Consider the following 112741-nt stretch of genomic DNA (forward strand, 5'->3'; position numbering starts at 1 on the left):
TACCCTGGTTCCTTCCCTTTCCAGGCCCTTTAACGGCTGTTGTTGTTCTTCTCCTTTTTGGCCCTTGTTTATTTAACCTTTTGATTGAGTTTGTGTCCTCCAGGCTCCAACAGTTTGAAGTAAGGCTCATGATGACTCAAGAATTCAACCCATTCCAGCGGAGGGTGGCCCAGGTCCCTACAGGTCCTTGGAACAGTCAGCAAGGAACTTCTACACCTCTAGGGGAGGCTAGGGTCGGCGGCCCCTGTCCAGCAGGAAGAATTTTCAGAAGAGACCTCTGGCCCCTTACCCCTTAAGAATAAGAGTGTAGAGTCTCTCAGGGGGAAATGAGACCGGCTGGGACCTGGGACCCTTTGCTGCAATGCTGCAGTGCTCACACCTGGACAAACCTCTCCTCCAGCAACAAAATACAAAGAAACTATAAGGGACTACAAATAGCTGCGTGCATACGCAGTTGGGGTAAATTCTGGACAAAAGGTACAAAAGACCAAAAAACTCAACTGCCACTTCTGAAGAGCTGGGAGCAAAAAGAGGGCGTTGGGAGCAAAAGCGGGGAACCGAGCATGCCCCCTGCACTCAGCGCCACCTAAGGGGTGGGCAAAGCACCTAAGCCACCCCTCCAGCCCGACCCCTGGACACACCCCTCCCCTCACCCCACATAAGGAACCATCTCACCCCCCAACCCGGGAGCCAGCAAGCAAGGGAAACTGTTGTTTGTTCTCACTCCCCGCTGCTGCAGCAGGGGCCCCAATAAAGCCTTGCCTGAAAAAAAAAAAAAAATATATATATATATATATAAGACTTCTTTAACCATTTCTTGAGCCCTCACAATGTTTGTGGCATCATATTAAGCAATTCATAAGCATCATGTCCTTCAATCCTTAACCAAACTACGAGGAAGACATGATTCTTTTGCACATTTTACAGAGGAAGACATTGAGGCTCAGTGAGATTAAGAAATTTGCCCCAAATCCCACATAAAGTACATGGCAGGGTCAGGTATTTGCTACACCAGCAGCAGGTACTTCAGCCCTGTGGGCAGGTTGGGGAAAGGATGGGAGTCAGAGAACCACAGCAACATCAATTCATCATAGACTGTTGGGTCTGGAAGGGACGCCATCTTGATCCGTGTCCATAGGCTTTGGCTAACACGGTACCTGAAATGCCTTCTCATTCTTGGTCTTCCTAAAGGCATTCAATCCATTAGGTCTTCCATTCCAACACCCCAGACTCACCTGTTGGCAGCCTGGTGTGGTAGAAAACAGCAGAGTATAATAGTTAAGAGCTTGAACTATGGAGTCAAAGGGCCGGTTCAAATCCTGGCTCTGTCATTTACTAGCTCTGTGACTTTGGGCAAATTCCTGAAGCTCTCTGTGCCTCTCACTCTTCATTTATAAAATGGGGCTGATGATGACGGTGACGATGGTGACAATGATAATGATGGTGTCTACATTACAGGTAGGGTCACCACGCACAGTCACTGCTGCAGGCTGCATATCGGTCGCTGCTCAAGGCTGTCTCTACAAGCAACAGGCCAGGAGCAACCCTACCCATAGCCGTGCACCTTCAATGGGTTCATCTATGGGGGGAACCAGTACAGCGCCTGGCCCATAATCTGCACCCGATAAATGTCGACTGTTACTATAGATATACTACAGAACTGACTAAGTGCGGGGCAATATGGGAAGCACTGAGGGTACAAAGCCAAAAGCCCCCATGAACCATGTGATGGGGAGGGGAGAGGGGGGCGGGGAACCACACCGTTTTAGCAAGTTGTACTTCGTGGTAATTAGGGCACTGTCGTTAGCCCAGGGGGACAGAGGACAGAAGGGACCAGTTCTGGCTGGAAATAAACATCAGGACTGGGAAGGAGTTGGTCTTATAGAAAAGGACATCAGAGGCAGGAGTAGACAGGGTGTAGGCATGGAGGTGGGGCGTGATGAGATGTGGGGCATAGGAGGGCAGGTGTCCGAGGGAAGGAGGGGAGAAGGGGCGTGCAAGATGCAGAAGGCTGGAGAGGTTGGCAAGAGGCAGGGCCCTCACAAGGAACTCTGGCTGTCTTCAGTGACAGGGAAGCTTTTCAAGTTGAGAAGTTGAAAAATCTCAACAGGAGGGCAGGAAGGAGCATGCTTGGTGTCAAGCCTGTCACTGTTTTCCTCGCCCCGCCAGCACCGATCGGCCATCACTTTGTTGCACTGAGGCTGGCATGCCAAGTAATTTACACAAAGGGTCCCGGGCATCGGACTTACTGAGCGCTTTCTCTTGGGCCAGTTTTGCATGTGAACAGAGACCTTCAAAGCCTAATGAAGGATGGCAGCGCTATGTGTTGTGAGGTCTTGGATGAGCTCCTCCCTAAACGTGGATCTGGTGGCCTCTGCTCCCGGCTGTACGCACGGGTGCAAGCAGCAAATATGATTGTGGACACGAATGTATAAGGGGAAAGTCAGAATTTGGAATACTGCGTGATATTCCTGGGGACCCCTGACTCCTAGCACAAAGTACCCCCCGATCTGTCCACCCCCCAGTCCCTACCCCAGGTGGATCCTTCCAGGTGATGTATCTTGGTCCAAAACTGCTGACCTGAGACTTCGGCCTTGGGAAAACCCCCTCCATGCCACCTAAGGCCCCAGGCTCCGAGTCTCATAGAGGATCAGATTAGGAGAGGCCTTCTGGGATCGGGTCGCCCAAACCCCTTACTTTATGGCCGAGAGACCCAGGGTCAGAGAAGGGACAGGGCAATCCTATGGCTTTCCAGTGGGTCTGGAATGACTCAGGGAGGCCTCTCCGATCTTCACACTTCTCGCCCCCCATCCTTCACGTTCAGCTTCATCTCTTCCATTTACCTGTCCGCCTATGCAGCCAGCATTTTTAAAGGGATGCCTTTTCCCATTCAGCCAGCACTGCCCGAGCACCTGCCAGCTGCCAGGTACTGTGAGAACACAAGGAAGACTCCCCCAACCCTGACTAAGAGCTGCCCATGGGACAAGGTAGACAGGAAGGCAAAGGAACAATTTTTTTTAAAAAAATAACCATTTTATTTACTATTTTTTTTTATTTTTTGGCACGGTATGTGGGACTTCCCTGACCAGGGATCGAATCCGTGCCCCCTGCAGTGGAAGCGTGGAGTCTTAACCCCTGGACCACCAGGGAAGTCCGCAAAGAAACGATTTTGGTGTGGAATAAGCATGTTCTCCTGAGGATGGATGGCTGTCCTGGGAGCTCTGGAAGCGCGATGAGACATGAGATGTGGGTGTCAGGAGGGAAGGGGTGATGCATCCTCCAGACAGAGCTGAGAGGGCAGTGGATGACTTTCCCGTGGCCCAGAAGGCTGCTCCTGTCCCCATCCAGCCAGTTGGCACCAAAGCAGGAAGGGAGGTGGTCCATGGCAGGCCAGCAAGGAGATGGCTGGCAGAGCTGCAGGTCGGGGACGGGGCTGGGACAGGGCTTTGGTCACCTGGGCTGGGACCTGGTTTCCCAGGGACTCGGAGCCCCCGGGGAAGAATCTGACCGGAGACATCACCTGATCAGCTCTGCTCTTTCTAACCTTCCATTCTCAGCCGTGCCTACGTGCATCAGGACGGAGAAACTTCCACTGTTTATGCAACTATGACCTGGAGAGGCTGCGCTGTTCATTTTCTACCTTTATTCGGAAAGTTCAACTGGTAAAGGGAAGCCACGTGTTTGTAACAGGAAGTCGGATTTCCAGGACGTGCCTGCAGTCACAGCTCCATTTCTGGAACAATTCTCGGGCTCCAATTTCTTTAGAAAACTTAAATGAAACCCTGCAAGGCCAGCTTTTCTCTCTCGTTGTCTCTGGTCCTGACACGTCCTCTCTGCCTTCTCCCCGCCCCTCCTCTCCCTTCGCAGAGACCCGGCTGTGGGGAATGTGTAACCTGGACACCTTCCTTCGGGGCTTCGAAAAGAATCCCCTACCCATCGGACACAAGGCTGGACAGCTGCCCAGAGACCCCGCCCAGAGGGGGCTCCTGTCTCCCTAACCTCTGGCCATGGGCCCAGTGATGCAAACACTGGCCCCTAGATTCTTCCCCAGAGCTGGACAGTCAGGGAATCTGGTCCAATCTTTCTCCTGCTGCTAAGACCCTGTTAGACTCTGAGCAAGCCTTTAACACGCTGGGCCCTGGTTTCCACGTCCATAAAAAGGGATTATTAATCCATATTCTGCCCCCCTCATAAGGCTCATCAAATGGGAGAATATAGGAAAACAATTATTGATTACTTTTCTAATCTTTTAACTTATGTGAAATCTAGATAATATATAAGTAAGCATTTTAAAGTATACTATCTAGTGGCATGTGGTACTTTCACAATGGTGTGCAATTACCGCTTCTATCTAGTTCTATGACATTTGCATCAACCCAGAATATACCTCTGTACCTGCTGAGCAGTTACTCCCAGCCCTCCCCCTGACCCCACCTCCAGCCCTTCCTGTCTCTGTATTGACAAAGTATGGGTAGTTCACAAGAGTGGAATCATATCATATGTGACCTTTTGTGTCTGGCTGCATTTGCTTAGCATAATATTTTCGGGGTTCATCCACATTGCAGTGTATATCAGTACTTCATTCCTTTTTATGGCTGAATAATATTCCGTTGTGTGTGTACATCACAATCTACCCACTCTTCTGTTGACAGACACTTGGGTTGTTTCTACCTTTGGGCTATTTGAATAGCAACAAACATTAGTATGACAATAGCTGACTGATACAATCAAGTTTGGGTTTTAGTAGATTACTCTACATGCATGTGGATAATGAATTGGAGAGTGACGAGATGAGTAGCAGAGAGAGGGCTTTATAGCTAGTAGGTCCTTGATGTTATCTAATTGGAAGGTAATAAGGAAGGCTTAATGGGGGCTGAGGGAACGGAGCTGGGGAGAAGAGTAGATGTGAGCAATACGTGTTATAGAAGCAGAATGGACAGGGTTTGGGGCTGGGATAGCTGTGGTGGGTGAGAGAGAGGGAGCCCCAGGGATGCTACCTTGCACATCTGTTTTGCAGACCAGGGAGGCCAGTGGAGACACCAGGAGCAAGAGCAAGGGAGGAAGATGATGGATTTGGTTTGGATTTGTGGAAGGTGAAGGGCTTTGGGACATAGAAAGGAAGATAAGCAGAAGACAGATGGATATGTGGGTCTGAGGGAGGAGAAAGGGAAAAAATAGAGAGTCGTGGCACCAGCAGTGAGGAGCAGTGTGACTGTAGTTTGTAAGAAGAGGACCAAAGATGGTGTCTTAGGAAGCCCAGATATATGAAGATGAAGTGGGAGATGGGGAACCTGCAAAGGGCCAAGAAGGAATCAGAGAGGAAGGAGGCATGCCACAGAAGCTGGCCCTTCAGCTGGGGAGGCCCTTTCCCTTATTTTCCCTTTTTGGTAAACTCCTATTTTACCCTCAGCGCCCAGCTGAGTGTGACCATCTTCTCTTTTTGGGGCTGCACCAGTATGGCTGCACCCTCCACCCCAGTCTGGTCAACACTCTTGGCCAAGGTGAAAATTAACCTTCTGGCATCCCTGGGCATTCCCCGGACTGGGCTGGCTTTTCTGTGATGAATCAGCCCACGGGGCTCACCTCCAAAATGCCTCGGTTTAGAGCAAAGCTGAGTTCCCTGTCCCCATGGCCTTGGTGGCGGGTGGAGCATACAGGATCCTTAGTCATGACTCATTTCATTCCCAGCATATTTTATCTCCAGGAGCTTGTCCTCTATATGTCCCACGGCCTTAGGTGCCTCAAAGGTGTCTGACAGCTACTTTGGGAGACACTGCAAGGAGCTTAGGGGTTCCGAGCGCAGGCTCAGAGCCTGACTGCCTGGTTTGCATTCAGGGTCCACTGCTGATGAGCTGTGTGCCCCTGGGCAAGGCGGTTTACCTCTCAGAGTTCTGGTGGGTTTTTTTAAACTTTCTATTTTATATCCGTGTATAGTTGATTAACAATGTTGTGTTAGTTTCAGGTGTACAGCAAAGTGATTCAGTTATACATATACATGTATCTACTCTTTTTCAAATTCTTTTCCCATTTAGGTTGTTACATAATATTGAGCAGAGTTCCCTGTGCTATACAGTAGGTCCTTGTTGGTTATTCATTTTAAATATAGCAGTGTGTGCACATGTCCATCCCACACTCCCTCACTATCCCTCCCCCCTACCCTTCTCCCCAGCAACAAGTTCTCTGAGAGTCTGTTTCTGCCTTGTAAATAAGTTCATCTGTATCATTTTTTTTAAGATTCTGCATATAAGGTAAATCATATGATATTTGTCTTTCTTTGTCTGACTTACTTCACTCAGTATGACAATCTCTAGGTCCATCTAGGTTGCTGCAAATGGCATTATTTCATTCTTTTTAATGGCTGAGTAATATTCCACTGTATACATGTACCACATCTTCTTTATCCATTCCTCTGACGATGGGCATTTAGGTTGCTTCCATGTCTTGGCTATTGTAAATAGTGCTGCAATGAACACTGGGGTGCATGTGTCCTTTCGGACCATGTTTTTCTCCGGACATATGCCCAGGAGTAGGATTGCAGAATCATATGGTAGCTCTATTTTTAGTTTTTTAGGGAACCTCCATACTGTTCTCCACAGAGGCTGTTTTGGGTTTGTTTTTGCAGGTTTTTTTCTTCCCTTCCTCTCTTGTGGTTTGATGACCATCTTCAGTGTTGTGTTTCTGTCGCTCCTTCTTTTTTATCTGTAAAATGTGCATGCCAGGAAGAAGACTTGCCCCCGGAACTGCGTAGCAGGTAAGTGACATCCTGCAAACACTACAAACAGACTGGAACATGGGAGATACTTAATAAATGTTAGCATTCATTCTATTTAAATTGAATAAATTCCCAAAGGCCCACTTAGTCAAGCAACACAATTTTTGAGTGCCTACTACATGCCTGCTACTGTGCTAGGAGCGGGGAATTCAGAAGGGAAGAAATAGACACCGTTCCTGGCCTCACGGAACTTCTGTTTGTGACTTTGGGCAAGTAGGAGATTAGATGTCCTTCCATATAAAGGCTTGAAACATATAGATTTTGTCCAGATCCTCCAGCGTACAGATCTGGAAACGGAGAGCCCGGAGCCAGTGTGTGGTCCAGCTGCCATGCTGTCTGCAAGAATGGGAACGGCTTGGAGTCACTGGCAAAATCCACCCTCTCTTCCCAGTGTGTCTTTCCTGACGTCCAAATTGCTCTTAGCATCTACCAAAAGTGGTTCTCTGGCCTTTGCTCAGACAGCTACCAAAAGAGAGCTCACTTCCTTCCTGAGACAGCAGCTCATGCCATCGCTGAGGGCGTCTACATTGGGAAGAACCATCTTGCACAGAAGGAGCTGGACAAAGGTAATGCTAACAGCCGCCTGGACACACCAAGCTTCTCATCTGCACGACAGCCCTTCGGATAATAGAAGGCATTGATGAAGACTAGGCTGAACAGCCTTGATTCCACTACCCCTGTCTCTGGGGTCCTTCCCTAGGGTCCGGGCTGGCCTGTCTGCATTTTGCTGAGTCTGCAGAATGGAGTGCTCTGCCCAGGTACACTCAGGACTCACAGGGCAGAGCCAGGGCGCCTCTCACCAGCAGCTCTCTGATGTCTGTGACGTCAAGGAAAGACATGGGTGGAGATACTGCTCCTCTACTATCCTAGACACTCCACCGCATTCCCAGCCTCCCTTGCAGTTTTGTTTGGACCACGTGGGTAGCTCTGGCCACTAGACCTTGAGTGGAAGTGGTGGGTGTGGACTCCAAGTTAAGATTTAGTGAGTCACCTCCATCCCCTTGGCCCCTTGCCAGTGACCTTGAAGGCCACGGATTGAAGTTGAAGCTGGTACTGTCACAAGATGAAAACAACAGGGGAGCCCGGGTCACCACATGGAGGGCCCATGTAGGGAAATTGCCAAACCCATCAGACTCTGACACAGCAAGAAATACACCTCTGTCGTCTGTTCTAAGTCACTGGGATTCTCGGGCTTATTTGTTGCTGCAGCACCAGGCTGTTGTATCCTGACTGATGGAGTATGTGGCCACAGGCAAGTAGCCAACAGTCTCTGAGCCTCAGATCTTCCGTGAAGGCGGTAGCACTATCGCATCCAAGGGGCTCTTGTGAGAACTGAACGAGAAAATGCCTGATGAATGCCTGGTACAGAGAAAGAACTCAGAAAATGTGATGCTGCCATCTTTGCTTTCCATATACTTTTTCATTTAATACTCATTCTACAGGTTAAGAAACTAAGTCCAAGAAATCAGGTTTACCCCATAGATTAGAATGAGTCGCAGAGAAAGGGTGGGAGTTTGAAGCTAGTGAAATTCTGAGGTCTGGAGGTACAGCAGGGGCCTGGGCCCAGCTACGCTGTGTGACGATGCGACACCATGTAAAGCTTTTTAGCCAGTCCTCATTTGCTTGGGGTTCTGACCTTTTCCAACTGCGTCCAGACTATTCCTCTTGACCCAGTTCTCTTGGCTGAGTGACAAAGATCTCAATCTCCTTATCTGGAGGTTGTGGACTTGATAATAGCCAAGTCTTTTTAAGTTCTGACCTGGGTGTGTGAGTTTTTTCATGTGGTTTTCAAACCCTTTCTGTGTTGAAAATCCGGCTGAAGGCGATTCCATTGCACCCTCTGGTGGCCACTGTCTCTCGGTGTTCTGGTCAGGCTCTTGGCCAAGATCACAGTGAAAGTTTGGCAGCTCCCAGGGCAGGGCTACCACTCCGTGAGGGTTCATCTCCAAAGTGCTTCAGTTTGGAGCAAAGCAGACAGTCCCCTGTCCTCACACTCTTGTGGGGGAACTCAGCACCTTGCTGTTGAAGCCCTGGCTCTACCCCTCCCACCCTGGCAAGTTACTTCATCTCCTGGAATCTCAGTTTCCTTGTTAAATTCTCCTCTAGAAGGAACAGTGCCTCTTGGCAGGATTGCTGCAGGATTAAATGAGACTAACGTAGGCAAAGCACTTAGACAGCGTGTGAAAGGGAACTATGATCATTATTAATAATCTCCCACTTTTCCTGGTGTTACTGTTGTCCCCCCATAAGACTGTGACCTTCTGATGTCACAGAACCTGTCTTGCCCAGCCCCCAGTGGCTCTCGGTACATATTTATCAAATGAAGTGTATGTGCACATAACGTATGTTAGTTTCTCATACACTCGCGTGAGACAGGCAAATCAGGAATCATCGTTCCTACTTTACAGAAAAGGTCCGTGTCTGAATCCAGGTCTTTGACTCCCAGGACCTGTGTGTGCCCGTGACCCAGACAAGCGTCCTTCTCGGGGGACTTACAAAGGAAAGGGATCGTCCAGCGATCCGCAAATCTACACCACCTCTAGCTCCCTGTTTTGGATAAAGCTTCAGGAAAGCCAGTCCAAATGTTTTAAAACACGGAGGGGAAGGAGTTCTCAGAACTGGTCGGTCCCCATAGGAAGCTGAGCCTGGACGTACGTGGATCTGAAGGTGCCCTCAGGGCACTCAACTTACCACAGTAATAGGTTATACGTAAGCACCCCTTCCCCAGGGCTGGAGAAAGGATGTTCTGAATTGATAGCAATCAGGACCCTTTGCAGAGGTCTTGCACAAGCCAGGAAGTGTGCTGGGCATGTGGCATCCAGGGGATGCCTGGCCCTGAAAAGAGGCTGGTAGCTCGTTGCCCTGTCTTGTGAGACGTGCCTGGAGGGTCCTGTGGACACGACTGCCACCCCAGCCTATGGCCACTCACGTCCAGCTCTCAGCAGCAGTGTCCAGGGTGAGGACCATGTCTCCGCTGGCCACACTGATGTTTCTGGACATCACACACACCCACTCCCCAAACCTTCCTTTGCAGCGTGTGCCATCTGGGTGCAACACTTTCCCTTTCCCTATCACTGGTACCCACCGTCTTGCTGCCTACTTTCCCTCAGTCGCGGCAGACTGCAAATTGGTGATGTGAGTTTCTACCAACTTGTGCCCTTGGCCTGCAGGCTTCCAGCCAGATCCACGGCCTCCAAGGTCCATAGCCTGATAAGGTCCAGGTCTCTGATTCCAAATGGCTGGGGCCTTAAGGCCTCAAGCCCACCTTACTGTCCTGAGCTCTGGGCTCATGGCGAGATTGCTTCAGGAGCCAGTCAAAATCAAATGCTAATTGTACTTCGGGTCAAGCTGAATTGGAGAGTGCGGCTTAGAACTGGAGCAAAATATTCAATTCCCTTTTGCTTATCTCATCCAATTGAACTGACTTTTCTATCCCTGATTGCAGCAGCCAGGACAGCCTGAGCAGTGAACCACGTGGAGATCTGGAGATGGGCGAGAGATTGGGGGAGGGATGTGCTTCCCAGAGCCCAGCTGGGATCTGGTTTTGCTGAGCTGCCTTCTCACTATGTATCTTCTTATAAGGGCACTAATCCCATTATGGGGTCTCATCTAAACCTAATCATCTCCCAAAGGCTTCATTTCTAAATACCATCACACTGGGGGTGAAGGCTTCAACATACGGATTTTGGGGACACAATTCAGTCCATAGCAGTGGGACTGGAGTTGAGTGTAACCAGTCTCTGAATCCTTCCACGTGACCACAGATAAAAGGCGTGGCGAGGTGCCTAGCAACTCTGAGAAGCAGGTTACCTGGAATTTGCTGATTCCATGAGGACCTGATGCTTCAGCTGAAGATGACCAAAGAGCTGTGACTCTGACATGTGGAAGGGGAATCGTCTTGCTCTTCAGGGCTCCAGAGTTTGGACAGACCCAGCGGTGGGCATTGGGGGCGGGGCAGGTGGGGGGGAGAAGGGAAAAATGCATCACCATCATCATCCCACAGATGGATATTGATGAAGTAGGGCTGGTTAGTACCTGAGCCCCGGAGGTGTTTGGTGGGTGCTGACTCAGTGAGCGAAGCAGAAGCGAAGGAGAAGCTGGCCCTTCCCCAGTGGGTACAGAGGGACCCACGAATCAGTGGCGGTGTTTCTTCTCAGGCCCTTAGAAGCACAGCATCCTGGACCTCACATGACCTCCTTGCTTAGGAAGGGACAGATCTTTGGTGACATGACTTTAGTGAATCCTGGTGTAAATAAACCACCTTCCAAAGGCATTTGGAGGACGGGGCGTCAGAGGGCCTGGGGACACCCCCACTTGGTGGGTGACACTCAGGCAGATGGGACAGGCACGCTCCGAGAGACCTACTCACTCACGCACAGGGGCAAAGTGACATCTGAGGCAGCTCCCTAAACACAGCTGGTTACAAAAAATGATGATGAAAAAGAAAGGAAAAGAAAAAATGAGGGGGCGTATGTGGAAAACACTGAGGATCGTTGAATTTAACACCTGGGATCATATACTCTCTCCTTTCAATCTTTGTGTACGTGTAAAGATCCTTATGGTAGAAAGTAAAAAGAAATTAGAAATTTTTTTGGTTGGTTTTTTATCTATTTTTTAAAATTTAACTAACATTTTTTAAATTTTAAAATAATTTTTATACAATTTTTAAAGGTTACTTTCCATTTACAGTTATCACAAAATATTGTCTATATTCCCTGTGTTGTACAGTACACCCTTGAGTCTATCTTACACCCAGTAGTTTGTACCTCCCTCCTCCCACCCCGTGCCCTCCACATTGCTGCCCCCCATCCCAGCCCGTAACCACTGGTTTGTTCTCTGTATCTGTGAGTCTGTTTCTCTTTTGTTATCACTCGTTTGATGTATATTTTAGATTCCACGTATAAGTGATATCATGCAGTATTTGTTTTTCTGTCTGACTTATTTCACTTAGAGTCATGCCCTCCAAATCCATCCATGTTGTAGTAAACGACAAAATTTTGTTCTTTTTTTTTTTAATTCCATTAGCTCTTTGTTGAACAATCAAGTGAGTGTTTGCAGCAGCCTGAGGGGTGTTGCTGGGTGGATTTCCCCAGGGTTCCCACAGCCAATCCTGGGGGACCTGCGTTTGTGGGAAGTGTAAGGTGGTGCAGAGCAGGCTGGCTTTGGCTTGTCTCTGGCGGGTGCCTGAAGGGTCGCAAAGAAGTGCCTTTAGATCCTCGGGGCTCCCTGTGGAGGGCCCTGGCTGATTCCTTTCCCTGCCGGGGGCTCCGTGGAGTGATGAGTTCCTGCCTGGCCCAGCTCATCCAGTGGGGCTGGGGTCCAGGTGTCGGCACCTCGTGGCCACTTGTCCACATTGCAGCTCTAATGTGATACCAACTAGGAATAAATTTGGGGTAAGATGGGTCTCTGATGGAGTGAAGGGTCAGGAAGCCTGTTAACAATTGATGAGAGCAGGTCCCAGGTATGGTATAACTCACTTAACCCTCAACGCCTCTTTGTATGGGAGGTACTTCATCATCCCAACTTTATCCATAAGGAAATATGCAGAGAGGTTAAGTAACTCGCTCACTCACACAGCTAATAAGTAGGAGCCCAGGGAGCCTGACTCCTGGGAGCCTGTGTTAATCTCTGCACCGTCCTGCCTCCGGGGGCTGCCTTCAGAAAGCCACCACAGACAAACTTCTCAAGTGACTCGGGAGGTGTCACCGCAGAGAACAGGGAGCCCCAGATCTGGAGAGGGAAGGCTTGGCTTGAACTTCACCTCTGGCCTCAACTGCCTGCACCCATTCACCAGCTCTGCAGAGCTGCTGAGAGAGTTCAAGATCGTGCCTAGGGAGGTGTTGTGCAAACTGTAAAGTGCCACGCAAATCGGGAAGTAGTGTTATTTACACCAACTTTACAGAGTCCTGGTAGTGGATGGTTGGATCTATTTTAAAAATTGGGCAGTTTGTGCCAACTCTGGATCAGACTTGCATCCATTCATGGACGAGCCTTCTTTGGGAAGGATGGACACAAACTCTGCCCACATTGGGCTATTTCATTCAGCAAACGCTTGGAGCAGCGGGCTTGTGTCTCCTCCAGACTCCTACGATGCATCTATTCTTCATTTCACACTCCCTCTGCTGGCCCGTAGAGTGGTCCCCACTGGACAGATGAGGCACCTGAGGTTCAGAGAGGTTGGGCGACTTTACCACAGTCACACAGCAGGGAGAAGGCACGGCTGCATCTGAGGAGAGGCCATCTCTCCATGTCCTGAACATCTGGGCACTTGGTTCAGGGCAGACACTAACACAGGAGGCGTCTTTTTAGGACTGAAAACATCTCCTGAGTGGAAACCTCAAGAGACAGCACCAAGGTACAGCCCTCACAGAAAAACGACAGACACACCCAAACAATAAAATAGCTCTTTTTTATTCACTTTGATTCGGATCATTGGAAATGTTCAACAATAAATTAAAAATAAACAGAGCAGAGGCTGAGGAAGGCAGACTCTTGACAACTTCATTCAAAAAGCATCCAGATGAACAAACACTTAGCTGCAAAACATGGGAGTGAGGCAAAGGGGGGCAAAGAAAGCAGATTTTAAAACACCACTAACCAACCCAACAAGATTGCAAAGAGGAAAAAGTGCTCAGGAAACTTTGGCTTTGACATGAATTCAGTTAAGTGCTAACGTGATGGTGCACCCATGTCCGTCCTACCGGTGCCCAGTGAGGGCTCCCAGGTTAAAGCTGATGTCTGGACCAGGATGCTGGGCAGGAGGGCGACAATGGCAGTTCAGAAGCTGAGCAACGGGGTCAAGTTCAACACGAGTACGGACCTCTGATGGTCTGGGAGGGAAACAGGAGGCCAGAGGCTGGCTGCTTGCAGGAAATGCAGCGCTTTGGGTAAGGACAGTCTATGTGATGCTGTTTTGCCTGGCCCGCTGTTCCTCCTACACCCTCTTCTTTTCTTTGCAGAGGTGTCGTGGACTGCCCCCGAGGAGGGCTCAAAACTTGTTAGCTCAGACCCCAGGAGAGGATGACCAGCCAGTGGCCTGAGGCCACGTGTGCTGCAAACCAGATGTCCGTGATGGACACAGTGACATCCCCGAACTCTTTGGAGGAGCAGGGACAGTTGCCAGTTGCTGGAGTCCAGCCATCTTTGGCTTCCCTGGAGAAAGCATTTCCGACCACAACCATGAGAGGGAGAGTGAGCTCTTTTCAGTTTTCCATTTTTTCCTTTGGGTTCAGGCTGCCGTGAAGAGAACAGTTAAAGCAAACATCACAGTTTTAAATATTCTCTGTGATTCTGTTCCACCTTTGATCCAGAGGCCCAGATTGCATCGAGGTAGGATTGGCCTCTCGCTGGCCCTTCTGGCCACGGCAGAGCCTGGGATGCCATCAGGTCGCTGAACCCACCCCCACTCCCCGTGACAAAAATCGCCTGCCCTCCCTTCTTACCTGGCTTCTCTCTTTTAGGTCCTATTTCCTTGGATCTGGCTTCTCCCACTAAGCCCAGCCCACGTGGTTTGCTGGACGATGCCTGATGAAGCCAGGGTTTCAAAAGGCATCAATTCAAGAACTTTCTTCTCTACCCCAGATTACTACAAACCCACCCTCCTTTGTTCCCCTACAGGTGGGTGAGAGCAGGGGCTCCAGGGGTCGCGTGGCTGCAGGCACTGCTTTGCTCCAGCTGAGAAAGCAGCCTCCTCACTCCCTGGGAGAGTCAGATGTCTGGGATGTTGGTGACATCTCTCTCCCTCATCAGTTCAGCCTTTCGGCCTCAGGCTCAGCATTGATGGTTGCAGGCAGAGACACCTCTGCTTCGTGCCCGGGGCTGGTCTCCAAGGAGCTCTCTGCCCGCGGAGTGGACAGAGCCCTGGGCTGGGGTCCTGGAGCCCCGGGGAGCCCGACTGCGTACACCGTTCATGCAGGAGCCTCCCCGTGTGCGTGCTTCTCGTCCTCCACTGATGGCCAAATCCCCGTGGGAAACACCCCTGTCCAGTTCTCGGCCACCTTCACCCCGGCGTGGGCCCCGCTGGTTTAAGGCAATGGTGCGTTGATCCCGGCCACAATGGCTGGCTGGATTCGGTTAGGTGACCGTTGTGAAGCCATAAGATGATATCTGCCCCAGCTCTGGGAGAGCATGATGCTATCTCCTCCACTGGAAGGACGGTGTGGGAAGGCCGAGGTTACCGCTTGCCTCGGGCCACCGCGGGCAGCCTGAGAACGAAGCCCGGTGGTGAGAGGCTTGTAGTCCGAAACCTACAGCGACTACAGTTCTTTGAGGGGCTGGATGAGCCTGGCTGGGAAAGCCCACCTCTAGATGTTATAGCGTGGAGCCAAGAACACCCTATTTCGGCTCAAAATCTGTTTCACAATTGGTTCACTTTTGCAATCACTTTCCTTCTCTGGCGTTGCTCTTCTCATCTGTAAAATGGGATCCAAGGGCTGAAAGGCATCTCACAGTGAACAGCCTGGTGGGAAGGAGAGGTGGAGTGGGGACCAGGCGGCCGACCCAGGTGGCATGCAGCTCAGCTGTGGACACCTGTCTGCTCTGGGGACCTGACTCAGCACATCCAGGAAAGCTGAGCGCTCCCTCTGACCCCATCACCCTGAACAGACTTGGCTTTCAGGAGAAGGGAAGAGAGAGTTCAGGGGTCAGCCCACACCGCTCCCTGCGCCAGTGTCCATTTCTGCAAGGTTCGTCCCTGGGATTAATCAGCCGACCAACACATTTGCTGAATTCTTCACGTCAAGTACTCCCATGAGCTCTAGCCTCTGAGGATTTATGTTCGGAATAATGACCTCACAGCAATTTACAAGCCTTTTATCAGTCAAGAGGGTCTTCAATTTTGCAGAATTTTAAAGCCGGAACAGGTTTTTGTTTGTTAGCTTTTAAAAAACACTTTCTGGATCCTGAATCTTTGAGAACCGAATAAAAACTGGAACCCGTCCCCAGAAAAATACTCATATACGGAGACTCGGGAAAAACAAAACGTGGTGTGTGACTTCTAGGGATGCTTGTGAATGCCCGTTGCCATCTGTGGTCCGTGACCTTCATCATTCCTCCCTCCCCATTTGCAGAGGGAGAAAGTGAGGCTGGGGAGGCAGGGCTTATCCAGAGGGCTGCAGGGAGCAGCGGAGGCGGCCCCCTGGCTTCCCAGACCAGGACATGGTCACAACTCCTCAAAGTATCCATGGCCTTTTAGGAAATGCTCTTGACAGAAAAAACGGGCTGGTATTTTTTGTTTTGTTTTGTTTTGATTAAATGTCAGCAACTGGAGCCAAAAATCACTGTCCTTTTACGCCTGTGACTCTACTCCCCACCCGGCCCCAAGACAGTGCTGCTGGGTTTGGCGATTCCTAGCCTGAGACTGAATCTAAGCCCATAATGAGAAAGAAGAAAGGTAGGACTGGGAGAGAAGGAGGTACAGAGCATTCTACAAACCTACCAACCTGACACCGCAGGATCTGCCCACCAGCAAGCCCTCAAGCCCTAGACACTACGGTACCCCAAGTCTGAGGATTCCTACAAAACCGGCTTTGAGCGCCCATACCACAGCTGCCAGCTGAAGCGAGAGCAATTGAGTCACAAAGTGCAGATGATGTCAGCTGAATTTTAAAAACAAAATAATAAATAATCAGGAAGGCTGACAAGGAAGAAAGAGCAGCTGGGACGTGAAGGATGAGGTATGACTTCTCCCCTCTAATGGTCACGTTCCTAGAATGACCCTGCAACCCCCAGGACACCACACAGGTGACCAGGAGGGATCTGGCCCAGAGCGTAGACTCCTGGGGGAAACTGCTGGCTGGCGGCGGCCTCCTGCACAGCTCTGGAAGGTTACGGGCACCAAATCCAGCAGTCTGTGAAAATAAGAATGGACAGTCCATGGCTGATGGGCCTCTGGATGGAGCCAAGTATCATCCGAGCTTTATTCCAACTCAGACGCTGGCTCAGGGAACTAGGAAACTGTCCCCAGCTACAGAGTAAGGGGGGTGCACTGCTGCGGTCCCCTTTCCCAAGTCGGGGCTTTTGCCTCATTTCAGCCAAATGCATGCATCTCTCTCCCCAATACAAAGGCACACGGAAGGAGTCAGATCTGCTCTCAGCCATCATGATAACCACAAAGATTGATTACTCAAGGGAACAGCAGCTTGGGAAAGAGACATCTGGATATTTAGAGTCTCTGAAGACCTTAGGGGGTGAGGAGCCCTTCTGGCCATCATAAATGAGCTTTGGGCAGAAAGGGAAGGCGGGGTGGTCCTACCATGTGAGGGAGGCCCCGCATGGCTGTCCTGGGGGTCATCCTCACCCAGAAACTTCCCAGCGAGAATCAGAGAGCTGGCCCCGGACCCCTCAGCAGAGGAGAGTCTCTGTGCGTCCTCCCCAGGAGACCATCCTCTTCTTTAGAATGTGGGAATCTTCGGATTGGACCTCTCCCCACCTTCCCCAGCCCGGAACAGCAGCGAGAGGGGTCTCCCCACCCCAGACTGGTTCTGAGACTTGCTCTGCAGCCCCAGCAGGGCTCGGCAACCTTGCTGAGTAGATGCTGCCAAATGTTGGGGTGCAAGAGGCTGCGAGGGGCACCTGGGCACACCCCTGAGGCTGGCCCTCCAAGTTCCCAGAGCGCAATGGCTCTGGCGAGAAGCTGGGGCTGGACGTGGAGAGGTGCGCTCTGGTGCATCTGCCCTTAGCCCTTCACAGCGTCATCTTCCCTTAAAGATCCGGATTTTGTGGATGGATGCCAAGGTGGCCGTCACGTTGGACTCGAAGTCCCCGTCGTGCACCCCCGTCTTTCGAAAAGCCCCCGCCGACGGGTTGTTCTCCCAGTAGTGATGCCAGTTACCTTTGCCGTCTGCCCCGAAGCCGTACAAGTCCACCTGCCGGGGCAGAGCAAAGGTGAGAACCGGACAGCAGGGCTGCAGGTGGACCCTCTAACAGAGACAGCCTGCAGGCACCCCCAGACTCTGTAAACACCACTTCCAAGGATTCACATAAACCCCTCTCCAGGAGCCTGGAACTCCCAGAGGCTTGGTGAAGCAAAGGCAAGTTGAGTAAAATTCGAGTCCAATGCCAGAAGGCACAGTGGGAGGCTACTTCTTGTGGGTGGCCCTGAGGGTGCTGGGTCCACCTCTGGGGAGGCACAACCTCTTCTCCAAGGCTTGAGGAGCAGGGATTCGAAGCCCAGCGGTCTGCTCCAAATCCCAGCTCTACCTCTTGCTGATACGCCCTGCAAGTGCCAAATCACTTCTCTGAGCCTCACTTTCTTCATAGGGAAAATGGGGCCAAGAGTGATGACCACAGTGAGGTGGGCGGTAGGAGCTGATCCTTGTCTTCCATTGGGCTAACGCCCATCTGGTCCAGGGGTCCTCACTGTTCGGTGGGTGGGGCACGGGGTGGGGGTGCTTCTTACGCATGACAAACTTTTACTGAGCACTTATTCTGTGCCAGGTGTTGCATTAAATCCATCAGAGTTCAGGCGGATGCTGGCGCAATCAGGGAGGCAGGAGTCAGGTCTCAGCCCTTGGCGCTCCTGAATTATAACAAGCACCAACCGAGCCCCCGTGGGGGACAGGGGCTAACGCCGGGGCTCCCTCAGCACTGAGGACGGAGGGGCAGGAGGCCGGAGAGAGCAGAGAGAGCTCTTTCCAAGTGACACTTGAACTGGGTCTTGAAAAATGAGTAGAAGGTGACCAGGAAGGGACGGGAGGAGGGGCTTCCAGAGACAGGGAAAGCTATGTGGGCCGCAGAGTGGCAGACAGCTTTCAGGAGCGGGGACCCACCAGGGGCAGGAGACAGCTCCGTGGCAAGTGCAGCCTTTTCCGAAAATGCCAGCAGGGACACGGGCCCGCCCCAGAGCACGCGGTAAGGGATGGGAGGAGCATTTCTGAGGCACAGGCCCACGGGCTCTGTGACCAGCCAGCTGGAGGTAGGGGCTTGGTGGGGAGATGAGAGGCAGGTATGGTTTCTGGGGTGAAGGGCGGGTGAAGATGGTGGCAGAACAACCGAGGCAGAGACAGTGGGTGGGCCTTGCTACCCCCTCGACCCCTCCTCCCTGCGATGTCCAATGATGAGCCTGACGGGGCGAGGGCGGGGATGGGCCGTACGTGACAAGAAGGGCCAGCGGAGTGCCCTGCCTGAACCCAGGGCCAGGGAAGAAGCGGGGGGCACTGTGGTCCGCGTCCTGCTTCACTGTCCAGGGGCAGCGAGCAGCCAGATCGTTGATGGACACCCAGGCCCAGGCTGGCGGACGGAGAGGCGAGTCCACGATGGGAAACGCACGGTTGGCAAAATCACCGATTCTCAACCTCGGTGAACAGTGGAACCCCTGGGTGCCGGGTTCCCAATCTCAGGAATTCTGGTGGAAGTGGGCTGGGCTGTGGCCTGGGGGCTGGGATTTAGCTCCACACAGATGATTCTGGTGAGCAACTGAGATCGAAACCACAACCCCAGACAGCTCCCCCGATTATAATATGCTCCTGGGGGCAAGATGTGCTTATTTCGCCCCCAGATCAGATCTGAGCTTCCACCTGCTGGGCCAGGCTCTGCCTGGGGACCTCACACACCAAGAGAACATGGCCACTCCCCAAAACATCCTGTGCGGGAGACAGTGCAAGCCTCACCAAAGAGACAGGATCGGAGCTTCTAGAAGAGACAGGCTATGCCGGGACCGGGAGGGGGGATGGAGGTCTGCCTGACTGCAGGCGCTCTCGCCGCCCCTCTTGAGAACACGGAATGAGGAGCCCTCGGTCCCCGACCCCCTGGGGGGGGGCAGGCAGGCATGGGGGAGGGGGTCCTACCTCATCACAGATGTGCAGTGAGAAGATGACCGAGAGGATGCCGGTGGATGGGTACCGCCCGTGGCCCTGCAGCCAGCTGTCGAAGACGTACTTGATGAAGGTTGGGTGGTAAATCAGGATCTGCGGGAGGGGAGGACATGGTGAGGGGTCTGGAGAAGGATACCAGGCATGTGTTAGGTGCCACATGCTATTGTAACCTCAGGGGACCCTGCTGTGACTGGAACTCATAACCCTGCACCGGGGTGGGGGGTGTTACGCTCTAGTGGAAAAGACGGACCGTGACCTAAATCACGGAGACACAGAGGATGCTAGAAAAGAATGATGAGACCATGGAGAGAAAACAAAGCAGAGAAGGAGATAAGGCACTGGGATGTGAAGGCTTGCAAACGAGGTGACATCTGAAGTACAGTCAAATGAGGCCAAGGAGTGGGACATGAGGCTGCAGGAGAAGGTTCCAGGGAAGAGCATGAGCTGGGGACAAGGACACTCCTGTCATGCTGCAGGAAGGCACCGAGCCACCCGTTCTGCCTAACATGGGCCTGAATGATCTCCAGTCCCTAAAATGACCCCACGTGCCAGCTCTCCCTCTCCTCACGTTACAGATGAGGAAACCGAGGCTCAGAGAGGCTAAGTGACATGCTCAATGTCACACAGCCACCATCGGGAAGACATCAGCTCCAGCCATACAGTGAACTAGCTGTGTGTCTCTGGGCAAGTTACCTGACCTCTCTGAACCTGATCTCTCCATCTACACATGACAGTGTATGCAAAGGTCTGGTGTGGTGGACACTTCATTTCCTTCATCCCTCTGCCCCTTGCCCACGTCTTACCCAACCCCATTCCAGGGCCCACTGGGGAAGATGCAGATATGGAGACAGGTGACGAGGTCTGGCTTTGAGATGCTGATGCTGTAGGGCAGTGGTTCTCGAACACTCGAACAGCACCAGCATCCCTGGGGGGCTTGTAAAAACCCAGCGTTTCTGATTCAGCAGATCTGGGGTGGCCTGAGGCTCTGCATCGGTGACAAGCTCCCGGGTGGTGCTGCAGGTCCAGGGTCCAGGCTTAGGGAACCTCTCCAGGGTTCGTCTCTCCACTCTCTAAGTGGGAGGCCACCACCCCCACCAGCCCGGGGTCCCAGCGGCTCTCCGCTGCCAGATGCTGGCAGAGAGGGGAGACGGTGCTCTCTGTCCTCACGCAGAGCCTTGAAAGCGAGGCTGAGCTCAGAGGACAAGGCACCTGAGCCTTGACTCACCTTATTCTTTTTCACCTTGATCTTCGTGGGGACAGGAACGTAGGTGCTGCAGGAGGACAAGGCAGGTGGTTAATGTGGGAGGGGGCTGGCGGCCTGGGCATCAGCTGGTAGGGGCAGGGCTGGAGAGGCAGGTGGGGCAAGCGGGAAAGCACACTCATTCCCCAAGGGACCCCACCTCCTCGCAGTGGCCCATTATGGACACCAGAGGGCGATTGTGGCTAATTCGAGGACCTTCTGCTGCGTTATGCCGCCTTCTCCCAGAAAGGTTAAGAAGGGGGATTGCTCCAAGCTGTGCACACAGCAAAGACGCACGGAGAGGGGAGGGGCCCACAACACCCGTCCCCCGCTGCTGGGACGCTGGCTGATAGGCCCACAATGGCCCCCTTTTCATCCGCAAGATTTCACGTGCCCCCAAGATGACGGTATAAGTGCCTGGCCACCTGGCCTCACGTGGCATCTACCTCGGGTACAAGTCACGTTCCAGCCTGTGGGACCAGGAGGAAGGAGCCGGCAGCTGAGCCCTGGCTGGTCCAGCTCCTCCCCTGCCTGAGCCCGCTTCCCTCACTGCCCTCCTCCTCCGAGCACAAGCCCCCAGTTTCCCGCACCCAAATCCCTCGGGTTTCCTAACCAGGCCTTAGACAAGGAGGCTTTTGGCCATCTGGGCACTCAGCCGCTTCTCTTCAGGCAGGTGCGAGCCTGGCTCTGCGTAGGGGCCAAGCCTCCGGGTCTCCCTGGAGGACGGGGGTCATGAGAAGGACTAGCGGGAATTCACTGAGCCCCGTGCCAAGTGCCCGGAACAAATCAGAAGATGTGAGCGCCTCGGTGCCCAAGGCCGCCGGAGTCGACGTGCTCCTCGCCCGGTCTCCCCGCCCGCGCCCCCCAGCCCAGCCGGCGCCATTCTGACGGTTTGCGAAGCGGGGGTGGGCGGAGGCTGTCATCAACGGGGAGCAGCCCAGAGATGAGGATGGGGTCAGAACTAACACGTGCTCTGTCCTTTCCAGCGGGGCTCCCTCTCCCGAGGGGCTTCCAGGGTGTCTGGGGAAGCAAACCTGGGAGGTCTCTTCGGGGGAGCGGGAAGTCGCAAGGAAGAGGAAGGCCGGAGCTCCGGGTGCATCGGGGTGATGGGAGGAGGGGTACCAAGAAGAGCCGGAGGGTCTGGAGGCGGCCGGGGGACTGGGGCTCTGCCCTCCAGGAGGAGGCCTGGGGAGGGGAGGTGTTCCGGGGGAGGAACAGCACGAGCATGGCTGCAGGGGGTGGAACAGCATGGCGGGGGGCTCAGAGGCCCTCACACAGCAAGGGGCAATAGCGGGACAAGCAGTGACCCTCATCCGGACGCCCCGAGGGGACTCACTGGGAGATGGTGCCCGTGGTGGTAGCACTGATCACCCACTGCAGGTCGGTGGTCTTGAAGGGGACCAGGACCATGCTGACGTTCTCCGCCAGCTCCCGGAAGCTCTCGGGGTACACGAGGTGGTGGGTGGTCTTGCTGCCCACGTCGGCCTCAAACCCTGCCGTGGGGGCCTTGTTCATCCTGGGAGGGGGAGGGAGAAAGGACAGGCATCACACTGGGGCACCGATTCTGAGGGTCAGCTTCAGCTCCGCGAGGCTGCGCTGTGCCCCTTTCGCTGGGCCCCAACTTCCTCATCTGTAAAATGGGGGCAATTGCGGCACAGCTCAGAGGCTTTTGCTACTTTTTTCTCATTTATGATCTCGAGTGAGCCTGACCATCGCCACCATCGATGGCCTACTCTGTCCTGGTCCAGTGACGCACATCGTTAACCCTTAACGATGACGGTGTCCAGTACGTACTTTATGGTCCTGTTTTTATGGCCAAAGAAATCTGAGCGCAAAGAATTTATCCCAGGACACAGAGTAACCCAGAGGCAGCCTTGAACTCAGGGCCTGTCTGACCCTGAACCTGACTCTTTCCCCCTCGCCATGGACATTCCCACTGGACACCAGGTACACTGAGGCTGCCCAAGGTCAGGTGAGCGGTCTAAAGACATAAAGTCAGAGACCACAGAAACAGGGGATGGTTCTAGAAGGTGCCTGTGCTTCTCGTCTGAGTCACTGGTGCCCCTGGGTCGGGTGACTGGTGTGGGGATGATAAGAAACGCGGGAGAGACGTGGGGCATCTTCCTGGAATATCCATTTTACTTGGTGACAGGGAAACATATTTTACATTAAAAGTATATAGTTATGTTATGGCCTAGATGGCAAAACAGAGATGGCTTTTATTTTATTTATTTTTTTGGCTGCACGACTTGTGGGATCTTAGTTCCCAGACTAGGGATCGAACCCCGGTCCCTGGGCAGTGAGAGTGCTGAGTCCTAACCACTGGACCACCAGGGAATTCCCAGACAGGGATGGATTTTAAAGATTAAACAAGAGTCCTCAAGTTAGTCTTGCCCTCTGGCCAGGCCTCTCAAGGCCAAACTCCCAGCCCCATGGGTACCTCTGTGTATGGTTTTTCTCTCCGTCCAGAGAGGCCCTGTTGGTCCATCTGCAGTGCAGATGGGGAAACTGAGGCCCAGAGGGGGCAGTGAGGGGCCCGGGGTCCCCAGGTAAGCCTGGGCACACCCGGACTGGGGTCTTGACCTCCTGATGCTGAGCCATGACGCCCCCTGCAGCTCCAGGGGCCTGGGGGGCAGCGGGGTGGCCTGGGGGGCGAGGGGCTGGCGCTCACCTGAGCACGAAGTCGTGACTGTCTATCTGAGGCCCGTACCAGGACTCCCTCAGGTTGCCAGAGTTGCCCACGACGGCACAGCGCCGGCAGCCCACCAAACTCTTCTCCAGCAGGGGGTCCACGTTCCCGGGCACCACCTGGAACAGCTCCTTGATGGTGTCGTTCAAGTTACTGGGCTGCTTCTCCCGCTGGAGCCTCTGTGGGCGGAGGACGCAGGACACAGTCAGCCGGGATGTGTTACCTCTGGCCCCCCGCTGCTGGGCCCCGAGCCCCCTGTGGTTGGTCACCCAGCCCCTCCCGAGTACCCTTCTCTCTGCTGGGCACCTGGAGATGCAGGCGGCTCAGACAGCCACCTACCCTGCCAGGAGCCCAGGGGCCACTCAGGGAGATGGGAAGGCAAGACATCATTCACTCATTCTACAAAGGTTTATTGAGCACCTACTATGTGCGAGGTACAGCTCTGGCCTCGACGCAATGAGACTGGCTGGTATGAGTAAAGCACATGGGAGAGGGGTCGGGTGACCCTCCACGCCCGCCTCCCCTCCCTCTGCTCCCCTCACCCTCCCGCCTCTCAGCTCCCGCAGCCCCAGGACCACCAAGCTCCAGCCAGACCCAAGAATCAGCCCTTTGCCGGATGCATCAAGAATCAGCGCTTTACTGGATGCATCAAGGAGTCCAATGTCTGCTTAACAAATTGTTTTCACACCCACACCCAAGGTCAGCTGCCCTGGGACCTCTCTGACCCACAGGTGGAGGCAAACACTGGGTTTATCCTGAGGGTGACCAGCCACCTGGTTGGCCCAGGGGTTTCCCTAGAAGCAGGACTCTCAGTGCTAAAAGTGGGACGAGTCGGTCACCCTATTAAGCCCCTCTCTGTACACCACGTCCGTCCACTGCCTCAGGGGGAGCTCGGCCACGCTGCATGGTGACCACTCGCTGATGCACATTACTCCCCCACTCAGAGTGAAACCTGGAGAGATTTCCTAAGAAGCATCGCATCTGCCCGTGTCACCAAGCCGCAGGGCCGTGTCACTTCAAAGGCAGACGAGAAAGGATGCTCTGGGGCCCAGGTCGGTTGAGCACGTGTCCCGAATCCAAAGCAGGATTTGAAGCCAGGCTTTTATAAACCCACCTTGAAGCCTCTCCCACAACATCACCCCTGCCTCAGAGCCCTGGAACCTTGACCTTTGGAAAGCCCAGTCCCTGAGCTTGGGGAGGGGGAGGTGGCTGTGGGGTGAGTCCCACCCGTCACTCCCAACCCCAGGGACAGGGGAGGGGCGGGAGAGGAAGGTGAGGCTAGCAGCTGCTTTGGCCACTGTCTAGGAGATCAGTGACGGGGGGATTGTGTAGGGAGATCCCCAGGCATCTGGTCCCCACCTGGCATTGGAGGAATCAGCATCCCCAAGGAGAGGCACACCGGGAGACCTGGATGGTCCTCTAGATAAAACCACCTAGCATCTCCTCTAGCCTAAGACACTCACATGCTGCGGAAGCCGCAGGCAACGACATCAGGACCACAGACACACTTCTACTTAGAAACATCACTGGTTACAGTAAAAGAAAAAGGGAAAATAGCATGCGTTGGTGAGGACGTGGAGGATCTGGAACACTTGTGCTTTGCTGGTGGGAATGTAAACTAGTGCAGCCACTGTGGAAAACTGTTTGGTGGTTTCTCAGCAATTCCATTCCTAAGTATTAAAAAGAACTGAAATCAGGGAATTCCCTGGCAGTCCAGTGGTTTGGACTCCGCGCTGAGGGCCCAGGTTTAATCCCTGGTCAGGGAACTAAGGTCCCACAAACCGCAAGGTGAGGCCAAAACAAAAACAAAAACAAACAAAAAAAAGAACTGAAACCAGGGTCATGAGCACATACTTGTTCACTCATGTTCATTGCAGCATTACTCAGAATAGCCAAAAGGTGGAAACAACCCAAGTGTCCATCGACGGATGAATGTGAATAAACAAAATGTGGAACATCCAGACAATGGAATACCATTCGGTTATAAAAAAGGGACATTCTGATATATGCTCCCAATGGATGAATCTTGAAAACACTTACGCTAAGTGTTATTTCACTGGCTTATTTGCCGGACACAGAAGGACACATATTGTATGATTCCACTTACAGGAGATACTAGAATCGCCAAATTCTAGCATGTAGAATGATGGTTGCCTGAGGGATGAGAGGGGTGGTGAGGGGCCTGGTTATTAATGGGTACAAGGGGCTTTTGTTGGAGGTGATGAAAGTGCCAGGTATGGGTAGTGGTGATGGTAACCCAACATGGTGAATGCATTTAATGCTATGGAATTGCACACTTATAAACAGTTGATAAACATTATGTTATGTGTATTTTACCACAATAAGACAAAAACTATATCCAGATTAAACACCTGCTCTGATAGGATCTCCTGGGGCAGCTCCGGGCTCCTGAATACACGATCACCTGGGCTAATGTGTGACATCTGGGCAACAGAGCCATTTCTCACAGGCTCCCAGGTAATGCTGCTGCTATATAGGGACCACACTCTGAGAACCCCTGGGATCGAGGACCACAGCCGAGCTGCCCGGCAGGGACCTCCTCGGAGGCCCCCACCCAGGAAGAGCCCTGACAATGTGAAGATGCGCTCAGAACCAGAGAGTGTCCTCCATCCATGTCATTACCTCGGGGAGCATGACACTGTATGCTGGGTTAAGGGAGCAACACGGCATTCTTGAATCCAGTGCTCAGCAATATTTACTGAGCACCTACTATGTGACACATGTGCCTGCTTTGCCTCGGGGGCCCCGGGGTTTGAAGGCTCACAGCCGGCAGGGTACCCATGCTAGGAGTGCAGCATCACGTTGTCCCGTCCACCTACTACTGACTTACCCCTCTTTAACGGTTCACTTTAAAAAGTAAGTTTATTTTAAAAGGAAATCTCATATCTCTGCCACAAGTGGAAAGCAAGAGTTACTTGGCAGAAGTAAAAAATTCTGTCCAAAAAAAGAGGAAAGTGTCCAATACAATGAAAACAGAACCACTTTATTCGATTCCAGCTCCATCCTGTTGCTTGCCCAGGCAAGCCTCCCTCCTTTGCTAGAACCAAGATGGGCAGGTGTTAAAGAGGCACATCATGAAACAAGGAGCGACATTTAATCCTTGCAACTTCAAAGATGGAAAGAGAATTAAAGCCAAATGACTTCCTCGCCCTGACCGTGATGCGATGCTCTTAAAGGCCCTGCCCCTGTATCACCAGGAATCACGCTGCCCCACCGGCTCACACTTCAGGAACCTTGGCTCTGTTTCAGACCCTCATTGGCAGGAGCGGAGATTGAGGCCCAGAGAGGGAAAGATCTAGGCCACAGGGTGAGTACAGAGCTGAGTAGAAATCGGGGGCAGCGGGCTGGAATCGAGCTGTGTTTCTGGGGATTAGAGCCCTAAAGCATCCACTCACCAGCTGGGGTAGATGAGGCAGGTCAAGTACCGCTATGTCCCTGTCTTCCTTGGGAAGGAACTTTCTGACTTCTCTGCCTTTTGTAAATGACAACGGAAGTCCCAGAGGGCTGCTGACGTGCACGCAGGAGAGAAAGGGCAGAAGTTCAAAGACACCCTCTCCCCTCTCACTCTTCCTGACTAGTTTCCAAGCAGTGTATTTCTTTGTCTCCGATCAGCGCTCAAGCAGTCGCTGCTGCTGGTTGTCATAGGCTCCCTGAGGAAGCATCACATCTTAAGGCAGAGCCTGGAGGCAGAGGCTGAGACAGCCAGCATCACCCCACTGCTGCAGGACACGGGGGACTTTGCGATACCCAAGGCACCTGAGCTGTCAGCCTCCAGCTCCTGAAGGCTGCTTCCTGATTCCCCCACGCCTGCCCTCCCTCCCATGTGGGTCTGGAGGAGCAGCGGTGGGCAAGAGGACGGGAACACAAGGGTGCCTTGGGGCGGGCGGCCGGGTCCCAGGCCTGGCTCTGTATGGATGGCTGAGTGACCTCAGTCAAGTCCTTCCCCTCTTCCCGGAGACAAAGTAGAAGAGGGAGCAGACACGAGGGGTCTGCTCCAAACCAGGGCTCCGAGTAGGTCTGGGGAAGAGCGTGTCTAGGGCCAGTCCCTCTGACACCTGGCATCAATCACCTTCTGCGGGCTCCCTGCCAGCCAAGCATCCTGCAGGGCATTTCCCACCAGGCTCGTCATACTTTAAAGGCAGGGGCTCTGTGTTTGGGGTCCTAAATCTGGATCTGTCAGAGACTGTCCTGGCTGTCTGGGGGCCTTTATGCAGAGCTACGGTGCCTCCTGGAATTCCCAGGGTGGTTTTTATTTCAATATTCTGTGTCTCCGTCTGGAGGGACAGGAGTGCTTGTCAGATGTGGTGTCCTGATTCTTTATTCAAAACATGTGGTCTGTGTGTTGTCAAGGAACCCAGAAGCTCTAAAGCTCTGCTCCTTTCTGTTGATTTCTATTCGTGAGGAACCTTCTCCCCTTCCTTCCTCCCCTGCAAAATCCCTTCCAAGAGGCTAAACTCCAGCAAAGAAGGACTGCACGTAAGGGCTGGGGTGGGGGCGTGGGAGGACAATTTGATGAAACGTAAGAGCCACATGGGAAAACATTCAGCCTTCATACGTGCTGAAAGAATGCAAATTCATTTTTCCTTGCCCGTTAAACCAGCAAAAATAAATAAAAATGTTAAAATCTAATGTTTGCGGTGCTATAGAGAAACCTGGTGAGGTGACTATTATTACCTCAATCTGAGAATCTGAGATGAAGAGCTTCCTCAAAATCACTCTTGATAAAATATAGAAAGTCAGGAGCAAAACCAGGGACCCTGAGTGCCTATCACCTATCACCCTGCCTTGTGATTGTCTGTTTTCCCTTCTCTCCCAACCATCCCTGCAAGCTAAAAAGGGAAGGCTGTTTTTTTCCATCTCAATATATTGGCATCTAATAGATGCTCAATAAGTCTTGAATGAATGGATATTTCTCACTCCCCTTCAATCCACTTTGCGTTCAACAACTAGATCAGATCATGCACCTCCCCTAATCAAAATTCTACAGTGGTTTCCTGTTGCACTTAGAACAAACCCCAGACTCCTCGCTGTGGGTCTTGCCCACTCCCAGACCTCCCCCGCTCACGGCCACACAGAGCTCCTCCTCCTCCAAGACACCAAGCTGATGCTGCCCCAGGGCTCTTGCACTCGCTGTTCCTGTGACCGGCAGTACTTTCCCCAGATCCTCCCACAGCCGGCGCCCTCTCTGCCTTTGGGTCTCAGCTCAATTCCTGGCTCCTCAGAGACTTCCCGATGACCCCATTTACAGAGGCCCCTGCCCCAAGTTTCTCCCTATCCCAAACCCCTTTGTTCCTCCTCCGAGCACATCTATCTGAGCCTATCTTGTTTATTTGTTTCTTATCTGTCTCTCTCTGCCAGAATATAATTCCATGAGAATAAGAATCTGGTTTTTTTTTTGCTTCTCAATACCCAGAGTGGGTTAAATAGTGGCCTCTAAACAGATATGTCCAAGTCCTAATCCCTGGAACCTGTGAATGAGACTTTATTTGGAAAAGGGTTCTTTGCAGATGTAATTAAGGAATTCAAGATGAGGCACCTGGAGAAACCGACCCCGCTGACACCTTGAGCTCAGGCTTCTGCCTCCGGAATCGCGAGAGAATGCGTTTCCGTTGCCGTAAGCCACCAAGCGTGTGGTCACCTGTTACGGCAGACACAGGGAACTGCTACAGAACCCTCTGCTCTGATTTATAATATACACAGTAGATCCTCAATAACAGAGGCTGAATGCATGAACGAACGAACGTACGGATGACCAGTATTCTGAATCCTGCCAAGCGCCTGGCAGGGCCCCTGGTGCACACTTGGGCCTGAGCGTTTGGCAGCCAGGGGCCGCCCACATCTCACCCCCAGACCCACACTCAGCCCTGGCTCTCACCAGCCACCAGCTGTAGGTGTCTTCTTCCAGGAGCGCGTTCTTGGCCGTCAGCAGCGGTTGCAGGGACCGGTTGAACCTCTCATCGAACCAGGCGGACACCCCGCGCTGTCCGATGCAGTGGGCACAGGTGCAGGGCCTGTGGGGGTAATTCACGAGCCTCCTGAAGTTCTCCGAGAGCTCGAGGACCATCTGCTTGGGGAACCACGTGGTGGCCACCATGGTGTGGGAGTAGTTCAGGAAGAAGGAGGTGAGGAAGATGAAGAGGATGAGGAACGTGAGCGCTTTGAGAGTCCTTTTCCTCATGGTTGCCATGTCTGCTTGCCTGATGGGGGGGCCTCCCAGGGATGGGCTGGAGGAAATCACGCCTAATTGAGGAGGAACTTCCAAGAAAGATCCCAGAGACAGAGGATCGACTGCAAGGCAAGGCGGGGACCCCCAGGGCGCCTCAAAGCCTCCTATGGCCACTGCTGCTGGGCAACGGCCACCTGGCTGTGCCCGACATCACCCGTGATACTCAAAGGCTAAGTGGACCACTTGTGGCGGGGTGCCTCTGCTGGCATATAATTTGTCTTTTCAGGAAATAAAGCGGCCTGCTTCGTCAGCAATCCTTAAACAGCCGATAATGTCTCCTGATGAAGCTTTAATCGAAGCTTGATAACAGTGATTTCCTTTCCCATCCAGGGGGGTTGAGGGGTAATTAATCCTTTTGACAGTCCAGGGTCCCTCAGAGGTGAGGGCCTCGAAGGAAGGGTCGCAGTACAGGACAGGGGCAAGCTGTCTTTGTCACCGCCCTCCAGAGAAGATGGTGTGTGACAATCCTTAATTAGAACGTGGTCTTGCCCATGCTGTCACCAGAGATGGGGCGGTGAAGCAGCCGGCTTGACAAAGGCACTGAGGGTTGTCTGTCATCTGCACAGAAAAGGAGAAAGAAAACAGGATGAACTTCTATTACTTTTTTATAAAAACCATTTCCCTCTCTCCACTTCCTCCCATCATCTTCCGTTCTGTTGTCAAGCCAATGTGGCAGGTGGCTACGGACAATTTTTTACCCTTTTGAGCCTCAGCGTGTGCATGTGTACAGTGGGGTGGGATGTTAACGCCTATTCTTCAAGGTTGCTGAGAGACACGGAAGGTGGCCCACCCATCTTTCCTGCATCCAGAACCTAGTACATTTAAGAATCAGACCTAAGTTTGTGAAATGAGTTAATAATGCACGTACAGTGCCAGGTACACAGAGATTGCCAAGTACATGCTACTTTCTCTCTCCTTCATTCTCTCTCTCTCAGATCCTAAAGTTGAACCACAACCAAAATGGTATGCTTAGGGGGTGGCCCAGGCTTCCACCTGGCCCAGGTTCAAGTACTGGTTTACCAGTTGTATGGCTTTAGGAAAGTTATTCAACATTCGTGGCCCTCAGTTTTCCCTTCTGTAAAGTGGGATAATAATAGCTCCACTTACAGAATGGTTATGAAGATAAGACAAAACGCTATATGCTGGGACTTCCCTGGCGGCGCAGTGGATGAGAATCTGCCTGCCAGTGCAGGGGACACAGGTTCGAGCCCTGGTCCAGGAAGACCCCACATGCTGCGGAGCAACTAAGCCTGTGCACCACAACTACTAAGCCTGCGCTCTAGCGCCCACGTGCCACAATTACTGAGCCCACGTGGTACAACTACTGAAGCTCACACGCCTAGAGCCCGTGCTCCACAGCAAGAGAAGCCACTGCAATCAATGAGAAGCACGTGCACCACAACGAAGAGTAGCCCCTGCTCGCCGCAACTAGAGAAAGCCCGTGTGCAGTAACGAAGACCCAACGCAGCCAAAAATAAATAAATAAATTAATTATTTTTTTAAAATGCTATATGCTGAGTTTCTGGTATTCATTAAGTAACTGCTAAACTTTCATTTTCCATTTTCAATGTATGAATGAATATTCTTGGAGGAGCCACTAAGAGGCAAACAGGATGGTGCATTCATACATATCTATTTCCTCAGATGATTGACAAAGTATACCGTCAGCTAGATAGGGGTTTCCCAGGTTGCCCTAAGAAGAAACGGAGATTCAAAGAGATTAAATGACTTTCCCAAGGTCATGGGGAAAGTGAAAAGCAGGATCTGAATCCAGATCCACAACCCTCTGACTCCACACGCCTGGAGGGGCCAGGGTACCAGAAACAGGGGCAGGAGCTCTGCCCTGGACGGGACACCCTGTCTGTTAACTGGGCTCCAGATGACCATAGTTGGAGGGATACAGAGAAAGCTGGGAGTTCTTTCATCAAAGAAAGCCAACCAGGACTCCTCAAATGCTTGTAACGCCAAGTTCCCACACCTCACTGACTTTCCGGGCTTTTGCAGAGTGCAGCTGTGGTCACACCTCTGCACTTGAACATGATTCCCTTTGGTACTTGCCTGGAATGTGCCCCTATCTGTGTTTGTCTGATCAATTCCTTCCCCATCCTCAACGTGTAGACTATCAACAAGCAGGATATACTTTTTCCAGGAAAGCGACAGTGGAAGGGAGATTGATCACCTTTTTGGTAGAAAGAGGGGCAGCTCAAAAATCAGATTAAATCCACAGTGCCTTCCTGGAGACAGCCAGGGCTCAAGAGGTGCTGCTTCCACTGCTTCCTCAACACCTCAGCCCAGGTGGCAACGTCTCTCCACTTGCCTACTGCTCCACTTTCTACTTGTCGTGACAACGTGACTTGTATGTAGAACCTAATGGTGTCCAGAGCTGTCCCTTCCAGCTGTCCCCTGCTTCTCCATCAAGCACCAGCTCTGTCATCTGAGTTAGATTAACCTGCTTACCCTCAAGGGCGGGCTCTGATTTAACTTGGCAGGCAGAGGGTTCCCACCCCTCCTACCGCAGTAATTGGTCCAGGGATGGATATGTAGCCTAATTCATCTGGAGTGAAACTCCTGACTTTTTGCACTGGTGGGGAAAGAAACGTTCTTTTGCTCTGGCCAGTTTGCTGTTTGGATGTGAGGTCAGGGTCGTACTGGACATTTTGCTAGCTCACTGGAAGAGGCAAACAGTGTTGAATCCCCAGTCAATCTAGCCCTGCAGCCCACCCTGTGACTTTTCAGGGGCATGAAAGAATAAATCCCCTTTATTGTGCAACGCAGATTGTAACTTGAAGCAACATGACTGACCCACAGGTCACAGTTGCTCCTGCCTCTGGGCACCTACCCAGACTGTCTCCACCGTCTGGAAAATACACCCCACCCCACCTGGCTCTGATTCATTCTTCAGGGCTCAGCTGGCACTGATCCTGGAGGGAGGCCTGCCCACTGCTGGCCTGAGTAGGGGCCTCTCCTGGCATCCACAGCATCCTGGCTCCACTCTGCCTGTGCTGCGTACTTAATCTGTCTCCTCCCTGAGCTGGGAGCTCCAGGAGGATAGAAACTCAGTCCCACTCATTGTCGTGGCCCTGAAACCGGGAACACACATGGCACGAAGGAATGCGGAGGTGAACGAAGGGAAAGAGCCACCAACTCAGAGTGGAGATCTGAGCAAGAAAGCACAGACTAAGAGTCGGAAGATTCTGATTCTCATCAGGTTGCACGACCCATTTGCTGTGTGACTGTGAACAAGTTACCTACCCTCTGGGAACCATCCCTTCAACAGGAACATGGCGCTGACAACACAGATTCTGCCCACTTCTCGAGGCTATTAACCAAGCAAGATCTGTCCATTCACGTGATTCACTTGCTGCATATTTGCTGGGGCCCTGAGCTGTGCCAGGCTCTGGGCTGGGTGGTGGGGGACCCGTCATGAAAGATTCTAAGGTGGGAGCTTCCCAGGCATCTGCAAGGCCCCAGTGCCTTTGGGAGAAAGGAGGCTGGTGTCCTTGGATCGGAGAGGAGCATGTATGTGGCATGTATGTGGGTGGGTTCGAGGGTGTGTGGGACTCAGAAGCCATGATCAAGACTAAGTTTCTCTGAGGGACACGGAGACCCACTGGAGGGTCTAAGCAGAGGACTCACATGGTCTCATTACATTTGTCTTTGTCATGAGCAGGGCCCATGACGCTCTTATTGACACTGTATCCTGATGCCAAGGGCAGAGACAAGTTCACTGAAATAGATGATTACTGAACCATGTTGATCGAATAAAATTGTGAAGGAGAGGTTAGGTTCCCTACAACGTCCCAGCTCCACGAGAGATGTTAGTGCTCTACACTGACGCTGGCGGAGGCCAGGGGAAGGTGTGGTGAGAGTTGGGACAGAGGGCAAGGCTGAGCTGCCAAGGTACAGACCGTGACCCCCTCCTCCCATCCAGCCGGGACGTCCTGGTAGCTGCATCTCTGAGGCCAGGGTGCTTGTTCTGAACCCACCGACCAGCAGACACTTCCAGGCTGGTATCAATTAGCACTTTTGAAAGCCCTGGAAAAAAAACTGCAGTGGAAAAGCAAGAACAGCCCTCCACCTTCCCCCCAGCCCCAGGGAAGAAAGGAGGAATGCGTGACTTTCTGTACGCTGTGATGTGAGGCAGCCTGCTACACACGGGGAGCGCCAGCCCTGGCTCCCGGAGATGGAACTGAGGCCAGTACACCATGGGCCACAGATCTCCGCGTGCCAAGAGTGCGGCCAGGGACGGAGGCTGGCCAAGCCTCCCAAAACATAGAGGACGAGGAGAGGGAGGGGGGAGGAGGACACAGCTGCCTGTCCTGTCTGCAGGGAGACAGTCATCTCACGGCCACAGACGGGAGTTCTGGGAGAGGCACAGAGGACGTGGATGTGACGGTCTAACGGGGTCACTGAAAAGAGCTGACACGAGTTGGTGCCCTTTCAAGAACTCAGAAAGTAAGGATCCCCCGAAGGAGGCTCCCTAATGAAGATACCCGCCCCCCTACGCCGTCAATAAGGAGAAGGCAGCAATTACCAGCTACTGAGAGAAGAGTTGTTTCCAATGCTTGGAAAACCAAATGAACGGACGGTATGGGTTTGTGAAGGTTTATTTAATGCCTGCTGAACTGCACAGTAGTTCTCACAAGGCTGGGATGCCCTCCTAGCTCTCTGCATAGTCTCCTGCCCTATGACTGTTGGTGAAATGACGGAGTGAACGCTAGGTTGTCGGTAATATCAGCACTTCTAATAAAAAGCTGCCGTGACCGTCCTCCATGGGATCCTCACGTCATCGGGGTGAAATGAGCCATCATGCTTATTTCCCTGAAAGGAGAAACTGAGGTTCAGAGAAGGCAAGTGACTTGCCCAAGGTCACACAGCGAGATGGCGGCAAAGCCAGCACTTTGCTCCAGGCTCCTGCCTCCTCCTGGGCTGTCCTCTGTAGACACAGCTAAGTGTTCTACTTCATCAAGACTTGCTCTCATTTTCATTTTCTTTCTTGTCATTTCTTTGGGTTTGTAACCTGTCATCTTTTCAGCTCTCTGAGATGGATACTACCTTGTCCATCCTCTCTTCTGCTGTGTCTAATCTGTTTAAATTATATACTATATTCATTTCAGGTGTATTTTTCAGTTCTAGAATTTCCATCTGAGTAATTTTTTTAAATAAGTTCTAGTTTTCAGGTGAAAATCTGCACCTTGTCATCTATCTTCCTCCAATGATCCATCACAGTTATTTAAAGACCGTCTAACCCTCATGACATTTGGAGGAGATGTGGGTCTATTTCTGTTGTCTATTTTCTCTCCTTATGTCTCTTTGGTCATTTGGCTCTGTCTCCTGGCATGCCTGGCAATGGTGGATACTGCATGTGCTGGAAGTGTAGCAGTTAAGGATAAGGCTGTCCTTATTCAGGGAGGAATTTGTTTTCTCCTGGAGCTAGGTAGAGCACGGGCACATTACCTTGTTCCAACTGGTGACCAGGATGATTGGGGCCGCACTTTGTCATCATGATGACTAGTTACTTCTGGCTTGCCCTTACTTACAGGGCATAGCCCTTCTTAAAGGAAAGTTAGGATGCCTACCAAGAGACCTCTTCCTTGCACGTTCTCACTTCCAATTTCTGTCTCCCCTACACTGTGAGATTGTCAAAAGCTCAGTCTAGCTTTTCAACCTCTCAGCTGCTGTTTCCAGCTTGTTTCCTTAGGCTCTGGTCCCACGCAACTTAAATTCCGGTAAATGCCTTGAAAGGAAAAAGAGGTGTGGAGTAATGGCTCTCTGCCTGTGGTTTCTGTTGCTCTAGGTTCTTGGCCCCTTAATTTTAGCTGACTTGGTAGTCCTGCACTACATTCTTATTTCATTTCTTTACTATTATTTTTTATTTCCAGCCTCGTGAGACTGCTCAACACTGAGCTGCTTCTCTCCGTCTGTCCTCTGGAGCGTCCCACGAGCCAGTGCATCCCTTGGGCAGGCAGGCGGCAGGAAGCATCAGGCTCACTCCCGACCATTTCTCTCCTTCCAGGGGTCTTCGTCCCTCAAGTCCTGGCTTCCTGGTTGCTCTCTAAAACCTTCGAAGAGCTGAATTTCTATCTTATCCAGCTCTTACAGTCCTTGGTGGGATAAGTGGTCTGACACAAGCTTCAGCCACAGCCAGAAGTGGAAGGCATGGAATCTTTTCTCTGCCACTCTGTGTGCTTGGCGTGGCGTCCTGCCCATGATGAGGGCTTGGTGAACCTAGAGAAGGCGGAGGGGCAGAGAGTCCCCAGAGGTGCCAGGGCAAAGCTCCTCGCACCAGCTGAGTGAGCAGACGGTGGGAGGGAAGGAAACAAACCAACAAGCAGAGGGTTGCAGCTGCAGCCTCTCATCTGCCACCACGTCCCTGTCCCCAAAGAGGCCCAGCCCCATCTGCTTTCACTTTGCTTCCTCATACACCAGCTTTGGGACACACAGCGAGGGTGACCTGCCGGCTCAACCGTCCTGAGCACACGAGGAGCGGCTGTGGGGAAGTAGCGTCTGTGAACCTGCTGCTCACTGAAAAATGGATCCCACCACGTCCTGGCCTTTGGGGTCCTGGCTGGCTTTACGTGGAGGCACAGGGGGGCGTGAAATCAGAACTGACTGGTGAAGGGCCCCCAAACCTTCCATCAGAGAAGAACAACTCTGGGGGAGTGGCCAAGATGGTGGAGTAGGAAGACCTTAAGTTCACCTCCTCCCGTGGGCTGCATAAAATTACAACTATTTACAGAATAACTGTTGATGAGAAAGACCAGAATCTAGCAGAAAAGATCTTCTACAACTAAAGACATAAAGAAGGAACCACAATGAGATGGGTAGGTGGGGCAGACTTACGTTATATTCAGGACCTCAGGTGGGCAACCCACAAACGGGAGGGTTATTACAGCTGCAGAGATCCTCCCCAAGGAGCGAGGGGTCTGAGCCCACACTGGCCTCCCCAGCTTGGGGGGTCCTGAACCAGGAAGACAAGCCCTGAAAACATCTGGCTTTGAAGGTCAGCAGGGCTTGCTTTGGGGAGAGCCAGAGGACTGTGGAAAATAGAGCCTCCGCTCTCGAAGGGCACATACAAAACCTCATACGCTCCGGGACCCAGGGCAGAAGCAGTAACTTGAAAGGAGCCTGGGTCAGACCCTAATGCTGATCTTGGAGAGGCTCCCGGAGAGGCAGGAGGCAACTGGAGCTCACCCCGGGGACACAGACACTAGAGACAGCCTTTTTGGGAAGCTCGTTCTACCACGAGGACGCTGGTGCTGGCAGTGCCATTTTGGAATCCTCTCTATAGCTTATTAGCGCCAGGGCCCAGCCCTGCTCAACAGTCTTTGGGCACCAGTACTGGGATGCCTCCGGCCAAACAACTAACGGGGCAAGGTCACAGCCCCACCCACCAGCAGGCCAACACACTAACTCTGAGACCCCCAGGGCCCTGCAGCCAGAGACCCTGGAACTCAGCTCTGCCCATCAGCAGACTGACACTAGCCCCAGGAGGCCTTGGGCCCCAGCCCAGCCCACCAGCAGGCCAACACCAGAACCAGGAACCTTCCTCCCACCCACCACCGGGCCCCAGCCCTGCCCACCAGTAAGCAGGCCAACACCAGCTCCAAGACACTTTAGACACCTCAGCTAGCTGCCCTGGGATCCAGCCCCACTTACCAGCTGGCTGACACCAGCTTTGGGATACCCTGGACCCTGTAGCTAGCCATGTCAGGATCTGACCCTGGCCACAGCAGGATAACACGAAATCCAGGAACCTCAGACCTGCAACCACTCATCCTGGAACCCAGCTCCATCTACCAGTGGGCCAGCACTAGCCCTGGGGTCCCCTAGGGACCCACGGCTAGGTGCCTCATTACCCAACCACCCCCACCAGCGGCTGGCACACTCCATACAATGCAGGGCCTGGCAATCCCCAGACTGGGGGCTGGCCACACCTACCAGGCCACCCACGGTAGTCAGCCTGCCACAAGAGAAAGACCCACACGGCCCACATAGGGGGCACTCCTAGAACATACAGCTCTGGTGATGAGAGGGGAGTGTGCTGCTGGGACCCATAGGATGTCTCCTACAAATGGCCACTTTTCCAAGGTCAGGAAGAACAACCAACCTACCAAATAGATAGAAATAAAATTAGCACATTAGGCAAAATGAGGCAGCAGAGGAATATATTCCAAACAAAGGAACAAGACAAAACCCCAGAAGAAGAACTAAGTGAAGCAGAGATAAACAATCTACCTGATAAAAAGTTCTGGGTAATGATCATAAAGATGGTCAAAGAACTTGAGAGAAGATTGGATGTACAAAGTGAGCCTTTAGAAGTTTTTAACAAAGAGAAAGAAAATATAAAGAAGAACCAAACAGAGATGAAGATACAATAACTGATTTAAAAAAAAAAAACACTAGAAGGAATCAACTGTAGATTAGATTATACGGAGGAAAGGATCAGCACGCTGGAAGACGGAGTTGTGGAGATCACTGAAGCCAAACAGGAATAATAACAAATATATATGCTGCCTACAAGGGACTCACTTCAGATCTAAAGGTACACACACTGAAAGTGAGGGGATGAAAGAAGGTATTCCATGCAAGTGGAAATGAAAAGAAAGCCAGGTTTGCAATACTTACATCAGACAAACTAATCTTTAAAATAAAGAATGTAATGAGACAAAGAAGGACATTACATAATCATCAATCAATCAATCCAAGAAGAAGATATATCAATTGTAAATATATATGCACCAAAATAGGCATACCTAAATACACAAAACAAATATTAACAAAAATAAAGGAAGAAATTGTAATAGTAATAGAAATCTAATCAATAAAATCAGAAATGAAAAAGAAGTTACAACCAACGCAACAAAAATACAAGGGATCGTAAGAGATTACTATGTATAATTATACACCAATAAAACAGACAACCTAGAAGAAATGGATGAATTCTTAGAAATGTTCCATCTCCCAAGACTAAATCAGGAATAAATATAAAATATGAAGAGACCAATTACCAGTAATGAAGTTGAATCAGTAATAAAACAAACAAACAAACAAAAACCTCCCAACAATCAAAAGTCCAGGATCAGATTGCTTCACAGATAAACTCTACCAAACATTTTGAAAAGAGTTAACACCCTTCCTTCTCAAACTATACCAAAATATTGCACAGGAAGGAACACTTCTGAGCTCATTCTATGAGGCCAGCACGATACCAAAACCAGACAAAGATATCACACACAAAAATATTACAGGCCAAATATCACTGATGAACATAGATGTAAAAATCCTTGGGACTTCCCTGGTGGCCCAGTGGTTAAGGATCCACCTCCAATGCAGGGGACACGGGTTCAAGCCCTGGTGTGGGGAGATCCCACATGCCGCGGAGCAACTAAGCCCGTGCACCACAACTACTGAGCCTGCGCTCTAGAACCCGTGAGCCACAACTACTGAAGCCCGTGCGCCACAACTACTGAAGCCCATGTGTCTACAGCCCAAGCTCCACAGCAAGAGAAGCCACTGCAATGAGAAGCCCATGCACCACAATGAAGAGTAGCCCCCGCTCACTGCAACTAGAGAAAGCCCACACACAGCAACAAAGACCCAACACAGCTGAAAATAAATAAATAAACAAATTAATTTTAAAAATCCTCAACAAAATATTAGTAAACAATTCAACAATACATTAAAAACATATACCATGATCAAGTGAGATTTCTCCCAAAAATGGAAGGATAGTTCAATATCCACAAATCAATCAATATAATACATGACATTAGCAAATTGAAGAATACAAATCACATGATCATCTCAATAGATGCAGAAAAAGCTTTTGACAAAATTGAACATCCATTTATGATAAAAACTCTCAACAAAGTGGGTATAGAGAGAACATATCTCAATATAATAAACACCATATATGACAAGCCCACAGCTAACACCATACTCAATGGTGAAAAGATAAAAGCATTTCCTCTAAGATCAGGAAAAATACAAGGATGCCCACTCTCACCACTTTTATTCAACATAGTTAGTACTGGAAGTCTTAGCCACAGCACTCAGACAAGAAAAAGAAAAAAAATAATAAAAGGAATAAAAATTCCTTTATTAGGAAGGAAGAAGTAAAACTGTCACTGTTTGCAGAGGACATGATACTATACATAGAAAATTCTAAAGACACCTCCAAAAACCTAAATCAATTCATCAATGAATTCAGTAAAGTTGCAGGATACAAAATTAATGTACAGAAATCTGTTCCATTTCTATACACTAACAGCAAACTATCAGAAATAGAAATTAAGAAAACAATCTCACTTACAATTACTTCAAAAAGAATAAAACACCTACGTATAAATCTAACTAAGGAGGTAAAAGACCCATACTTGAAATTATCAACGAAACAAAAAGACTGCCTACTGAATGAGAGAAGATATTTACAAATGATACAGCTGATAAGGGATTAATAGCCAAAACACACAAAGAACTCATACAACTCAACATCAAAAACATATAACCCAATTAAAAAATGGGCAGAAATCTGAATATACGTTCTTCCAACAAAGACATACAGATGGCTGACAGGCACATGAAAAAATGCCTAACATCACTAGTCATCAGGGAAATGCAAATCAAAACCACAATGTTATCACCTCATGCTTGTCAGAGAAGCTATTATCAAAAAAGTATCACAGGGCTTCCTTGGTGGCACAGTGGTTGGGAATCCGCCTGCCAATGCAGGGGACACGGGTTCGAGCCCTGGTCCGGGAGGATCCCACATGCCACGGAGCAACTAAGCCCGTGTGCCACAACTACAGAGCCTGCACTCTAGAGCCCGTGCGCCACAACTACTGAGCCCACACGCCGCAACTACTGAAGCCTGCGCACCTAGAGCCCATGCTCCGCAACAAGAGAAGCCACTGCAGTAAGAAGCCCGCGCACCACAACGAAGAGTAGCCCCCGCTCACCGCAACTAGAGAAAGCCCACGCAGCAACGAAAACCAATGCATCCAAAAATAAATAACTAAAATAAATAAATTTTTTTAAAAAAGTATCACAAATAACAAGTGTTGGTGAGGATGTGGAGAAAAGGGAACCATTGTGCGTTGTCAGTGAGAATGTAAATTGGTGCAATCACTATCGAAAATAATATGGAGATTCCTAAAAAAACTTAAAATAGAACTACCGTACCATCCAGCAATTCCACTTCTGGGTATTTATCCAAATAAAACAAAAACATTAATTACAAAATACATACGCACCCCTATGTTCACTGCAGCATTATTTACAACAGCCAAGATACGGAAGCAATCTGAGTGCCCATCAATAGATGAGTGGATAAAGAAGATGTGTATAAATAACTCTGCCATAAAGCAGCTTTGCAATATCATGGATGGACATAGAGGGTATCATGCTTTGTGAAGTTAGACAGAGAAAGACAAATACTGTATGGTATCGATTACATGTGGAATCTAAAAAACAACAAATGAACAAACATAAAACAGAAATAGTCACAGACACAGAGAGCAAACAGGTGGTTGCCAGAGGGTAGGGGAGTGAGGGAAGACAGAAATAGGGAAAGCAGATTAAGAGGTACAAACTTCCAGTTGCAAAATAAATGAGTCAGGGGAAAGAAAATATACAGTGTGGGGAATACAGTCAATAACTTTGTAATATCTTTGTATGGTGACATATCATAACTAGAATTATTATGGTGATCCCTTTGAAATGTATAGAAATATGGAATCACTATGTTGTGTAATAGGAACTAACATAGTGTTGTAGGTCAATTATAGTTCAAAGACAAACAAACAAACCAACTCACAGAAAAAGAGATCAGATTTGTGGTTACCAGTTCCCACTCCTCCCACCCTCTCTGGTAGGAGGAGTGGGAACAGGATGAAGGCAGTCAAAAGGTACAAACTTCCGGTTATAAGATAAAGAAGTGCTAGGGATGTGATGTACCACACGATAAAGATAATGAACACTGTTGTGTGTTACATAGGAAAGTTGTGAAGAGAGCAAACCCTAAGCGTTTTCACCACAAGAAACTTTTTTTTCTACTTCTTTTATTTTGTATCTATATGAGATGTTGGATGTTCACTAAACCTACTGTGGTCATCATTTCATGATGTATGTTAAGTCTAATCATTATGCTGTACACCTTAAACAGTGCTGTATGTCAATTATATCTCAATAAAACTGGAAGAAAAAAACTCCAAAGAGCTCCAAATGACAAATAAAACATAAATTAAAAAAAGAAGAACAATCTTTCCTGCACTGTTCTGCAGCCCCTGGTCACTGGACACTAGGACTCCATCTATTCTGGTTCTGTGCCAGTGGATCATGGCCAATGGTTGTTGGAATAAAAGATGGCCCAGACATACCTGGGTTCAAATCTCAACTCTTCCCATTCCCAGTTTTGTCCTCATGGGCAAGGCACTGCATCTCTCTAATACTCGGTTTCTGAATCCACAAAGTGGGACTAATAGTGCCCAAATGGAGGGTTGCTGTAGGATAAAAATTATTTGCACAAAAGTGACCAGCTTGGTTTCGGGACACAGAGAGGGTACATTATAAATGTCAGTCCTCTTCCCTCCCTAAGTTTCAGGCTCCTCATTTGTAAAAAGCCCAACAGAGTCCCTGGCTTGCCCTACTGACAGGGTTACATAAAAGACCAAACAAAATCAGGCATGAAAGAACAAACCGGGGGAATTATGAAAATTATGATTCCGACTCGCTTCATTAGTTGCTTCCGTTCCTCAAGGGACGGGACAACCAGCGCTTCATTGCTCTCTGCTCTACCTCTGAGAACCTGCAGGGAAGGGGGTCCCAAAGTAGTCAATGGGCTAGAGGCATAAGGGGTATCTGTAATTCACATGGCCCAGATTCTCTCTTCAAAGGGTTAATTCTCAGTGCATCATATCAACCCGTGTGCCTGTGAGGGCTTTTGGGGCATCCTGATTCCTTCTGCTTGCAGGGTCCCCCTGCTGGTTAGTGTCTATGGGACTTGGGATTCTTTCCTCCCTCTGTGCTCTCGGCCCTGTGCCGCAGGGGCTGGATGTCTAGAAACTACATTTCCCAGCTTCCGCTGACCGGAGGGCTCTGGATGCAGTTGAGAATCGGCCAATAAGAGAAGGATAACCACTGCGGGTTGTCCTCCCTCCCGCAGGGGCGGAGGCAGCTGTGTGGCCTGAGCATTGGACCCAGGCCCGCTGCCTCCCTCTACCCCCTAGTCTGCAGGGCAGCCTCAGATTCTGTGCTGGCTTCCTGGCCTCTGGGCCCCAGCCTGCAGCATCAGGACCAATATGCACCCCCATCACCTTTCCAACAACTTTGTAAGCACCAGATCCCCTGAACCAAATCCTTTTGCGTGAAGCCTCTGCCTCAGTGAAGCGTCATCCATCACGTGGGGATAAGGTAGTGTCCACCTCACAGGGCTGGGCCGAGAAAAGACTCGAGTCAGTGCAGGTAAAGCTCATAGGTCTGTGCCTGGCACACAGCGAGTGCTCCCTGAATATTAGGTTTGATTACTGGCATTCCTCCTGTGGTTTCCTGCAGGGAACGTCAACTAACACTCCCACCTGCCCCCTCTCATTTCTGCCCCACTTCATTTAACAGATGTGGAGGCTGAGCTCAGAAAGGGGAAGTGACTCATCCAGTGACACACAGCAAAGTCCAGAGCTCAGAGGGGAACCAGGCTCCCAACTCCAAGACGGGCTTGGCCCCTTACAAGGAACCGGCTGTTTTCACGCAGCTGCCCTAGCGTGGCTGTTTCTATACCTCCCAGGGCAGGAGCTCCGAGGGCGTCATGGGCCCAGATGGAGCCATCAGGGGTTGAGGTGGAGAGGTCAGAGGTCAGGAGTTAGTCTGGCTGCTGCAGCCAGGGGTGGGACCCTGCAGGAAAATCCTAAAAGCACCGAGCCCTTTGTGATGTAACCCAGGGGCATTACAGGAGCTGCCTGAGCTTCAAGTGCCTATTGTATAAAATGGGGTTAAAAACCATCCCTGCCTCTGAGGGGGCCGCACGGGGCACGAATTAATCTATTATCAGGGGCCACCTTCCATTCATGGAGGGTCTCTCCTTGCAGACCCTGTTTCAACCACGGTACTGGACAGTCACACGGCACTGGTACCAGCTCCATCTTTCAGAGGTGGGAACAGAGGCCCACAGCTGTCAATCGACTTGCCCAGGGAGCTGGGATTCTGGGCAAGGGAAAGCCCAGCGCGTGGTGGCCCAGCCCTGAGCCCTGCGACGTCTGAGCTGAGAGACACGGACAGCGACAATCTCCCCTCCATGGTGGCAGCCGGAGCACTGAACAGGGTTTGCGTGCGGCCAGTTCAGGGCCTGGCAGGCGGCGGACGCGAACCCTCCCTTCCCGGTTTTGTTTTCTCCCTGGTCAGCTCCTCCGGCCCATCCCCACCCTCTGAGTCACACACGAAACTGGCAGCCAGACTCCCCTGGCCCGTCCTGGACCAGCTCCTGTGCCGCCTCCTGACCCCGCTCAGGAAGGACCAGTCTTGGCTGCAGCCAGACCAAGGTCCCTCCAGAAAACAGGATCCAAGAGAAGCCCGGCCTGGTGCGGTGAGGCCTGAGACACGGCCCCAGCCAGGGAGAGGCCAACAGGCCATGACAGAAAGTAACACAGAAATCCTGCCTGACTTTCCAGCCCACCGGCTTGCCCTACGGATTTCACACACTGAAGGCCGAGACGTCAGCTCTTGCCTAGTCTCCGGCCTGCAGGTCTGCCATCTAGATTTTGACTTTGCAAGCCCCACCAGTGCCTGAGCCGATTCCTAAAAATTCATCTCTGCATATACACATGCAGCTATTGTACTGGTTCTGTTTCCCCTGGAGAACCAAATGATACGGCCTCCTTCAGTGCGACAGAGGATCGAGCATGGTGGAGCTGGAGGGCATCCCGAGAAAGTGGTAGTGGCCGGAGGACTGCAGGATGGGCCGGCACCTAGGCAGAGAGCGCAAGGGCCCCCAGGCAAAGGAACCTGCAGGTGCAAAGGCCTGTCAGGAGAGCAGGTGAGTCCGAAGGAACTGAAAGAGAGAAGGTCAAGTCAAGCAGAAACCCAGAGAGGAAGATGCAGGATGGGGCTGGGGGCGGGCAGGCAAGGTCGGGCAGCCCCCTAGGGGCTGGAGCCACATCCCCGGCACCACGGGAAGCCCCTGCAGGGTTTGAAGCCGTGGGGTCTCCTGATCAGGCTCAGGGAGGTGCAGACTTGCCTAAGTCACACCAGTTGGAGGAAAACCAGGAGTGACAGCACAGCACCTCCCGCAGTGCCACCCCTGTCCCTGCCCTGCCTGCCAGGGAGGGCCGAATGTGTGCAGCCAGGCCTTCTGGGGTCTCGGGAGGTGAGCCGGGCACCTTGGCTTCCCTTGCAGATGGTCCCTCCACCTCTCGCACCCTGCTCTGTGCCCAGGGGCTGCACGCACGGGTTCCCACACTGGCTGGCTCCCTGTGGGCTTTGGGCCATGGGGACGCAGAAAGGAGACTGGAGGAAGAAAGGGGGCTGAGGTCAGGTGTTTAGGGCCCTGGCCCCCTCCCTGGGGGGCAGCCAGGACCTAGTGGCCTCTGACTCCTGTCAAGCGGCCCTCTCCACACAATGGCTCTGTTTGGGGGTCTTTGTCCTTGTCCTCTTGCCTCTTTAGCCCCAAGGTTAGAAACACCCCAATGTTTTCACTCCCAGGGACCACACTGTCCTGGTGTTTCCCTATCCCAGACCACGCCCTTGAGAATCACCCTGGCATTAACCTGCCCTCGGGGACCCACTCTGAGTGCCCCATGTGCATCCTGCAAGCAGTACCGCCTGGAGGTTTGGCCCACAGGGAGCCCTGCCTCCCCACCACTCCTCTCCCCAGAGAAACAAGCTGCTCTAAGAACAGCCCTGGCAGCTCAGAGGATGTGCAGAAAGAGCTGGCACAGGCCAGCTGGATCCCCCTGTGCCCCGGCTCCCCTCCCTCCTCCTGCGCTTTCTGGAATCCTCCCAACCCTGCTGCTCCCAACGCTGCCCGGGACTCACCCATCGGGAGGCCTCCTTGTCCTCCTCATGCCATTGAGACAGCCCAGGGCAGGGACAGAACTGGGGGCGGGGAGGCTCCCTGTGGGCACCACTCAAGTTCCAGGCTCACCACATGCCAGTTCCCACTAGTGGGTGTGCTAACAAGCCCCGCCTCCAGGCTCCCTGGGCGCACCCACCAGCCACCTCGCAACACTGCCTCCCACTGGATTGCAGGGGAATCACAGGGCAAGGCCCCTTTAGCCCTTGGCCACTCTGGGCAGTGACTGGAGCTTGAACCCCACCCACTCCTGAGCCCCGTTCTGTGACCGTTTCACCTGCTCTCTCCCACTTGTCAACTCTCTGACTTCTGCTGGACTTAAATATCCAGATATCAGAGAGAATCCTCATTGTTTTTCCTGTGGACTAAGGCCCCTAGAACATCTCTAACCAGGTCTGGTGGCCACTGGTAGTGTCTCCTTCGTCCTGTCTCTGGATTGATTAGGCAGCTGCCACCGTCTCCCCATTTATCCATGCAATCCGCCCATCTGGCAGTGTCAGTATCTGACTCTTTATGTGCCGTACACCTGGCAAGACACCCAGAGGATCGCCGGGGCAGGTACCCTTCAAAGCTATGTCGCTTCTTAGGGACCAGCCAGGATGGGAACGAGACAGTTGCAGGTCGTGTGGGGAAGGTAGTGTTACCTTACAGAGAGGGAGCTGGGGTCACACGACTACCGAGGGCTGGGGTGGATTCCCAGGCCTGCTCTTCAGTGCCAGCCTGCCTGGCTTCTCACCTGGGCACGCAAGAACCCCTGTAACACCTCACTGAGCACACCGGCCGTGCCTCTCGTCACAGCTAGATGGTGAAGCCAGCCTGGGCCGCTCCAGGATCGTGCGCATGGCAGTTCGTACATGTAACTCTCTGCTCGTGAGGGACCAGCATTTCCAAGGAGGGAATACCAAGGGCCCCAGAGATGCGGAAGTGGCATGTTGGTGATAACCGAAGGGAGAAGGGAGACAACCTCTGTGGAGGAGGTGGCCATGGAGCCGGGCTTTGAACACAGGGGGCCTCTGGCACTGATGGAGGAGAACGGAGAGGGTGGGGTAAATCAGGCAGCTCCCAAAAAGTGCACAGTGCAGGCAGCGGTGATGGGGGCACTGGGCACAGTTATGGAAAACAGGGTGCCTTTAGGAATGACTTTGGTGGGCAGGGGCCTGGTCATGGAAGTCTTAAGAAATATGGACTTTGGGATGAAGGCAATGGGGAGCCAATGATGGTTTGTGAGCAGCAGACAGTAGTGACACAATTAGCATATGGAGTCTGGACTGGAGAGGGTGCACACAGCGCCCCCTAGAGCCTGGAGAGCAGCCCTGCCTCCGTCTTGGCGCCTTGGGAAGCCTGTTTGGGAGGGCTGTTTCCCCACTCCTGCACTAACTTGACCCTTTGCCCATTTCCCCCACACCCAAGAAGTGCGGCAGGTTGGGAGAACCCTTTCCAGGGCTTGCAAATCCTCCTCTCCTCACCCTAGTACCTCTCGCCTGCTCCTTTGCTGGAGAGCTGGAGGAGAAAGCAGAGGTTCCCGGAAGCACAAGCAGTGCTTCAGAGCAGGTGCTTTGGAGAAGCGCCCCCGAGAAACATGATTAACCAGGATTAGGGTCATATGAGAAGGAGCTGGATAAATTTTCATATTGTGAGCTGCACAAAAGGAATTTAAATCCACAAATCTTCTTACGTGTGTAGACTGAAGGGTACTCAATTCAGAGTCCAAAGACACCCGCACAACATCCGAAGCGTGTAACGTGGTCAGGAATTTGAGGAGTTGCCCCGTATAGGCAGCACATCCTGGAGGACATTGGTCCCCAGAAGAAAGAGGGATTTCCCTGATTTGGGTGGCAGAGAAGTCACGACAAAGGAAAGACGATTCGGAACTCTGAATCCCCACCCCAGGCCCCTCCTCGGGGGTTGGCCCCTGACTCCAAAGAGCTTTGCAGAAGTAAGTGGCTGGAGTCCTGACTGGTCTTAAAGAGATAACTTCCTCCCAGGCCCCCTAACTTCAGGGGGAGATTTGCGCTCTAATGATTAACAAGGGGCTTCCAGAAGGCTCCTGAAGGGGTTGGGGGTCGATCTCTGGTGATGCCCAGAACGGGGATGCGGACTGCTCGATAAACCCAGCAGCCAAAGTGGCGAGGAGCCCGGCACCCCCCACCCCCCGTGTTCTGGGATGGGCGGGGACCCCAGACAAGCACGTGTCTGGCACAAACCATCCCTGGAAAACAAGGGTGAGAGGGGTATCATGGTATCCAGTGGGGCCGCTGGGATAAAACTGCCCTGGCCCAGGGGACCTCCCTGGCGGTCCAGTGGTTACGACTTTGCCTCCAGTGCAGGGGGTGTGGGTTCGATCCCTGGTAGGGGAGCTAAGATCCCACATGCCCCACGGGCAAAAACCACATAAAACAGAAGCAATATTGTAACAAATTCAATAAAGACTTTTAAAATGGTCCACATCAAAAAAAAAAATCTTAAAAAAAAACAAAAACTGCCCGGGCCCAGCTTCCCTCCCCATCCCCCCAGCCAAGCCCCACTCGGGAGGAAAGGAAGGGCAGCTCAGCCCATTCAACCCCACAGCACTCAGGGTCCAAGCCACCTGCGTGCGGCCCCCTCCCGAGCCCGGAACTTGGGAGACCAAAGGAGGGAGACCTTGCCCCCTTGACAAGGGATGATGCAGCAGTCCAGTGGGAGGACCGAGAAGAAGGGTGCCTGGAACAGATGTACGAGGATGGTGTCATGGGGGCCAGGGAGCTTCCAGGGCAGCTGAGACCAGGAAGCCCCGGAAAGCCTGGGGCAGGAAGTTTGAGAGAACACGGGCCAGCCTGGGGCAGCAGAACCCCAGCGAGCAGGGCAAGAGCAGAGGCCAGGGATGACCTGGCACACAGTGGGAGGATGTGGCAGATGTCCCCAGAGCCCGGCGTAGCTGAGGGGGGCAGGAGGTCTCGGAGCCACAGAAGAGAGGGAGATCCCCGGGTTGCTGTCTCTCCGTTTGCACCCACAGCTGGAGAGTCTTGGAGAAATCTGTGCTCATGTGTGTCGGGGATCTGTCCCTAACATCTACAACTGTGCGCCAGGCACAGAGCTGGGCGCTTCTCCCAGGGCATAAGTGGGTGAGGCTGCCTCTGTCATAGCCAAGGCTGAGGGCACTTGTGCAAGGGAACGCAGCCAGGGATGGACCTGAGATTCAACCCAGGGTCAAAGCTGCACTGCAGCCGCTGTGCCTACTGGGAGGCCCTGCCCTGCAGGTATTTGTATCTTATTCCCAGTTGGGAGATGTTAGGGACTGGGTAACACCCAGCTGACCCTCTCCCGCTGCTGGAGCTTCGGCCCCTCGGTCTCCCTTCTCACATCTGTAACTAACGAATATCATCTCGTAAGTGCTCATAAGTGCTCATCATCCAAGCACTTATTTGACCAAAGGGGCTCAGGCAGGTTAAAGGACCTGCTCACGGTCACCCATTGGGGCAAGCAGTGGATGGAGACAGACAACTCAGGCCAGCATCCGTTTCCTGTGGGGGAAGTGGAAAGAGGACCGAGGGTGGGGGGCGCTGCAGTTCCAAAGCCTGATTAGCTGTGTGACCTTGGACGAGCCACCTGACCACACTGAGCCATACCCAGCCCTTGTGTGCAAAACTGAAACAGTAAAAATCCATGCCTTAGGAGTCCTAAAGGAACGGAATGAGACAAGGACAAGCTTTGGCCTCCATACAGGCCAGTAGCCTATCTGATCCCTCCTCTATATTGATCCGATTAAGAGCAGACGTATCCTGTGCCCTGACTGTGGGCTGAGTGCAGCTCTTAGAGCTGGTCTAAGAGCTTTATTCCTGCGAACTTGTTGAATCTATTAATACACCCATTTTACAGATGAAAAAATGGAGGCTCAGGGAGGTTAAGCCATTTGGCCCAGGGCTGTACATTTTGTAAGAGTGACACTAAAAGGTGATCCAAGCCATCTGGACCCAAGTGCCTGGGCTCTGCACCAAAGTGCCCTGCAGCCTGACCTGCTGTCACAGCTGGAGTCCTGGCTGGAGCCCAACGCCTCCCCTGCGGGCGCATCCATGCCAACTGGACCCCACTCAGGACTATTCCCACCCCCACCCCTCCCCGCAAAGTGCTCACAGTCGCTACTTATCCTCTATGCAATGGAAGAGGCAAGTCAAGCAGGAGAGAGGGAAAGAGCGAGCTACGCTGACCCCCAGATGGCGAATGCCCCCCTTGTGGCCAGGTGTGCCCCGGGGAAGGAGCCGTTTTGCCCCAGTTCCCGAGGGCTGTGGGCGAGAGACTGAAGGGTTTGTCCCCTGCTGCCCATCAAAGGGCCTCCCACTTGGGGAACACAGCACTTTCAAAACCTCTCATTCTGCCTAATTTGCTTTAAAACACACAGGCGTCCTTTCATCTTCTCCTAAAAATGCCGTGGTGAGCGGCGGGCTTTGAAGACGCTGGCTGCTTTCCTGGGGTCTCAGAGGCTGGCCAGGGTGGCAAGTCCAGGCGTGTCTCAGGGTCTGGCGGAGCACATCTGACACCGGTCAGGGTCTCCACCTGAGAGTCCCAGCGCTTCTATTTTGCCAGCTAGGTGACCTCGCCCAGCCACGGGGCGGTATCCCGGGTTGACACGGGGACCGCTGGAGTTTGTGGGAGGGACATGGGTGGGGGTAACTACAGCTCTCTCCAGATGTACAGCACGGGGTGGGAGTGAGGGACGATGAAATCAAATTCATATTTTATGGCAACTCAAGAAAAGTTTAAACACAAGTTTTCTTTGCCCATTTGGACCTCCTCCTTCCCTTTAGTGTGTGCTGTGCATCTGCATCCAGACCTCCTTAGAAGATAACATTCCTCCTTAATCTCACAGAGGGTCACAATTCCTTAGGAGATAACCTTTCCTCTTAATCTGGTAAGGGGTCACGATGACCCATGACCCATTACTTGCTTTGGACGTGTAGATCTGGATTGTGTAAACTGCCCATAATACGTCATTTGATGTCTAACCCTTTGTCTCAAAAACTTATATAACTGTGCTCTGACCTTTAACGGGAGAAACAGTCCTCAGAGCTTTCTGAAAGACTGTCTCCTGGGTTATAATCCTCAGGTTAGCTCCAATAAGATTTTCCATTTCTTTCTTAGATGGACTATTGATTAGTTTTTTTCATCCATAGGAACAAGATCTGAAGAGGGGCTGCCCCAGCTGTTTTCTCTGGCTCTATTCTTTTGCCCTCTGGGAACCTGACCCTTTTCACCTTCACATCCTTCCCTCTCCCAGTGAATGACCAACATCTTTATCAAGGAACATACTGGCAGGTGAATTCTACATGGGTGTCTGCGTGTGTGCTGTGAACTAGAGCTGCACATCAAACAGTTTCCATCTCAGTAAAGAAAACGAATAATCTGAAACCTAGAAGGCTGAATTATTAGAATGAGTTTGCGTCCTCATATTAATGCAAATAATAAGTACATGGTCTTCAGATTCAACTTATGTTCATGAGGCCTCCACAATACGCCCAGATGCTAATTTCCTTCCTATTTTATGGGCAGATAAGCAGGCTTAGGGAATAAGTGCCTTCTGATAAGCCATGACCTGGAATTGGTCCCAAGAACCTTTACTCCCTTTTGTTTCCTGAGCTCAGCCTCTGAAAGCACTGACTGAGCTAAACTCATCCCTAAAATTTAGAAGAATTCACCCTGAGCTCAGGCTCCAGGCATGAAAGGAGTGGGGTCTCTCCCACCTTACACCAGTCTCTCATCTCTGACCCAGGACTCTCCTGTCTTCTGCCAGCATCCCTGAAACACTAATAAGCTAGCTTATTAGCTTGTTAGTGGAATAAAATCAAACCCCAGACCTTACACCCATGCTTTTCTACTTTCCATATCTTAAAGTATTTTGTTATCAACCAAACGTCCTTGTTGATGGAGTGGCTTTCTGTCTCCTGTCCCCTCCCAGCTGGTGAATTTCACGTCTCCAGCATCACCTTCCCCCGCATTTCCCTGGTTCCCTCTCTTCCCCTTTTCCCCAGAATTCATACGAGACTGGGATGTATTGGATGGAACGGACCAGAAGAAAATTTGATTTGATTAAAGCAAAGAGAGACATTAGCTTTAGTTAGTAATCATAGAACGTGTTTCGCCAATGAATTTGGAGCAGACATTGTGGAAAACAGAAAACGTAGAGAAGTGAAAGTTTCTGAACACTTATATTTTTGTGACTTTGAGAGCGAGCTCAGTCATGGAGTCTCTAGAGTTTGACCAAATGTACAAAACGGGCAGGTTGAGCCTGAACTGCCCTTGAGAGCACAGACTGTGTCTTATTTAGTTCTGTGTCTCTGGTGCTGTGCCCTTGGCCCTGGCCCCTGATGGGGGCCTGTTAATGGGCAGATGGACAGGTGGATAGCCCAATGATGCTGATGGGCTTGCTGGTCGACCACCAAGCTCCCTGCTCCTTGGGGAGGAAGCAGGGAGGGCTGAACCTCATGGTACATGAGCTTTTTGACCCTTTCTCATGGGAAACTTTCAAGGAACTCACGGTAACCAGGCAGAACTGCTTTCTGATTATTATTTTTCCAGTTGAATGAGATTAAGTTCACGGAAGACTTAATAAGTCCTTTTGGGCCCTGAGGAAAGATACATATTCCTTTGCTCCCGGAAATGAGTTTCTGGCTCTGCAGACCCAGGTCTCAGATCAGGGGGAGGTGAGAACTATTTGAAGCCCTTACATGAATGCCTGAGGCAGGATGGCCAAGGTCGTGCCCCCTTCATTGGGCCCCTCCCTGCTGAGAGCCCCATGTCTACAGAATCAAAGGGAAGCTGCTGAAACTCTGTCCCTGGGCCTGACTGCTGCCTGCTTTCAGGCAGAGGCTGGTGGCATTTCAGGACCGCAGAGGGTCGTAGGGAGCATTACACATTTCTGCTTTTTTTTTTTTCCAGGTGCAGAAACTAAGGCTCCGGGGCAGGGAGGGGAGAGGACGTGACTTGTCCAAGGTTGTAAACGAGAATGTGGTGGCAGCAAGATTCGAAGCTGGGGTCCCTCACTCCCAAAGCACGTCCCTTCTGGCACACCTGGCCCATGAGCTGCTCCAGCAAGAGCTAGACAAGCATCAGTACCAACACAGATGCAGAGCAAATGGAGCCCCAGATGGGACGGGCCTGCCCGAGATCACAGCCTGCTAATGGCCATGCCCCCGACCCCACCCCAGGCTCTGTGGGCTGCAGCCCCCTCTCCTGCGCTCAGCTTGAGGTCAGCAGTACAGCTCCAACCTACTTTCTTGCTCTGTTTCTGTGATTTTGGAATCCAGATTCCTGCCCTGCTTGGAAGCATGGGTCTGAAATAGTACATTACAGTGCACGGAAAACCCCCAGTCTTGGTTTAAACACACATTTTGAGAATAAATGCAAAGCAAGAATGTGAAACTATTTCAAATGTCACCCAAGAGTGAACTGTGCAAAGAGGATGAAGGAATGAGACAAGCAGTTTCCTGTTAGAGATACACCTTCTCTCTGCCCCGTTCAGTTCTGTTTGATTTTTCTTGCTACACAACTGCTACTCCCTGCCACATCCCTAGACACTTGGAGGTGACAGACGGAGGGAACAATGGAGATGATTAGGAACTGTGTTGCTGGAAGGTGGGGAGGCAAGCACATAGAGAATCAGAATCCAAGGGTGCAAAGGTACAATAAGCACATGCCCTGCCCCAGGGCCTTTGCACGTGCCCCTCCCTCTACCTAGAACGTGTTCTTAAGGTGGAACCCACAGGGCTTGCTCCTTCACTGCATTCATTCTTCTGCCCAGCTGCCCTCCTAGGAGAGGCCTTCCCTGATCTCCCCAAGACAGTCTCGCTGTCACTATCCCTTTGCTCAGCTGCATTTTCCTTCATAGCCTTAATCAGAAAAATGACACTCCATTGTATGCTGAATTCCTTCTTTGTCTGTCTCCTCCCCACCAGGAGGGCAGGAACTTCACCTGTGTCCCTCACTGCTGTGTTCCCCCCTGCTGAGAACAGCGTTAGGGTCTCAACAGATATGTATGGACTGACGGCAGAGTGAAAAGTGCTCCAAGCTCAGGGAGCAGAGGTTCATTCTGGTGTGGGCACAGTGAAGATGAGGGAACTTGGTCATTTCCGGGCCTCAGTGTCCTCATATGGTGAATGCGATGATTCCAATGACAACCTCAACCAGCCTGGCCCATGAACGGCCGGCCACAGTACCCTGCTCAGAGCAGGTGCCCTCCGAACTCTGGACCTTGCGTCTTGAGGTTTCCTCTCCTAGCTGAGCTCTGCTTGTCCCCGCCCGAGCAGATCAGCCATCCTCAGGGAGAGGAAGTCAGGGCCCAGCCTACAGATTTCCTTTGGCTTCTGCAAAAACAGCGAAACCAAAAATACTACAAAACCACACTGTGTATCTGCACAGGGCTCAGAGCTGTGGCCACAGGTGTGAGTCCTGCCTGCTGGGCTCCTCTGCGGCAGGAACAGGATGCAGAGCACATAGCTCATAAGCAGGCATCTGGCCCCGCTGTGGGGTCCACGGGTCTAGTTCCCGAGATCCTGGAGCCTCCGTCTGACCTCCCTGGAACAGTAGGATGGCCTCTGTCGGCCATGGGAGGCTCATTCCTGAACCCATGTGTGCATCTGGCCCTGGGTTTGTCCTGAGCAGGGTATGCATGGAGGATGGGTTGGTTTTTATCAAATGCCACCCCCTTCTCGGCCCTCTGCCCCCATGGCTCTTCCCTGTCAACCAGGAATCTGCGTGAGCATCATCAAGGCTCACCGATGCCCCAGCTGGGAAACCACAGCCGAGGGTCAGCCTTGGCTGCACTTGGTCCATAACCCACTGTACAGATGGGCAAACTGAGGCCCCGTGAAGAGGAGGGCCTTGGCAGAGTCCACACAGTGTGATGTGGCAGAACCAGACCTAGAACCAGCTTTCCAGACTCCTGGACAAGGACAATGGCCGTTAGATTGTGGTTTTCATGTTTTCTTTAAACTGAATCTCACCCAGGCAGAAAGTAGCTACTGAAACTCAGCTTTTCCGGTTGATGCAAGGGCGGGGACCCCTGGCCCAGCTGCTGGGCCTCCTCACCACCCCTAAGGGGGTTTTAAAACCAAAGCCCTTAATAGACCACACCCACTGTCCACTCTAGTAGCCTGTGAATGACACACCCACTTCCACCCCAACTCCAGGGTTTTCTTTGAGGACTTTGGAGACCAAATCAGGTAGTTTATTTGTGGTCATGTTACTAAATGGGACTTGTTCATTCTCAAAGGTTTTTCAAAAATGAGTTCTAGGAAATCTTCTGAAAAGGAAGAGAGTAGGTTTCAAGGATGAGAAAGAAGAGATGGAAGAAAGGGGATGTAAGAAGCAGCAGGACCAGGAGAAAGTGGATATGGTCAGAGCCACAGTGAGGATGCAGGAGAGAGGCTGGTGGAGAGCGTTAGCACCCAGTGGGTGCCTATCTGGATGTGGGGTGGAGGTGCTGGGGGCCTCCAGGCTGGACCCACCTCCATGCCTTCCCTGCCTTCCTTCCCACCACGAAGTCAAGGGTCCTGCTTTTGGAATCACAAAGAAAGATCCATTCACCTTCAAAATAGTCTATAGATACAGTCTGTGCATAGAGTATCTGCTCTTTATAACGGGGTTATAAAGCATTTCTTATTTGCATGTGTTGGCTACTTGCTGATGCATTTGAATGTGGCAAAAAGGGGAAACAGTTAACCAAGACTTTTCTATGATTAGACACACATCCCTATCCCTGAACATTTCACGACTGCGTGAGATTAGAAAGGACTGCCTTCTAAACACCCTGTAGGTACGGAGAGCCTACTGTGTTCTGGATGCTGTAGAAGGCATCGGAGGAAATATGATAATAACCAAGTCACAGGCCTCCCACGCTTGGGTGGAGGAGGACGGTCATTTCAGCATGGTTTAAGGCACAGAAAACAAGGCGATTAAGAGTACAGATTCTGCTGTCAAAGAGAGCTGGGTTCAAATCCCAGCTCTGCAACTTACCAGCTGTGTGACCTCTGGGGAGTTCCTTAACCTCTCTGAGCCTCAGTTTCTGCATCTGAAAAATAGAAGAAAATACTCAGTCTTAAGGAGAGGGAGTGAAGATCTAACGAGAGTGCCTGCCTCCTACTCAGCTCAGACACAGAGTAAATATTGACTGCTGATGAGAAGAGGCATGCCGCGGTGTGGGGAGGGAACAGCGGTCACCTACAGAGCCCTGCGGGGAGTCAGGAGACCTGAATGTGGAGGCTTTCTGTTCCCAACTGTAAATGAAAGCTCCGTGCTGCCTGATCACCATGACCGCTTCCTGCTCTAGACAGAAGACAGAGGAGGGCGTATTCTGACCCTGAGACCGCTGTGCACCCCACACTGAGCTAAGATTCTTCACATGTGGTTTAACCTCCCAGCCTCCGATAGGACAGAGGAGGAAACTGAGGCTCATCAGGCGGAGCCCAGCGGGGTCAGAGCGGGGTTGGAAACCTGTCGAGTCGAAGCCCTTCTCTACCCAGAGGACAGAGGACAGACATGAGCAGGTGGCACCTGCAACTGAATTCGTGGCAAGTCCCAGATCACATGTGGGGTGGGGGTGGGGGGTCTGACTCAGGAATATTCCAACTGGCAGCAAACAGCTGAGCGTTTTGCATTTGCAAAGGGAGAGAGAACTTGAATCTGAGAATTAGGAGGTGTCATTGCTACTTTAGCACTTTTTCCTAAATGTGGAGTAGGGGAAGGGCCCTCCCTAAACAACAAGGGCGATATGGTATGGTATTATTACTATTAATAATCCTGCGGGCTTGCAGCTGCTTCTGCCACATGCTGTCTTAGCGCTTGTCCCCTGTGAGGTGTGCAAAATGCCCTTGCTCCCGGGGGTGGCGATGAAAACAACTTTCTGAATGGTCAAGACCTCCGGGTCCTCTTTCTCTCCCCCTCATCTGAGCACACCCGCGACCATGGACCTGAGCTGGCTGACCTCTGCCCGTCAATAATGGATGACCTGTGGACATTAGTATCACATAGCACCCACCCCGGCCAGCAGGAGGGAGTCGCTGCCCAGGATGGGCCCAACCTGCCTCTGACTCTCCATGGAAACAACAGGAAAGAAGGATTTTTCTGTTTGTTTTTTTATTGAAGTATATCTGATTTACAATGTTGTGTTAGTTTCAGGTGTACAGCACAGTGATTCAGTTATATATACATATTCTTTTTCAGATTCTTTTCCCTTACAGGTTATTACAAAATACTGAGTATAGTCCCCTGTGCTATATAGTAGGTCCTTGTTGGATATCTATTTTATATATTTAGTGTATATATGTTAATCCCAAACTCCTAATTTATCCCTCCCCCCTTCCCTTTTGGTAACCATAAGTTTGCTTTCTAGGTCTGTGGGTGTATTTCTGTTTTGCAAATAAGTTCATTTGTATCTTTTTTTTTTTAGATTCCACATGTAAGTGATATCATATGATATCTGTCTTTCTCTTTCTGACTTACTTCACTTAGTATGATGATAATCTCTAAGTCCATCCATGTTGCTGCAAATGGCATTATTTCATTCTTTTTCATGGCTAAGTAATATTCCACTGTGTGTGTGTGTGTAAAAATAACATATAAAAATAACATCTTCTTTATCCATTCATCTGTCGATGGACATTTAGGTTGCTTCCGTGTCTTGGCTATTGTCCATAGTGCTGCTATGAACTTAGGGGTGCATGTAACTTTTCAAATTACAATTTTCTCTGGATATACATCCAGAAAGGAGGAATTTTTAAAAATCATCAAATAGTTTAATTAAAAGTAATCACTTTCCAGAACAAGCAGCACATATTGCTTGTACCCCTTCTCCCACCACATGCAGGGAGCTAAGGGAGACACAGTCCATAATTAACGTCAGGTGAGCCTCAAGGCCATATATGCAGTGGCAAGGGGCACGGGCTGTGAAGCCAGACTACCAGCTCCGTCACTGCTGCCTGTGCCTCCTTCAGTGAGTCACTGACCCTCAGTTTCCTCATCTGTAAACTAGGAACATTGAGACTGCCTACCTCCTATTGCTGCTGAGAAGATTAAGGTCAATGTATATAAAGTGACAAGGAGAAAGTGCTCTCTAAGGACCAAACTATCATCATCAGCAGCATGATGTCATCATCACCATATCATCATCATGATTATATCATCATCATCATCCCATCACCATCATCATCACCATCATCATCATCATCATCACCATCACCATCATCACCATCATCATCATCATCATCCCATCACCATCATCATCATCATCATCATCATCACCATCACCATCATCATCATCATCATCACCATCACCATCATCACCATCACCATCATCATCACCATCATCATCATCATCATCCCATCATCATCATCACCACCATCATCATCATCACCATCATCATCATCATCACCATCATCATCCCATCATCATCACCATCATCATCATCATCATCATCATCGTCACCATCATCATCATCATCATCATCATCATCATCGCCATCACCATCATCACCATCATCATCACCATCATCACCATCATCACCATCATCGTCATCATCATCATCATCATCACCATCATCATCATCATCATCATCATCATAATTATATCATCATCATGCTCATCCCATCACCATCATCATCATCATCATCTCATTATCATCGTCTGCTCTTGGCCAGATGCTGCACATCACGTGAGAAGTATCACTGCTCCCATTTCCCAGATGAGAAAACTGAGACTGAGATAGGTAGCACACACTGAATTATTCATCATGCCAATAATTAATTAGCAATGAGCTGGGAGGAGGCCCAGAACTTTCACATGGTACTCTCTTCTCCATGACACTGCTGGCCTGAGCACATCAGGCAGAGGGCTTGGAAAGGCCAGCTGTCCCCATGTCCTTTAACCTTTTCATCCCCAGGCAATAGCGCCATCTGCTAAATAAACATCCTCAGACACAGCCCTTCCTAAGCAAGGCCAGAAGTGGGAAAGGTAACATGAATGAGGAAAGAGAAACGAACACAGGGTTTTTGAGTGTTGCCATGGAACCCCAAGAGGTCATTCCAAGGTTGTGGTTCTGTGTCAGAAACTTCCCCGGACCCAAAGCAGCGAGAATACGTTCTCCTGATGCCCATTCATGCCCAGCCCTGTCACATTATGGTGCTTTGCTGGTGGGGGACAGTATCTGTGGGAGGGAGTTTAGAGAATTATGGCCACCTTGGAGTTTATAACAACATCGTCATAAAAAAGGATCTCTCTGAGTCTACCCTGGCTCTGAACATTGCCTCACTACCTTGGTATAAGCACAAAGGCCACGAGAAATCTGCTGAGATTTTGCTGACAAACCCTCTCTGTCTAATGTGATGGATCCTGGTTGGCCTGAGACCATCACTTGTCCACACAGCAGGCTCACAACACAGCCAGGAGCACAGCCCAGGGCCTCCTAACCCTGGGTGGCTCCTGTCAACTGCCTCTGGCTTCACGGTAGGATCCCAAAAATATGTTTTCTGAGCACCTAGTGTGTGCCAGGAATTGGGACAGAGGCCAAGGATATAAAGATAAATGGAATGAGAGATCATCTACACAGGGGAACACCCAAAATGTAGGACAAACTACCACCAAGTACTCGCAACAACCTTGCACCTATTCAGTGCTCCCAAGCCAGACGCCCTAAGTGCCTGGCCCATCACATTCACAACAGCCCTACAGAATAAGGCACTAAGTGGTATCTCCCCACCAAATACATATGCTAAAGCCCTGACCTCCAATGTGACTGCATTTGGAGACGGGGCCTTTAGAGAGGGAATTAAGGTTAAGTGAGGTCATAAAGGTGGGGCCCTAATCTGATAGGACTGCTGTCCTTATAAGACGTGCACACACAGAAGGAAGGCTGTGTGAGAACACCATGAGAAGGTGGCCAGGAAGAGAGGCCTCGCCAGAAACCAACCCTGGCAGCACCTTGATCTTGGACTTTGAGCCTCCAAAACTTGGAAAAAAAAATACATTTCTGTCATCTAAGCCATCCGGTTTGTGATACTCTGTTACGGCAGCCCTTGGAGGCTAATACAGGGTTAAAATTGTCATCCCCATTTTGCAGATGAGGAAGCTGAGGCACAAGGAGGTGACGGACCATACTGAAGGCCACACAACTACTAAGAAGTAGAGCCAGGAGTCAGACCCACACATCTGGCTGCACAGCCCAGTGGTTTATGGCCCATTGTATTATGCAAACATTGTTCCCCTCTCTTTGCCCCCAACCCCTCACCGTAGGGGACTCTTAAGTCCCTGCTCCACCGACGCTGGGTCTGGCCATGTCCCTTGCTTTGGCCAATAGAGTGTGAGCAGACGTGCTCTGTGTGCCACCCTAAGCAGAAGGTTTAAATTTGATTGTGTGGCTCGCTCAGTTCTGGCGTGAGCACAGCGTGTCCTAGATGGCGACTACCTTCAGCCTGGGCCTCTGACCGAGAAAACTCAAGGAACATGGCTGAGCCGCAATCACCCTGCCGTTGATCACAGTCTGCCTGTGATGGGAACAGGAAATAAGCATGTGTTGTACGTCACTGAGATTCGGGGATTCTTTGTTACGCAGCACCATACACGGTTCCTTTTGCAATTATCCAGTCTCCTTCCAACAAACATTCCATTTGGAAGACAGGCAGAGGGAGGCCTCTTCTCTGCCCACCCAAGCTCATGGAGGCAGTGCGGGAGGGGAAAGATCACAGGCTTTGGTCTAGAAGACATGGCTGGGATTCTGACACTGTCCCTCTCGAGCTGTGAGGCCCTGGGCAAGTATTTTATCTCAAGAGCCGTGGCTTTCACCTTGCAGACACTGGCATTGTAAGCCCCACCTCGTGGGGCTGGTGGGAGAGGTAAAGGAGATAATACACTTAAAGCTTCTAGAACAGTTCCTGGCACATAGTAGGTACACTCAGAAAGGAAAATCCATTACTTTCTTCTCTGGGCTGGCCTAAAGGACAGGCAGGAAACCTGAGTGGCCTGGAGGGGCAGGGGTTGGTAACCAGGAGCTGCTGGCCTTTCCTCGGGTAGCAGATTACTCCCAGTGACCCTCGGAGACACCTCACCTGGAAAGGCAGGTCTCAGGTTTGAATTCCCTCGGCTGAGCTCAGGCTACGTGGAAGGGGCCGCCAGGTCCCTGGAGAGGGGCCGCTCTTGGCGCCCGTCCAGAGAGCCTTTTCTGAGCCGCTAACCCTCCTCAGCTGTTGTGTCTCTTGGCTGCTAGCAGTTGCCCCTTCCTCCAGAGGACTGCCCTGGCCAGACAGGAGCTGCCTCGCCCAGGAGGTGACCACCTCTGGCCCCTGCCACCCTGGGCTGCCCCCAGACTATGACTGAGGGAATCGGGGCTGCATGAAGCTGACCCCCTTTGCCTCCACGTGGAACCAGCCTTGTGGTGGGTGCCCTGTATGCTCCGGGGTCCCGTGGGGTCAGGCTGAAGGTTGGCTCCAGCCGAGACACCTCCTTACCCAGCCTCTCTCTTCCCCCTGCCCTGTCCAGCCTCCCTCACCGCCTTCTAGAATCCACAGGCACCAAATCCCTGCCTCGGGCTCTGCTGGGAGGGAACTGGGCCCCCTGCATGAGGCTGGTCTGAGCAGTGACCATCAGGAAGAGAAAGCCTCAAAGTGAAGCGCTGGCTCTCAAGTTCAGAGAGCTTTTTCCAGAGTAGGGAGGCTCCCCGACCACCGTCTGGTCCAAACTCTTGGCTTTATACCAAGCAGCAGAAGCCATCGGTCACTTAGCAAAGACTGACTGGGGCCCAGAATGTGCTGGGCTCTGTTCTGGATGCTGGTGACACCACGGTGAACAAGGAAACAGCCTTCTCCTCTGGAAGCTTAGGCATCAAATCAAACAGAGATCACGGGAAACACTTAAGCAGCAAAGTCGAGGGGGCGGCATGACAGTGGATGACAAGGAAGGTGCCACTGGGGTAAACTCCAAGCTGAGCTCCTGAATGAGTCGGCCGTGCAAAGGCAGGGGCGAGGAGACCAGAGTTCAGGCAGAGGGGAGAGTTCATGAAAGATCGTAAGGTAGAAACGAGCTATGCATATTCAGCCCAAAGGCCAGTGCGGTGCAAGCACACTGAGCTAAGGGATAATTTTACAGGATGGGGTCAGAGAGGGAAGCAGGGCCTGATCATGTGGCCCCGGGAGGGCAGTAGCTTGGCACCCAGCAAATCAGCAAAGGCAAGAGACTCTTCACGACCCCCTTCCTAGTCACCCCCACTGGGTGAGCTCTGTCCTTGGAAACCAGCGGCACACCAGTCCCACTGGGGTTTCCAGGCCAAGCCCGTCTCTCACGTCGAATATTTCAAAACCAGAGATTAAGGCTCGTGAGTAAACCAATTAGTGGCCTTTGGAACATCACCTCCACTTTCCAAAGTGTTTCTCTGGGCTTTCATGTGAAGGCGCCCGGCAGGCACGAGACCGATAAATATTTCATCGTCCTTCATTTCATCTCACATCAAATGAAGGGGCGGCGGAAGGCATGGGGAGGACCTGCTGGAGAGATGAGTCAGGGCAGAGCATGGGCTTTTGGAGGGGGGGCAGCTGCAGGTCCTGCTGCTTGCTTGCCGGGCAACCTGCAGCCAGTGCTGAAAGCATCTGGGGCCTCAGGGTCCTCTTCCGGAAAATGGGAGTGCTAGGAACCGTGAGAGAGCGGACTGAAGGCGGCTCACATGCTGGGCACACGCTGAGGACAGGCGACCGGTCTTCATCACTGACAGAGTCACGTGACTGGACTCAGGTCCTCCTCTGCTCAGGGCGCCCACCTCAGCTGGGAGCAGCGTGGGGACACGGGGCAAAGTCCACCATGGGGAAAGGACAGGGCACGGAGTAGAAATCCGAGCACGCCTGTCTCCAGTGCATCCTTCCTGAGCCCTCACACTGTGTGATTCACGCAAATAACCGCTGACCTTTTCAAACAGGATTTTAAGTGATAAACGGAAGTGCTTGTTGCCACAGCAGATAGAGGGCAAAGAAAGGAAAACCTTGTCATTTCCCTCTTTACATCTCCAGCCTTATTATCTGACGCCTGAATTAAATCCTTTTGATATACTTGTACATTTTGGCAGTAAATACTCATCTCAGGGGTTTTAAAAGATCGACAGACACATTTTGAAAATTCTCATCAAGCCGAAGCTTGCTAAGGATGGAAAAGCAAGGTTATCTGGGCTTGGAACGTTCATTAACAGTGTGTGGGGAAGTAGATACGCATGAAATCTGCAGTCCCTGTGCAAGATTAACATTTGGAATTGTTCTGGAGCGTCTAATAACACAGAAGGGTGACTGTCTTTAATGAGCACCTACTATCTGCCCGGCACTTTACATACAATAGAACATTCACTAACTACTTGGATGTGCACTGTTTCAAACACTTTATGTGGATAGAGCCATTCAATCTTCCAAACAGCCTAGTATTAGGTACCTTATTGTCACCCCATATTTAGGCTAGCACAGAGAGGTGAAGTCACTCATCCAAGGTCACACAGTGAGTAGATGGTAGAGTCAGTACCAGAATCCAGATTGCGGGGCTCCAGAGCTGACGCCAACAGTGACAAACTATCCTAAGGTATCTCCCCTCCTCTTAGCTACAGACCTTGACAGTGACATATCATTTCCATTCTTAAGGAAAGTCCATCAGGTTGCAGAAGGAGAAGGGCTTTTCCCAGGTCACAGGCCAGATATGAGTCAACTCAGGGACAGTCCAGGTCCCAAGCCTCATTTCTGCAGTGTGTCCCGAGGCTAACCAAGTCAGGGGTGGGTGGGAAGTGAGCTGGAAGGAAAGGAAGACAAAGCCATTGGCCTCTTCAAATTCAGAGAACCAAATGCATCTCCCTATTTGCCCTTTGCCAAACCAGTTTGGGTTTTCAAATGAATAATTAAGATTCTTAACAGGAAATCTGTATCTTAGGCACAGCACTGGGTATGAGGACATCTTCGAAATAGGACCAGAAGAAAAGGGTGGAGGAGGCTCCTTTCACTTGGTATAAAAGTCGCACGTGATTCTTTAAGATCAGGCTGACAACCCAGTCCATGGAAGGGTCCAGACTGGGGGGAAGGGACTGGTGGCTTCTGTGGAAGTAGGGGGTCCTCACTTGGGGTCCTATTGCCAAGGACTGGCTGGTGGACTGGACAGGTCTCTCAGGACATGACGGGCCCAGTAACCCCTGAGAACACAGCTTTCAAGGTCAGGGAGAAGCACAGAACGAGGACAGCCTTGTCCCCACTTCAGCCACCCCTGCTCGGAGGTCCCACCAGGCCCCCAGGCTCTGGCGTTGCCTCTGCCTGCATCAGTGCCCCGCCCACTTCTCCTACTGGGGACCTAAGACTGACCAAGATGCAGGTCGATGCCAGCACGTCCAGGATGCCTCACCCAGAACCACCCGTTTATACCACTTTTGAATACTTTTTTCTTGGTTTTTTTGTTTGTTTGTTTTGTTTTTGCATTTTATCTTGGAATGGAGAAGGTCCATGCTTAGTGTGAAACTCCATATTTACATCAAGGAAAAGGCTGAACACACAAGAAATGTAAACTTCTCTAAGGCAAGCGTTGGTAAACTACAGCCTGCAGCCCGGCCACCTACTTTTATAAATAAAGTTTTATTGGAACACCATTGTGCGCATTCATTTCCGTATTGTCGGTGGCTGCTTTTGTGCTCCAAGGGCAGAGAGTTGAGTAGTTGTAACAGAGACTGTATGGCTCTCAAAGCCTAAAATGTTTACTACCTGTCCCTTTATATAAAAAGATAGCTTTTTTTTTTTTTTTTTTTTTTGATCCCTGACCTATGGGACCAAATGCCTTGAACTAATTTTTTTTTTTTTTAAAGGGGAAAGGACATAAAAGGCAAATCAACACAAAAGGAAGGCAGGTGAACCATCAACTATCAAGAACATTTCAACTTCACTACTAACCAAAGTCATTCAAACAGCAAAGAGACGTCATTTCTTACATATCAGAATCTCAAGGATGCCCATCAGAATCTCAAGGATGCCGACCCCTGACCCCTAGTTCCCTCTGTGCACGACCCCTCCTGCCCTGCACAGCACACTCCCAGGCAACCCACAGTTGACTCACTGTGGTTTCGGGCTCACAGCCACGCTCAGAGTGGACCCGCGCTGCACGCACTGGCCCAGCATCACCCTGGGAGCTTGATGCACAGAGTGGATGCGCCCTCCGTGCTGTGGGAGAGGAATGAATGGGCGGGATCAGGAGGAGTAAGAGCCACCTGGTCGCTCACTGCTGCCCCGTGTCCTTCTGGTGAGTCCCTCTCCTCCTCCGCGTGCCCTCCATGGGATGGTAAATACCACAACATGAGCACAGGGGTCCCTGGAGACTCCTCAGACGTCTGCATTCTTGGGCAGTGAGATTCGCTCCTGGGGCCCTGACCTCTGAGCACATGAGCGAGGCTGGAAGGAATTGGGGGGGGTGGGCAAGGTTCTGAATTCCTGGGGCACTAGGTGGAGACGTGAGGTCCAGACATCACATGGGTTTGCCTGCTAAGACCCTGTCTTTCTAGTCCAGGGCTCAGGTCCTTCTCTTCAATCCTGCGGCTCGCCCACAGTTTCACAGAGAGAGGGAGGCCACGCTGCTCATTTCCACACTGGCCCCTCCGCCAATCCGAAGCCCTACTGGCAAAATCCATCCCCCCTCACTGTCCAGCCAACCCTACTCACACCTCACAGCCTGGACGACCTACCCTCCCCCTTCCTTGATGTTTCTTGGGGTGATCCAGCCTCCTCCTCCCCACCGTCCTCTTCATTTTCTGGACCTCTCGTTCCCCCACCCACAGTCCTGGCCTCGCTAGAAGGGCCTGCCTCAGAGGGTGAGCTCCTTGCCACCATCTTGGGGGAGAGCACCTATCATGAAAGGCCAGGCAGCTCGCCCTCCCTCCAGAGACCCACACCCACTCCTGGAGTCCTCGGCCACCTCTCTCTGCTTCACCCTCACATGTGCTCCCCTGCCCTCTCTGTTCCCATCCTGCTAACCTCATATCTGTGCTTGAACGCTCCAGGTTCATTCTGCCTCAGGGCCTTTGCACTTGCTGACCGTACTGACTCCTCCTCCTCCTTCCTTTCCCAGCTCAAACGCCACCCTTTGGGGAGAAGGAATAGAAGGGCAAAAGTAGTTCACGTTTCTCTAGCCTTTTCGTTGGCAATTTAGATCCATCCACTTGATTACACTCTCATAATAGCTCTGTGATAGCGGCAGGGCCACAGTGATGAACACGGGCAGCCCAGTGTCAGAGCTGGGACATCATGAACTGGACGGCTATTCACTCTCAACTCCAAGCTCAGGTTCATTTCCCTAAGCCATGTGTCTGACCACAAATGAGATGAGACATCCCCCCACTCCGCCTGAGACTTCACAGGCAGACTCTAAGGATGCCAGTTCAAGGGCAATCAGACTCCAGGCATTCAGTCGAAGAGACCCTTTACAAAGAGGCCAGAGCTGATCTCTGCACCCTCACAGCTGAAAGTGTTAGTTCAGCAAGTGCACAAACAGCTCTCCTGCCAGCAGGAGCGCCCTGGCATTCCTGCCCCACTGCGTGCCAACCGTTTCCTGCCAAATGACAAGTCAGAATTTGCCCTGTGCCACACTCGTGGTCAGGCTTTTACCGAAACCATTCCAGGGTTGTTTTTGGCAACACGGTCGCTGGACAATCCCATGGAGGAGGGCCCAGAAGCCCGGCCCTACCCCAGACTCTGCCATTACCAGCTTTGTGACTTCGAGCTGGTCCCTTTCCTTCCCTGGGCTTCAGTTCCTGCCTTGGAAAAAGGTGGGGTTAGGAGCCCACTGGGATGTTGGACTATGCTTTATATCCCTCAGGGTCACTACTTCCCCAGGAACCTCTGGCAACTTCCCAAATTCTGAACCTCAGTTTCCCAATCAGTCAAATGTTGTACTAAATCAGAAGATATGGCAACTGCTGCTTTACAAACCGATTCTGTCTGTGCCATACAGCCATTGACAAAACTTTGAATTAGCTATAATTTTCAAAAATCAGAAAGCTTTACATAAAAATCTGGACCTCAAGCTTCTTTTGATAAAGAAGGGGAAGGCTTCCCTGGTGGCGCAGTGGTTCAGAGTCCGCCTGCCAATGCAGGGGACACGGGTTCGAGCCCTGGTCTGGGAAGATCCCACGTGCCGCGGAGCGGCTGGGCCCGTGAGCCACAATTGCTGAGCCTGCGCGTCTGGAGCCTGTGCTTCGCAACAAGAGAGGCCGCGATAGTGAGAGGCCCGCGCACCGCGATGAAGAGTGGCCCCCACTTGCCGCAACTGGAGAAAGCCCTCGCACAGAAACGAAGACCCAACACAGCCATAAATAAATAAATAAATAAATAAATAAATAAATAAATAAATAAATAATTTTTTTTTTAAAAAAAGAAGGGGAAGATCCAGGAACCCTGGGCTCACATTCCCCAATCCCCACGGCTGAGCAGCAGCCGTCTCCTTTGGTCAGAACCTGGTCGATTTTCCAGTTTGCTGCAGGCCCCACTCTTCTCTATTGTCTTACTAGGTCTCTTTATCTGTTCATATCACCCACCTGGTCCCTATAAACCGAGGGGACTATGACTCCTGGCCTGGAGGTCCTAAAGGTCTCTGCTGCTCCTGTTTTCTGTGACTTTCCTGCTATTATTCATACACACTAGCGCTACCCTGCCATCCCCTGGGGTAGAGAGTGGAGGGCCGCCCAGCTTGAGGCTGAGACCTCCAGGGCTTCCTCCCACTGCCTGGCTGAAGGGAGAGGCCCTGCCCCTGCCAGGATTCCGATCCCCTGGTCAGCGGAAAGATGATAGCCTCCGGAACGCACCTACCAGCCATCAGGCCATGTGGAGCTCCCTGCGGCCACTGCAGCCTCCTATCATTACCTGCAGTGTGTAATAAAGCCCCGTTTAGAAACCTTAGGAAGGACCCCACAAGGAGAACTGTTTCCTGGGTAATTTCCTGATCACAGAATTTCAGGGTTGGAAGGGACTTTAAAAAAGCATCTAGACCCACCATCTGATGCTTAAATCTCCTCCAGAGAGGCTGACAAGATTCATTCCAGGTCTTACTATTTGCCCGGCACCGTCAGGAGCTGAAAATATAAAAAAGCAGCAAATGCAGCCTCAACTGCGAGTCCTCCCAGGCTGTGGAGGCCAGTCTGGCAAACAGACAATGGGGATGCAGGATGACACAGGCTTTCACACCCAACAGCTACCAGGAACTCGGCCGTACTATTTGTCAAACACTCCGCATAAATAATCTCAGCTACTCTCAAGAAAACTCTCCCAGGAGGTGCTATTCTTTTTGTATTTCCTCAACTTTTTGTTTTATTCACAATATAACTACAACATGCACCACACATTAACATTTTCTCCATCACGTTCTGAAGCCTAGACAATCAACAAAACAAAAATCAAACTATGATTCGCGTAGGTTTGTCAGTTTCCATATGAAAATATTCCCATTATGGCCGATTTCAAGCTACAGGGAATTGGGAAGAGATATACAGTAGACAATGTTATATAGCGCTTACACAGACAGTAAAACAGACCTAAGTAACCCAGTAGTATAGATATCACTCATATGTACTAAAGCAGTGACAAAGTGATGAATTTCAAGTATTTATTCAGGAGGTGGTATCCTTAACCTCTCGTTTGCAGGTGAGGAGTCTGAGGCTCAGAGAGGTTAAGGCCCTTGGTCAAGGTTGCACAGCCTATAGGTGTTGGAGCAGGCTTTGATCCCAGCGATTTGAGACTCCAGAACTGGGTTTGTAAACACAACCTTAGTCTGTTATTCTGAAGGGCAGCCTGGGGAGCAGAAAGAAGAGACTGGCGAGCAGAGCCCGCCGAGGGGACGAAAGTCTGTCCTGAATCCTGAAGGACACGCAGGAGACAGAGTAAGCCCGAGGTGGACGAAGGGCCAGGCTGAGGGCTGGGCCGGTGCAGAGGTCTGGGGCCTCATTAGTAATCAGAGAAATGCCAATAAAAACAGGATGAGACATCGCTTGACACCTATTAGCTTGGCAAAAATCATCAGGCACTGCGATGCCAACTGTCGGCGGGTGGCCGCAGACGTGGGAACTCGTGCCCTGCTGATGGGAAGGTGGACTCGGCAGCCGTCCTAGGACACCACCTGGCAGTACGGGGGCAAGTTACCATAGGCATCCTCTATGTGCCAGCAATTCCACTCCCACCTATCCAAAGTGTTAAGGAATCTATCAAGCAAATTTTGGGATGTTCTTATGTATGTTAAAGGAAGATAAATTCTGGTTCACAAAGAATTTTTAAAAACATGCGGAAATGTTTCTGTTGTAAGGCCAAGGAGGCAGGAGGTGGGAAATACATGCGCTGAGAACAGAGTCACCTTGTGGGGTAACCCGGGAAGTGTCCGGGATTACATGCCAGGCATACTCAATTCAATAAATCAATGTGCTCAGGTCCTGTTATCTCTGACAATCATGTTCTGGGGACCTTTGATCTGATCTTTACATTTTCCCCCATTCATTCATTCATCCACTCATTCGTTCAATACATATTTACTGAACACCTGTTAAATGTCAGGTCATGTGTCAGGAGGGAACAAAATAGATGGAGGGAGCTTAAGTTCTAAGCGCAAGAGAGAATCGACAAAGAAGTAAATGCATAACAGGTCAGATGTCCAGAGACCAGTGATGGAGAATAAAGGACGGGGCACAGGCAGAGAGTGCAGGGAGTGGGAGTGGGCACACGCAGCTGGACGGTTTTGTGGATACTCTGCAGCGAACCCCGTCTCGCTAGAGGCAGCCCCCTACGCCAGCAGCACCAAAGCTTCTGCGTCCTGCCACGTCTGCTCTCCTAGGGCTCCGAGTCGTACCAGCTTCAGGTGAAACTTCATTTAGCTCCTGAGGACTCGAGCTGCTTCGAAGTCATCGAGAAGAGACACTGAGTCTGGTCCGTCTGGTACCTTTCCTTTGAGTCAGGAACACATGGTTTCAGATCCTTTTTCAGCAGAAGCATGAGCCCCCTGCAGCAGAGGCACTGCCCCTGCCAGCTGTGTTCACCACAGTCTCCAACAAGAGGACATTCATGTTCGGCATCAAAAGCCTCAACAAGTACTCAGCTTCCACCCTGGAGTCCCCTTCTAGGGATCTATTCCCGGAAATGGCTCAACGTGTGGACAGAGTTTTGTGCCCAAAGAGGTTTATCATCATGTTTTTTTCTTCCAGTCTTACTGAGATGGAATTGACATGCAGCACTGTGTAAGTGTAAGGTGCACAGCCATGGTTTGACTTGCATCCATCATGAAATGATGATAAGTTTAGTGAACATCCTCTCATGCAGATACAAAATTAAAGAAACAGAAAAGCTTTTGTGATGAGAACTCAGGATTTAGTCTCAACAATTTTTATATATAACATACAGCAGTGTTAATTATATTTACCGTGTTGTACGTTACATCCCTAGTACTTACTTATCTTATAACCGGAAGTTTGTACCTTTTGCCCACCTACATCCAATTCTCCCTCCCTCACCTTCCCCTCTGGTAACCACAAATCTCATCTCTTTTTTATGGGTTTGTTTGTATGTTTTATTATTTTTGAAGTGTAATTGACCTACGGCACTGTGCTAGTTCCTGGTGCACAACCTAGCGATTTTTTTCCCATATATTTCAAAATGATCACCACGATAAGTCTAGTTATGATATGTCACCATGCAAAGATATTATATCGTTACTGACTGTATTCCCCACACTGTATATTTCATACCTGTGACTCATTTATTTTGCAGCTGGAAGTTTGTACCTCTTACTCTCCCTCACCTATTTCTTTCCTCCCTTCCCCTCCTTCTCCTCTGGCAACCACCTGTTCAGTCTCTGTATCTATAACTCTGTTTCTGTTTTGCTATATTTGTTTGTTTGTTTTGTTTTTTAGATTCCACATATAAGTGAAATCATACAGTATTTGTCTTTCTCTGTCTGACTCATTTCACTTAAATAATACCCTCTAGGTCCACCCACATTATTGTAAATGGCAAGATTTCATTCTTTTGTTATGGCCGAGTAATATCCCATTGTATATATATATATACACACCACATCTTCTTTATCCATCATCATGTTATTTTTAATAGCAAAATGCCAAAGAGCTCTAACACGCTCCACCGTAAGGAAATTACTAAATGCATCATGGTACGAGCGAATATCTGTTATACCATGGAAAAATCTGCATCTTTAATAATGCTCATGAAGAATTTAAACAGGAGAAAACATCTGCTATACTGTTAAATTGTTAAAAGACAAAGGAAACAATATCAGAATCAGAATGACAGTTTTAACAATAGAGGAACCGAAAAACATACACTGAAAGGAAATTCTCTAAAATGCTAAGATAGGTACTTTCTGGGAGAAGTGGTTCTGTAGGATTTTTTTATCTTCACACTTTTCTCTCTTTTCAGGATTTTCTTCAGTGATCACAGCTACTTTTATGACCGTGAAATAAAACTACCAACACTCCCCAACCCTAAAAAATGGTGGCACCTTCAAAACGTTCTCCAGCCACCCAACGCTCGGCTCCAGGACCTTGACCTAGCAATCTCCCAAGGCTGTATTTAATGAGAAAGCCTCCTAGGATTTGGGATTTCATTTCCAGAAGCTCAGATGCAAAGAAGAGAAGGAAAAATAGAAAGCAATATAGGATGTCAGCAAGGCTGTGTCAGAATGCAGACCCAGCCAGGGTGGACCTGGCTCCCAGGAAAGAGGGCTTGGGAACACTGTCCCTGGATTCTGAGGCTCCCTAGGGCCCCACCCAGCCCCCATTCCCCCCTCCAACCCCAGCTAAAAGCCTGTGGGGACTGCGTCACTTTCACCCAGGAGCGCAGAGAGGTCCTTCCTTGCCTTTCAAAGCACCATCCCTGGCTCAATATGCGCGAAGCTCCTTGCACTATCCTTGTGGGAATGTATTACAGTGTCATGTATTATATGCCACAGCAGAAGGTCTGAGGCTCAGAGAGGTCAACCGACTTGCCCGAGGGCACACAGCTGGTAAGAGACAAAGCAAGGCATGGGACTCAGGCTTCTGCTCTGACCCCCGGAGGACTTTACCCCACACCACAGCTGGCCCAGGAGCCCAGCAATGGCATCTGGAAGCCTGGGTTCAAATCCCAGCAGAGTCGCTCAGCCTCTGTGGGAGTCTTGCTAGTTAACCCCTAGGAGCCCAGGTTCCATCCATGAATGGGAGGCAAACCTAATACTGACCCTAGGGGTCAAATGCTAAGCCGCTGGTACCCTGTAAGCACATAATCAATATTATTATTGTTGTTGTTTGTCACTTTTGTCCTTCCTGGAGTTAGGTCCCTCTCCGGCCTCCTGGTGTGCCCCAGCGCACTGCCCTCCTCCTTCCACCCTCCCAGGCCGAGGGAAGGGCCTCCCCAGCTCCATCCACAGACCAGCGTGGAGAACGTGCTGGGCAAACGAGCAATGGAGTAAAGAGACCGGGACAGAATCACAAGAGGAGGGTCAGCTCTGCTGAGACATTTGCGGAGCATTTCCAAACTCTGCTTTTTGGCTTCATGCGGCTGCTTCCTGGCCAACTGTGCTCAATTCGTGCCTAATTCCAAACAGATGGGTCTGTGCCCCGCCCTCACCCTGCTCAGTCTCTCCCCACCTCCTCCACGGGCCTCCCGCCTCCGGACCAGACCAGAGGGGTGCTGCCCGGCCTCCTGGGGGGGGGAGTGGGGCGCAGCCCTTCCTGGGGGTGTTGCTCAGTCCTCCGAACACCACAGGGGCAGAGACTGAGAGGTCCAGGCCCACATAAGCCAAAGGACAGACAGGCCCGCCCTGCCCCTGTGCGCGCCTCTGTCACGGCGCATGTCACACGCCTGTGCGCAGCTGTTGCTCCCTCCACGCTGAGAGGCAGGAAGGCCTAGCGGTTAAGCACACAGACTCTGGGGCCAAGTGGCCTGAGTCTGAATCTGGCTCTGCCAAATCTTTGCTGGGCACCCCTGGGCAAGTCTCTTAACCTCTCTGTGCCTTTTTCTCCTTTCTCTGTAAAGCAAGAATTGTGATGTTAAAACTAGCACCTACCTCAACGGGGCCCTGCAAGGATGGATGGGGAGTTTATGTAAAGACTGAGAAGAGTCATGCCATAGACGGAGACCAGCCATGTTTCCCGCTCCGTGTCAAATGCACAGTCAACTCTCATGGGATTCCCAGGAATTCCCTAAGGTCTGCACTGGGGTCAGTGCTCTTCCAGGGTAATATTTATGACCGGTAAAAAATATATATATCTGTTTTTAATGAAGGTTGAGCAAGTTATTATCACCCTTAATTTTCAGATGAAAATCTGAAACACAGAGAGGTTAAGAACTTGTCCAAGGTCACCCAGCCTGTAAGTGGTAGAACCAGGACACAAACCCAGGCAGTGTTCCCAGGACAGAGCTTTAACCACCAGGCAACACTGCCGCCTCCAGCTGACATCACCGTTTTGCAGGTTAAGTGGACCCTGCCACTTCCTTTAGTTCTCCCAAAGGTAGCCTTGCATTGGAAGGCAGGCCTGGACCCTAGGCAGCCTGCATTTTGACAAGCTCCGAAGCTGAAGATTCTCCCACCTTTGCAGACCTGACAACTCCCCAGCACTGGGCACCAGAGACTCTCACCTTCTGCCGTTCCCTCTTCCATCACTCATTTCCCAGCCAGCATCCAGGGTCTGGGTTCCTACAGATTGTTCTAGATCAAGAGGAAGGAAGCTAGAAAGAGTTGATGAAGACTTCAAGGCTCCCCAAGCATTCAGAGCCAGCAAATCCATGCAGAGTCTTCAATAAAGGGTTGTCTAATCACCGTTTGCTTCAACCAGCTAATATCTTTCTTTTCATCCAGACATCTGTCTCCATAGAAAAAAGGCATCCACCGAGGGGCCAGGGGCCTAATTGCTGCGGGTCCCTGAGATACAATTACATGTCAGAGAGAAACAGAGAGAATACTGGGACTTTCGGGCAACAGAGAAACCACTGTAAAACCCTGCAACTACAGGGCAAAAACAAAAAAGTGAGCTGCCACGGCCCATGGGGTAGAAATAGCCCAGCGTGGTTTCCTGGATTTGCAATACTGCCCAAGATGAGGTCAGGGCGTCCACTCACAAGAGGAATCATGGGACGAAGTTCTGCAGCTGAGTGCAATGGGAGGGGTGCTTGCAGTTCCCTGGTGCAGAGGGGGCGAGGGAGCTGCAGGGAGCGAATGAGGAAGGGGGGACCGGAGGCCATACTTGCTGCAGGCTGAGGGCTCTGTGATGGCTGGACACTCAGATACATCAGTGTACTTGGTTCTCAGAACAACTCAGCCAAGTGGGGCCTGTAGCCCCAGCTGCCAGATGAGAAACCAGAGAGGGTCAGAGATTTGCCCCAGCCCATCACAGTACTGATTCTTGAGCCCAGATCTGGCTGATTCCGGGCCCAGAAACCCATCCATGTTAACGAAGGTGTGCGTCCGTATTGCCACCTCCTGGAGAAGGGGCTGCTTTTTAACAAAGGGTAAGGTGGGAGGCTATATTACTCTGAGTGGGAGGAGAGAGCTCGCCTCTGTTTTTCTGCAGGTCCCAGGCCAAAGGAGGGGTTTGGGCTTGTGGATAAAAAACACTGGATTGGAAACCGAAACCCTGCTTCAAATCTTGCCTCTACTACCAATGCTGTGTGATCTTGGGCAGATTACTTCAGTTCTCTGTGCAACGGTGTCCCAGCTGGAGAAAGGGGGTCGGGGTGGTGGGTGAGTCTGATCCACTCTGGTTCCCTCAAGCTCTCTGTCTTTCCTACTGCCTGTCAGCTTGGCATGGAGGTTATGAGCTAAGGCTCTGTGGCAGATTGCTGGGTTCAAATCCCAGCTTCGCCCCCATGTGGTGTAACCTCTGTGACACATCAGGATCATAACATCCCCAGCACAGGCGGTTATGACAATTAAATAACGTGTGTGAATCGTACTTGGAGCACACAAGGCGCTGCCTAAGTGCATGTCGGGACTCAAGCCAAGGCCACGCAGAGCCAGGGACCATCCCAATGCAGGAAGGGAACAGCTTGCCTCCAGATGGGTCTCGCACCTCAATGCCTCCTTTTCAGGGACTAACAGCAGACAGCAAGTTCCAGGTGCCCCCAGCCCGCTCTCAGCTCTGTGGTTAAGGCCGGGTGGCTTAGAAGTCTGTGGGCTATGGCCAGGAAGGAGGCATTCCTAGGATGTCGGGAGTCTGGAGGGCTGAGCTGAATCCTCCCAGGGCCACCTCGAGCAGATGGCACCCATCCTCACCCCATTAAAATCAGTGCAGAAACGGTGCACCTGGAGGAGGGGATTTGCTTTCCTGCCCAGGGGCCCCAGAGCCCACGGCCAGCCCCTCCGCAGCTTTTGGTGCTGGCAGGGAAGAGGCAGGGTCCAGCCCGGATTGCTAGGCTCAGGACCTGCAGGAATGACATTCCCTCACTCACTGACTGGTCCCACGTCCCGGCGGCCAGCCCTGTGTCAGGCACGTGCCAGTCCCTGAGGGTGCGATGCTGAGTGCAAACACTCTCTGCTCAGGGAGAGAGCCCCTGCCCAGCGAGGGGGACGCAAGGCATTAGCAAACAATGCATACGTGTGCTACTCAAGCTGTTTTCCTCTACAGCCAAGGCTAAGACCAGGATTCAGCGAATGACCACCCGTGGGCCCAATCTGGCCGGCCGCCTGTTTGGGCAAATGCACTTTTCTTGGAACACAACGACGCCTGTTCATTTATGTATTGCCTGTGGCTGCTTTTGCGCTGCCATGGGAGATCTGAGCAGACACAACACAGACGATCTGGCCCACAAAAACGCAAATATTTACTATCTCCGGCCGTTTACAGAAAGAGTTCACTGCCCCTGTTCTAGACCGCAAGGGCTCTGACGGCAGGGCCACGTGAATCCTTCTGGCACATCAGAGCCTCTTCGTCCGTTGTGGGGAGATGAAAACAGCCACGAAGATGGGGAGGGGCCGGCGCTAAAGGGGAGGGGTCAACGGGGACAGTTTCCCGAGGAGGTGGCCCTTTCGTTGAGTTAGTAATGGCCGGCAGGTAACCTGCTGGGTGGAGAAATAGGGCAAGGGCACTCCTGGCAGAGGGATGGCCTTGCAAGGACGCATGGGCACTGTAGGTACTGAGCTGGTAGATGGGCGCATGCGCGGTAAGGGTGCGCAAATGCACCGCACAGCCCGGCGTTGAAGGCTTCGGGGGCAAACCCTGTAGCGGTGGGTACTCGTCTCCAGCTCTCTCCAGCCGCAGCGAAGACGACACACACAGAGTTCAGGCTGCCATTCCTTGCCTTGTGGAATTTAGCATCTAGTGGGGGAATGTGACCGGCAGATGCCAGGCAGAACGTGCTGAGTGCCTGGGAGGGGCACGAGAGAATTTGAGCGGGTTCTGATGAAGGACAGAGGTCAGTCCGCTTGGGGACAAGATGAAAAGGGTCCTACAGGAGAGCTGGAATTTGAGAAAGGCCCTCGGGTCTCTTACAGGTTGGGGGTGGTGCTCCTGAACAAGGGTTAGAGGTCATGAAACCCAGGACCCGCTGCCGCCCACTTGGCAGATAGAAAATTGAAAGACCCAGCTAATGGGTCTTAACCCGGCAGGCAGATTAATTTCCGTCTGAGGTTGGGGACGCGAGGCTAGGGGCCAACGTGGGCTGTCACGGGAGCCCGGAGGAGGGGCTCCAGGCCCAGGCAGGGGTTCGGGGCTGGTTTCCCAGAGGAGGGGAACCTGAATAATTGGAAGAGCATAGGGAATTAGCCACAGGAAGTCACTGAAGTCCATCCAGACACACAGGGTCACCCTTGGAGACAAGTGTCACCCAAAGGCCAAGGCGGCCCCTACGATCGGCCCTCCCCTTTCCCCCCTGACCATCTACCGGCCCCTCACTCACTCTGCCGGTCGGATTCACCAGGCACACTCCTCCCAGTCTAGGGCTTGGCCACGGATGTCCCCCCAGCTGCCCACCTGGATCAGGTCCTCACTGCCTCTGGGTCTCTGCTCACCTTTCTGCTCTCAGTGTGGCCAGCCCATCACCTCCACCGGCAGCACTCCCAAGTCCTCTCCTAGCTTCTCGCTCTCTCTCACAGCACTTCCCATCTTCCTACAGATCCCTGAATCTATCTGCTAACTTGGTCATTTATCAGAAGTCATCCCCACCGAGATGTACATTTCACAAGGGATTGCTGTCAGTCAGTTGACCGAGGCAGCCTCAGCTTTCTACACCCTGCCTGGCACAAGGGGGCATCCAATCGATATTTGTTAGTAGAATCAATGAATAAAGCAGGCGGAAGAGAAGGAACCAGTGCTTTATTAAGAGACCCACCCCCCACCCCAGCCCTGCCCATTCCTTCTTCACGTGCTCGAAAGCTGTGGCTGGATAATCCACGCCGACCTTTTATCTTTGTTTTCTTTTTTGAACCGATGTGTATTTTCCAAGCCTAAGGGAACGCATATGCCGTTGTAAAGCTCACGCTGAGAGCTGCCAGACAAAAAGCGTTTCAGGAAAACACTCCCAGTGTGAGCCACCGCGCCGCTGACACAGCATCCCGTGAGCCGTCAGGAGCAGCCTGGGGTTTCTGGGGAACCCCTGGGGCCAGGCACCGGGGGCTCCTGCTTTGATTTCTGCCCCAGCGGCAGGATGTCCTCAATCAGGTGGCCAAATGAAGACAGTCACTTCACCAGCAAAGGGAGGAAGGGAAAATGAGGACAGTTGGGAGCTGTCACCAAGCCCTTCATGGGGGGGGCTCCAGGGGGCACGAGCTGGGACAGACACGCGGCCCCCGCGCCCCACAGCTGAGCTCTCGTCCGGGTCCCACCTTGCTGTTCGTGCTCCACGAGGCAGACCCTGAACACAATGTGACTGTCCCCTCCGTGCCCCACCGGCGTGAGGGGACAGAAATGCTGCCCTAAGATACGGCTCTGTTTAAGATTCAGATTCTTAGAAATGAAGTGAAATGGGTAACTTTTGCTGTAGAGACTTAAAATTGTTTTTTATTGGCTTCTATATGTATAGAGTATGATATGTATACATACACATATGCACATATATAGTGTATATACAGTATGACATGTATACATATACATACATGTAGCATACGTATAGAACATATGTATGCATATACACATATGCATACACATATAGCATGTATGTCCATATGTATGGATACATAGCATTTAATAAGTACCAGGCACTGTTCTCTAAGAGCGTCATACCTATCAGCTCATTTAATTCTCATAATAACCCTGAGAAATAAGTACTATTATCCCATTTTATAGAGGATGGAAGTGAAGCACAGAAAAGCTACATATCTTGCCTAAGGTCACCCAAATGGATGCAGATGAGCCTGAGATGTGACCTCTCCTCACCCCACAGCAGCCTGCTTGCAAAGCCATACTTTTAACCTTGTACTTGTGCTTTGTAAATTATGTACGAGGGACCCCAGGGGGTCAACAAGCCCTTCCAGGGAGTCCATGACACCAAAACCATTTTCATAGTGATAATAAGACATCATTAGCTTTTTCAGTCTCACTCTCTTGGGCTTTTGCTCAAGGGCACCAAACCAATAAAAGGGTGAAAAACTGTGGTAGAGATTAATGATTAAATTAGAACAGAGCACAAGATTGACACTGGAATGGCAAACATTTTGTTTAGAAACTAGTTAATTATTGAGTTTACCTGCCTTCTTTTTGTGGGTTTTTCCCCAAAATAATGAGAAATTAGAAGGCTTAGAGCTGTTGCCTTAGTAACAGTACTGGACAATACTGACATCTTAAAAAAATGATGTTGGTACCACTGTCCAGTAAATGAATATTCACATTGTTTGTGGAATTTTGCATTAACTCATTGTGTGAGAATGGCCAAGTTTATTTAGCAGGATGTGGGTGAATACACGTGACTCTATGCCTAGGATATGGATATGGGCTCTGCCTGAGACGTGACCTCCCCTCCTCCCACAGCAGCCTGCTTGCAAAGCCATATTCTTAACCTTCTACTTGTGCTTTGTAAATTATGTTCCAGGGACCCCAGGGGGTCAATAAGCCCTTCCAGGGAGTCCATGATACCAAATCGATTTTCATAGTGATAATAAGACATCATTTGCTTTTTCAGTCTCAGGGGTTTCCCAGAGGCAAGTGGCGTGGGATTTCAGCGCAGGCCAAGGCAACAGCCGACTGAGGACCCAGCTGACTTCCTTTAAGACAGACATGGAGGAGATCTGTAAGACAATACTACTTTTCTCACTAATTTTCTTTTTTGTTTGGGAAAGTAGCTCGTTTTCATCACACTTATGTTACCATGTGATGGACTTATTATCTTTTTTTTGTTGTTTTTTTATATGTATTTAGATTTATTACAACTTCTGGATAATTTGAACCTTTTTCATCATGTACCAACCCTCTCTATTGTGTTTTCTTTTTTTGGCTGCGTTGGGTCTTTGTTGCTGTGTGCAGGCTTTCTCTAGTTGTGGCAAGCAGGGGCTACTCTTCGTTGCGGTGCGCTGGCTTCTCATTGCAGTGGCTTCTCTTGTTGTGGAGCACGGGCTCTAGGCGCGCGGGCTTCAGTAGTTGTGGCATGCGGGCTCAGTAGTTGTGGCTCGCGGGCTCTAGAGCGCAGGCTCAGTAGTTGTGGCACACGGGCTTAGCTGCTCCGCGGCATGTGGGATCTTCCCAGACCAGGGCTCGAACCCGTGTCCCCTGCACTGGCAGGCAGATTCTTAACCACTGCACCAGCAGGGAAGTCCCTATCATTATTTTTAAAGTAATAAATATGTAAAGAATTTCTCAATTTTAATAACTAACACAATACACGTTAAAAGATATGACACAAAAGCTACTTGGGACCACCAGTAATGTTTAAGAGTGTAAAGAGGCCTTGAAAACAAAAAAGTTTAAGAACTGCTGCTATGCTACTCGATACCAAATCTCCCTTGGGTTTTTTTTTTTTTTTTTTTTTGGCCGTGCCGCACAGGCGTGATCCCAGTTCCCCAATCAGGGATTGAACCTGCGCCCCCTGCAGTGGAAGCGCAGAGCCCTAACCACTGGACCGCCAGGGAAGTCCTCCCTCGGGGTTTTTGAAGAGGGCATCTTGGTAATTTGGAGAAGACTATTCTTCCTGCCCAGGGAAGGACTGGCCATGTTGCAAGATGTATAGCATCCCTGACTGCTATGTACATAACGCCAGAAGACTCCACAGGTGCTATGACAGCCAACATGCCTCTCCCTATGTGTGTGAGTGCGTGTCAGTGTCTGTGTGTGCGTGTATTGGGGGGTGGGTGGACGCTGGACCCAGCTGAGAGCACATGCGCTCGCCCTCACAAGATCCCACTGCTGCTGCCTCTGGCCTTTGCACTGGTTCTTCCCCCAGTCCCAGCAGAAAGTCTCTTCCAGCTCCTGTCCCCCGTCTGCCTTCCCCTCTTGGTTCCATGACAAAGTCACAATTGGTAATAGGTGGCAAGGACCTCTTTCCTGGGAATTTATCCCAAGGACACAGTCCAAATGAAGGAAAACGCTACAAGCAGGAAGATGTTCAGTGCAGCGTTATTTACAATAACGATGATGATGATGATCTACACGGACACGTATCACACAGAAACATGCAGGCACAGAGGCGGCTGAGTCATATGGTGCTGCCACTTGATGGATCACTACACAGCCACACGATATGACAGTTGTTCAGGACAACTCCAGAAACACTCACGGAGTGCCACCTCCTTGGCTGGGGTACCGGGGACTCAGTGGGGAAGGAGGTGGCCCCTGCCCTCAAGGAGGTCCCAGTTAAGCGACTGTCCGCCTGCTGTGGCTCCCTGTGGTTGGTACAGGGAGCCAATTTCATACATCCAACCACCAGAGGGAAGAAATCCATCTCCCCTGCCCCCAAAGGCCTTCCCGTCCGTCCTTCTCTTTTTCTGATGGCCAATCCCCCAGCAATGAGGATATTTTTAGCGCCTGTGAGAAAGTGTTTACATGAAGGCCATTGAGCCACATGGTGACGTGTCTCTCTCTTCCCTGCGCAGTGCACAGGACATGCTGGCCAAATGCATTTCAGACTGGCTGGCTTTGGGTCCCTCCCATGTCCTTCTTCCTCTTTCTCATGGTCCAGACCCAAAAGGGCAGTGGGCTATCCTGGCAGGACATGCTTGCTTAACTTAGGCGGAGGCAGGCAGATCTATAAATAGCAGGTGTTCTGCAAGCAGGCAGGCCGAGCTGTGAGCAACACAGAGATGGTGGCCAGTCCCAACGTTAAAGAGCCATGAGCCTCCAGACGTGGGCTCCCCCATCTCCAGTTCTCCAAAAGTTGGAGGCAGAGGAAGTGTGGCAGGCTGAGTGAGGCCCGAGGGGGGCCGAAGAAGAGAGAAATGATCCCCAAGGAGGCGCAGGCCTGTGTCCAGCTCAGCAGAGAGGTCAGCTAGCTGGACATCGTGTTGACCAAACCAACAGCCGGGGCTGGCTCTCTGTGGCTGAGACAAGTGGACAAACCATGCTCTCTTTCAAATGCCCATTCTTGGCCCTCAAGGTGCAGAGATGCACCCGGCCCAGGTGGCTTCTCAGTAAGTCCCCACGAAGGATGAATCACACATTCCTGTTCCCCATGGAGCTCCCCGGCCAACAGGGAAAACAGACACGCACACGGGCCATGCACCACAAGCAGTTGGGTCAGTGGGATGAAAGCCAGCCACACACACACACACACACACACACACACACACACACACACACACACACACACACACACACACACACACACACACACACACACACACACACACACACACACACACACACACACACACACACACACACACACACACACACACTGTTTTGGGGCACGTAGAGGGCAGAGCGGGGAAGGACTCCTGGAAGAGACAATGCTGGAATTGAGTTTTGAAGGAGAGAAGATTGAAGTAGGAAAGTAAAAGAAGGGTGTTCTACGTGGAGGAGCAGAGCAGATGCAGACCGCAGAGCCCAAGTCCTGGAGACGGGAAAGTTACTTCATTAAGGGTGAACGTTATTTAGGGTGATGAGAACATAGGATGCATCTGCGTCTAAGTCTGCATCTATAGCCACACCATCATCTATGCATCTGTAGTGTAAATGCTTGGCAGTTAGCTTTTTTGATTGTAATGTAAGTGCCTGACATTAAGCTTTTAATTGCCGAGGTATCTGATATTTGAAAGGCACCCATCTCGAATAAACATACTGCCACAGCTACACAACTACATAAAGAGCCAGGTGGCCTTACCCGTGAAGTTCCTCTTTCTAGAAAGCCCTGGGTAGCCTAGATAACTAACCTTTTGAGGGGCCTTGCTTCTCCCTTCCCACGCTTTAATTCTCGCTCTTCTGTTTTAAATCCGCCAGTAAAGAGTGACCCTGCAAAACACCAGGCCCCCAACCTTGGCCCCAGTAAATGCAGAACCCCAGGTCTGTGCACACCTCCACCTCCCTGTGCGGCCCCGGCCAATAAACCTTGGGTTTCTTTCGAAGTTCCCTGATGGCCTTTGCCGAGGTGCATCTTGCAATCATAATAAGAACCACAAGAACCAGAGAGCAGTGAGAAGGCCAGGGACCTGGGCGGAGTCTCCGGTGGTAGTGGCCTTTTCCGTCCTGCTATGGAATTTGGACTAGGTCCCGAGGCCGTAAGGGAAATGGTCACTGCAAGCTGGAAAGGCACAATTGGATACCCTTCAGGAACAAAGGCTATTGTAAATGCCCAAATGCTTATCAGCTGGGCCTGATTAGAATATAAATTAATCTTTTGAGGATGACTCCGTCTGTGGGTCTGGCTCCTAAAAGGACTTAGTAAACTTCCATGCGTTGGGTGGATGCCCTCTTCCTGTGACACTAGTGTTGTCAAGGCCTCCGGGCCTGTTCGCAGCAGCTACCCCTGGGATGTCCGTCCTTTCACGGAAGAGATGTCTTTGCTGTAGCTGGACAGCTTTCCCTCCTACCCTCACAGCTCACACATGTCGCACCAGTGCGGCTCAGCTCTAATGTAATAGTAATAATAACACGGCTATAACTTATCCAGCACTGGCTATGGGCCAGGCACCATGCCCAGCTCTTACAATCATCGTCTCATTTAATTCTCACAACCCCTCGCAGGTGGGGTACTGTGATTGCCTCCTTTCTTACAGACCGGGAATCTGAGCCCCCGAGAAGCAAAATGCCTGCCCAAGAGCTGGAGAGGGACAGACGCCGGTGCCTGCCAGGCGGACCCCACTCCAGGGCCTTGAACTTGCTACAGCTTGCATGTCCCCGTGGGGTCCATCTCCCCTGGTGGGTGGGACTCGCCCCCTTTATCAAGAGAACAAAGCTCAGCAGGTTAAGGACGCACAGCTGGCAACCGGAGAGCTGTCCTGAAGCTTTTTCTTTGGAATCTAGGGCCCTTGCTTCCTCCCTTCCAGCCCGGCTGTCCACCGAGGCTGGATCTTTGAACATCCAGGGAGGAGGGCACTCCCTGCAGCTGTCGGGAGCCTGACCTTTTCTAGAAGATGGTAATGGTGTGAGGTATGCCCGCTGACAACTGTGAAGAGCCACTCTGAAGTCCAGGAGGTCTGTGGGTCCCTGGTTCATTTTACAAATGAGGCAACAGGTGTTGGGCGGGGCTGGATCTGGGGCCGGGGGCCAATCAGGGCCTCGGGAAGGTACACGTAGGGCAACAAAGAGGGAGAAAACACAGACAGACTGTGCAACCAGAAGCCGGACAATAAGTAATCAACAGGGGAGCAGAAACCATGCTTGAGTTTGTCACCGCCATGTTCCCAGTACCAGGCGCGTTAACAGGGTCTCAGTTAAAACCTACTGAATGGATGCGTGAACGAAACGAGCCGTTATAACCGCCGTCCAGGAGAGGGTACAAAGGCTGAGAGGGGGGTCAAGCACTGCTAACGCTGTTGACAGTGTTATTTCTTATGTATCCCACCTTCGCACCTAATCAAAGCATTTCAGCGTGCTGGTAAGAACTCTTTGTATGGTTCAAACGCTTATTAGCCCATTCTACGGATGTACTGTAGCCACTCTCCCATGCTGGCCCCTCCGGATGTTTCCAGAGTGTTGCTAGAAAAGAGTTAAGCAGCGAGGACCCCGGAGAGGCAATGTAGCAAGGGCACGGAGCCCTGGAGGCAGGCTATGTAGCTTGAAAGCCCGGCTCCTCCACTTCCTAGCTGTGCATCTGTGAGTGAGGTACCTAACCACTCCGTGCCTTGGTTCCATCATCAGTAAAACAGGGAGAATGTCAGCAGCTGGCATGCAGGGTGGCTGTAGGGTTAAAGGTGTCAATATTGGGGGCTGTCAGGAGAGTGTATGAGCCCCGGTGAGCCCTCCGTAAGTGCTCACAGCCACTCCACCAGCACTTATGCTCCTGAAGGCCAGGCGATTCCACAGAACACTGTCCCGGAAGTGGGATCACAAGGTCAGCCTGCAGAACTTTAAGGAAAGCACCTTAGAAAATCTCAGCAGCGCTAAGAGAAAAAGGGTCTTTAGCCCAAGAACAAGGGTTCGGGGGACCCAGAAGATGAGGCTGCCCTACCACCAGAATTCCAGAATTCCCACTGCCAGCCTTTCTGCCAAGTGTTCATCCAGCCTCCTGCAGGAAACAAACCCTCGTGCCCTCCCACCTCTCCCAGAGGAGGCCTGGGCCAGGCCAAGGAAGGGTAAGCACCAGGGGCCCTCAGTGGCTCCCCATTAGTCCAGTGCTTGCATTTTAAACTCCTAACCTTGTATTCTTCTTCTTAAAGAGAACTCCCAAATTGTATCAGCTTCAGGCGTCACAGAACTCGGAAGTGCATCTCGACATACCACTGACATGTTAATCCGTCTGTTTCTCCCACTAAATTATTAACATCTTGAAGACACAGCCCTTATCTTATTCTGTCACACCTCCAGTGTCGGCACAGTGCCGGGCACCTAGGTGTGTTTGCTGAAGAATGAATGAATGAATGAGGGGATGAGAGGGAAAACACTCCGTGAACTGAAATCTGTTAATTTCACTCATTCCACTTGGATTCCCTCCTCAAAATCGCCCAGAACAAGTTAATCCTTTTCCACCTGACAGCCTCTCAGATATTCAGAAATGGCTCCTCTCTTTCAGGAAAACCACCCTCATTCCTGTAACGAGCGCTCTTTTCTTAAAGGTTATCAGCAACAGAAATTCCACCAGGCTTTCCACTGCTGTCCGCTTTCATATCTAAAGACTGCCAGGCTGTGCTCTTATCTACGCAGAATGCCTTGGCCTGCAGTCTGTCTGTGGCCCAGCTGATAGCATTTATTTTGGGGGAGGAAATGCTTGAGTTCTGAGGGAGAGAGCCCACGCATGTGACTCTTCAGGCCTGAAAGGATGCACTGGAGAAGACAGGCCTGGCTCTGCAGGGGGCAGGCCACAGCCCCTGGAGGACAGTAAATGAGTCCCCTGCCTGTCCTTTGATCGGTAGCCCCTGCTCTCCCCACCCTCACCGTTTGTTCTCTCCTATCAGCAGTGGGACGTGGTTCCATAAACATCTCCTCAAAGTGACCTTCCTGGACCACCACACCTGCACTGTGATCTCCCCTGGGGTTCCCCCTGCCGGCTCCCCCATCCTGCTATTTTTTCCTGCTCACGGCCAATCCCTTCCTTTCCCCACTGTTTGCTAGGATGTGAACTCCCTAGGTCTTTGTCTGCCTAGAACAGTGTCTGGCACATAACAGATCTCAGAGATATTTGTTGATGCACAAATGACACTAGCATTTGCCCACCGCACATTCTGCATACACTCTGCTGGGTGCTGGGGGTACAAATGTGTTCACGTTAACGCCTCTGTGTGTAAGTCACTCGCCCGGGGAAAACCCCACTGCAAGAGAGGAAATGCCCTCTCCCCAGTTCCATAATCACATCCTCAACCTGATCAAGGTCTCTGCAAGCATTGGACAGCGGCCACATGCCACCCCCTACGGAAACGCACACACACACCGGCCATCGCACACAGATGCACATTTCCACCACACGCATCTCTGCACACCCTGTTGTACGTTACGTGATTCCATCAGTGATACACACCATAAGCACAGCTCCCTGGGTGTGAAGGAGGTAGCCGTCCACCCACATATTTTGCCTTTCTTGCTGCTGGAGGGCCAGAGACCCCAGGTCCAGGTCCGTGGGGACAAACGCTCCCCCACCTTTTGCTCTTTTTTTTGTTCTGGGACAGTACTGTCTCCCACGGCCATCTGATCAAATGTCAACCAGCAGACAGGCACTCTCTGCAAGCTTGCCCTGTTCAGTAGCTGCATCACTTTGTACCAGTTAATGAGCTTTTCAGATTCTTGCTTCCTCCTCTGAACTTGGGCCAGTGGCATTTTGTGAGCAGTAACGGCAAGGAAAGGGTCTGAAATAGGACCCGATCCATGGTTAAATAAATGTGGTGCGCAGTGGAATTGACAGTGGGGGCAGGGTGACTCTTCAGCATCACTTAGATATGAATTTCAAGAACGTTCTAGCATCACTGTGTGCCTCGTCTGGCTAAATCTCCTTCTGCATGCAGGAAAAGACACCTTGATCACTCCTCACGACTGGAAGAAGGCAGGACGGTTAGGACCCCCCAAGCGGGCGCCTTGTTTTCTCCTCTTCCTCCTTCCATCAACCACACAACTGGGGAGGTGCCCCGGCTCCGTCTGTGGGTTGCTCCCCAGGGTCCCCCGTGCACTGGCTCTCCCACCCCCACTGCTACTGTCAGCAGCTCCCACCCATCTTCCAGCTTGAAGACCATCTGTTCTCTAGGGCTTTCCCCAACCCTCTCCTGCTTGATTTATCTCAACTCTCAGCCGGAAAGATGGGTGGTGGTGGCCCCAGAGCACTAGTGGGGAAACTGATATGGCTTGGACACAGAAGGCACTTGCCCCAGACCTAACAAACAGTGGACCTGACCTCCCCCTGGTCCTTGCTGACCTCTCTGCCCCCTTGGCCTCCGGGTGAGAGGTGCCCTCGTCGCCTTCCTGTTGGCTACACTGACTTTGCCTTCAGAGGAGGGAGATGCTGACAGGCTGGGCAGCCTCCCCCGGGGCCTCCTGATGGGCACTGTTCTGTGTCTGCCAGAACTGGGAAGAATCGTGAAATACACATGTGTTTGTCTTCTAGGCAACCACGGCCTAATTAAGGAGGCTTAACTATGTACTTTGGGACAAGATTTTGTGGATGAGGGGACAGAAGGAAGGAAGAAAAAGAAAGAAGGGAGAGTGAGAGGGAGGGAAGGAAGGAAGGCAGGGAGGGAGGGAGGGAAGAAGGAAGGGAGGGAAGAATCCTGTGCTGACCGTGAAAACCCTGGGCTGCAGGACATGCTGGCATCACACGGATTCTGTCCCTGGTGGATGTGACCCGAGTGCCACCATTAAGTGTCCTGTTTACAGCCCCCGAAATAGGGTTTAGTGAAGGAGGGACTTCATTCCTTTCAGCCTCTTATGTGATTCTCAGAACAATGTGAAGGGAGGGGGGGAGGAACGTGGATGGCGTGAGGTCAGACACTGGCAGGGCGGGGGTGGCTGGGAGGGGACCGGTCCCCACCCGGAGGGACACTTCCATGAGCCTCAGTGTTCTCAACTGTCGAAATACTGTTAACAAGAAGGACAGAAAAGCCCTGTTTAGAAGGTTAAACGAGTCCAGAATGTCCAGTATTTCCTGGGCAGAAACTCGGGAAGGATAAAAGGGCAGAGAGATGGCAGAATTCACAAAAGCCAACCCTGACTTGCTCAGAGGGAGGTCTCAGGGAGACTGGGGGTCAGGGGGTGGTCTGGGAGGCAGAGGTGTAGACACGATGGGGGTCCCTAGAGGAGGGGGCCTGCCCAGTGGGGTCATCTAGGAGTCCTGGCACCCGGGTTCGTGCCTGCTGCCGTGTCCCCTGCTCTGGCGTGCAGGTGGGCACCAGAAGCTCTAGGACACCCTGAGCTGCCCAAGTCAGGCGGAAAAGCCAGCGGTGAAAGTTGGCCATGGCAGCCTTGAACGAAGGGCTGGCTTCTCGCCCTGGCTCTACCTGCTAATGGGCTGAGGAATCACACGGGTCAGGCCTCCGTCTGAGCTGTCTTAGCAGTGAAATACAGGGCAGGGAATGGCTAAAATGTCATGTCCAATGTCTCAGGTGGACCTCGTCTACCACTAGTGTCCAGGGGCCACACCATAGCTCCTTAAGCCAGCCAACTTTCCCAGCCTTAAATTTAGACAACTCCGGAGACCCCCACCCTACCACCTCCTCCAGGAAGTCCTCATGGTTGGAAGCTCTGTATGAGGAAGAGCTTTCTAATCCACAGAGGTGTCCAGAGGTCAGAGGGCCACTGTGTGGGGCAGAGATCTGGCTATCACTGGCAGCATTCAAGCAGAGGAGGAATAACCACACTGTAGAGTTTAAGTGAGGAAACTTCAGTGGGAAGCTGAGCAAGGGATTTCCTAACTCGAAAGATGATGATGATCGTAGCAGGTACTCAGCAGGCACTTTAAAGCAGGCACGCTGCAGGGCCCTGTTCTAAACACTTTCCAAGTATTAACTAATTTAGTACCCACCAGGAGGTAGGTACTATTATCATCCATATTTTATAGATGAGGCAATGGAGGCACAGAGAGGTTACGAAACACACTGAAGGTCACACAGCAAGGAAGTGGCAGAGCCAGTACTTCTACTGAGTGAATCAGTGAATGACTCTGTCGATAAATAATTGAAGTCTGGGAGAGGAAGGTTGAACAAGGGCGCTGCTAAGGATCTTTGCAAATGCTCGGATTTTACAATTCCTTCTGATTTCACGCTCTTTAAATGTGCACCCTTTGTAACTTGCTGTCATTTAATCGACTCACACACAACTTCCTCCCAACCTCTCCTATAACGGTTACAGCTTATGTTCAGAGAAAAAGGGAAAACCCCTTTACTCCATCCCAGGGGCAGGTTCCCTCCCAATGATGCAGGGGTATTCTGATATTCCAAACTGTCCCCAGGGCCAGTACATTTTTTCTCCTTGTTTGGATGTTTGGCATTGTAGAGACATCAGTTTAATTTCTATAATCCTGTAGTTCACGAACGATTTTCACTTAGCTCAGTTTGTTCCCTTTCATAGGTTACAGACAGAAAAATAGAAGAGGCCCTTATGTTGGAACCAATTCTTCAAACCATTCTGAAAGGTGTGTTTTTCATTTGAAATTTCCCTCAGGTGGTGGTGCACAGCCGCACTACCTTCTAATCTCTCCTTTTCGTTTTAATTTCCTTTTTTGCCAAAAGACTGAAGTTTAAAATTTAAGGATATGCTTCAGAAACACCCAGGAATACCCCCCACTAAGACATTCTTGTTGGTGGCAACTAACATGTTTCCCAAGCAACAGTTTTTATTCATCAAACTCTCCACCAGGTGGTAGGATTAACAGCGTTTTCAAGTAACAGGAACAACAAACACTTCTCTCCACTGTGAAGATGTTATTAAAAGGCAAGTTTTCAGTGTTGCAACAGCAACTTTTACTGTTCATTTTTCTTGAAGCAGACTGCCCGAGAGACACCTGTCTAGGGATCTGGGTAGGTTTCCATCCCCTGATGACAAACTTTATACCAAGCCTTCCTGCTCAGTCCTTCCTCAATCCCCAGGCACCATGGGGCTCTCTGAATTCAACTTATGCGGACAAGTCAAAGGATGAGTGCTTGCAATCAGCAATGCAGGGATCCACACGGAGATCTGAGACTCCAGCCAGACTATCGAGGGCTAAATAAACCCATCCAACCAGCCCCAAATGGTGAATCAGGGAAAAGGCTTGGAGCCCCAGGCCTCGGCAAATAGCATGTGGAGAAAAATTAGAACCTCCTTCCAAAAAGGATGTTACAGAACTTGGGTCCATTTGTCATGCCTGTCGGGTGGGATGGCACATGTCTTGGGCTACGGTTGGGAACAGATACCTGGTATGATGTGTTTCACAGCTGCACCTCTTGGGGCAGCTGCCCCCCTTCCTGGTTCCCCTGATCTAGAGACACAGGATGATCCTGGCAATCGCACAGCATGCTGCCTGAGATCTTGGGCTTCGGGCAGATATGGAACAATCATGAATTCTGGCTCTGCCTCTTTCTAGCTATGTGGCCTTGGGCAAGTGGCTTCACTTCTGTGAGCCTGTTTCCACATCAGTAAAATGGGTTAGGAAAAAAGTACAAAACAGTGATTTACAGGGCTGTTATAAAGACTAGGGATCTAATATTAAAGAAATGATCAGCTCTAACTGAGGAGGGAATGTGTACATCTTAGCTCAGTGGAGGTAGAAGTGCTGACGGCAGGCCCTGAGCACAGGGGAACCCAGAGACCACCTATCGCTAGGCTCCAAGGTTGAACTCTCGGGGTTTTCTAGAAAATCCAACAAGTGAAACTGTAGTCTTTGAAATCCTACTCAAGGACAGAACACACACAGTGACCTCTTTGCTCACTGACAGTTCATCACTTTACCCCCAGAAATGTGCAGGCAAGCTTCTCTGTTCCCAGACTGCCTGCAGATTTCTTCTCTCCTCTTTCCTTTCTCCTAAACTCTATTCATGCAGTTGTTCTATGACTTTAACTCCATGTACTAGCTGACTCCCTCCCCTGGGAGAAAATCATTTACAGGGAAAATAATTAAATAGAAGGGAAATTATCTAGCAAAATGTCTGAGTTATTGGTTGACAGCCCCTTTCTGGAGGTTCCACTGTTATCTGCCTACCTGAGTCTCACCAGCAGAACCCCACCTTGATCCTCTAAGCCTCCCCTGGGCGTGGCACTCTCTGGCTTCCTAACAATGCTAAAGCTGGTTCTTGGCCAAGTCTGTTTCTGGTCCGGTTCATCCATGCTTACTTTGCATGAACTGTAAATGGCAGTTGTGGTTGTTATGTGCTGCTGTGTTGTGTTATGTTGTGCTGTGTTGTATTGTGTTGTTATGATGATAAAGTTTTGGTTCCCTAAGTTGACTCTAGGATCTAATGGGGATGCTGAGACTCAGTTTATGGAATTTTCTGCCACTGTTCTCAGACTCAGCCAAGTGGATGGAGGGAGAAGGGGGCGAGGGAGAGACAGCAAGGCCCTGAGGGGCCAGGATGCAGGGAGGTGGCTCCACCAAGGTCAGAGGCCATATCCTAAGCCCATGTGGACCTGCTCACCTGACTGACCTTCAGCTTCCTCACCTGTACAGTTCAAGGTGGGAAGGGTGGGTGGTGGGAGCTCCAAAGGGTGAGCGGAGGAAGATGTGTGATGGGGCTTCGAGGCGGCTGGAAGTGTGGGCTTATTCCTTCCCCAGGAGTCACCTGCTTCCCATGAGGGTAATTCCAGGCGTGCAGAAGATCCGGGTGTGGGCAACACCATGTGACCTTGGGTAAGCCTACAAAATGGGGAGGGCCCTGATCCCAGGGGAGCACACAGAAGAGACGAACGGAGGTCCAAACAGGGTCAGATGCCAACGGCTGTGAGTGCGGAGGTGACCTGTCTTCATCCTGTCATGTCCTTGAGAGGCTCCAACAAGGAAGCCCTTGGTCTCTGGCTGCTGGGAGCGCTCGCCTCTTGGTGACACAGGGATTGTGGGGGGCAGGCAGGACAGAGCCAAGTGGCAGAGTGTATCCTCCTGCCCCCTCCCTGCCAGGGGGAGGCTCTTCCACAAGCTTCTATCAGCTCCTACTGCCGTGCTCTCCTGGTTCCTCTCGCCCATCCCTCCCTTTGCCTCCTCTGGGGGGGATGGGAATGGTGGGGCGTGGTCACTGGGCCCAGGTACTGCTACATCCCTTGCTGATTTCCCTAAATACTGCTCCCAGCTCTGTAAACACTCTTTACTAAACTCTCCACTCAATCTGAGTGTACATCTTTTCTACCGGAACACAAAATGATCTGAAGTTTATAATACTTGCCACTGCACTGGGCACACACTAAACATTTAATAAGAAGTAGATGTTACTTAGTTTATAATCAAGAAGGCCTGTTCATCAGCCTCATCCTGTCTTGGGGGATTTATATTACCCTCTACTAGTTGAGGAAATGGAGATTAAGAGCTTAAGCGTGTGAATGAGAAATGCTGCCTGCCATATCAGCAAATAAAGGATGCTGCAGCCATCAAGCCACCACAGCCACCCCTGAGGGAACTCAGGATGGCAACAAACCCTCAGACCCTGCAGCCAGCCCTAAAGGTACATCCTGAGGGGGACTCAGGATGGGAAAGAACAGGATACTGGCCCTAGACAGCTGAGATGCACATCAAAGGAATGATTTCAATGAGCCCAGACTCTTGCATCTTCCCATACACAGAAAAGTGCCAAATTCATTCTCTTGAGATGTCTGGTTTTCTTTCATTAATGGTAATCTTTTGATGTTCGAACTACCTGGTCTTTGTGGCAAAAACCCCTCTATATCCTGCTTCCCCCCTGACCTACTTGAAGCAGTCCCTCAGAGCTATCTGAGAAGCTGTCTCCCCGGCTTGAAGTCCTCAGGAAGTCCACCAAAAAAACCATAATTATCAATCTCGACTTTTAGGTTATGCCTTTTTTTTCCATCGACAAACGATGTCCCCAAGGTCATGGGCAGGAGGTGGAATAGGCTCAGGACTAGGGTGGAGCTCTTCTGAATCCTGGGCCAGGGGTCCCCCTGACGGGAGGAAATATCCTGACACCGGGGCCATCTCTCTAACACTTGTCCCTGGGTTGACCACTACAGAGTCCACTCCAGGTGCCTTCAACTTCGACACATGCCACACGGCCTGCTGACCAGCCACGCCACCTGAGCCAGGATAGGCTTAGGGCGCAGGGCATCCCTCTCCCTCAACCCAGGTGCCACCGCTCCTGGGAACTCTCCGGGTCATGCCCGAGGGAAAAAGAAAACTTTAAAAGCTTACACAACCTGCAGGAATGAGAAAAGAATGCTACTACCCCAACCCAGCCATTCTGCCTTGCTGCTTCCAGGGTAGGTTTTTTTACCCACCATTGAACATTAAAGGCAGCCTAGGATTTCAAGTGTTTTTCCACGAGCTTTCCAAAACGTTCCACCTCCAGTCACCTCTTCTATTCCCACATGCTCTGTCCCGAGGCAGTATCTCCAGCCAGCAGCACTTCCTCTTAGAACCCTCTGGAACCAGACTGTTAACTGGGTCCCAGGAGGCTCTGGGAGCCCAGCCCCACAGGCAATATCCTCTCACACATGACCTCGCTTCATCCTCGTAGTGGCCCACTTCCTGGGGGGATAATCGCCCACCTGCATCTCAGATCTGGCCAACGGAGGTTCAGGGCTTGCCCGAGCTCACCCAGCTTGACCTGGGCGGCGTGATCCTGAAAACCTGGGCGCTTTCCCCCCACGCTGCCTGCTGTGCCATTTCACTGCACTCTCCCGAATCAGCTCCTCCAACCTGATACTCATCTAAAGACAAGCATTAGAGAGAAAGCATCGAATTTTGTTTTTTAAAGCCAAAACAGCTACTGGCATTCTTACACGCCATCACTCTGAAGCCCAGAGCCTTTGGAGGACCGCCGAGTCTAGGGACCTGCACTCTGGCTGAGTAGCAACGGTGAATCCCACAGAAGCAAACCGGAGATCAGCGTAGGATCCGGGGGGCCAAAGCACCAAACCCCTAAAATCCCCAGTTCCCTCCCCTCCGCTGAACCATGCACAAGAAACCTCTGGCCATTCTGTTATTTTACTTTATTTTTCTTGCGCACACAGGGCACACGCCACTTTGATTCGATACCAGTTCTATGCATTCAAGAAAATACTCTTTCTCTCCTGCAGTCTGACTTATGCCTGGAAGAATTCCCCAAGGTACCCGTGGGTTGTCTCCTCCATGGGTCCCCCAGGTAGAGGAATCCCTTCTCTTCTCTGTCGAAACCCTGCCTCAGCCAGTGCATATTTCTGCTCTAGTGCAAACCCCACTGTAGAGTAACTCTTCATGTCCCCATGCACCTCCCCAGGACACTGTGACCTCTGGTGGGGTGGGGATGGAGGGGACAAGGACTGACCACATGTCTTTCCATCTCTATAGTTCTAGCACCTTGCATGGTGCCTGGGACACAATAAGTTCCTAATAAATGTTGGTTCAACCGAAACAGCCCAACCAGGTGGAACAAGAAGGTTGATAATGCTGACTCCCACGTACCTCCCCACCAACCAGTCAGAAGAATGGCCACCAGCTGATCACGCCCTCTTTGAACCATTACCATAAAACTTCTCACTACCCCCTCCAGGTTGGGACACATAGTTTTGAGGGCATTAGCCCGCTGTGACCCCCTTTGCCTGGCAAAGCAATAAAGCTATTCTTTTCTACTTCACCCAAAGCTCTGTCTCCGAGAGTTAATTCAGTGTCAGGGTACAGAGACCGGATTTAGCTTCATCTCCAAGGATATATTTGTCTCCAACAATGAAAAAGAGACATAAGTGCATGGAAATGAGTGGGCTTGGGGAAGGGGGAGCCCAGGCAGCTAATCTATTTAAAGTTTGAGACCAGCCAGCGGTCTAGATCAGCTCTGTCACTGCAGGTCCCTGTGACCTCCCCACGGGGCCTCAGTATTTTTGCATAATATGAAAGAGTTAGTTGAACAAAACGATTTCTAAGAACATCTCAGCTCTTACAGTGGGAACCACCTAGGTCCCTGTGGTTCCTATTTGCAATATGCATCATTGGAGAGTCCGTACAGATGTCACCCCAGAGCCTGAAACTTCTGGGCCCTGTCTCCATACACAATGCTGAGAATTGCTGGAGAATAACTTTGCCAAGTGAGGGTGGGCTTCTCAAGCCTCCAGGAGTGAAAGGGGGTACACAATTGGCATGGGGTGGGCTAGGGTTGTCTGTGATGCCAGGGATGCCTGGAGCATTCTGAGGATGGAGCTGGAGGCAAAAGCACATGGGAGGGGGGCACTGTCTTCACAAAGAAAGGCTCTAATGGCTCCGAGGTGATGTCAGCAGAGCTCCACACCTCTCATTGCCCAGAGTGACACAGACCCAGAGCCTCAAACAGTCTGGGTGTCAAGTGGTCACATAATTGAGCGCTGGCCCTGGGGCTAGAACGCAGGTTCTTGCTGGGGCCCAAGGCTGGGCTCCTGGGACCAAATTGAGCAGGAGAGAGCGCCACGATCCTCCGCTCTGCAAGGGGGTTGGCAGTGCTGGGGGTTCCACAGGGTTCCATAACTGACCAAAGTGTATAGAAGCCTTATTCTAGAGTAATTCTTTGTGACCAGGCCAGCTCTTCCACCGGCCTGTGGCGTGTGTGTGCAGGTGCATACGGAGAACTCGCTGGGAAGCCATGTACGGACAAGATAACTGGTCGATTTTATTTTTTGCTTTCTTGGCTGCTTTTTGTGGTATGGGAGGGGACCTAGGAGAGGATTAAGGTTTAGATCCTTCAAAGCAAAAGCCCTGTCCAAATATAATGCCTTTGAGTCAGCAACGGATTCAGACAGAGTTAACTGACCAGAAGATTAAGGGACCCCTTCCTATGGGGCTGCAGAGAGCTTGTCTCCAGGTGATGTTCCTGGGGCTGGTGGTGGAGAGAGGAGAGGGACACCCACCTGGCACAGAGTCCCACGCACCCGCGAGGCCCCAGGACCTCTGAGGAACCCTTAACCACTCGGCCCACCGATGGATCCAGCCCCCCAAAGCTGGGGCACCGAAGGCTCCGACGACCAGTACTAGGCAGGTCCCCGACTTCAGGACTTCAGGTGCTGGTGAGCCCAGCCGGGGAGCGCCCGGCCTGTACCTCCAAAGTGGAAACAGTCCTGAAGTCAGCAGGAGGCTGCTTAAGAGCCAGCTTCCGTCTGCTGATAGAGCTTGCAGGAGCATAACCTTCAGCCCTTAAAGAAATTCCTCCGCCATCACTTCTGGCAACACTTCCTGTTTTCTTCTCTAACCCCAGTGCTCCAGAGGGGTGGTAACCCCCAGCCACCGGAGGGAAGTGAAGGTAAGACTCTGCTGGGGCCCAGGCCCTGGCCTTGCCCCAGCACAGACCTAGACAGCAAATGCAGGCCTAGCACAACACAGGGACAGCATATTCCCACGCGTGTGGGATCGTTCAAAGGTCGGGAAAGGACCCCCTACTTATTCGGTCATGTATTCAGCAAAATACATTTTTCTTACGATTAAATTCCTTTCCCCCAGACTTGAAATCAAAGCATGCGAATATATACATACACATATGTAGTATGTGAACATACATATATATATCTACTTATACACACACACTCACTCAATTACATATAATATTTATCTTGGGTAACATATTGGTAAGGTAAGAGCAATGACCCCATTTTACCCCCACTCCGCCCCCAGATCGGGGCATGTTATGGTGAACTCTCGGGTCGGTCTTTTCAGCTAACCGCAGGATTTCAGAAAAAGGCCGGGCCATGGTGTTTTGGGGGTAGGAACCGGAGGTGCAGGGAGCAACCCCAGGCACCCTGCCGCCGCACCCCTTCCAGCCTCGGAGCCAAGAGGCAATCTCCAGAGTAGTCGGCAGGGGGCAGTGCACCTTGCCTTTTCCGAACGTCGGGAACGCTCTCCCGCAGCTCCCGGGAAAGAAAACCTGGCGGCTTCGCCCCAGCGTCTAAGAAGAGCCCATCTTTGAGCCCAGCACGTAGTAGGTGCGCAAGGTACGTCTAGAAGCCAAAAGCGCTGGGCTGGGTAGATGGATGCGAAATGAATAGTAAACGTGGGGTGAAAGAGGCAAGGGACGTCCCGGCCTCTGCCGGCGCCTTCCCTCGAAGAGGCCTTTTCAGACAGCCTTCGTACCTACTGTGTGCCAGGCGCGACGGCTGTACAACCTCGTTCCCCGCCGATCTCATTTTCTCCGCTGGCGAGTACCGCCCCCCGCCACCTCCACACACACACACACACACACACACACACACACACACACTCGCACACACGCGCACACAGGCACACACACAGCCGCAGAGCGGGAGCGGGTGCTCGCTGTCTCCTTGGGGAACTATCTCTGCACAAATCCGCGTGGCGTGGGATCCGGGAGGGGGATGAGCCGGAAGAGGCGAGGAGTCCCCGGACGTGGGCGCGTGAAAGCCCGGCGGATGCCTGATGCAGCGACGACGCCGCGAGCAGGTCACTGCCCTCAGGGTCAAGGCTGTCTCCCTCTGCGGGACACGCAGAACCCGCCCAACCCCCAACCACTCGCAGACTTCTGAGCGGGCACGTGTGCGCTCGCCCAGCGACCCCACCAAGCCCCGCGCGTGGAAGGTGCGGTTTGGGACCCTCGCGTGGGAGGGAGGAGAGACTCAGATCTCCGGGAGAAGAACAGAGCCCAGATGATCCCAACACCCTTCCCAGGAGACCAGGCCGCGGGATACAGGGAAGGCGCCCAGCTGGGGAGCAGCCTCAATCCCCACGTCAAGTTCAGCCGCGCTTCCTCCCGCAAGGTCAAGTTCAAACACACTCTCGCTTAGTGAAAAGAGGAGCTGGAAGTTGCGCCCCTGTCCCGATTCTGAATCAGGTTGTACCCCCATCAGGGCGCTCTGCCCGGTGGCACCGCTCCCTGCTCCTGCGCTCTCCCCAGGAGCGGCCCCTGCGCCGCACGGGTCACACACCCGAGACGCAGACAAGTTGCTAACTTTTGTGAGATTATTTCGCAGCAGCTGCGGCGCCTACCGGGACTGGGGCGGACCCAGAGTTTCGAGTCGCCACGGGCACCACCCCCGCCACGCTCCCCTTCGCCCACCCTGCCCACCACGCCACGTCCAGCCGTCCTGTCCCGGGTGCCAACCTCTCCACCGTATCCGGAGCAATGCGGGCCTGCGGTGTCCCCGGGGGCGATGGCCACCTCCTCGATCTGCGCCTGCTCGCAGCGGATTTGGAAGCACGATCCGGATACCATCCCTCGGCCGCCCGACCGGATCACTGGGCGGCCTCCGCGCGCCCCAGCACCCCTGGTTCCGCTCTAAAGCGCCGGAGGGCGACCCCGCTGGCCACTCCGCCTTCCGGCGGCCCCCACCGGGGAGATGCCAGCCCGGCGCCGAGTGCAATGTCACTGGGGCCACCCCGGGGACCGCTGCCCCAGACCCGGTGTAGGCTCCCCGTTGAGCACCCAGCAGCTGCTTTTGAAACGGCTGTAAACCCCTGAGCCCGACCCTCTTCTGCGACCTCCTTCCTCTCCCAAAGACCCCGGCGACACCGCTGCTAAGGAAGGGGTCTGCCTACATCTGCCTTCCCCTCTCCCGGCACCTGAGGTCTTCAACCCACTTCCACCCTCCTGTCACACCCTCCTGGATCCTTCCCCACCACTTCTGTCCCCAGGCGCGGACAATCGCCCCTCCACTCGGAGAACACAAGCGAAACTGCCGGAGCCCCAACTCCGGTGGATGCAGCCCCCCGCGCACCCCCCGGCTCCGCGCGCTCACTCACCGCGGCCGGAGACACGCGAAAGTTTCCTGGGCTTCGGGGGATGAGGGAATTCGGAGGAGAATCAAAAGGGGGTGTCCCGAACACTCGCCCCCTTCCCAGTTCACATCGTCCCTTTCTCCTCTCCTCCTCCTCTTCCTCTTCGTCCTCCTCTTCCTCCTCCCTCTGGTCTTTGTCTTTGCAAAGTGTCGAAACTGTCTGGCATAGTGGAGCTCCGCCGGCGGAGGCTGGAGCCGGGGAAGCGGGGAGGCGGGGTGAGGATGGGAGCGGTCTCGGGAACACCTTCCCCCGGGTGTAACGGGAGGGGGAGGCGGGCGGGCCGGGGAGGGGCCGGCCGCGGCCAGGAGCCGGGGCGCGCGCCGGAGCCGGGCGGGCGCCTCTCCTGCGCGTGGCCCTCCCCTTCCTCCGCCCAGCGCCCGCCCCTCGCGGCCCGGCGCTCTCCCCGCGTCACTCCCTCCTCCCGGACTCGGTCGGCTTTCCCCTAGCTCTGGGCTGCCTGCGAGCCGAATATAGAGCTCCGAGCCACGTGGACCGCTGTCGGCTCGGGCGCGGGGACCGGATCGCCGCCCCGAGAGGGGCTCTGCGGGGACGGCTCGGCGACACTTCGCGCCGGGGCCGCCGCCTTCAGGGTGGGAAGGCTGGGGAAGAGAGGCCAGGGGGGCTGGGGGATCAGCCCCGCGGAGGAGGTGACGGCGCCCTGCGAGAGGACGTGGCGGTGCTCTGAAGAGCCCGAGTCGGGTGCATGGTAGCGAGAAGGGGCCGATCCCCCCTGCTGGCGGCTGGGCAAAGCCACCCCCTTCCTCTAAGAGCGCGGGACTCGCGGTGGGATTTAGTGAGAGGGAGGGGAGGAGCGGGGCTAGGGAGCCGGTGAGGCTCGGGCGGGGGCCCAGATAAGAGCCGCGGAGACGCCACCGCGGCCCGGCCCCCGCCCTGGCCCTCGGGCCCGCCGCTGTTTTTTTCCTCCCAAATGCGGAGGCTGCAGCGTGATCCAGAGCAGGTCAAGCTCTCGGCAGCCGGACCCCAGGCAGGAGCCAGCCCCAAAGCGGCCTGGGGCTGGGGCTTCGAAGACCGGGCCCCCTTTCGGGGTCAGGTTTGCGCGGTTTTTGCCCTTCCTTCTTTACAGGGAAGTGTGGGCGCTGGAGGCGTCTTGCTTAATGGCAGAATGCTAGTCCTAGGGCTACGTGCAGGACACACGATTTAAGAGGCGTTACCAAAAAATCTGGTTTTACAGTTCTTATCCTCTTATTGGGATTTGTCCTCTTTCACAATTTTCCTGAGGAATGCTAAGAGGAAAAAGGCACAGTTTGGCCTAGGGGTCAGTTAATTCTTTCAGCTTCCCTTGCCCCAATCGGAGAGGTCAGCTTTCTGCAGTGGAGTCGGAGAGAGCTCCTTTGCTTTTCATCAGAGGGATGTGTAGTGTGTGCTTCAGACAAGGACCAGCTGGACCCGACTTCTTGGTTCAAACCTGCCACTCCCTGGATGTGTGAAATCGTTAGGGGAAACACTGACTGAAAACACCAGCCCTGGCCAGGCAAAGACAGTAACAGTTTGCATGAGTTATTCTACCATAGGAGGTCCTGGTAAGCAACACAGAACTAACAAGCCACCAACAACCGGAATCCGGGAAAGGTCTAAAGGAGATGCCAGTCCACACGGCCTACCAGCCTCCCAGAATCCTCCTCGCTGGAATCCATCTTGGCTGAGCGATGCCCGCACCAGCAGAAAGGACCCTGAATCAGAATGATTGGCCAGAGACAACCCGGAAACTAACCCGGTCACCATAAAACCCAAGACTGCGAGCCACATGGCAGAGCCGTCCTCCTGAGATCCCTTACCCTCCTGCTCTCCACCCAGGTTCCTCTTCCCAATAAAGTCTCTTGCTTAGTCAGCACGTGTGTCTCCTCGGACAGTTTATTTCCGAGTGTTAGACTAAGAGCCCACTCTCGGGCCCTGGAAGGGGTCCCCCTTCCTGCAACAAAATTAGGCTAGTTTCAGAATCCCTAAGCCTACTAGCTCTGTGCCTCAGTTTCTTCATCTGTGCAAATGGGCTTAATACTGTCCGTCCCACAAGGTTGCTGTGATGACTAAGCGAATTCATATATGTCCAACACTAGAAACTCTACTTAGCATACAGTAAGTGCTCAATAAAAGTGTGTTGTGTGAATGGTGGATTTCTCCGGCACCAGGTCCCTGCCCACAGCTGGGGGAGGCCTGCCCTAGAGAATGGAGTGGTGGTATGCAGAAGACTTCTGGGAGTTGAAGGAGAAAAAGAGAGATATTCAGAGCAGTAGAAGAGATAACTATTAAAGGGGCAGGGGAGAGAGAGAAAATTCCCTACCAGAAAGGGAAGGAAAAGGGGAATAGAGAGAATAGGGCAAGAAGGGGGATGGCGGGGAAGCCAAAACAAAAAGCATGCGGATCTGCAAGAGTTCTTCAAGGAGCAGGAGCCCTGCCAAGCTGCACCCGGGCCCTGCTGCCTGGCTAAGTTTCCTGCCCTCCACGAGTTTGCGAGAAAAGTTTTGGGTATTTCGTGACCTGAGACCTCTTGCCTGAACCTATTGGTTTTTGTTTCAGTTCTAGAGCGGGGTGGAGGTGAACCTTCTGGCCTGCCTGGAAGCACCGTGTGGGTTTTGCTCTTTCTGAGATGTGAGTCAGGACGTCCACGGCACTTGGCATTCCGCAGAATGCTTTAGTGTATGGGACGAGGGGAGCAGAGAGGGTTCCTAGGAGCGTCAACTCCTGTTCTCTGCAGCGGCAGCATCTTCCAGCCATGGGAACCTTCTGACATGGACCTCTCAGACTCAGCACCTGAGGGCCTGGCTTGGAACATCAACCAGGTCCAAGTATCCAAAATGTAAGAGTGGTCGTCTTGCTGTCTTCACAGGGACAACTGCCTGCAGTGCCCTGTTGATTTTCCTGATTATATAATTGGCGGCGTTTGCCTTCTGATTTGATTTCAGCTTGCTGGGGGCAGGGAATGCGTTGTGTTTTGCCCCCTGCTGACTGCAGTGCCCATCTCATACCAGTTACATGCTAGATGCTCAATAAAGACTTCCTGGATGAATTAATAAAGAAATGTTGTTTATTGCAAGGATCAAATAGTATAATGTACAGAAAAGCACTTTGCAAAATAGAAAATGCTTCCGTCATTAAGACTATCCTATTATATCCTGGCAGGAGAGAGGTCAGATTGGGCAAGTAAGTGGCCCCAGATCATCCAGCTGTTCTGCTTTGCAGCCAAGAATCAAAGTCGGCTCTCAGTTTCACCTCTGGGTTCTTGGCAGTTCCCCTAGATGACTGTACAGTGAGATGGAAATTTCTTATTAAGCAACTCCGGTGATAATGCATGAATCCTCAGCTTATCGATATAAAAAGATGTACATCAGACACATCTTTTCCCAGTCTCTGATGGGTTAACCTGGCAAGGCTTTTTCTAGCCCCACTTCCTTTATTTTTGCAATGTATTTCTTATCAGGTAGCACAGAAGGCCTCTTTCCTAGAGTTGTGACATTTTATGAAAGTACTTCTGATACCCTGGCCAGTTTCCAGGAGCCCAGATCTGGGGCTATGTTTCAGGATTGTGTGTCTGTGAACGTTCCTCCTTCTCACCCTCAGTGTGTCTCCCAACATGGCCGGCCGGTAACAGTCATGACTGGAGTGTCTGCGCAGTGAGTTCCCTGGGAGCCCTGACGTTGATTTAATGCTCACCATCACCCCACCCAGCCCCACAATGTCTTCAGAGCAACAGCAAAGCTCTTAGTAATGATGGTTAAGGAAATTGATTTCATCCTTTCCCCATCCCCTTTCTTGGTGCATCAGAGTGGAAAGATCCTAATGGGTTCTGATGCCATCTGGGTGATTATGCAGAAAAGGAAAGAGCTGCCTTGCTTGTCAAAGGTGAGTTCAGAGCTGCTGGGTACTTGGTGTTTGGTTTGGGGCAGTGTTTTACTTTGGGTTCTTGAGGCTGTGAGGACCTGGGCCAACTTTCCTTAGATTAAAAAAAAAAAAGTGATCTAGGGATGTACAGACTGACTAAAAGTGGGGACCCGGAAGGAGAATGACAGCCTGTCTCTGTGGCCCTCTCTGTCTTTCTCTTCCTCTCCCTTCCCTGCCTCTCTGCTCTCTCCTCGCCTATAGGCATTCCCTGTTAAGTCCTGGGGTCGCCCTACAAGTTTTCTGTATGCTTATGGCCCCAGCCCCTCTACATCATGGCAACTGTTCATCCACTCCAAGTTTTAGTTTTTCCAGGAGAGGAATCTGATTGACAGGTCTCATTCCGTTATAGGTCAACAATCCAACCGTGAATACGCTGCTCAGGCAGCATGTGCCCACCTCAAAAGTAAATATGTGGATGGAGACCTGCACAGGAGATTTTGCATTACAGGGAACGTAGGACCCATGACTCTTCAGTCCCCTTCCAACCCTGAAAATCTCTAGGCATTTGAGTCAGCGGTAGTAAACAGAGCCATACACTACACTGCTCACGTATATTAGATCCAACAGCTAAGGCAGTTCATTAGTCTTGTCCAATCATGACTCCCTTAATCTCTTTGCCAGAAATTGGCTCAGGAATAAGTAGCTTTAATCCCTGTTTGGATCCACAAGATAGAAATATACTTGGGTCTTCTAGGAAAGAAGTTCTTAAAAGTATGCCTTGGGAAGCTACTCTTTATTTCCAGCTGGATATGAACAAAGAAGTATTTTTATTTCAGTTTCTCTGGAAGACATCTTATGCCCCTGCGGGAAGCCAAATTGAAGCTAAGTAGATCCAGAGCCCAGATCACACTGTACCTGAAGCCTACATTCTAGCCTTTCTTTTGTATGAGTCAATACAGTTATTTTGTTTAAGCCACTTTAGGTCATGGTTCTGTTACTTGCAGCCAGACACTTGATAACCTATATACAACTACAGCCAGAGTGATTTTCCTGAAGTCCCCCTTCAAGAAAGTCATTCCCCCAAGTCACTTCCAAGCTTTCAACCCTTAAAACTTCAATGGCTCCCATTGCCTTGGGAAGTAAATCCAAACTTCTGAGCCTAACAATTAAGCTCTTCCTTGATATGGTCTCAATGTATGTTTCTCACTTGTTTCCTTCCACTCTTCCTCTTTGTGAACCCTATATAGCAAACATGACTCAGCCCAGAAGCTCTGGTTAAATTACACGTTTTTGTGTCCTTGAAATCAACATAGATCTCCCTGTTGCTGGGCTGGTAAAGATTTCCCTAATATCCATCACAGGACTCTTCAACCCCTGAGGTGTGCAAAGGTCCAGAGTTCTAACACAGGGCCTGGTACGAAGGAACTCTGCTTCTTAGCAGCATTCACTGTATGAGCACAGCCTCCTGCTGGCCTAGGCTGCCCGACCCATAAAGGACCATGGCTCCTAAACAACCCTGTCATGCGGTCCAGGCTTCCTGAATGTGTTAGTTTCCTAGGGCTGCCAGTACAAATTGCCGCAAACCGGGTGGCCAAAAACAGCAGAAATTTATTTTCTCACGGTTCAGGAGGCCAGAAGTCTGAAATCAAGGTGTCAGCAGGATTGGTTCCTTTTGGAAGCTCTGAGAGAATCTGTCTCCTGTCTCTCTCTCAGCTTCTGGTGGCTTCTGGCAGTCCTTGGCCTTCCTTGGCTTGTGGAAGCATCACTTTGATCTCTGCGTCTATCTTCCTTTGGCTATGTGTGTGTGTCTGTGTGTCTATGTGTGTCTGTATGAGTCTGTGTGTGTCTGTGTGTGTGTGTCTCTCTGTGTGTCTGTATGTATCTTCTCCTCTTGTAGGGACACCAGGATTTAGGGGGCCCACCCTAATCCAGTATAACCACATCTTAATTTATTTAATTAATTACATGGGCAAAGACCCTATTTCCAAATAAGATCACATTCCGAGGTTCCCAGGGGAACATGAATTTTAGAGGACACTGTTCAACCCACAATTCCAGGGACACTTGACCTTCCTGCTCACCCCTCTTTAGGGTGCTGCCCTTGAGTGGTGGCCCCCCTCTGCAGACCTCCAGCTGACCTCCAGCCTCAGAGATCCTTTATGTCACTTTCCCTCCTGGTGTTCTCAGAAGTAGCTCCTCTCTACTTTTCCTTTGTAAATGGATTGAAACAGGATTTCAAAGAATTCCTACTTCTAATTTTCCCTTTGGCAAAAGTCTTTGAGGCAAAGAAACATCCAAGGCCTGGTTTGAAATGGGGAAAATAGGAACACAAAGGGGACCAAACCCACTAATAGGTAAATAGAGTGTCCTGCCATGCCTGTCATACCTGTGGTCTCACACATCACCAGTCCTAGAAAACCCACCACCAGGCTCTGCGTATGGACAGTTGGTGCCCTTGAAGGCTCTCCATTAGCCTGACCCCTGCTGTCTCACTGTCCCCACATGAAACTGTTACTGTCATCCCCTGTGTAGCTTTTGTCTCTTCCCTTTATGAAATCCTGTGTCTTTCTTAGAATCTGTTATTCCTTGTAGCTTTGTAGTTAATTTGCGTATTAAGCTACATTTCCAATAAGATGGAAAAGTCCTGGAGAAAAGGTGCAATCCTTCATTCACCCAACACAAATTTATTGATCACCTACTAAGTGTCAGATACTGTGCCAAGTGCTGGGGACGAGGAGGTGGACACGACATAGTTCCAGCCCCCAAGGAGCCCACACTTTCCAGGGGACTGATGGTGGCTGGTTATTTCACCACATTTGGGTAGCACCGTGATAAGCTAACAAGTGGGTATAGTGAGATCACAAACAGGTTGTTGATTTGCAACCTCAGGAGCTTGTTGGGTGAAATATGAAACCAGCCCCGTAGGTGGAGGCAAGAAGAGACCAAAGAGAGAGGCAGACACACCAGACTGGTAGGTGGCAGGTTTAATGAGTATGGAAACTTACGAAGTTTGTTTCGGGCAACAAGACCAGTAGATTTCTGCACTTGCCGGTCAGAATCTTATGAGTTTACAGAGAGGCCTTAAAGGGGCTCAGTGACATACACCATCCAGAGGGTCTCAACCACACATGCTCTCTCAAGGCTACGGCCTTGAAAAGAGCTCCCACTGTGGGCGTGTCAGGCAGAGTTCATCCCAAGGACAGTGGAGGGGGAGGAGCCTCCAATTGCCTGGGTCCAGCTGACGGGTCAACCCGAGGTCATGTCCTCTTGATGAACTCCTCCAACATTTTCTTTTCTGCGGCCGGTTTTTACAATTTTATATGTTTCCTTTTTTTTTTTTTTTTTTGTAATATGCCCTGAGCGGTCAGCAATGAGCTTTGCTGGCATGAAAGTGGACTGTTTGGGGGCTGCCTGGCTGTATTGGAAGCAGATACCACAGCAGTAATAAAGGTACGTGTAAAAAAAAGCACAGTTAAGATAATGATTTTTAAAATAAGTAACAGTTTTTTTTTTTTTAATGAAGTGCCCCATGATCCGAACCATTTTTTTTCAGGCTGGGGATAGGATCATTGAGGGCATTTATTTGTGTTTCTCTGTGATTTAATAAAGATGGTATATTAGTAGACTTTTCAGGTATGAACATATATTATTTTGTTTGGATAATGGCCTAGGTGTCTCTTTGTGAGGCGATAATAATGTTTAAGGCCATTTTATTTGGGAGGACTGCTTTTTTTATTAGAGAGATTTTAATGTTTGGTAAGGGCAGGCTTTGTTGGCTATAACTTAAGGCTTTTGGGTGAATTTAGTAAGAGGTTTCGTATGTGTGATAATGTTTTCCAGACCAGTGGCGGGAACAAAGATGGCGGCCAGGCCAACTGATTGCACGAGTGGAAAACAGAATGTGTCCACCTGGTCTCGAGGAGGGGGAGGTTGGCTGCTTTAGGAACTTGACCTGGTTGTGGATACCATACATGCTAGCATCAGTGGGAATTTAAAACAAATTTTTTTAGGATGTAGGGGCCACCAGGGGAATAGGCGCGGGGCAGTTGGAGGATCTACATATTTTATAGGGCCTAGTAGCACCCGCATATTTAGAGATAGCGGTGCTGGTGGGCAGGGTGTTCCTTTGTTGTAAATGCACTGATGCCACTTCATCAGAGGTGGATCAGTGGAACATATCTTCAACCCACCCCTTGATAAGAAGGGAAGTGCTTATGGCATGTTGTTTCTGGAGGAGCGTTGTGTATGTTATTAGGAGCTGTTGCTCTAAGGGGGTATATCAGGTTTCTGTTCCCTTTTAGCATTTAAGGGGTATTTTTTGGTATCCAAATCCTACGGGTATTTTTTCCTTTGTTGTCTTTGCCACAGGGTCCAAGTTTTTACCCCCTGGGTTCCGAGAGGGAGCATCCCAGGAGAACCAGGTAGAAGCCGCATGCCTTTTATGACCTAGCTTCTGAAAAAACATCGCATCATTCTTCGTGCTCTATTCTCTGAGCCTTGAAGCGCTCGCAAGCCTGTCCAGACAGTAGGGAGGGGTTCTAGACCCTGCCCCTTGATGGGAGGAGTGACAGAGCTTGCAGCCCTGTTTTAGAAAGGCACACAGCCTCAGGCAGCTGCGTTTTTAGGACTGGATTGCCAGTTTCACAGGCGACAGTGGGTGGCAGAGACCAGGTCTGGATGAGATCACTTAGGGCCGTTGTGGAGAATGAAAAGAGGGATAAGCACGGAGGCCTAACAACATGGTGATGGTCAGTAAATGATTCCGGAATGAATAATTTGTTCAAGAGCATGACTCTCTATAGATAACCCCCAGGTCTGCGGTTCTTCAATCTGGCCCCAAGCAGGACCACAGTTACCTGAGCATCCAGTTATCTCGTGAGCCAAACAAGGAACTCTTAGAGTCTGCTTCTCAGACTTCAGTGGGCACGAGGATAGCTCCAGGAGGCTTGTTCTAAACAAAGCTTCTGGGATTCCATTCCCAGAGGTTTGGAATTCAGCAGACCTACAGTAGGGTCCAGAAATCTGCCTTTTTAAACAACTTCCATCTGTAATATGGCTACAAGGCCTGGGAGGGCATTACAGTACTCAGCCATAAACCCAGGGGGGCCATGGACAATCTTTTTATTTTTTTACATCTTTACTGGAGTATAATTGCTTTACAATGGTGTGTTAGTTTCTGCTGTATAACAAAGTGAATCAGCTATACATATACATATATCCCCGTATCTCCTCCCTCTTGCATCTCCCTCCCACCTTCCTATCCCACCCCTCTCGGTGGTCACAAAGCACCGAGCTGATCTCCCTGTGCTATGTGGCCGCTTCCCACTAGCTATCTATTTTACATTTGGTAGTGTATATATGTCCATGCCACTCTCTCACTTCGTCCCAGTTTACCCTTCCCCCTCCCCGTGTCTTCAAGTCCATTCTCTACGTCTGCATCTTTATTCCTGTCCTGCCCCTAGGTTCTTCAGAACCACTTTTTTTTCTTTAGATTCCATATATATGTGTTACCATATGGTATTTGTTTTTCTCTTTCTGACTTACTTCACTCTGTATGACAGACTCTAAGTCCGTCCACGGACAATCTTTTTGATAAGATGTCCTCGTTCCAAGTCCTGGCTCTGCTACTGTGTAGCCACCTGACTTCTGACAGTTTCCTTCTTCTTTTTTTTTTTAAATTTAAAAAATTTTTTCTTTATTTTTATTTTTTGAAAATTAGCTTTTTATTTTGGAATTGTTTTCGATTTACAGAAGAGTTTCAAAAATAGTAAGAAATTTCCCATATGTCTCATGCCCAGTTCCTCCTATTAATAACATCTCTCATGTTACTAATTAGTATGGTACACTTGAAAAAATTAATGCACCAATATCAATACATTATTTTTTTTGAATTTTTGAATTCTATTTTATTTATTTTTTTATACAGCAGGTTCTTATTAGTCATCCATTTTATACACATCAGTGTATATATGTCAATCCCAATCTCCCAATTCATCACACCACCACCCCCCGCCGCTTTCCCCCCTTGGTGTCCATACGTTTGTTCTCTACATCTGTGTCTCTATTTCTGCCCTGCAAACCAGTTCATCTGTACCATTTTTCTAGGTTCCACATACATGCGTTAATATACGATATTTGTTTTTCTCTTTCTGACTTACTTCACTCTGTATGACAGTCTCTAGATCCATCAGTTTCCTTCTTCTGATATCAGTTTTCTCATCTGTACAAGTAGGAGGCTGATTTAAAGCAATGTTCTCAAACTGTGCTGTAGGGGACCTAAGGGGTTCCACGCTGGGTCTCCGTCTGCGTTAATCCGTTTTGCGAATGTTTGCTGTAGGCTGGGCCCTGGGCTGGATACTGGGGATATGACCCAATCAGTGACTGATTACCATTATGAAAGGTACTTCAAAAGAGAAGCCCAAGAAGGGGTAAGAGAGGGAGTCGACAAAGGTGGTTTAAACTGTCGTACGTGTGCTTCCCATGGGGTTGCCGTTCGGGCAAACCCTTCCCAGGATTGAAACCTCTGGCTTAGGCGATCTCTAAGGGTCCATGCAACCAGAAACCTTTGTTCTATGATACTTTTCAATGATTTAACTTCGGAGTAAAGTCAAAACAGGCAGAATGCAATTCCTGGATTTGAAGGCTGTCCAAGACCCCAAGGTTAACACGTTCATTCTTGAAAAGAAATTGTGGGGCTCTTTAGGGATCAAAAATGTTCTGTATCATGGTTTTATGACATTTAAAAACCAGCACCTTACCCTGGGAAATTGAGTGAAAGAACAGACCGAGAAGGGTGAAACGTAGCCCTGCTTGCTAAAGGAAGCAGCCGAGCATAGAGGTGCAGGGCGGGGCTCTGGATTCCGATGTGTGTGCTGAAGCTGCTTGTCAGATGATTCACGCTTCCTGAGCCTTCTAGTTCCCATCTGCAGAATGGGCACGTGGTACTTGCCTCTCAGAGACCTTTTAAGGAGAAAGATTATATATAAAAAATTACTGTTTCACTGCCAGATACTTAGTAAGTATTCAATAAATGATGACCATTATTAATTTAAGTATCTTTCTAATGCATACGATACTTGTCAACGTTCCTGCAGATGTTTTATAAATGAGAATAGAAAGTCACACAGTTTAAGAGTTGCCCAGTATCTGGGCTCTGCCAGGCCAGCAGCATCTCTCTGAGGGAAGAAAGCCTTGTAATTCTTCCTTTTTTAAAATACATGCCCATGGTGGTGGCCTTCAAAATTTGAGTTTGCCTATTTTTGCCCCCAAAGGAGAGTGAGTTATTTTTCCCAGTTGAAACCAAGCCTAAATATTCAAATTTGGGATATAAGTGTTCCATGTTTTAAAAGAATGAAGATGGCATCAATATATGTTATTGAGAAATTAAAAAAGAGGCCCTGAAATTATTTCTCTGTATTTTTTGTAGTTTAATAGGTTAACTTTCCTTGAGACTAAATCTGCAAACATCTTTTTTTTCCCCTTCTTTTGGTAATTAAAACAATACAGAGAATGTACAAGGGCTGGAGTACCTCTATAACTCAGTGGTTTATGGGGTGGAGCTGCATGTACGAACTTGGGCAAAACATTTAGCTTCAGCGTGCTTGTGTCTAAAACAAGGATAATGATAGGATCAACGCTCTTGGATTGTTGGGAAGGTTAAAGAAGATAATTATTAAATACACCATGCACATAGAAAGTGTATAGTAAGTTAGCTATTGCTATTTTTATGTGTATCAATGTACTAAGTATTTTGATGTTGACATATATTTTGAACTGCAAACTCATAAAATATAAATTAATATTAGCTTCTTGCACTTAATAATCTGCATTTAATGATTCTGGAGGCAGCTATATCTACCTTGAGATTGTGTTGGGAGCTATGACATCAGTTTTAAGAGACGTGACATCTGCTACTAATTTGGGCTGCCAATTTGGTAAAATTATTTAAGTCATTAGGGTGCCTTAGGACTGTGGTCCATAGCCAGACATGGGAGAGGGTGGAATTCCATCAGGCAGTAAAATAGCTGACTGGTGAAAAATCTTGTTGATGGAGGAAAGATTCAGAATCTTATCTATGCAAATCACATGATGGTATCTGTAGCGGTTAGGATGAGGTTGGGCTGCAGAAAACCTGGAATAACAGTGGCTGAATCAGATAGAAGTTAATTTCTCTCTTTTACAAGTCCTGGTAGGAAGGCTGATATGGCATTCTATTGTTTCAGGGACGCAGGCTTCATCTATCTTGTTCCTCAAGAGTGCCTACCATCCACCCATAAGCTTACTTCCTAGTTCAAATTGGCTGCTGCAGCTCCAGCCATCAAATCTTTATTCCAGGCATTTAGAAAGAGATAAGAGCATGTCCTTTACCTTTCAGGACATCTCCAACAGATTGCCCACACCAATATCTGCTTACATCTCATCCCCCAGGCCACTCCCAGCTGCCTAGCTACAAGGGATGCTGGTAATGTAGTCTTTATCCTGGGAATGTATGCTGAAAGAAGTGGCTATGTGGGGACAATTAGCAGTCTGTGCTGCAGGGTTAAAAGGGGTTAGATCACTCAATTTTGACCAGGGCCAAGAGTGCAGAACCTAATCCCATGTGCAAAGCATGGACTTGGAGTTGCTTGTTGCCATAATAACCAGAAAAGACTGAACATGCCAATTGTCATGAAGAAAAAAATTGTCCTTGCATCTCCGATCCTGGGTTCTGGCCAGAAAACTCTGGCTGATAAGCTCCTAAGTTTAGGATGGTACTTACTTATGATGTTAAAACAACTTGTTTATTCTCCTAGTGCTAAACATTTTTTCACCCTGGGAAAGTGTAGAAATACACCGAGTGATGGGAAAGTAAATCACAGAAATAATACTTGTGGGAAAACCAGCACATGTTTGGTATTTGAAGTATGTGGTGTAATAAAAAATATTTTTGACATATTAGAGACAGATTAGCTTGATGACGCCACTTTAAAATGTAACCAAGCAGCAGTTTAATTTAGACTTGTAAATTTTTATTAGAAAATTTAAAGGAAGAAAATTTGCCATGTTTGATTGTTTAGAAGAATCTAAGAGTCTTTAAACTTGGTTTTAAGTTTATTGCTTCACTAGATGTTTTGAATACTTAAGGAAGGCTTTTATTTTAATTAATTAATTAATTTATTTATTTTTGGCTGTGTTGGGTCTTTGTTGCTGCGCGTGGGCTTTCTTTAGGTGCGCGAGCAGGGGCTACTCTTCGTTGTGGTGCACGGGCTTCTCATTGTGGTGGCTTCTCTTGTTGTGGAGCACGGGCTCTAGGCACGCGGGCTTCAGTAGTTGTGGAGCACGGGCTCAGTAGTTGTGGCTCGCAGGCTCTAGAGCGCAGGCTCAGAAGTTGTGGTGCACGGGCTTAGTTGCTCTGCAGCATGTGGGATCTTCCCGGACCAGGGCTCGAACCCGTGTCCCCTGCATTGGCAGGTGGATTCTTAACCACTGTGCCACCAGGGAGGTCCCTGAATACTTAAGGAAGGCTTTTGCTTATCATATCGGTATAAATATTGGAGGAGATTTAATGAATTGAGTTGTTTTATCTGGGTCCATTGTTTAAAGTTATTTAGGTTTCTTTAAACATTGAATAAGCAACTCCCTGATAGTAACTGTTAAAATATAGTCTATGTTAAAAGAGAATTGTAAGTTGAATTCAAAGGCCTAAGGAAAAAAATGGATTTCTAAATTTTTTTCATATTAATACATTTAAAAAATCAACCTTAAATATTTTTCTATGTGCAAAAGCTGCCTAATAATGATAATAATAATTATAATAATAATAAACACTGACAGCTTCAACTTTTAAAACTTTTTATTTATTCACATACAAATAAGAGGTCTCTGGTGATAATTTCTTTTTTCTTTTAGTAGTGGAGTTCTTTTTCGTTTGTTTCTTTGTTTGTTGCTTCAAATTAAATCTTATGTGGGATCCAGTGTTGGGCTTGTTTTGAGAAATGACTCTCCCTTATTCCAAGTAGTCTGGGGAGCCTTTCAGATAAGGGACCCTCTCCTTCCTCAGTTACAAGATGGCAGGCATCCCAAGCTAGGCCCGTCACATGTGACACTTCTCTGAAGACATCAATCATTCTTTATTTCCTTCTACCTAGAACACTCAGTTTTACCTTCCTACTTCCTGTTTTTTAGCACAGGCGTGAAAAGCACTGATTCAGAAACCAGATTTTGTGTGTTCAAATCATGGCTCTGATGCTGCCTCGCTGTGTGACTTTGGGTTCATTACTTAACCTCTCCGAGTCTCAGTTTCCTAATGTATAAAATTAGCATCATACTAATGTCCTCTTTAGTACTGAGTATTGTTGTAAAGATTAAGTGAATTAATACATGTAAAGCTCTTGAATGGTGACTGACATATAGTAGGTGCTCAATATATGTTTATTATTATTATTACCTAGTTGCTGAGCTTTCCTTTCAATTATATGAATGAACCCACGGTTTTCCATTGGACTCCTTTTGTCCTCCTTACTTTTTAACTATGGACTATTTCTGTTCCTTGCAAGCAACATTTTCTGGCTGGAAAAACACCAGTGTAAAAACAGATATCCTCAGTGGATGAGGGGGATGACCCTTTGGGCCCCTGTACCTGCTACAGTTGCGTAAGATCACCTCTGTGCGACATGGCCTGAAACCCACTGGATCCAGTCGTGTTAAGGGCTCCTCCTTGGTTTGTGTGCTCTGATTCCCTTCTCCGGTCCCACCTGTCACCCTGGCCATAAGGAT

At 50.8% G+C, this 112741-nt stretch overlaps 1 protein-coding gene across 2 annotated transcripts; it reads right to left on the minus strand.

The window, feature by feature from the left end:
• Positions 1-13162: 13162 nt before the first annotated feature.
• Positions 13163-98345, minus strand: ST3GAL1 (ST3 beta-galactoside alpha-2,3-sialyltransferase 1). Of its 2 annotated transcripts, XM_082433866.1 has the most exons (8): positions 98114-98345; positions 55808-55862; positions 29410-30318; positions 23496-23692; positions 22161-22340; positions 20810-20855; positions 19558-19677; positions 13163-17637 (listed from the first exon to the last, which is right to left on the minus strand). In XM_082433866.1, the coding sequence occupies exons 3-8, from the start codon at positions 29719-29721 to the stop codon at positions 17464-17466; spliced, it is 1029 nt and encodes a 342-aa protein (XP_082289992.1). In that variant the 5' UTR covers positions 29722-30318; positions 55808-55862; positions 98114-98345; the 3' UTR covers positions 13163-17463. The 2 variants fall into 2 exon arrangements, with proteins under 2 accessions (XP_082289992.1, XP_082289993.1); XM_082433867.1 differs by lacking the exon at positions 55808-55862.
• Between the last annotated feature and the right edge of the window lie 14396 nt (positions 98346-112741).

Source organism: Balaenoptera physalus (genome assembly GCF_965194825.1).
Source record: "Balaenoptera physalus genome assembly, chromosome: 17".
Taxonomy (NCBI): Eukaryota; Metazoa; Chordata; class Mammalia; order Artiodactyla; family Balaenopteridae; genus Balaenoptera; species Balaenoptera physalus.

What these genes read in the sequence shown, in the direction of transcription:
- ST3GAL1 (XM_082433867.1), bottom strand. Translation starts at nt 29,721, where the DNA reads ATGGCAACCATGAGGAAAAGGACTCTCAAAGCGCTCACGTTCCTCATC. An exon ending in ACCACGGGCACCATCTCCCA is followed by an intron (nt 20,856 to 22,160) that starts GTGAGTCCCCTC and finishes GTCCTCCTGCAG; the next exon opens with CACCTACGTTCCTGTCCCCA. An exon ending in TCAAGGTGAAAAAGAATAAG is followed by an intron (nt 19,678 to 20,809) that starts GTGAGTCAAGGC and finishes CCCCTCCCGCAG; the next exon opens with ATCCTGATTTACCACCCAAC.